Source organism: Petromyzon marinus, chromosome 32 (genome assembly GCF_048934315.1).
Source record: "Petromyzon marinus isolate PM22_M1 ecotype Great Lakes invasive population chromosome 32, UKy_Petmar_22M1.pri1.0, whole genome shotgun sequence".
Lineage (NCBI taxonomy): Eukaryota > Metazoa > Chordata > Hyperoartia > Petromyzontiformes > Petromyzontidae > Petromyzon > Petromyzon marinus.
Window position 1 is genome coordinate 12,835,104 of NC_133698.1, and position 138,302 is coordinate 12,973,405.

At 51.9% G+C, this 138,302-nt stretch overlaps 3 protein-coding genes and 1 long non-coding RNA gene across 6 annotated transcripts; 1 reads left to right on the forward strand and 3 right to left on the reverse strand.

Moving 5' to 3' along the window:
- Positions 1-1,164: 1,164 nt before the first annotated feature.
- UPK1A (uroplakin 1A) lies at positions 1,165-18,284 on the reverse strand. Its single transcript, XM_032964683.2, has 8 exons — positions 18,182-18,284; positions 17,077-17,152; positions 9,526-9,726; positions 8,792-8,866; positions 7,994-8,095; positions 5,642-5,827; positions 4,350-4,433; positions 1,165-3,985 (listed from the first exon to the last, which is right to left on the reverse strand). The coding sequence occupies exons 2-8, from the start codon at positions 17,140-17,142 to the stop codon at positions 3,941-3,943; spliced, it is 759 nt and encodes a 252-aa protein (XP_032820574.1). The 5' UTR covers positions 17,143-17,152; positions 18,182-18,284; the 3' UTR covers positions 1,165-3,940.
- Positions 18,285-20,031: 1,747 nt separating this feature from the next.
- Positions 20,032-76,762, forward strand: LOC116948203 (palmitoyltransferase ZDHHC3-like). 3 transcript variants are annotated; one of them, XR_012945830.1, is made up of 11 exons: positions 20,032-20,468; positions 28,784-28,875; positions 31,201-31,277; positions 32,153-32,265; positions 35,650-35,711; positions 37,266-37,365; positions 48,626-48,698; positions 61,699-61,819; positions 70,179-70,230; positions 71,842-72,123; positions 76,457-76,762. XR_012945830.1 is itself a non-coding variant. In XM_076071313.1 (10 exons), the coding sequence occupies exons 1-10, from the start codon at positions 20,341-20,343 to the stop codon at positions 71,882-71,884; spliced, it is 861 nt and encodes a 286-aa protein (XP_075927428.1). In that variant the 5' UTR covers positions 20,032-20,340; the 3' UTR covers positions 71,885-76,113. The 3 variants fall into 3 exon arrangements, 2 of the variants coding, with proteins under 2 accessions (XP_075927428.1, XP_032820573.1); XM_076071313.1 differs by lacking the exon at positions 76,457-76,762 and having other exon boundaries at positions 71,842-76,113; XM_032964682.2 differs by lacking the exon at positions 76,457-76,762 and having other exon boundaries at positions 20,036-20,468; positions 70,179-76,113.
- A 7,220-nt stretch (positions 76,763-83,982) lies between these two features.
- Positions 83,983-109,125, reverse strand: LOC116948205 (A disintegrin and metalloproteinase with thrombospondin motifs 4-like). Its single transcript, XM_032964685.2, has 8 exons — positions 106,973-109,125; positions 102,232-102,364; positions 91,707-91,886; positions 87,755-88,068; positions 87,124-87,313; positions 86,454-86,689; positions 84,743-84,918; positions 83,983-84,447 (listed from the first exon to the last, which is right to left on the reverse strand). Exons 1-8 carry the CDS (start codon positions 108,314-108,316, stop codon positions 84,018-84,020), a joined length of 3,003 nt encoding a protein of 1,000 aa, XP_032820576.2. The 5' UTR covers positions 108,317-109,125; the 3' UTR covers positions 83,983-84,017.
- A 19,412-nt stretch (positions 109,126-128,537) lies between these two features.
- Positions 128,538-135,609, reverse strand: LOC142929640 (uncharacterized). Its single transcript, XR_012945831.1, has 2 exons — positions 134,702-135,609; positions 128,538-130,207 (listed from the first exon to the last, which is right to left on the reverse strand). It is a non-coding gene; the product is annotated as an uncharacterized LOC142929640 (long non-coding RNA).
- Between the last annotated feature and the right edge of the window lie 2,693 nt (positions 135,610-138,302).

A 138,302-nucleotide genomic window follows, 5' to 3' on the forward strand; every position in this document is an offset into this window, starting at 1 on the left:
TATTATACTGGAGGAATCTGATGAGCTATAAAGCTCTTTTTCACAAATTGCTTGGGCTTCACAAAGACGTCTGTCTGGACTAAATTTTATGTGCACCGTGTGGGTGTTGAATGACAACCTAGAGCCGACTTTAAGGGTCGTTGTTTAACACTTTAACTGGACATTCGTTGATAACACGGCGCCTTCAGAAGGGAAAATATAAATGAGAAAAGTTTCAGGAACTGGTCCGCTCCACACGAGGGGATAGAGCTCGCAGGTTCACACAGATGGGTTCGTTACAGTTTTCTGTATGACCATCTTGTGGTCAACACATTACTAAGTTGCAGCGCGTATACCATTCTCTGGCGCGTGTCATGACCGGTACTGCAAGATCCGACCATGTCTGTCGAGCGTTCGCAGAGCTGCGTTGGCTTACGGTTGCTGAACGAATACATTGAGGCCACACTCATTAAAAAAGTTCTTGCCGCAAATGAGCCGCAATACCTTGCTGATCAAGGAGCATAAACCATCACGCGGCTTTTCACTGGCCATCGAACAATGACGGTTCACTGCAACGCACGCTTTCAGATGCGCTTCTGCGGCCGTATGGAATGTTCTTCCTTCCGATATCAGAAAGTCACTGGAGTTATGCACTTTTAAATCTACCTAGAAAACTCATTTCTTCAGAACTACTTTTCTTTGCCAGAGGGCCAAATGAGGCTCTGGATTACTTTTGGCAGAGCCACACATTAATAAACACACACACACACACGTACACGCACATTGGAGTTCTCAAATGACACGTAAAACAACCTGCATGTTGACCGAGTATAATGAGGCCCTTATATAACCATGCGATGACTCGAGCGTGCAAACATGAGAAACGGCCTTGTGTTCCCAGGTTAAAAACAAACCCAATTAATGGGTGCTGGAGGGGGCCCATAGCCTCGGGCGGCTATGGGTTCCGCGTGTGAAGTCCGGCGCAGGTTCGCAACTCTACTCGAGGTCATTGCAGCACGGCGAGTAAAGAGTTGCGCTCCTGGTAAATGTGGCCAAACTCTGGTGACAATCGTTTAGGGTTTAAAAAAAACTCTCCTCGTTCAAACAGCCTCGGTACACAGCCACCTCGGACTTCCCACAACCTAGACAAAAGGTTCCGATTAAAACGCAACAGCCGTTAACAGCGCAGTTCAAAATACAGAACATTTATTGAGATATATACTTATTATAATCAGTGTACATAATGCTTACAAAATATAAATCGCACGACTGTTTAAAAAAAAAAAAAACACGACCCAAAATCCCGGACCGACAAGAGCACACGCGAGGTGTCAAGATGCACGACAACCTTTACGACTCCCCGTCAGTGTCAGGGAAGGTGTCGAAGGCGATGAGGCCACCCACCCACTTCAACGTTGCCAACGTTGGTTGGGACGGTTGACCCAGTGGGCCAACAACACGCCGGCGCCCAACACGCTGCACGTTGTACCGAGCAATCGGCCGCCACGGAGACCTCGCGACAACCGTGAGCGCTTGCAGGGCCTTGAGCTCTGGGAGACGAACCGTGACCGACCACTCAACCTGCACCCCCCCACCGGGCGGTCCAACGCTCCCGGTTCGATTGACGCCACGTGGACCGATTCGCCCCCCATGGTTTGTTCGGTCAAGTTTAAAATATTATTCCTCTCGCCGGACGACAAAGCACGCACCACGACACCAAGAGGTGAAAACACAACCGAATTTATCCGCAATGTCATTATTACGCCTCCGTCACACCCCCAAATCATAAATCAGTCTACTTCAATTCACCTTAATATTTTACGATTACAACGGTACTTACTTTATAGACTAAATTGTAGGTATGAAGATTACACACAGACGAGAAAAAGGGGACTCCTCTACAAATATCATCACCATAATATACGTTACACAAAACACGGTGTAATTACGGTTGCAAACCACTTCGAGAGGAACAAAAAAAAAACGCCACCCAAAGAACCCGAACCGGCTCGTCTCTCGCCGCGTGATCCGGATCGTCAACCCCCACGCACGCGAGACTGAAGCTTCGCGAGCAGAAAGGACCAAAAGAAAATCGACTTTCAGGTGGCACCAAAACATCGCCACAAACGGTGGCAGCGGACGCCACATCGCCAGGGCGCTGCGGGCGGCGATCGCGAAAGGAGACTTCGAAGCCTTTTTATTTTTAATCTCCCCCTCTCTTTAACGAAGCTTTAAAAAAAAAAAGCCAGGTCAGGTCAGACAGCCGTGGCTCCGGGTACACGCGGAGCGCGTATAGCGACAAGGTAACAGTCGGTGGGTCGCGTCGTCGTCGTATGTACACACGCGCTAGAGACAGAGACAGCCATCACGGGAGCTGCGGTGTCGCAGTGCTCAGATTTGGGCAGCACGTTTTCACGATGGCAAATCGGAGTCAATTACTTAATCCCTCAAACAAAATCATAATTGGGTTTAAAAACAAGGTAGAACCCAGCCCCACCCCCTACCGCCACCCCCCCCCCCCCCCACGAGGTTCGGTGGTCTTCTTCCCGTTGATCGCGAAAACGAAAAATTACGGACGACCGTTCTTTGGCACGATTTAAACGAGCTGCGGTGACCACAAGAACGAACCAAAACGGCTGATGGTCGCGCGCGCGCGGTAAACGTGCAACGCTGGGGGCATCCAACGTTGGCATGTGGCTGGAACCGTTGCTGGGTAGAGACCCACACCGCCATCTCCCCCCCCCCCCCCCGCTCACCTGAGCCCTGACGGTGATAACTGGGCACGCGTTTCTTGCAAACCGATGTCCAAAACGCGACCGTTACAAAGGTGTTTCAACCTTCGCGAGTGGCTTGCCACTTGACATCTGGGTGGCGTGCCATCACGATGGGCTACACATCGGCAACAACTGCAGCACCACGAAGCGGACCGCGGCGCTTCACAGTGCGGCGACATCACCGGAGTGCCGATGGAAGGAAATGGAAATTCAGCCGCATGAGGGATCGCTTCCTTGCCCCATCCTCACCCCGCAAGTCCTCCCCTTCTCCCTCGTGATGGGTTTCTTGCGCCTACTGAAGCCGATTGCGACTCGTGGAATCTTTAGACTCGGGATGACGAAGCTCCCTTAGATTATAGTTAAATAAGATAATTTGGTGTGACAACTAGTTGTAATGAGTATACAAAAGGCGTTCGTGTCTATGTGGGGGTTATAATGCGATGTGTTGGGGACGTTCTGGAAATGGGCTCAACAGCTGGACATACAAAGAGCTCTCCAATGCGTGTTCAGGTCACGCCATGCATCATTGGGCACGGTGTCCAACATTTCGAGCCCACGTGCTCACGGGACCGAATTGTCGGACATCGTGTCGAACAACCCGAAAATCGCATCGGAGAGCTAGAACGGCACAACCGCGATAACACTACCTCCCTTAGCTGTACACATCCTTTATTAAAGACGCCGTTGACGTACCGGTACAATAGTGTTCTCAAAATACCGCCGAGTAAACATGGAACGTTGGCCCAACGTTGAGCCAACGGTTGCACGTTCACTGGGTGGATGTTATGCCGCTCGCCATTAAATCAGCAGCGGAGACGCACAACCAACAGAGGCGAGTGGGGTCAGGCGAGTGGGGTCAGGCGAGTGGGGTCAGGCGAGTGGGGTCAGGCGAGTGGGGTCAGGCGAGTGGGGTCAGGCGAGTGGGGTCAGGCGAGTGGGGTCAGGCGAGTGGGGTCAGGCGAGTGGGGTCAGGCGAGTGGGGTCAGGCGAGTGGGGTCAGGCGAGTGGGGTCAGGCGAGTGGGGTCAGGCGAGTGGGGTCAGGCGAGTGGGGTCAGGCGAGTGGGGTCAGGCGAGTGGGGTCAGGCCGCGACGAGTGTGCCGGGCACGTGGGAAGGCTGTCAGTTGGAAGAGGGTTGTTTAGCCGGTGGTGCAGGAAGTTCCCTCCGTGATGGTTGAGCTGGTGTCCTTATGCGACCGTGTACAGGTACATGGCTCCACTGAGAACGAAGAACTGCAGACCCGGCACCACACGTACAGGCACGTGCACACACACCACAATGAGACACGCACACACAAGCCACGTTAACGGAAAATCATTACAGCAATATAATAACAAATACAAATCACGAGCAAGGGGACATTTTTTTTTGTCTGGCCAATTCAATTATTGAGCATTCTTAATGCTGCTGCTGCTACTGCTGCAGCTGACGACTGCTATACCGTTGATGGATGATAACAATGGTGAAAAACAACGATGGTACAATGCATTTGGTGATAATCCCAATGATATGGTTGGCGATTGGTGGTGGCGATGACAACAATCACGACGACGTTCACGGCGACGGCGTTTGAGCGACGCAGCATCCAGCACGTACCGTGAAGCAGAGGATGGCGAATCCGAACCAGGCGACGCCCCACGTGTAGCGATTCACGGCCGCGCTGAAGTAATCGAAGCAGCCCTGTGGGGATGCAGTCACCGCCGTTATTACCTCCGGTGCACAGCGAGCAACTTGTTGGGGTGGTGGCCAGCCCCAACCACCCTCAACCCCCCCACCCCACCAAACCTCATTTACCAGCGGGAGAGCTTCAGACTATCCCAGAGGTTATTGAGAAGAATAATTGCGGGTTGCGGCTCTGCAGCTGCTCGTGGAAGTTGCCCGGCAACGTGGAGGGGGAAACGTTGGGACGCCGTGCCAGACACCGCACTCGCACGGTACGACTCCAAATTGCATCGCAGCGAGGGAGCACCAGGGTGGTCGCTGGCGCAGGGCACGGTGGGCCGACAAGCGGCATCACACCAGTTCACTGATCGCACCAGCCATCACGAGCGCGCTCTGCGGCTGGCGACCCGCTCGCACCGCTCGCACCGCTCGCACCGCTCGCACCTTCAGGGGAGGTCTCACTGTACGGGCTGAAAGAAATCAGCTTAAATCGAAAACTCATTCCGTTAACACCGCCTTCTGTTGTTTAGTGGTGTTGGCCTCTCCCCGCACCTCCGATGAGCACGCTTGGCTACGTATGGTGCGAAAGGCGTTCAACGTATCAGCTTAACACGTAGGCTTTCGTGACCAATGTTATCCACAAGAGATTTGTGTTGTTGTGGGTTTACCCTGCAACACATCGGTGCGCTGAACAAGTAACTAATTTGAATGTTTTGTTTACATGACGGACCTTACTAATTGGCTGTCGGGTGGTGGCAGGTTTTTCAAGACATTAAAATTTACGCGATCCAACCTAAAAAAGTCCACTGTTGTGAAGTTCCACATACATATGAAAGATAATTCGGGTAAATAGGTTTAAGGGGGTAGGCAGCTAAACTCCATCAACACTACACAACCCCCGCACCGTCCATAAAGAGCACTTGGAGCGACACGACCGTTACAGAGCGCCACAGCGGCTCGGAGATGTTAACTACCTCGCCTGGTATACAGGAGGTCGTGGGTCACAATCCAGACCCTGACACCTCGCTGTATATTTGGAGTTTGTTTCTCTCTCCCCGTGGTCACGTGGATTTTTCTCCGGACACTCAGGTCCCCCCCCCCCCGCTATAAATGTCCACACGACGATAAGCCAGTGGGGGGGGGCCCTTACCGGGTAAAAATAAAAATTCTGTTTAGCACTCATCCCGGCGCGAGCGACGCGATGGCCACCGTGCCTCCGTCCTCACCGCGGTGTTCACGTATCCGTCCATGCCGAGCCGGCAGTAGGTGATGTTCAGCGGCGGACCGTCCTTGCTCAGCACGCAGCAGTGCATGGGCCACGGGAAGTTGACGTCGTCGTTGTTGTGAGCTTCGGAGAACTTGGAGGTGTACATGAGCCAGTCCGTGGGACCGTTGGAGCCGCAACACTTTTGCTGTGTTTGGCACGCAGACGTTCAGGGGGTGCCGCACAGGACGGAAAAAATGATGAGTGGACGGACAGAGAACTTGATGGATATACAGTTGTACGGATGGACAGCTAAACGAACGAAACAAAAACACACACACGCGCACACACACACAATGCAACCCCGGCATTGGCCAAACATCCCGATGTTGAAAGATTACGCCGCAAATTACTCAATTGGGATTACACACGGCAGCAACTTAGCTACTGCCCCACCACCTAGCCCCCACCTCTCCCCCCACTCCAAAAACAAAACTTTGCAGGACACCATCTGAAATAAAATAAAAACTTCTTGAGACTCGGTGGCTTTCCCGAGTAAATAACCAAAGTACTAAAATAATAAGAAAAAAAAACAACATTAAGTAATGGACAGAGAGACGAGTTCTATCATTCGCCCTTGCCCTAGTGCTATTACAGTATGTGGATATCGAGTGACTTGCAGAGATTTGGGAGGCGTTACCACAGTGGGTTTCCAGATCGACGCGACCTTTTGTACACAGCGCAGGCGTCAAAGCACACTGTGCTTGAGCTTAAAAAAAATTCAACTGAACTTAAACTTTTTATTTACCAGGTAACACCGACTCGGCTACGTAGATCTTTTTCAGAAGCGACCCGGCCACTCACGATAGCTCATCATGGAGCGACTCATCACGTGGACATTTAGAGCGGCCATATACTCTGAACCCATGCCGATTCTACGTGTGGAGGGACAAAAACCGGACGACCCGGAGAAAAATCCAAGCGACCACGGGGAGAACGTGCAAACTCCATATATACAGGCGTCAGGGTCGGGATCGAACCCACGGACTCCTGTATACCAGGCGAGATAGTTAACATCTCGCCACCGTGGCACCCATATACAACAGGGTGCTTACTTTTTTTACCCTTATATGGGACTCGTTTTTAAATGGAAAAAGAACGGATAATACACCGTAACACATGCATCATTGTCAACGCGTGCCTGAAATATTCTCCAGGTGGTCTCCAGAGCCCGGAGGCACATTTCTAGTGGTTTTGTTGCAAATTCTCCATAGCGTTAACATTTTTTTGAAGCACCATGTACATGTGTAATGACAGAGCGACACCTGCCGGCCTAAAGGGGTAATTGAGGTCATGGCTGCATTACATAATGCCTTATCATAAGGGGGGCGTGTCTGGGGTAAAGGTGAAGGGCGGAGTCAGTCGAGAAGCTCCGGGAACCAGCCCGAAGGTTCTGGACAGGGGGCGTGGCCAGGGGTGGAGCTTGGCCAGGCCAGGCAGATATAAGGGGGACCGAACCAGAGGTTCGGGGCTGTTCTGTGGGACCTGAGTCCTGGGACGCTGCTCGTCGTCATCTCTTCGTCTCCGACCACGTGGCTGTTCTTCTGCAAGATCGTCTCCGTCACCGCCGCTACGCTCGTCAACCAGCCAGCGTAGCTACGCAGGACGGAGATGGGCTGCGTGTTAGGGTCGCCCATGTGTAGCTGCGTTACGAAGTGTATCGCCACATGTGCTCTTAATAAATAAGAAGCCTTCTACTCGACGTGTCTGGGAAGTCGCTCAACTACATGTGTGTGGTTCACCGCGACACCTCGCAAACTCTTTGGACGCATGCCGCCCCTACTCGCAAAGCCGCTGCAGCGTCGCGATCGACAATCGGAAAGCCCCAAATCTTGAGAATCGTTGACAAGTTGTCAATATCGGGGCAGACATCTTCTCGCCGACCTGACCAGGGGCCTCGTTTGCCTATCCGGGATCCATCAAGCCACCAATAATAATAAGTTGTAGTTGAGTATATTTGATATTCGCGCCGTTCATACAGCAGGGAGACTATCACGAAATGCGACTTTGCCGTCCTCTAAAGTATTATTTTTTTATTTTTAAATGATCCACCCAGAGTAGTATATGGGGGCGATCGTACCGCGGCAGCTAAAGCGTTCTGGGCTCGGCTGGGGCGTGGGGCAGGGGGGGCCATGGGGGCCAGGGGGTCACCGGCTCTGGCCATCAACAAGACTCCAGATGAGGGCGCAACGCTGTCGCTGATCGACCCGACGGAAGAGCCCGGCCATCGGAGCGATCCGGTGGATGTATCTCTCCGCCCCGCCCCTCTTCACCAGAGCACCGTGACCACGCGTATGGCATGGCCGTGGCTCACCTCTCGCATAAACATGTTCCACGTGTCCGTGTAGGCTGGGTAGGTGTCGCTCGGGTACTCCGTCAGCATCTGCTTCAGCAGGAAGTTTTGGTCGCCCACTAGCTGTGAGGGGTAGGGGCGGTGTGGGTGGACGAGATAGGGAGAGGAGCAAGCGACATGGAATTAAAAGGATGGTGGCTCACACGGATGAGAGGTCACGATGCCTCCCCCCCCACTCCCCGCAACGCGCACGTCGCTGCGCTATTTAGGAGGCGGGTAACGTGTGAACGCATCACTCCAAACATTTCATAGCTCAGTTCGGAAAAAAAACCAGGAACACTCCACCATCCCCCCCCCCCCACTCCAAAATTACACACTCGTAGGGGTCTAACAACGTAGCTGGAGCATCTCGGCATGGTCGGCTACGTACGGTGCGAAAGAAGTTCTACGTACATAAGAAACAAAGCTTTTGGTTCCCATTTGTGAATAACCCCACCCTTGCTGCTGGCATCATCAACTTCACTATGAAATGCCTACGGAAGGAGATGATGCCAGCCCCGCCCTCTCTCGTGACCAGCACCACACCGGGATGCCTTTGTCTCCCCAATGCCGAATGTTTAAACACACTGCACCAGGCATTCATTCGAGGCCAAGCCGACCTAAAGGGGAGAGGGGACCAAGAAGGGTGTGGACATATAGATCCATCACCGATGTTGGCCGCGAGTGGGAATCGAACCCAGGTCGCCGGGTGCGCTGCACAATGCACCAACCACTACATTGCCACCATTCCACACACACAGGCACGTGGAGAACACTCACGTAGTCTCGTTGCGTGAACGAGGTGATGCAGGACGCCGACTCGAACGCGAAGACGATGAGCATGCATACGATGTACTGCAGGCACGGGGGGGGGGGGGGTGGGACACACAGACGCACACCCAGGTGAGAGGGACACACAGACGCACACCCAGGTGAGAGGGACACACCAGGTGAGTGCAGGTCCTTGCGTAGGCAGGTGAGCGGCTATTGCCTGGGTGAGGATAAATTCGTTGGGCTGGCAGGGTGGCCCACAAAGTCAGGGCACATGGAGTTGTTTAAAATGTTTTAACAAATGTTCAAACTAAACTTCCATTCATATTAATGCATGCAGGATATCTCTTTTGAAATTAATTTAGTACGTTTTTTTAAGATCACAGGTGTGATCTTTGAACATTCATCAATTGTGGTTTTAGGTCTCAATTCATTCAGTGGCTCTTGCTCAAGTTTTCTAAGCGACAGATTTGAGGTGACACCACAGGAAGGAGAAAAATAGATCTTAATTACGATAATCGATAAAGTATTAACTTTAACAAACAAAACTAAAATGTTTTAATCCCAGCGTTCAAATAAATCAAATAATACCCTAAGGCGCCCTTCACTTTGGGGCCACCCTGCATTATAATCAACGTCGGTTCTCTCCTGGTACACAGTTCTATTGGGCGACCGGAGAAAATCCTTCTCGGGAGCGAGCGCTGGGGCCCCAACGCGCGAGCGAGCAAGCGAGCGAGCCGTACCCCGAGCAGGAGCTTCCGTGTCATGCGCAGCGCGGCGACGATCCCCACGAAGCCCAGCAGGAAGAACGCCATGCCCGTGAAGATGGCGATCCACGCGCCGGCGAAGACGTCGTCGTTGTGCGCCATGCCGAGGATGGGGTACACCTTATAGCCATCGGTCACCACCCAGATCGTCTCGGCGGTCAGCGTGATGCCACACAGCTGGGGCGGTGGAGGCGGTGGGGGAGAGGCAACACAGAGGGAAATAAGAGCGAGGTAAACAGAATCAGAACCGGAATGTTTATTTATACTGGATGAATCTGATGAGCGAGAAAGCTCTTTTTCAGAGATGTCCAGTTGAGCCTCCCAGTTTCTCGAGGAGGCTCAACTGGGGACACACGGGGAGCTGACAGCCACGCCCACTTTTGCGTAGCCATCGCCCACGCACTCGCGAGCACCGTCCCACGCGGTGACACAGTGAGAGACCGTGACACCTCCTCACTCTGTCCGACTCGTTCCTCATTGCGACCGGTGACCGAGCCGAGACCAGCAATCTCACCGACTGTGCTTGAGAACCGGTTAACTACTCTTTGGTTTTATTCGGTAAAGTCACGTAGGTAAAACAAAATAAAATAAACAATTAAAACACGCCGTGCAGCGATTTTGGCTGTGACTGGTCCCACCTGAAGACGGAAGCTTGCGTTGCCTTCGAAACGTCGTGTTTCAATTGTTTATTTTATTTTAATTTGTTTTACCTACGTGACTTTACCGAATAAAACCAAAGAGTATGAATCCTTGCAGTCACGAAAGCTTCAAATCTAGAACCGGTTAACTATATATTTTTTATTTTTAAAACGATGTTGTTTTTCTTACCTCCAATTGCACCAAGTCTTGCTACCAGTGTCGTGTCACTAAATTCAATGCAGCTAACGGAGGGGGCGTAATTTCAACCCAGGGACGGTGCATGTCGGCAAACTGGAAATAATTTCCGCACCATGCACACCACGTCCAGTACACCCTCTTGCGATGGATGTGATTACTCTTCGCATGCTTATTCCAGTCGACCAGCGAACCGGAAAACATCGAGTGAGAAATAGTCCTGGCCCAAACAAAACCCATGCCCAACCCTAACAATGAAAAAAGATTCGTTGAATAAATGACAGCGATTTTTCCTCTTCTTCCAAACATCAAAACCATTGGTGGTTCACGTCATAACTCAACATTTTCCTGCGGCAGGTCTGAGATTTTACAAAACGGACGATACAATTACCACCAGTCTTTAATCACATGCTTAACATAGCAATAGCACTGTGTCATGGTAAGAGCGCTCGTAGAACATTTTTAAGAGCCACAGTTGCAGCGTTTGGTATTTAAGGACAGACCGGTCGGACGACTAACTTTGCTCTCCAATTCCTCCCCAATGCGTTTTCATGCCGACGTTTACAGCGAGGAAAAAAACTAAGACAACACACAATTTTGTTAAAAAGATGTACTGTGATCCAGGGTACGGTTCATAATGGCCATGCCGGAGCACCCAGCTGGGTTCTAATGCAGTCGTGAGCTGCTCGCGATGAAACCGGTGTCTCAAGCGCACCGCACCCGTCTCCTCTCGGTTCGCTGTTGACGTCATTAAGAGGGGGCCCACCCTTTTGTGGCTTGTGTGGTTTTTCACTTAGATAAATTTGTTCCAGAATAATAAAAAAGCGCAGTTTGATCGTCACGTAAGGCAACACCTGCGGAGGAGAGCACGCGAGAGACAGCGAGCGCGGGTGAAGAGGCTTAGTGATGTGGACGCGCAATGCCGATTCGGAGTCGATTGAAATGAGAACTGAACCAAGCAATGCATCACCAAAGTGTAGTGCACAAAAAATACTTAATCAGGAATCTATTTTTTTACAACCGAATTCTTATCGGGCCCAATCAAATACTATTTATCTGACTTAGCTCAAACTTCCCATAAATCACGTGACTTCTGTGTGGGGATGACGATGGGTTGGTGTCCTTTTAGAAAGCCAACTTTTATCAGAGGCATTCATCCAGCAGTGGATGGATAATGGCTTATGATGATGCTTCCGTAAATTTGATTACATTGCAGTCGTCGAAACAGTCACAACTATTGCAAGGTTGAGAGTTCAAAATTCCAGTTCGGGCGTTGTCGATCCAGCCCACAGTCCCTCGAGGGTGAATAAATGTAGTACCTCTGAAATATCAAGACCTATCTCTTATGGAGCGGCTCAGCCCCGAAATAGGGGGTTTGAAAGCTCCGACTCAGCGCTGTGAAATGGGGAAATGAGCATTGCTGCCCCTCTCTTTAGAGACGGAAATTGCTTTTTTACCTTTTAAGGATGAATAGCTGGATGTGGCTACACTGCACACTTCTGCGATCTATTTGCTTGAGATTTGTAAAAAGCTCCCCGACCCTCTGGCACTGTGCAGTCGTCACTGACGGCAGTGTAGCAGCAAGTGGGGTTTCCAGGACCCATGTGTATGGAGCGTTGAGAGTCTCGTCTGCTTGGGTGCATGGTGGGATTTTTCTCCACCACGTGCCCTGGTTTTCTCCCACATTATGCAACTCTAGCAAATAACAAAAAAAATTGGCCAAACACGGTGACTTCAGCAGCGATTCTCCTGCAAAAATGAAACTCAGTAAGGCTTTCCTCGGGGTAAATTACGTTATTATTTATCTTTAACAGAATTTGGCACAAGGAGTGCGTTTACGCAGGGACAGCAGAACACAATCTGTACAGAACATACACTGTAAACGATCCGATGCAGGGCGGTTTTGTCCGCTTTAAAAAATGTTAATGGAAAACGACAAACTAATAACCAAATTATTTTGTATTTTACCAGGTAAAGCCCACTGAACAATATAGCTCTTTTTCAGAAGCGACCTGGCTATCACAGATACTAGCTCACTCAACGAAGTGGCTTACTTGTGGCAATGTATTGCAGCCAAATACTGTAAACGCATGTGGATTCTAAATGCGAAGGGAAAAACCGGAGGACCCGGAGAAAAATCCACGGGGAGAAAGACACGCAAACTACAAATATACAGCAGCAGGCGTCAAGGGATGGGATCGAACCCACGACCCCCTGTATACCAGGCGAGGGAGTTAACATCTCGCCACACACGTCACGTGGAGAGGACTACATGTGGGCCCCATCATCATGGAAGCCGACTGACAGCATAAGAAGAAGAATATTATTCGTCAAGAAAAAGGGAGTTGTCTACCGACTTCCTAAACTACAGGTTGGTCCAGACTGTCTTGTGACCCTCCCGATTTAATTATCTAAAACTTAATAGTATTTTAAGGTAAGGCTCTTTGAAAATATAAATGTTATATGCAAAGGAAACAAATTAATTGGGGGGGGGGGGGGTCACAAGACATCGGGACCACCCTGTACATTACGAGTGAGCAATTGCGTCAATCAATTTATCACGTATGTATTTTCGAAATGTGGTTTGTGAATATCCACATGCTGGTACAAACAAAATCCCCCCCCCCACACACACCACAACAACAACAACAACACCCAACTCTGGACAAAGCACGGGTGGCTTATGAGCGCGATGGCCAAAATCTTAAGAGAGCCTTAACAACAAAAAATAACCCGTATACGCGAGCTTCACAATTCACGGAATGTCACGTCACCACGGGAGTCAGAGCCCCACCCCACAATCAAATGGCACCGCATTTCTCAAGAGATTTTAACACGCGACAAGCGAGAGGGGAGATTCAAAGAATGCCTGGGGGTCATTGTGAATGAGGGGGTGGGGTGGGGGATCAAATGTGGGTGGGTTGGGGGTGGGTGGGGGGTGGGTGATGGTAAAGTTCCGCAGTGCTGCAGGGTGCGCGTGAAGGGAGGGAATGTCGCGGGACCAGTTTGACACGTTTTTACGCCAAAAAAACATCGCAACAAGAGCCGCATTTATATTCAAAAAGTTCGTGCCGGAGACGCGCCCGTACCAGAAAGCCAACCCCCCCACCACCACCGCCGCCGCCCCCGAATGGCCACCGAATCGACGCCGTGTTAAACATCACGCCGCGAACATTGTGTACACGAGATGTATATACTATAGACAGGGGGGACACATTACCTGCTCATCTAGTATCTACCACAAGGACGACAATAATCATCATCTTGCGCGAGGTCTCACGTGGGGAAGCGAGCCCCCTTGTTCATAAACATCAGGCAGTTCGTCAACCGGCGTTGGGTCACGCAAGCCTGACTGCTGACGACTCTGGTTTATTTTTTTATTAAACCATTTTTTATTTATCAGGTAACACCCATTGAGCTACTCTGTATAGCATTTTCTTCAGAAGCGAACTGGCCACAAATGACTGCTCAATCAAGTGGCTGATCACGTGGACATGTATAGCAGGCAAATACTCTAAACGCGTGTTTCTAAATGAACACATCGAATGTCGAAGCCGGTCTGGGCACAGAGTTTTGCTTGGATTGAACCACTGGCTGCTGAAGCTATGTACCCCCCCAGAAGGCCGTGGGGCCGATGGATGGTATGTTAAAAAGAGTATATATTATGTGTAGAGACAGACATGTATATGGAGACAGTCAGCTTATCTAATTTGGTACTAAAATATCGGCTTGGTTAACTGACATCCGAGAGCCATAGGATGAACCGTGTCCAAATGCCTAAAATCATGCATTGCTGTTGAGCAATAATTTGCAATTCTTACCGATCAAAGGCTGCCTATTTGCAAACCATTTACCAAAAGCTACTCGTACAACTAAAAAATGAGACTAAACATTTTATATATCACGGGATTGACAGATGGCTTAAGAATGGATGGGTGGGGGCTTCAGCAGTGGATTGACCCTGGTTAATGCGCGGTTAAACTTTTACCTCCATTATAAATTGGTTGCGTTGGCAAATATGCACCAGGCATCACCTATAAAACCCCAGATCTATCTCTAGAGAGGAATTGAATCGCAACTGGGCTCTTACTTGGTTAGAAATTAAGGCCATCTATAAATTGGCGATTGTAACATTTTTAACATAACCTTACGATGGTGTCAAGACTGGAATCTTAACACTTGCTAACCACACCAGCACATTACTCATCCATGATGCGGTGTTCAAAGGTCGCTTTTTATTTATAGTAAGACGGATGGGGTTTACCCTGATCATTTGCATACTTTTGAGTGATTATTATTTGATTATTATTTGCACACGTATGTGCAAATAATAATCAAATATAATCAAGTATGTGCAAATAATAATAATCAATCCACTGCTGGAGGGGTTCTTTAAACGCAGCTTGGGCGTTGGGGTCATTTGATCACCCTCTGGTAAAGACGTGGGGGGGGGGGGGCACAGAAGTACAGCAACACCTCCAGGTACTAAGTAGATGTGCGCCTGAAGCTTTGTTCGTATATTGAAAAAACATTAGTACTTTGAGGATACGTTCCCAGCCTTCGTAACTTACCATTTAATGCTATAAACCGGGTATAACTTAATATTCATATTGTAAACAACGACAAATGATATTTTTAAAAAAAAGTTAAACTGTACAGCGTTCAAATTTTAAAAAGCACAAATGAAAGAACCATTACGATGAGCAACGCTCCAGAATCCTGATTTACAGCAGATCGACATATATTAGTCACGTCGCGATTTCACTGCATTTATGTTTTTTTAGTTGTTTAAAGTAATGATGGTGAATCCAAACTTCCTTGTACCGAAACTTCGTTTATAGAATGTACACGTGTATACGATGCGTCTGCGCTGCCCTCTGTTGCCCCCAAAGTAGCACTGCAGCAGCCTATAGCGGTGGTGGAACACTGCATCTCGAGAATATCCCATTTCACCAGCCAAAAAAAGTATTTTAGAACATATTTACGTGAAAATAAGCGCTCGATATGTAATTGGCCATACGCACGGTAATTTCAATAATCGACTTTTGATTACTGGAGCGGTGACTTCAGGCGTGCTGGAATTATTTCGCCGCTTAATAAGTCACAGGTGTGACTGGCCAGAGTACTCGACTGACAATCCACAGGGGTACAAGTTCAATCCCCAGTCAGGGGTGGTTTTACACTATAATCACCATTACTATCACCCACGATCACCCACGATCATCATCGCTATAGCCACACTCGCCATCACCACCCACCTTCGCTATCACCACACCTTCCATCACTATTCACCAAGGCTGTAATTATAAAATATTGGGGGGGGGGGGGGACGGGACACCCCCACCAATATTCAAATATGCTCAAAATGTCCCCCCCCAATATATTACTATAAAATAGATTTCTGTTTATATGATTGTGGTTATGGTTGTACCTTATTAATCCCTAATCTCTGCCATTACATACAATGAAACGAGAAAAGTAAAAAAAACAGAGCCATGTAATACAATACACTATTAGACATTGTAAAAAAACAAATAAAAAGTCCATGCGATGTGTTAGTGAATTTTTTAAAATATTTTAGGTAAGAAATATCAGGAAATTCGTTTTCAAATTTAGATTTTTTTCTGGGGGGGGGGGGGGGCCCACACCCCCTGGAAGATTTTGTCCCCCCCAATGTTGACTCCATGGCTACAGCCTTGCTATTCACCACCACTGCCACCCTCATCACTATCACTCTTGCGGTCGTGAAAAATAACGATCAAATTGTGGGAACTTTAGCAGTGAATGTTCTATGGAGGATATACAAAACGCCTACCATGGCAATGTGGACGTTCCACTTCTAGCTCAACAATGAGTTCCACCCCACCCCCATTGTCTGATGGAGCAGGCAGATAGTGAGTTTATAATTCACTTCCTTCACTTGATTTGACCGATAACGCAACAAAAACATGCTTCTAGATTTGAAGCTTTCGTGACTGCAAGGATCCATACTCTTTGGTTCTATTCGGTAAAGTCACATAGGTAAAAAATAAAACAACAAAAATCACGACGTTTCGGCCACAACGCAAGTGGCCTTCTTCAGGTAAAGGAACAGAACTGTCGTCCCGACAGAACTGTCGTCCCGACAGTTCTGTTCCTTCACCTGAAGAAGGCCACTTGTGTTGCGACCGAAACGTCGTGATTTGTTGTTTTATTTTTTACCTACGTGACTTTACCGAATAGAACCAAAGAGTATAAAAACATGCTTTGCCGTAGGCGTCACGCGACGAAGCGTCCTATTTCGGAACTGTTGCAGCTCGCCATCAGTGGGACGCTGCGGCGTTGCCCGATGACCCAAGGAAAATGGCCCAGCCCCATAGAACGACTTCCATATCAAGCCCCTTAAAACGAACTCTTTATCCTCAACAAGGGCACACCCCTCCCCCGCCCCCAGATCTGTATTTGTTTGTGCAATCAGTGGTATCCAGGCCGTAGGTCCATCAACTCGCTCGACTCGACAATCCGGGTTAACAGAACAAAACAAATCAACGGAGGCAGAAACCTGAAATTTGAATCACCCAAAATCTCAGCCGCGCCAAGTTCATCAGAGTACCTCCGACAGGGCCATTATGAGAACCTGTACCCCTTGAGCCACATGGGGAGCCACAGGGGGCCCCCCACTTGTAACAACAAAAAACGCGTCGTCCTCCTTACCAAAATGATCACGTTGCCGATGATCACCAGCCACTGCACGCACCCTGCGTTCGACTCCTTCGCCATGGTTCCCGCCCTGGGAAGGAATTGGCGACAGCGTTGTAAGTCTCACGAGCTTGGCACCGTTTGCGAGCGCTGCTGCTGCTGCCGCTGCCGTGGGACCACGGGACCACGCCCGCGGTCGCCGATGTTTGCGGACGGGCAGCCAGGCACGGGGAGCTTCACTTGAAGCGGAGAGAAGAAACCTCGCGGGGAAGGAGGATCGGAGCGGTTCGGATATCACTCGCCACCGATGTTAGCCGTGGCGTGGGAATTGAACCCAGAGGGTTGCGTAATGAAAAACGAACGCGCACTCGTACACGGATTCTGATGCAAAGGGGACACACACCCTTACAAGATAAAGATCCCCCGTAGAGCCTTAACAAACTGTTGGGGAAAGTGCTGTTAGCAAGCACCGATGAAGGCCCGCACGGCACACGAGAGGGTGGGTAGCCAACACTACCCCCGGCCGCCTTCGTCTCCCTAGTGACGTTGTATAAACACCGCACCAGGTACTCATTTGAGGCCGAGTCGACCTAGGGGAGGCCCAGGACCTGTACAGATTATCGTCACTGGTGTTGGCCGTGAGCGAGAACCGAACCCGGGTCACCAGGTTCGTAGCGCAGCGCGCACATTGCTTCACTGCCGCTCCCTTTTTACATTACACTTACAAACACGCGAACAAATGTACACACACACACATGCAGCGGCATTAGCACGCACAGACACGCAAACACGACAGTGAACGCCACCACGCACCACAAAAACACACGTGCACATATCGCAACGGGCACACGCAATGCAATAAGAGTCGCACCGACGTCAATGCATTCACAATGCACGCAAAATGATCCATCATCAAACGCGTTACAAAGTCGCGAACGCATTGAATTGACATTGCAGTAAAGCACATCGTCTCAAGCTTCGTAACCGCTAGCGATATTCACAATTGCCTCTGACATTACACGCCTTAGGTTATGAATCGAGTTTTATGGGAAAAAAAACCCATTTTAGTCGTAACAACGCGGTCAGAGAGAGCAGCAGCAGCAGCAGCGGCGGCGGCCACCTTAGTGACGGGATGAAGGTTGGAGAGAAGTTGGGCGCACAGGGGGAAAAAAAAATGCCACACCTGGTGGGCGCACCGCAGTCGCGGGGCACTTTATACCCTCACGTGACGTCACGCAGGTGAGAAAACAGGTGGGGACGGTGAGACGTTACCGACAAGTGTGGGATCGTCACCGCCTCCCGTTCCTCTCCACCACCGATAAACTTCCACCACCACCATCATCGTCATCACCAGCCATGATCAATCTACAGCCCGTCGCCATATCTCATTGATCCTGCGATCAGTGAGAGATGACGAGGTGTTCAACATCCAGCGGTGGATAACAAAATAAATAAGCCGGCAAAACAACTCCTTCCCATATACGTCTCTACGTGTAAAAACAAAAATATATATTGTTACACACATCTCGGCCCAACTCGAAAGCGTTCCATTCGTTTGTCTTCCACTCCGTCATTATTCTTGCCGGTCCACCTCTCACGCCTTTTAGCCATGGCGTGTCCAGCCGAAGCATCACTCGCTTTAAGTCTCACTTTGAACGACGTCTTGCGAGCTTCGTGTGTTCTCAAATCCGTCTGTGTTCATCTTTCTGCATCTCAAGCGTGCGTCTTTCGCCGTGCTTTGCTATTGTTTTTTCGTTGTTGTTGCAACTTTTCATTTGTCGTTCCATGTTTGCTTGTCCGCGACCATGTTTCTGAACCATAATCTCATGCCAAGTAACGAATGCGACACCACAACCCATAAGGAAATGATGAAACATCGTGGAATTTCTACAGGCAAGCCTTTCTCAATCCACTGCTGAATGAATGCCTTCACTTTGACGTTGGTTCGACGTCTTGGTAGATGTGGGAGGTTATTTTCGTAAACGGCGATACAGAAATTAATATATATCGTTCCTGAATGCTGTGAATGTATTTTGTTGCTAGCTAATACACTACAGGAGAAATTATCTTAAACTATGTTCTGACTCTTCCTATCATCCGTGATGGGGTTTTTTTAACCTTGCGCATAATAGGAGTAAAAATAATAGGATCCGTGACATGTGTCCCCCATATCACCGCGGACAATAGGAGTTCTTTCTATACAACCCTATAGAGTGGTAGGGACGGAGTTTGTCATCTGGGAGCGATAGATGTGTGGTATGCTCATGGTGAAAGAATTCAGAGATTTTGAGGAATGTACGTACGCAATACCCGTCTCTGCTTATCATGATCGTTAACCATGGCCTATCCACTGGTGGATGAAACCCATATCCACTGCTGGATGAATATCCTTCTCATCATCGTTACCAGCCATGATCTACCCACTACGCCGGATGTAGAAAGACCTCGCCGTCGCCTTAAGACATGGGTTGTATCCACTGCTGGATGAAGACCAGGTCATCGTCATCAGCCATGGTCTATCAACAACTGGATGAAGACTTTATATCAGGATCCATAGTCTATGAACTTCTGGATATATACGTCACCACCACCATCATCATGGTCTGTGAACTATCCACTGCTGGATGAAGACTTTACCGCCATCACGTGCCCACACAGCTGAATGACGACGTCACAATCATCGTGAGCCACGGTCGATCCGCCGCTGGATGGATTGTGACCTCACCATCGCCAAGACAACGGTTTATCCACATGTTAGACGAACGCGAAAGGGAACAAGCAAAAAGACCGGACAGTACAGACGTGGTGAGAACGATGGATTATTATTACATCAATTAGTGCGCCCACCCCTCCCTCATCTCGAGTCAAGGACGAGCGCGCCACCTGGCGGTGTTCATCGGGAGGTGCCGGGGGGCCCTTAAGCGCGCTACGAAATCCAACCGAGCGTTGGCGACCCGTCAGCAGTGGCAGCGGAGCGCCGCTTTGGATTTCGTAGAGCGGTTGGGCGCCGCGGTGGCGTCAGCGCTGCGGATGTAACGATATCCTGCTTGGTGGCGGCTCGTTGCTGCTGCTGCTGATGCCGGTAGCGGTGGGAGGAGGATATCGAGGAAGAGGTTGGCTGCCGTGACGCGTTAATCCGTGTCTCCCCACTCCCCACCACCATCAACCACCAACACCACGGCATCTACCACGACCACCACCGACCCCCAACGTCGCGAGCCTGACCCATCATGAGGCCGGGCGACAGACCGTGATGGTGCCCTTGGCGGTGAACTCGGCATGGCCGTCACCCTGTCGCGCTGGCCAGACCCGTGCGGGATCTTCTGCGCGCTGCTCACATACGCGTGCGTCGGATATGCAGAGTACGCGTGTCTCGCAGCGGTGATACTGCCTGGCTACTCTGGCAGGTAGGTGACGAGTGACAGGACGACTGACCCCCCCACAATCACCACCACCACCACCACTCCCCAACCAGGAGTGTCCGTGGTCACTGTTGTGGCATTCGGCCCAGAGCTTACCGGTCGGGGGCTGAGCTCAGGAATACACTTGCGAAGTGTCCTGCGGCCGGCTGTGTTTATCACGTAACTACATTAACAATAACAACAGTAATAATGAGAACAATTGAATTCGAACGCGCACGGATATTGGCCGTGCATCTCGGGGAAGCTAAGCAGAGGTTGAGGCTGCCTCTCCGTACTTGGATGGGAGACTGCCTGCCTGGTGTCGTGATGTAAACTTGCGCTTGCCAGCTGGAGTTGTCGCAACAAGAGAGTTGGCTAACCACACGACTGGCTGACACCCACCCCCAACACGACCGACCCCGTATTCCACATCCTGCTGCGCCAGTTCGACTGCGTGCGTGGCAATTTGGTCATCTTCAATGTGCCACGGTCAATCCACCGCTGGACGGAACCCTCCTAAAATCGTCGCTTGTGTCGCGGATGTGCGATGCAACAGGCGCAGTAAGCATGCGAACTTTGGGCCAACTTTAGTTACGTGTTTACCGTGAACCGTCTTCCTAGTAGACGTGCCAAAGTTGGCACATCGCATGCTCTAGCTGTCTCTGCGTGTCTGTGTGTACGCGTTCGTGCGCCTCCGTCTTGGCCTGTTGCCGGTTTCAAACATTCAGGCTATGCCTGTCCACGATCCACCCTGGGGTTAACCAGCCCTGATTGTGTGAGCCACTCACAGATCCCTAAAAAGGTCTGGACACAGTCTCATCGGTGGACTCCTCCGGCAGGCGAGGCAGCGTTGGCTGGATCGTGTAGCCCGCTTGCCCAGCCATCGCGTGCCTAGCCACCGCGTGCCCAGCCACCGCGTGCCCAGCCACTCCTTGCCCAGCCACCGCTTGCCCAGCCACCGCGTGCCCAGCCACTCCTTGCCCAGCCACCGCTTGCCCAGCCACCCCTTGCCCAGCCACCGCATGCCCAAGCAGCTTCTGTTTGTCCGCATAGAGGGGGCTAATCGGGCGCGGCACGGGTTAGAGAAGAGATGGAGCTGATGCGGTACAACATGATGATGTGGAGTTGAGTGGACTTCCCGATGACCGGTACCAGCGGTGTCAAGTTGTGAAACTCTGTGGAGGAGGAGGCTCGTGAAGGACGCTGCGGCTGGGCAGTTGGAGGCAGTCGCCCTCCAGCAACAGCGGAAGGAGCGACGCTCACAACAACGAGCGGAGCGCCAGGCGTATAAAACGCATCAAGTTGGCACAGTGGGCAGCACAGTTGGTGCGTCTTCCAGTCATCTCGGGTTCACCATGCTGACACACGGGTCTGTTCTTGTGACTTGCCAGCGAGCCTTCGACACTTCACGTGGCCTCAACGTGCACCTAGCCTGGCATAGGCGAACGGCGGTTGTCGTAGCATGTGTGTAGATGTGTGCCTTTGTCGAAGGGGTAAATCATTGACTTTGCGTTTAACGCGGATCCGAGACGCGTTCGAACAGTACACAATCACCACCACTACCGCTGTAACAGTATCGCCCCTAGCGGGCGCTGGCAGGTTGTTGCCGTCTCATCTCCACCGCGTCCTGTCCAATGGCCCATTGATAATTATTAGAGAATGCAGTTTACCTCTTCTGCTGCTGACCATGCTGATGGAGCCCAGTGGGCATGCCAACGTTGATACGTGGTTCGGACCGTTGGCAGTCCACCGTTGGCAGTCCAACGTTGGCAGTCCACAGCCCAACGTTGGCAGTCCAACGTTGCGTGCCTACTGGGTGCTGACGATGCTGCTCGTGATGGCGGTGATAATGATCAGACTAATAATTATGTTGCTGAAGTCGCCGATGCGACTGTCGCTTGCTATCGCTTGCCATGTGGGGTGACGACGATGATAGTACGACTGCTGCTACTACCGTGGTGTCTGATTTACGACTATGCCATTTGTATCGCGCGCAATATGTCACAGACATGGAATTTGACCGCAAGTTTTCCCTCGTCGTTTGAAGGACAGGCGATAGGGCAGTGCCGGATGAAGCTAGTGCGGGGCCTGTAGCATTTAGCTAATTTTGCTACTAGGAGAATCCGGCACTGCGATAGAGGTGTCCAGAGCATTTAGGTGTCTCTGGAAAGGTCTCTCAGTGGAGATTGGCCACGTGCCACGCGGAGGGGGATGTCACGGGTCCCGGTTCTTTGTGTCGAGAGGAGGGAGGAGGTTGTGAGTTCTGCCATGAGCTGTAGTTGCTTGGCGACTTAGTAGTGTCGATGCAACCGCCTACGCCTGTAGCTGCAAAGCTGTCAACCCATACGATCTTACCCCGTGTTCTCGTCCAGAGAAATTGAGTTTTCAGGTCCATACGGTGTACAGTCGTTTCAACGTGGGCAAAAAAAAATGTCTATTTGTGTTTCTCCCTTGTGATGGGACTTTGTAGGATGAACGTTGAGATTTATAAGGGGCACGGGGTGACCAATAAGGTCTGGATTGTTCTGTAATAAGGTAGGGCACTGATAATGGGTTGACAGGTATGTGTTGTTTCTGTTTTTTTCTTTTCTTTCTGATGCTGCCGCTTCTGCTGATGCTGCTGGGAGGATGTTGATGGTGATGATTAAAGTGACCGTTGCAATGATCCCGGCCATACTTTGCAAGCAAAATACTGAACTTGCAGCAGATACAGACAGGCAGAATACATCTCGCAGGAATACTCACGCGACGCCAGTGACTCGGTGTGAAAATGAGCAGCGACATTTAATGTTTGGTGGGGGCCTCGGGGACTGTTACATTGTTGGAGGGCCCTCTTGGTGGTTTAAATGCCTACACTTGATTGCCCACCACCCATGCCCGATGCCATCGCTATTCACCCTGGTTATTTCAGTTCCAGTGTTTACTTGTGATATATGAAATGTAAAGCTAAAGCAGAGATAAAACTAACAAAACTTTTTAATTTCCACGCAGTGATGCTCTGGCTTTAATTGCCAAATGACCTATCGGGTTAATCGTATATTATTACACTATATCACGTATTTTTTCAACGGTGATACCGCAGTTTTATTCTTCATATGGCTGATGTTGTTGAAGAGCAACAACTACATTGAAGTGCTTGAGGCAGACGATTGCGTCCGGAGTAGCGGAGTGGTGTGCCGCTGTGGTGATGCCTCCTCATCCAGTATTTGTGAATCCGGCCATTGAGTCTGTTATACGTTCCGTGGTTCTGTTCAGGGTGACCACAGCCGCCGCACACTGCCGGAGAGTTGACTTTTCCATTCGTGCAACAACATCAAGCGTCCACATCTGCTGCTGCTGCTGCCATGGTTTGTGTGTGGATGCGGTTTCATGGTTTCATGGCTGTGGCCATAAACTTCATAGAAGATCAAAGCCAGGGATCTCCTGCGTCCGGTCTTTCACGAGCTGTTCGTGGTATCTTGTGAACTCATTTCGCCTTGCAAAGCATCATCAGGGTTGAAGTTGCGTTGTTGTAGGCTGCAGTATTCGATATTTGGGGGGGGGGGGCGGGGGGGTACTGGATCTCCGAGGCTCCGGACTACAGCGCCTAAAGCTCCTGCGTCAATCCTGAACGAAAACCCACAGGAATTGTACATTCACGCACAAACAGCAGATGCTCACACGCACGCACACACACATATGCACTTCTCACGACAGCAACAAAAACTCACAAAACGACATTTACAAAATGTGGCCGGGCGGCTTAGAGGTCAGAACGCCGAGCCGGCACAGCTGAGAACCTGGGTCTGAATCCAGGCAGCCGCCCGTGATTAAACCGGATGCATTCGGGGGTCTCCGACGTAGTTTTGGGATATTACCTTCTGCGGGATCTTCTCTAACACGAAGGGGTTGCACTACTCTGCGAAATATATTATTGGTTCTTTCGGTAAAGTCACGTAGAAGGGAAACAATAAAATAATAACAGTATAAAACAATAAAATTATCACGACGTTTCGACTGCAACACAAGCAATCATCATCAGGTGTGAAAACCACAGCAAGAAAATTTGAAACAAGTGGCGGGTTTTTTTTTGACCTGCGAGAGTTTTGATGGGTTCTTGGCGTTCGCGATACCCGTATAGAATCCCTTGCATGAGAATTGATTACATTCGATTCGTATACGTTGTATGTAATTAGTTCACGTGAACCCTGATGACGGTGGGCGACCTAAGCAGCTACTTTCGGTGCTAAAACCTACCACAAATTAAATTTAGTGAAGAGGTCAATTTGTTAAGAGACCTGTTCGGTCCTCCTTGCCCTGAAAAAATGACATTGATATCTTGAACAGCATCAGTCTCGTACCCGGTGCGTGTACAGTGGGTGATCAAATATTCATGAAGATGTGGCGTGTTTGAGTATTCACTTTCCCATACTCGTCCATAGTCCTTGCCTCCAATCTTCCCTCAATCTCCATGTCCCAGTCCTGATGAATGAGGTGGTGGGTACAGGTAGGTTGTCGCAATATAATCTTTCACAATTCGGTACGAAGTGCCTGCTACCTTTTCCACAGTAGACCCAAACCCGTACACATTTCTCAGTGAGCACTGGATCTGCTAGACCTTTCAGTTCACTGTAATGAAGCTCAACACAATTCCACCAGTTCTCGGTACGAATCGCTTTCTGTCACCTGAACACAGATACCTTTTTCCGGACTATGCAGGTCAAATCTGGACAGGTGGCAACCCTAAAATATAATGTGATATTATCTCACGATATGACGATTATCGCAATGTAATTTTCCCGTAACTTTGCAATTGTATTTCACACGTTCATAGACGTGTGTGTTGTCCTTTGATGTACTTCAAGTAGGAATAAGGATTGCTTAAAGAGTTAATCAACTACAGTTCACTCAACATAAGCCTGCCGTAAGTATTCGAATTATTGTAAATTTACAATATGTAATGTTTAAAATGCTAACGCTGTCAAAAAATTATGACATTTCGTCGCACGCCATCAATTAGTGCATATAAATTATTTACAAAGCCCTAATTTAATGTTAATAGGAAGGTCTAAACAAGTTAAATAACTATTGTCCATGTTAATTATTGTTATTCCAGAAATATTTGACCAGGAGAGGAAATATTAAAAAAAACACACAAGTGAGGAACGATAATCATGATATGATTTTAACAAAATGTAATGTCCCGTAAACGAGAACGTGTGAGGCTGCCCTGCAGTAGCAGACTGGCACGTCCGAGGCGAGGGCACGGGTCCACGCGCTGCGTCAGTCCGCCACGTGCTCTGCTCCTTCTGCGCTCATGCCTGCCGATCCCGGCATGGAGACGTCTGTGCGGGCTGTGTGTGTAAGCCACAGCCGGTGATCAAGTTTGAGGTTACTAAGTTCCGTTAGCGCTACGGTAACAACTTATATATCCGCTCTGATACGCTGGTTTAATTTCGACCTCGCTTCGTAGAGTTACGGAATGAGAGACGCTCTCTCCCCAGCGCCGCTCATTAATAATGACTGATGCAGAGATACGAGATCGGGGCGAGCGGCCGGGTGGGAAGGGATGGTGGTGATGGAATTGTGGGTGATGACGGAGAGGATGACGTGGAGCAGAGGATGATGGTGCGTGCCGGCGATCCAGCGCCGTGGACGTGCGGGTTGGTGGGTCACGTAGAAGGCCCCGCGTGGCCAGGAGGTGGCAGAGCAGCAAGTTTTGTGAACACGCTTTGAGACTTGGTGACACTGGATGATGATGTAAATAATTATCGTGTTAATAAATTAGATTGATCTTTGTAATTTAGAGTCTGTGACGCGACTTTAGAAAAGATTGCCTTTGTGGCTGTGAAGCTAAATAATCTACCCCTCTTGGCCTTTCATTATCTTAAACATTACCCATAACCACAGCCCTAGACCTCGCTTGAACCCATGGTCCATCCTTTATGTTGCAAAGTGATTGCTTCACATGATTCCGGCAGCCTCTGAAAAAGGTTCGGCATTCACCACAATACCAAAAATAAGTAATATTTAAAAATACTTAAAAAAACACGCTTTAATGAAATGTACTGTACTCGTAATGGCAGAACTCCACGACTCCACGAAGTGGCCACAAAGCTTGCCATAACGTAAGGGGCCGTGGTGATTTACAGCCAACGTGAGTTGAGCGTGGACAATTAGACCCAAGCCGAAACATAACAAAAAAATTAAAACAAAATAAAATGATGGAATATAGTATTGTCATCAGTATGACATCAGTTTACCAAGTTTGCAGTCGATACCACATTGGGAAGTGGGTTAAAATTTAGTGACAAGATTTGAGGATACGACGAAAACAACAACAGAGTGAGTTAATCGAAAGCGTGTAATAAAATCTGCTCCTCACTACAGTAGTTGCCTCCTGAGCACGATGGGCAGTGCTATGTGGTCTCCAGAAGTGCCGCGTCTTAACATCCTCATCCTGGGTTCTGTGCACGGTGTCACTTGTTAGCGTCCAAGATTCGTGACCATATGATTCTCTTGATATGCTTGTTGTCCGCTATAGTTGAATTTCTGAGCTTGTGAGATGTATCGTCGTCTGCCGATATCCTAAACACGAAATTATCATCTCCTCGGTTATGTGAACATCTCCGGTGCAATGGCCAACACCCACGTGTCAGCTTATCCAAATTGAGATCACCTTCTTAGGGATGGACCGAGGCAGAACGCCGTTCACATTCCCGCGTCGCCGCTCCTTGCGAGCCACGAAGCGGCGCCGTCTCCAAGCGGCTCGGTCTTTCAAAATTCACGCGCGCACACAGAGCTCGTGGCGGGGACGGAGCCAGCGTTTGAACCAGAAATACAAATCCGCTGAGAACGGCCGCCCAGGGGCAGCAATCGCCGCACTTCGCACCGAAACAAGGGGGCGCGTTGTGAGCGAGCCGCAATGTTGCGCGCGTGTGATGGCAAGAGAGCGCAGGGCACGTCTCGTGAACAAGTGACATAACGCACGTGCAACACCGACACGTTTGTGCGCCCACCCGCGTGCAAAATAGCGCGCGCTTTGTCTCCAAATACGCCGCGTCTGCCGCCCCGTCCCCTAACGCGCAAAGGCACAAAGCCCTCGTCTGTTGGCCGACATCCTGGCCGTGCCCCCATCCCCCCCCCCCCCCCCCCCCGAGCGTCCCTCCTTGAACTTATTCTCAGGAAGCGCGGCTCGATGCCACCGCCGCTGGCAGTGGGCCCTGTCTCGCGTTGCGTAATGCGGGGGCGAGTTGCCCGGCCGCTCCCTCGGCCCCGCCGTCGCGAGGTCGTGGCTCCGCTCGTCACGAGTTGTCCACGCTGACGCCGCCACAGCGCAGAGATGCCGGGACAGGGGCTGTCACTAGCGGGGGGGGGGGGGGGCGGTGCTGGGGTGGCCCCCGCGCCACCAAATGTCCCTTGCCCCCCCCCCTCCACACCCAGGCTCACTCTCCCCTTGCGGTGAAACTTGTCTTCTTGTGTAGATGTATGTGGCAGCGCCTTACTGCAAGGCGCTTTGCAACAGTTATAAATGTTGATTTAAAGCTTTCGTGACTGCAGGAATTCACACTGTTGGGTCTTTCAATCAAGTCACGTAAATAAAATAATAATAGATCACGACGTTTCGATCGCAAAACAAGCAATCGTCTCACCTGAAGACGATTGCTTGTGTCGTGATCTATTATTTTATTTACGTGACTTGATCGAAAGACCCAAGGGCATAGTTATAAATGTGTAAATAAGATCAGGTTAACACGTAGGATTTTGCGATCAATATCACGTACAACCAATTTGTAAGTAAACAAAGACAATGAGTGGTGTTACTAATGGTGGTGGTGTAGTTATGGTGGCAGAAGATCAGGTGGGAGTGGTTGAGGAGGGCTTGGGGTAGTGATAGAGGTTGGGGTAGTGATAGAGGTCGGGGGTTTGGGTAGTGATAGAGGTCGGGATTGGGGTAGTGATAGAGGTTGGGGTGGTGATAGAGGTCGGGGATTGGGGTAGTGATAGAGGTCGGGATTGGGGTAGTGATAGAGGTTGGGGTGGTGATAGAGGTCGGGCTTGGGGTAGTGATAGAGGTCGGGATTGGGGTAGTGATAGAGGTTGGGGTAGTGATAGAGGTCGGGGATTGGGGTAGTGATAGAACATGGCTCCAGAAGGCCTATAGGTCTGGGTAATGCTCTCACCATGACCCCACAGGATTCATGAACGATGCAGTGTACGAATTACAGAAGCCTGTAACCGGCGGTTGAACTGTGAACCTCCTGTGCGAGCAGCGGTGCTTAATGTTGACCCCCCGCTGTGTCTGTCACCCCTTACCGTCGCCCTCCTTCCCCGTGCATCAGTGGCTGGTGGCGGTACCTCCACGCGTCCCTCTACACACTCGATATCCTCTTCCTCCTCGCTGCCCACACACGCGCCTTGCTCGCCGACCCAGGTGAGGCAGTGGCGGTGCAACTGCACCGGCGGGTGGGGGGAGGGGCGACCACTCGCGGTTGTCCGGGGGGGCCGGCGGTGCCAGGTTTGGGCAATGCAGGCCGCTCATTCCCATACAGATGGAGCAGCTGGAGTCAACACTCGCTCGACCGCCTTCTCACGGAAGGTCAGGCTACAGAAACCTCGGCGCCCACTGGGAGTGGAGTTGCACAACACTCGCGTGCGATCCACTAACCCTCGCTGCCTCCAAAGGGCCGCGTGATGGATGTGTGCCACCACTGTCGGGGCGTCTCGTCCGCTGTGGGACCTCGTGCCGATCGACGCGCGGTAACCGACACGAACGCACTGGAGAGCTGCACTCCCCGACGCGCGGAAAGATGCGTTAGCCCGCGTCTCCTCATTTAAATCTTTAACTCAAATACTCTTGCACAATCCAGCTCGGGTACATGCTACGCGAACCGGCAGTGCGCAGTATTTAATTATTTATTCGTTTATTTTGTGTGTGCGATTGGATGTGACGTCCACCGCGCAAATGAAGAACTATTAAGTTACGGGTTTAAAATCTTCCGTTACGCGCCAAGTCGCGCGTTTGCTATGTTCGCCGCAACCGACACCCTGGACACCCTTGTTAATGAGACAGACGTTCCACCTCGGAGGGATTTTCGAGGGAGGGGACATTTTAACGAGTTCATTAAAACTGTCCGGCGCGCAAACCGCGAGAGCGGTGGCGACTTGTAAATATAACCGAGGAAGCTTCAGACTCGGCGAGGGACAGCGCGGAGGGGGGTGGTCGCGACACAGGCCGCGTGTGTGTATCACGACAAGACAATGGCTGCTTGTGCTTTTGAGCTGCATCTCCCTTTTAATGGACCGGTTTGGGGGGGGGGGCAGCTCGTTTGCAATAAAAGGTCCCATTATAGACTCAACGGCAGACTGTCGTTGAGGATTAATAGCGTGGCAGGCTTGCAGCGTCATAATCTGCCAGAGTCTATTTCCAGCTCATTATGTTGGCCCCCCGGCGGTGAGCTCACGGTAATCAGCTTCTGCCGAAAGATTTGCGGCCGCGCGCCGCGAAGATACCATGAAAATTAATCATCCGCGGCCCCTCTGTCACTCCACTGTTGGATGAAGTTCTGCCCGTGCAGTGGTGGTCGAGGTTGTTCGACCGCAGCTCACCAAGTTGGTGAGCGCGGGCTGCCAAAGGCGTGGGTGATCCTGGGCCGCTTCAGAGATCGCTCGCCACTGATGTTAGCCGTGGTCGCGGATCAAACTCAGCTCACTGTGTGCATGGACAAGTGTCCTGAACACCCTGCCACCGCTTCACCCGACTCAAATAAAAAAAAAAACTATATTGAGTACTAAACAGAAATACAAGGGTAAATATGAACTCCAAACATTAAAATAAAATGTTTAGTCCATCAATCTATTGCAGCTGAAATTCCATTGGTCGGTTTTCTCTGAGTCTCAGCAGTATGTGGCTTGTTAAAACAATGCCACGAGGCTTCTTGATGTCATTGGATAACATCAGTGACCATTGGTTTCTGAACTTGTCCTGGACCTCCCATAGGTTAGCTCAGCCTTATTGGGGTACCTGGCGCAGTGTGTAAATGCCACCACTGGGGAGATAAAGGTGGCCGGGCGTGATTTTGAACATGGCCCCCTCGTGTGCCATGCTGACCTTAGGTGCTCGCGAACAGCACTTGCCATTTTGAGTTTATATGTTTGAGTGTACGAAGATCTCCGTCTCTGTGTGTGTAGAGGTTTGTGCTGGTTCTAACGTGTGTCTTATGTAGAACTATCCGATCTGATGAAGTAATTGATTGCTCTACCGATTTATCCGTTCGGTTGCTTGACCAATCGGATAACACCCAAATAGTTGTTAAAAATAATTTCTCACCTCCTGTGCCACTGGACGGGAGGTAATGGGGGCAGGGCTTGGTGACTGAATTGGCATCATTGATCAGCCGTGTGTCACGCTGAGAATCGCTTTGTTGGGGGGTTTCCTGCCTTCCTTTTTCTTGATATTTTTTTAGTTTTTTATTACGACACATGGCGACATTCCAACAATAAACACGTGGTCCGGCGTTACAGGTCGTGCGCGTCCTTGTTTACAGGGCTCCATGTCGGTATTTTACAGGGTTGGCTAACCTTTCGTAGGTTTCCCACCTACCTCGAGGAAGGATTTTGCAGGCGCCGGCCGCCGTTATTACAGAGGGCCCCGAGTAACCAACCGCCAAAGAATAACCTCTCGTCGATCGATCGACTTAATCGTTGCGCGACGCTCGCCTCACGCCCCCCCCCCCCCCCCCCCCCCGGTTTGCTGCAGGTGTGGTCCCTCTGCCCGCGACAGCCATCGACTTCTCGGACATCCGCTCGAGCGCCACGCGTAACGGCGCGGAGCTGGTGCGTGCCCTCGGCCCTCCGCCAAGCCGCTGCGTGCCCGCCCGCCCTCCCGCCCGCCCGCCACTCTCGCGCTCCCCCACGGACTAGACGGGCGTCCTCGTCCGTCTTACCCGCTGGACACTCGATGCATCGGTCAATAATACGGTGGCCTTAGAAGGAGATAGATATATACGTAATAGGCGATGTTTTAGGCGATCGCCCAACTTCATTGCACTTAATGGCCTGTCTTCATAGCACATAATACATTTATTGCGCGTACATCATTTATGTGCTATGGCATTGCTAGACTCATCAGCTTTTATAAAAAACATTATTTTTAAGCCCGCAGTGTTACTGACACTGCGGTCTTTCCCGCCAAGTTTATCCCACGTGCAATATTTGAATCAGGCCACGAGACGGAGAATCCATTCGGATGTCACATATAGCAGCGCATCGCCCCGTACGGTACAGAGTGACTGCACGCAAGCAGACATCCTGGAGCTAGCCATGAGATCCCTCCAAGTGACCTCTGGTTCAGAGGTTAGGCTCCAGAGGTCACACGGTAGGGGGGGCATCACTTTTCTACCCACCCTGTTACAGAGAGCAATGCTTGTGACATGACAAACCAATTTTTTTAATTCTAATAATTCAGCCAATTGACGTGCAGCAACAAAATGAATTTGATGCGATGTTATTGTCGAGTGCTTTGTGCGGTGTGGAGTAAACATCGCCGCGAGGAAGACAAGGCGACAGAGCGTACGTGGTGCTGGCCACCCACCCCTTCGTGTGCTGTACCGGCCTTCATAGGTGCTCCCTAACGGCACTTGCCCCAACAGTCTGTTCAGGTTATACGTGGGATCTTTGTCTTGTGTGTGTGTGTGTGGTGCGGCGAGCAGGCCAGCGAGTCGTGGACCGTGTGCAATCGGTGCGAGGCGTACCGGCCTCCCCGGGCCCACCACTGTCGTGTGTGCCAACGCTGCATTCGACGCATGGACCATCACTGCCCCTGGTACCACTGCGTTGGGAGGGTATTCGGGGGGGGGGGGCAGGACAGGGATGCGGGAGTAGAGCAAGTAGGTTGTTGACTCTTGTAATGGTTGTAATGAAAATTTGCCAGTCAACTGCTGGATGCGGCCCTCTCCACACTCTGTTACTCTCGACTTCCTGGATCTCTTCCTGATGTTGTTTGACGTAGTTTCAAACGAAACGCCTTTATCAAATTGTCAAATTTGTCTTAGTTAAAACTTAGCTCGCTCAGACACGTGACGAGTAGTTTGTTCTACCACGTAGGGTGGTGGAGGGTTTTAACGACAAAGGTTTGGTCCGATCGATCGTTACGTCGCGGCCTAACCGAAACACAACCTTTTACGAATCGTAACATTGGCTGCTACACTCGCTCAGTCACACAGGCAGGCAGACATACTTCCCCCTTTCCTGCCCAGCCCCTTGACGGAGATTGCTGAGTTCACGCTCTTGGGACAGCAGCAGCAGCAGCAACAAGTCTCCTCTGTTAGCGGTCAATTTTCATCATCATCATCATATCCCATCTGCTGTCATTCCTGTCCACTCTCGTGCCTCCTCCATCCCTACCTCCTACCCCCCTCCCCCGCCCCACCTCCCCCACCAGTCCATCTTATTCTCAGTCGTCCTCTACCTCTGTTTCCTACCACCAGAGCAGGGGGTCAGCAACCGAAATAACTAGAAGGGCCCTTTTCTTTTCGAATTCGATACAAGACTCAATATTTCAAGAGGCGCAATGCGCGCGAGTACGTACATACACACATTACGTCGCAGAGCAGTCCAACCCCTGCACTAGCGGCTGCATCGCTTTTGCCGGATTCCTGTTTTGGTGGCATTATTCTAACGTGACCACAGCGCCTTGGGTGTGCAGACTTGTGCCGGAAAGGCCGCACGTGTTTCGGCGAAGAATTAAAATTGACTCGACGCGACATAGCCACAGCCGCCTGCAGAATGTCGAAACCGGTCCACAGTTGTGCTTGCGTTGAACCGATGCTGCTGAAAAATCATGCCCTCCCAGAAGGCCGTGTGGCTGCTGAGATGTGCGTAAAAAAATAAACAATTACGTTCCTTTAATCCGGACGGACAGATATGTGAAGCAGGTGAATCGTTGGCTTCTTTATTTTGTTCCTCCCTATTATCGTCCCTTCCAACTTCAAGTTTCTCTCTTGGAGATGGACATGAGCTTGACACTAAGACATATACAGAATGTGTGCATATATATAAACACATAAAGGAGGTGTGTGTCTCAAGAGTAACCTGGGAGACCGGTGCCCGTGTGTATGTGTGTGTGTTTTTGTTCCTTTTCTGTTTATTTTTTGTTCTTTTAGATTCGCCCAAATATAAAGTGCGGTCCACCTGGCTCCCGCATGGCGCGGGACACCGAGGGCGCGGTTTGTAAACAGACCGCGAATCTCAGCGCTAGCAGCAATAGCAGCAGCAGTGGCAGCACCTCAAGTGAAATGCTGTCCAGCTCAATTTCGGAGGCATTTTCATCGATGATGATCTACCAAATATCTGGCGGTCCCCGGCGTTCATGGTCATAAACGCACGCTCGGAATTTACACCGAGAGAGAAATTGACACTGAGAGGCAGGATTCTCTCGTCAAGGGGCGTAAACCATCAAGTGAACCCCGGTCACCCTCGCAGCGGCTTTTGGCTGGGCCATCGAACAAAGACGGTCACCGCATCGCGCGCTTTGAGATGCGCTTCCGCGCCCGTCTGGAGCGCCCTTCCTTGTCACGTAAACGAAACGTGATAAGCAATACTGATTGGCTTTGTCGGGTGGTGGTGGGTTTAACGACACATATTTACGCGATATAACCCAAAAATATTCGTTGTTATGGACATACATAGGTCAAAGGACTACTGCTGAGGATCCCTTGAAAATCCCCTTATCCACACTAGGTGGTGCTGTATCGTCTCACATTCCCTGCTGTGGAGGTCTTCATCACAGCGCAATAAAATAAGATGCATTCGTTTGACTTCTGAGCTGGATATTTAGCCAAACGGAGCAAAACGCTAAGTTCGATACGACGGGGATATTTTTTTCTTCTGAGCAGTCATTGGTGGCCGAGCTGAGACCATCGGTCTACTACCCTGGTTTGATCGCGGGTAGCCGACGCCTGGATTCAAATCTCAGGACCTCAGCGGCGGTCCGGCCCGATGACCTGATAACCCCCAGAGCCCCTCCAACGCCACGTACGCAATTCGGTTTAAGAACAACAACAACAAAACGCGTCTTTCTGCAGCAAAATCCCAAGGTCTGTGGAAGCACAAACATTCCACGGCGTCTCCTTCTCGTTGGGAATCTCCGCTCGGCCGTCGCTCCATTCGCTGATGCAGAACCGTTTTGGGATCACGGTGGACAGGGGTGCGAATATTTTGATCATTTGTGGAATTGGCTCCGAGTCACCCTTGAATTGGACAACTGTGCAGCTTAATGGTGGGGGGGGGGGGGGTAGGCTTCACACGGGACACAAAAACTTCTGACATCGGGGCCACCTTTGACTTTGCGTGCATTTTCCACGGGAGGAGGTGGGATGGTGGGCTGAGTTGACCTCCATCTGGGATTTGATGTCGCAACCGTCTAGAGACTCCCCGAGGAATGCGTAGATAAATAAAGGACATTGCTATTATAAACACTATGCTGCCGCAGTGGGTGATAACCTGAGTAAAATATAAAAGGTCTAGTGTGTGTTAATAGGTGCTCGCTCGCTGTCTGTGCACCTGTGTGAGTGTTTTACGAGTGCAATTGCACGTGCACATGGGTATGCACATGCATGCATGCGTGTGTCTGTTTATTTACATGTCCCTGTTATGTGTGCACGGGTCTGTGTGTGCGTGCGTGCACGGGGAGCGAGAGTGTAGCGGTTCGCACGTTGGGCTACGAACCGAGCAACCCGAGTTAGATTCCCGCTCACGGCCAACACCAGTGACGATTATTTGTCCTGGGTCACCCCGAGGTCGACTCAACCTCAAATTAGTACCTGGTGCGGTGGGTAAACACATCGCCACTGGGGAGACAAGGCAGCCAGGTGTGGTTCTGGCCACCCACCCCCCCGTGCGCCGTGCCGGCCTTCACAGGTGCTCGTGAACAGCACGTGCCCCAACAGTCTGTTAGAGGCTATATGGGGGACGTTTGCCTTTTGTGCGCGGATGTCTTTTCTCTGTTTAGATTTGCGTGTCCTCGGTAAGCGTGTATCGTCCGCAATTACGATAGTGTCTCTGTTTATGTGTCTGTGTTTGTGTACGTGTGACTTACGACCTCTTGCATCCTCACCGCTGCCGTCATCCCGGGCCGCTGTTTCGAGTTTAGCCAACACTTTGCGGGGATCCCACGCTGACGTTGCCTCGTCGTGTCGCATTCTTTCAGGATAAACAACTGCGTGGGGGAGCTGAATCAGAAGTACTTCATCCAGTTCCTCGTCTACACCGGTGGGTGTCCGTCGGGCCGCGTAACGATGCGTCCATCCCACAAATTAAAATCGGTTCTTGGGATCACGATACCAACATCGGACCCTGCACACTCTCCGCTCCAGCGGCCATTGTTATTTTATAATAATGATGATGGCATGAGTGTATATTACAAAGAGTTCATATTTGGGATTGTTGACTGATATGAAATGCGTTTTCTCAGTGTTGATATTCCATTTGGCAGTGGGCCAATCATGTCTGATTAAACCTCTTGTGATGAATTATGTACGAGTACGTACAGCAGCATGTGTGTACGTGTGTGTTTGTGGGAGCGGTAGTTAGCGCGCTGCGCTATGAACCTAGCGACCCGAGTTCGATTCCCGCTCACGGTCAACACCAGTGACGATTATCTACACTTTTTTTTTTTACCAGGAAAACCTCGCTGAGTCTCGAGACTCTTTTTCAGGAGGGTCCTGCCAAGATTTAGCAGTAGGGGTGGTGATGTTGCGTTGCTGCCTTGTGTGATCTTCAATCTAGTGGGCTAATTTGTGGCTAATCGGCCATCGTCAACACGCACCGTCTGCTTCGGAGTGGATATTGAAGATCCCGTGACGTCATCCGAAAGGAGCAGGCCTTCGCGTCCGGCATTACGATCACAACTGCTCGGTGCTCGGACAGTGCGTCAGCCCCCGAGAGAGAGACAGCCAGAGCCAGGGCTTTAACCATGAACACATGAACTCAGCAGTGCTGGCAAAGTGCTGGCACAGTGCGCTTGAAATGGCCATTATGAACGCACTGATTGAGCGACGCGGACGCAGAGCTTTAACCACAAACGCCAGGCGGCGCCGGTTACTCCCCCTGGGCCACCTCTGGGATGGCCACAGCTGGATGGTGTCCACTGCGCTGGGGCTCTTTTGTTTACATTTATGCCGATGGCGGAGGGGGGGGGTCAGTGAGGGGGGGGGGCAGTGGGGAAGGGACAGTGGGGGCCACGGGGGGGGGGTTCATGCTCGTGTGCCAGTGCGGCAGTGAGGGCGGCGAGATTCTTGGGAAGGCGCCCACCTGGGGATTGTGTTCGATCGCTCGCCCTGTGGATTGTGGTTCCGGCGGCCGCTCGTCCCGACGGTGCTAATCCCTGGCACATGCTCGCACGAGCGTGCGTTTTGTCCGTGATCTTCTTATGGGACGGACACTCGTTTGCGTGCGTGTGTGCATCGTGTGTGTGGTGTGATGTGTCCTTTGTTTGTTGCGCGTGTGAAATGTTTACATTAAGTGTGTGTGTGTGTCATGCGTGTCGATTGTATGTTTATTATATGATCTGCCAGTGATCTCAGTCATCGCATGGCACCTGGGTCTGTCCCGTGACCTGCCAGCGAGCCTTGGACACGTCATGTGGGCTTAAAATGCACCTGGCCTGGCACCAGTGCTGTGGTGACGTCACCGCCACTTAGTGGGGAATGGCGGCTGTTGTTGTAGTTGGCCATGTGCTGGTCGCGTGCCGTGTATGTTGCGTGTGTCGTATGCGCTGTACGTGCGGCTCGCGTGTTGACTACGCGCGTTGTGTCTGTGCCCCAGGTATCGCCAGCATCTATGCACTCCTCCTGGTCCTCGCCAAGTTGGTGACGAGTGGCAAAGAGAAGAAACCTGAGGAGGAAGCGGAAAGCCAAGCCTCAGTGTAAGCATAGTCGCTGTCACGACTCCATATGGGCTCGAGTGGTGGCGCAGTGGTTAGCGCTCTACGCTATCAACCCGGCAAGCCGAGTTAAATTCCTTGCCACAGCTACACCGGTCCTAGCCCCTCCCTTTAACCAACCCGCACTGACCATCTCTGTGACCTTCTCTGTGACCTTTGACCTTTGCTTCACAATAGGGGGCGGCACTTTCCCACCCGCCCTGCCGCAGACAGAAACGGCTGTCACACCGTTACTTACTCAGTCAAAACCGTTACTTAACTAGCCTATTTTTTCTCGGCAAGGCCCATTGAGCTATATACAGGTAGTCCCCGACTTACGATGCTCCGACTTACGATATTTCGATCTTACGATGGCGATAGCGATATGACAAAATTGTAAAATATTTTAAATGCCGCGCGGCAGCCAAACGCAGCAGCGTACGAGGTACGATACTGTAACTTTATCATCGCCATCTTCCTCTTCCGACAACTATGTTAATGTAGCCATCAACAACCTAAACATCGTTCAAGTATGCAGACGACGGACAGAATATTGGTGAGTACAGTAGAATATGATACGTTACAATACGTTCAATGCATGTATGATAACGTAGCTTTAGCGATTTCATTTTAGGATTACCACGATACGATACATTACATTCAATGCATGTAATTTTTTTTTTATAGCAGATAGGATTGTTTCCTGAAAAAACTTTCTATGGAATTGCAGTTCATATAGGTAGGCTAAGAATTAACCTTGTTTTTTACTTTACATTTTACTGTGCAATACATTATGGTAATTAATAAATGCATACAGTATATAGCTTATACAGTATGGTACTGTAAATTGCTCCGTTTTGTTAAATTATCACTATTCTTTAAGACTCCTGGGTAGGCTAGGCCATTTTCGACTTACGATATTTTCGACTTACGATGGGGTCGTCGTAACGCATCTCCGTTGTAAGTCTACCTATAGCTCTCTTTTAGAAGCAACCTGGCCACAAATTGTGGTTCAACGTGGTGGCTTATCATGTGGACATTTATTGCAGCCAAATACTCCAAACGCACGTCGATTCTAAATGTGGAGGGAAAAACGGATGACCTGGAGAAAAATCCACGCGACCATGGGGAGATCATGGAAACTCCAAATATACAGCAGGCATCAGGGCTGGAATCGAATGCACGACCTCCTGTGTACCAGGCCAACCTGACTCCCCATAACATCCTTAAGGGCTGTAAATTACCCAAATCAAGGGCGGAACCAAATTTAACATGACGATGACACAATACGTGCTGTAAATTAATTAAAATACAGAAACTACGGTCAACGTTTTCAGTTAAAAGAACGTCGAGGAACTTTGTCCGAAATCATATGTGTTTATTTCTATTTCGAATTTTTCCCTAATTCACTTTCTGTTGCACCAGTGACATCGTGTTTTTCACGAGCTGAAGAAATATACGTTCCGAACTCTCACAGCGAGCAGCGTTACAGAACATCGTGTCAAAGATTGACGCCGGAAACATGACTTCATTGGTCCACTTCTGAAACCACTTGAGTAGCGTCATGTTCGCTGGTAAAGGCACACCTATTATATGTTCTGTGAATGGTGTTCATCATACGTCAATCGGACGTTTCATTGGGGGCCGGGGGGAGGAATTTACAAAGCTGAAATATTTAAAATTAAGTGGAAATCAAATTGAACACGATGGGTGCGATGGGGGTGTTCTTGGCACAGGCGTAGGTGGCACAGTTGAGGCCATCAACTCTACGTGGATTTTTTGAAACGCACCGTTACCACAAATTCATCTCCGCGTATTTGAAGCGGCCTCGCTCGTGGCACAAGAACGCGCGCGTCTGCGTGCGTACGTGCGCCGCACCCCCCTCCTCCCGTCCCCCTCCTCCCTGCATTAGCACAGAATGCGTGGAATGTGAATGCAAACAAAGCTTGATTCGATTTTCCGCACCAATTTTGCCATCGCCACACATTCCGCGCAAAGGATGCGCGTGCCGCGTTCCATTTATCAATTATATCTCTTTTTTTATCTCTCAAATATTTTGCAATCCATTTTTTTCTTCTCTCTCCCTCTCTCAACTTCAATGGGGGCGGCCGTCGCTCTCTCCTCCCCTTGGAGCCTTTCCACGGAGTGTGGCGGCAAATTTCAGATCTGGTTTTTGTGACGCACGCGCTCACGCACGTCCCATTCCGGCGTTTTTTTTTTTTGGGCCGCGACTCTGCTCCGTGTGTTTTTGTTGGGAAGGTGCGAGAGACGTCTGCGGCCAAACAACCTGGTCGCTCGTTCCATCCACCGTGACGCACGCTTTGTGCCGTCTGTTGTCCACCCAACCGCTGGGCCACTCCAAGCAACGCGACCGACTGACGCTTGGCATTAGCGAAATACGCAAACCAAGAGGGAATCAACTCTTATCTCAAGTTTTAGCCCGCGGCCAATACTTCTCAGTCTCCAGCTTGAATCGTTGGAAACCCCACACGGTATTTATTTAGCTGTTTCTGTTTTTTTTTATTTCCCTGTTTTGGGTTTTCATCGTTTTAACACGTAGGGTCTCGCGATTAATATTATTCATAACAAAGGTTTTTGGGTTAGATCGCGTCAGTATAAATGTGTCGTAACCCTCCACCACCAGAATATTCTGGCAAATCGCCCAATGACGCTGGTTGATGTAATTACCAGCGTAACATCGTTCTACTCAAATTGTAAATGTTGTGGATTTACTCTCCAACACACCATTGGGCTGAAGTAGGAAGTAATTGGCGCGTTGTTTACGTGACAAACCTTACTGGCTGTGTCGGGTGGTGGAGGGTTACCACACATTTATACTGACGCGATCTAACTCAAAAACCTTTGATATGGGTTCCGATCCTCCTCCGTGAAAGAAGTTCAACATACATACACACATTTCCCGTACTACTCTCCTCTCTTTCCCAATCCTTTTCCTTTTTGTCATTCCTACTCCCCCTTTCCCGGTTGCTTTATTTCCTGGTTGTCTCGCCCGACTGCTTTCCGATTGGCCACGCCCTTTGCATAAATTGAGGCCGTGAAGCAGAAAGTGGCCGTGGAAGAGCCACAGAGACGTTAGAAAGCAATGCCTTGAACGTAATCGGGAAAAGGCGTCCTTGGCTCGCGCGGCTGTCAGCCCGCTCACGATCATACCTGTGAGCCACCGTCATTGTCCGGTTTGTGCGGTGCCAAGCCTTGTACACACATCTTGTCTTTGTAGCTGCACAACAACGTGAGCTCAAGCGCTTCCAGATCGCGAACAGCGGCGCACTTGTTGTTGTTGTTGGCGATCTATGGGAGCTTCTCTATCAGTATCAAGATATTGAATGATTACAAAATAAAGCTTCACCCTTTCTGGCATAAATACACGAGGTGTTAAGATGTTCAAACACCAAATAGACAACCTATTAACAAGCTTTGATTCGGCATGAACAACACATACCTGTGGTAGAAAAACGCAAATAAATATGCTTTGATGCTGTGCGAGCTGTCCTTGGAACAGATGTATCGAGAATTTTTCTTAGTAGATGAACTCTGCAGAATAATTTCGTAATTTTGTATTTTGCTTTTGCACCACGTGTCGGTCCGACCGGCGTGGAATGGCTCCACAGTGGTCATGAACTCCGCGACCTGATTTCTATGTCCTGCCACGGCTAACGTTGGCGGCGTGGGCGATATTTGAACTGCTTCCAGATCTCCACTTCACTAACGCGCACTGACCACCAGCGCGTGGCCAAGTGTGGTGAAATAACCTCGCTGGCACAAAACGGCAGGGGGAGGAAAAGAAGAGGCCCTCATCCAGCAGTGGATTGAGCATTCACTATCTAATACAAGACGGGTGGAGCTGTGACGCGGCAGTCAGGTCACCGAGCTAGGAACCCGTCCGCCCGAGTTCTACTCCTGGCCAGGGCTAACGTCAGTGGTGAAGCACGGTCAGACAACCCCCAGGATCGACGTGGCACAGGGGAGGCCCTTCATCCAGCGACGGAGTTGCAAAGGGGAGCTGCATACGGCTACAGTGAGATGCGTGTGCCGTCGCACTACGCCGCGAGGACGCGTCCTTCGCCTTTTGCGTTTTGTAAATTCTGAATGAACCAAAGAATAACATATTCTTGGGTCTTTCGGTAAAGTCACGTAGATAGGTTCAAAGAAAATAACCATTCTCTAAACCTATCTACGTGACTTTACCGAAAGAGCCAAGAATATGAATTCCTGCAGTCACGAAAGCTTTAAGTCAAGATTCAAAGAATAACAGTTCTACGAAAGGGCACAAAAACAGGCTTTGAATCCCGCACCACAAGACGTCTCGGTGACGATCGTCGGAGGTTTCCTGAGTTCCGTTCCTCGTGACACGCCACGCTGCTGCGCCTTTTCCAGCACACCGATGCACAGTACCCGCATTTTAAGCACGGATTTCGTTGCTACGCGCTTGCACGCGCCTGACGATTGCTAAACATTTTTTTTTCCACGCGACGGAGAGAGAGGAGCCCGCTGTTTCGAATTGAGTTAGAGATCTTGTGTGTATGTGTGTGTGTGTGCGTGCTTCCGTTCGTGTTAGCAAACGCCTATAAACGGTCACTACTATACACGACCACACCTGCACAATTGCACAACAACAACAGCCATTCGCTACTAAGTGGCGGTGACGTTACCACCGCGCCTCTGCCAGGCCAGGTGCACCTTTGAGGCCACGTGAAGTGTCAAAGTCCTGCTGGCAGGAGGCCACAGAACAGACCCAGGTGCCATGGGTTGACTGACTGAGATGACTGGCAGATGCACCACCTGTACTCCCCGCCGTGCCAACTCTCTGCGTTTTAGCAAACACGCACACACACAGGCAGTGGTGTACGTACACACACACTTGTATACACACCCCTTCGCGTGTGGGTAAGAGGTAACTTGAAGGAATCTGAGAGGCAGCTCTGTGATATCCGCTCCCCTGAGCCGTTCTTTAACACAAAGGGTCACACACTGCTTTGGGAGAGTTTCCGAATGGGCTGTTGGTCTGGTGACGTGACGGCGATAGTGCCATCGTGGATAAAACGCAGGGGAAATAAAACGTCCTGTGACTTGGCTGGGCACTAGCGCATTTGTTGCTTGATGATTTGCAGTTCAATCCCAGCTGCCACCCTGGTTAACACCGCAGGTGCATTGACCATGGGTGCACAACCATCGGCCTCACAGTGGATGACGTTAGGTCCATGTAGTTATTTGAAGAGTAGATTTGAATGTGGTGGTCCAAATTTGATCAATTACACTGCAAAAGTATTCAACAAGGAAAATAACCACATGGCAGCGTTTCCCCCATACTGGCAGACCCAATTCCCACTTGCCAGCTGGTGCTGCATACACTTTGTGCCACACAGGGACAGCTGCCACGGGGGGGGGGGGGGCGCTCCCTTGGCCAGATTGCAGCAGGGCATTTAAGCCTTCGCCTGGACCATGCAAATCCTTAGTTTCTTTCGCAAAAAAAACGGGGACAGAGTTCCCTCTTCGTCACAAGATCCCATTTTTCAGCCCTTGGGGCCCCTTGGCGCCCCTTGGCTCCGACACTAACATCGCCTAGGCTGCTCTGTGTGCACGTGTGCACGTGTGTCTGTATAGCCGTGTACGTATGTGTAGGTCCATTCGAACAGCACTTTCCCCAACGGTCTTTTAAGGCCATACGGGGGATCTTTTGTCTTTCCGTACGTATGTGCGCGAGTGGGAAGCGCTCGATGTCGTGGTTTGTGCACCGCGTAGCAATCCTGGGAATCCACGCTCAGTTGCCGTTCGCGGTGAATATCTGATCCGGTTCTGGGCCTCCCCTAGGCCGGCTTAGCCATAAACTACTACCTGGTGCAGTGTGGAATAAAACATGCGCACCGGTGGGAGACACCATCCCCCTCCCCCCCTTATAGGTGTTCCGTGCCAGCGTTCATATGTGCTTGTCAACAGCACTTTTCCCAACAAACTGTGTAGCCTATACGGGGGAAATGTGTGTTTATGTGTGTGTAAACGGGGCTGTGCGATGCCGAGAGACTTGGCGTGGCTTGTCAGACGGCCCATCCTCTACTAGTGGCTGATCGAGCGGGGCCAAGACGCACACTTGCTCTTAATAATGGGAAGCAAGTTATGTACAATGGAGGCCAAAACCACAACTCGCATTAACACAAAACAAATGGCAGGCTTTTGGACCGGCTCCAAACAAACAGCCACGCTTTCCACATTACTCTTAGCAAACGCCCACATACGCTCACCAGCACATGTATACACATACATGCACACGTATACGTACACACAGATACATACACACACGCACACAAAGATCCCCGTACAGCCACCGATGCTAGCCGGGGCCAAGAATTAGACTTGGGTCACCGAGTTTGTGTAGGGCAGTGCGCTAAGCGCTCGCCAACATATTATTGCTATCGTTACGGGCACGTCGATCGGCACTGCAAGCAAAAGGGGCGTCTGCCTCCTTCGTAGCGTGATGGAGAAATGACGCACCGTGGTGAAATACGGTGGGTTTGTTGTCTCGGGGGAGATGAGGCCTCCTGCCAATTGTGACGAACTTTGGTTGGGTAGTTTTTTTGTTGCTGCCACGGACGACCTCTGCAAACGGTGATTTGTGATCCCATTAATTAACCACGATGCTTATGTGCACACGTCTAGCGCAGATACTACAAGGAAGTTATTGCCAACGACATTCGTCAGGTTTTCATGGGAAACGTCAAAGGTGGAATCTTTTTCGTTGAGAAATGACCGTTCTACCGCCGCACGCGACCATTTGTCACGTACCGAGTGATCGTGTGGCTGCATCGCCATGGCAACGTCACGGCTGCATCTCGATAGCAACGGCGCGGTTTAGATCATCACGATATCACGAGGTTGAGCACTCTTTCATTTACATTTGAAATGCCGTGCAAAAGTGTAATATAACGTAAAATACATTGTAAGAGCTGCATAGGGATGTTATGTATTGATTAATACATTGTAATTGTTATATAGTGTTTTATATATGTTTAGTATGTTGCGCATTTTAAATGTTATACGATTATAATATTTTGTGGCTGTTAGGGAAATTGGGTAAGTGCCCTGCGTTACGAACCCAGCCACCCATATGGCCAGCATCGGTGATGAATATCTGAATCAGTTATAGGCCACTCCACTCCTAGGTTGACTCGGTACGCATAAATGAGTACCTGGTGTGGTGTATAAACATCGCCACTCGGGAGATGAAGGCGGCCAGGTGTGGTGCTGGCCACCCACCCCCTCCTGTGCTGTGCCGGCCTTCATAGGTGATTGCTCGCAGCACTTGCCCCAAAAATCTGATAAGGCTACATGCGGGATATTTGTCTTTGTACATTTTAATTGTTATCTAGTTGTGTTACATAGTTTATAGTGCATTTCAAATGTCGTACAGTGATGTTATGAAGTGTACAGCATATTTTACGTCCAATTCAGTGATGTTATGACGTTGAATAACACTTAACATTGCTATTCAGTTATGTTATACCATGCATAACGTTTTAAATGAGATACAGTTTTAACATGGATAGTAAGCTCGCTTAAAAAAACGTTTTCGAACTAGCTTTAAGTGCAGCAGCTGGTTCTTTTCAATACATCTTATGGGTATAGATTGCTACCTTTCTACAACTATCTTGTAGCTTTAGCTTGCTACCCTTTCAGATCACCTTCCCCAACACTGTGTGTGCACGTAAACGTGTCAGGCTAGCCGCTTTAATGGACCATCTGCGCCACCTTGAACCATTCAGGCTGGCCTGCCTATGATCCATCATCCTGGATTTAACCAGACCGGATTATGCGATGAGCTCACAGATCCTTGAAAGATCTGGACACAGTCCCATCAGTGAGCTCCCTCGGCAGGCTAGGGGGCTGCCTTGGCTGGGTCATGTAGCCCGCGTGCCCAGCCACAGCATGCCCATGAAGCTTCTGTTTGGCAAGATCAGAGAGTGCTAAACGGGCACGGTAAAGGCTAGAGGAGCTGCGGAGTGATGTGGTACGAGAGGATGTGGAACTGATTGGACTTGCCAATGACTGCTACCAGGAGTGTCAAGATCGGAATCTGCGGAGGAGGCTCATGAACGGCGCCGCTGGGCAGTTGACGACAAAATCAACGGAGGGCAGACGAGCAATACAATAATGAGCCAATGGCGTCTCTTATGGGCCAGGGTTATGGAGTCTTCGAGGGACGATATCTTTACCTTTCAAAAAAAACATCGTAATTCAATTGCATATGATGGTGGCTGTCATAGGCAACCAATTGTGGTGTAATTTGTGATGTCGGTGGGCGCTGGGTTTATGGGTCCCAGGCTGGAACCCTTAACACGGAATTCCAAAACTCTTGAGCCTGCGTGTCACTCTTTGTGAACACTGTAATTCCCTTTTATTTTTTTTCTCCCTCCAGTCGTTACTACAGACCCATAATGTTATCTCAACGTAGCTTTGGTAACTAAAATCATTTTTATTACAAGACAAAAATCCCCCGTGTAGCCTAAACAGACAGTCCGGGGCAAGTGCTGTTCGCGAGCACCTATAGAGGCCGGCACGGCACACGAGGGGGTGGGTGGCCAACACCATGCCTGGCTGTCTTTGTCTCCCTAGTGGCGATGTTTACACATCGCACCAGGTACTAATTTAAGGCTGAGTCGATGTAGGGGAGGCCCAGGATCGGTTCAGATAATCGTCACTGGTGTTGGCCATGAGCGGGAATTGAAGCTGGGTTGCCAGGTTAGTAGCGCACCATGCTGACCGCTACACTACCGCTCCCCACATTTGTATAAACACACATATACACACATACACAAGGCACTTGTGCATAAATGTACGCATACACACACAGATGCACGCAAATACACACATAAACATAAATGTGTACGCACGTTGACACGCATGCACACAAATGCACAAACGTGGATGTTACACACGATTACATACACACTGACAAAAGCGGTCAATCTTAACCAGGCCACCAGCTCAAAAGGACTGCATGTGTGGCTCTGCTCAGTTCTCGTGAGCATCGCGCCTCCACGCAGACATTCTGGTGGAGGATGGCTGTCACAAGCTGCCCAGTTGTGTTTTTTGCATGTATGTACAGTGAGGGAAAAAAGTATTTGATCCCCTGCTGATTTTGTACGTTTGCTCACTGACAGTCTATAATTTTTGTAGACCTAGACCATAGTCACCAAGAAAACAATTGGTAACACACTACGCCGTGAAGGACTGAAATCCTGCAGCGCCTGCAAGGTCCCCCTGCTCAAGAAAGCACATATACATGCCCGTCTGAAGTTTGCCAATGAATATCTGAATGATTCAGAGGACAACTGGGTGAAAGTGTTGCGGTTAGATGAGACCAAAATGGAGCTCTTTGGCATCAACTCAACTCGCCGTGTTTGGAGGAGGAGGAATGCTGCCTATGACCCAAGAACACCATCCCCACCGTCAAACATGGAGGTAGAAACATTATGCTTTGGGGGTGTTTTTCTGCTAAGGGGACAGGACAACTTCACCGCATCAAAGGGACGATGGACGGGGCCATGTACCGTCAAATCTTGGGTGAGAACCTCCTTCCCTCAGCCAGGGCATTGAAAATGGGTCGTGGATGGGTATTCCAGCATGACAATGACCCAATACACACGGCCAAGGCAACAAAGGAGTGGCTCAAGAAGAAGCACATTAAGGTCCTGGAGTGGCCTAGCCAGTCCCCAGACCTTAATCCCATAGAACATCTGTGGAGGGAGCTGAAGGTTCGAATTGCCAAACGTCTGCCTCGAAACCTTAATGACTTGGAGAAGATCTGCAAAGAGGAGTGGGACAAAATCCTGCTGAGATGTGTGGAAACCTGGTGGCAAACTACAAGAAACGTCTGACCTCTGTGATTGCCAACAAGGGTTTTGCCACCAAGTACTAAGTCATGTTTTGCAGAGGGGTCAAATACTTATTTCCCTCATTAAAATGCAAATCAATTCATAACATTTTTGACATGCGTTTTTCTGGATTTTGTTGTTATTCTGTCTCTCACTGTTCAAATCAACCTACCATTAAAATTATAGACTGATCATTTATTTGTCAGTGGGCAAACGTACAAAATCAGCAAGGGATCAAATACTTTTTTCTCTCACCGTATGTTGAACTTTACGTAGACAACCGTGTTAATTGGGCATATGCACATGCCCAGTAATGCACCTTCTTGTGCTTATTCTTAGAAGAAACGTAATTTGTCCGTTAGTCACGGCACTTACCGGGGTAACTTTCCACACGCGGAGCTTAGTAAGAGCCCATTCTGAGTGGAAGCAACCAGAGACCTACGCTATTAATGATGAGCCACGTACGACTTCTGACCTTTGAACTGCGCCAAAAAGAAAAAGCACGACCCCAACAATTTCACGACGCTTCTGGCAATGCGTGGTGGCGCCCCCCCCCACACCTCCGAATGCAGCTTCAGGTCACTCGTGCTTTTTCCATTTTTTGAACGATTGCTGTTTCAATATTAATTAATCCTGACTTAAAGCTTTCGTGACTGCAGGAATTCATATTGTTTGGGTCTTTCGATAAAGTCATTGTAGAACAAAAAAAATAGCAAAAACTACGACGTTTCAATTGCTTGTGTTGCGCTCGAAACGTCATAGTTTTTGTTAATTTTTTGACTTTACCGAAAGACCCAAAGAATATGAATTTATCCTCTTCGTATCCCGCCCCCCACCGCCCCCCCCCCCATCGAGGTTAGGTTAATATTAGCCGTGGGTGACGCCGGGGGCAGGGCGGTGCCCAGCAATATGGACATCTGTGACGAAGAGGTTTACAGCTCATCGGATTTCCTCTGGCGTGAATAAAGACTCCGTTTCCGAACAGCAGGCGTAGCGGGTACGCTGCCCTTCGTCGTCGGGTGCCCCGGGGTGACTCTTCAGCCGTCGCCGTAGAAAAGGGGCCGACCCGGCGAGCTGGGCCGGCTGTCTGGCCATGCTGCCCCATGGGGGTTCAGCCACTACGGAGTTTCCCCTGAGCGATAAATGGTGGTTGGAGAGCGGTGATGTGGTGGTTAGCGTCACGCTGCGCTACAAACCTGGGCACCCAAGCTCGATTCACGCTCAAGACCAACGCCGGTGACGATTATCTGAACCGGTCCCGGGCCTCCCCTAGGTTTCCTAGGGCCGGCCTTCACAGGCGCTCGCTAAACAGCGCTTGCCCCAGCAGTCTGTTAAGGCTACACTGGGGGATCTGTGTCTTTGTTTGTGGTTTGCAGGGCGCACACCATCGTCTTACTCGTGGAGTCTCTCCTGTTCGGCATCTTTGTGATCGTCATCCTCTACGACCAGGTGAGTTACGCGTGCACGCACTCCCACACCCGCCGGGCACGATCACCACCTGCATGGCTGCGGCTAAACTGCCTCCGCGGGCCGCGGTCGGCTCCGGTGGTCGGTTGTAACATCGTTGTTCTACTTAACTCGCTGACCGCGAATTGCCGTGGTCGCTGTTCCCGTAAACTTTAATTGTCATATTCCTGCGCCCATGTTGGGGGGAGACTCGGGTCTGCCAGACACTTGACTGCTTCCGTCTGATCCACCACCATCCTGCAGGTGATGACAACTCGCCCACCCACTCGCTCGCTCGCCAACCGCTCCCTCACCTGCTTACTGATTCCCCAACCCTCTCTCGCTCTCGCTTCATCGCTCACCACACTGCAGGTCGGATATGTGAATAATTCTCTTAATATTTATGCTCCGTCGGTGGCACCGCTCCACGTTGGAGTTGCCTGCCATCGTCTCCTTTGCCCTCGAGGTTCTTTGGTCAATTCAAGAAACGCGTTATCGATTACAACCTCAAAACAGCGCCGTTTGTTGCTGCCCGCTCGCCCCTCCGGGCCTTCGCTCAGCGACCGAGATGTGGGAAAAAACATAAACAAGAAGTGCTTGTGCGCGCGTTTCGGGCCGAGTTTATCTAGGGGGAGGCCCATGCCGGCCGCAGATGCCGAAGGGCGGTGACGTACACGGCCAGGAATTAGACATCGCGGTTGCTGGGATTGAAGAGGGGGGCCCCAGCCTGGCACCGAGCCACCTTGACACAGACAGACAAAGACAAAGATCCCCCGTGTAGCCTGAACAAACTGTTGGGGCAAGTGTTGTTAGCGAGCACCTATGAAGACCGGTACGGTACACGAGGGGGTGGGTGGCCAACACCACGCACGACCGCCTTTGTCTCCCCAGTGGCGATGTTTACACACTGCACCACGTACTCATTTGAGGCTGAGACGACCTAGGGGAGCAGGCCCAAGACTGTTTCAGATAATCGTCGCTGGTGTTGGCCATGTGCGCGAATCGAACCCGGGTCGCCGGGTTCGTGGCGCAGCGCGCTAACTGCTACACTGCCGCGCACACACACAGACAGACATACACGCGCACACTCACGCGCAGCCACAAAAACAAAGACGAAGATCCCCCCTCGGAAAGCCCCCAACAGACTGCTGGTGCCGAGGGCCGTTAGCGAGCACATGTTGCGACCGGGGCGATGTGGCCGCCACCACGCCCGACCACATTTGCCTCCTCCCCAGAGCTGATGTGTGTGTTTTTTTTACACACCACACCAAGTCGGTCAAGGTAAGTCCCAGGACCATTTCGGAAAGCTCTCGCCGCTAACGTTAGCAGCCGTGGCTGGGAATTGGACATAGGTCAGCGGGGTTCGCAGCACAGCGTGGTAGTCAAATGTGCCAACCGATCCACACACGCACGCACACATAAAAAACCCAAAGGTCCCCCCCAAGTCATTCGTATGTTCAGACACAGATATATACGCAGGCGTTCGCCTCGCACCACTAATAGAGCAGGACCGAGTAAGAATCCGAATTGCCTCCCTCGGTTGACAGTCAGCCGTCCATTGTTTCACTATCTCATCCACATTCATCCACCACCACCAGCAGCAGCAGCAGAAACAACAACAACCGCCATTCGCCACTAAGTGGCTGTGACGTCACCACGGCGCTTGTGCCAGGATACGTGCACTTTAAGGCCGCGTGAAGTGTCGAACGCTGGCTGTAAGGTCACGGGACAGACCCAGTTGCCATGGGTTGACTGACTGAGATGACTGGCACTACCAGCAGAAGCAGCACCCTCACTTTTCCATCTGTGCATAAATCCTCGCAGGCCGTACGGATCTAATCTTTGGTAAGTATTATCTCATTTTGAGCAAGTCCACCAAATTCCACAACATGACGGATGGATGGGACCGGGTCCCAATTTCCAGCAGATGCCGTTGTGTGTGCCTGGGATTCTGAGTCATGGCCGTGGCGCTATAACAGAACTCCCAAACGCTCTCCCCCCCCCCCCCACACCCTGTATCCTCATGTTTTTGCGCCATTCTTTAAGCAGAACGGGCCTCGAGAAATTGGTCCGAAAAATATTTACGGTTTTTACGCTGCCATGGTGTAATGGTAAGCACACTGAACTTGCAGTAGTAGTAGTAATAATAATACTTTCCACTTGTAGCGCACGATATTCGCTCACTCTCGAAGGGAGAGCGCACGACTCGGAGGCAGCGCGAGGAACCGCACGCGAGCGGAAGAGGCAGCCAAGCAGTGGGCCGGTGCCGGCAATTACCCAAGCTTTTCCGTCCACTATACGTGAAGAAGATTTTCAGCCAATGAACGAGTGTTCACGATCCAGCGGCCACCGGTTGAATTTGATTTCCAGGCGCGGCAGTTGAAGCAATGGGCCGTGTTTCTTAAATCCCCCCGCCCCAGACCGCCTCTGTCCACCCGGCGGTGTGAACGGGTTCATCGCCGTTGATCGGCGGCCCGCGTGTGGTGGCCAGCATCGAAGAGTGGGTCAAATATCCTCGACAGAGCTCCCTCTAGTGGAGGTCACTTCAACCGCCACTGCTGGTTTCCTTCCTCTGGGCACGGCGGTGAGATGTTTACTACTTCGCCTGGTATAGAGGAGGTCGCGGGTTCGATCCCGACCCTGACACCTGTATAGTTGGAGTTTGCTTGTTCCATGCCCTTCGAGTATTTGGCTGCTATAAATGTCCACATGATAAGCCAATTAATTGAGCTATTACTTGTGGCCAGGTCGTTTCTGAAAAAGAGCCGTATAGCTCAGTGGGCCTTCCGTGATATAATAAAATAAAAAGTTAACTTTAGCTTTAGTTTCATGTCGAGCACTCCAGAACGGAACTGGCCAACCACCGCGTTGCAGAACCCTCCCGAAAAACAAGTCTTGAGACTCAGTGAGGCTTTGAATTGTGTTAGATAATCAAGGGCATCGCTATTTTACCAGGCCATTCGGCATCGTTTGTGTTCCACAAGGCCACGCTCTGCTCAACGAGTCTCGGAGAATCAAAAAACAGTCAGCGGATTGCCGCCCAAACAAACACCACCCCGGCACTCTGGCCGAGGACCCGGCGGGCCGAGGATAATTACGTGCGAGGTCACCCCCGCGACATTCACACGCCGTGCGCCCTGAGGTCACCCCCCGTTGTCCGGCCCGATGACGTGTAACCGCCGCGGCGTCGTACTTGGTACGAGGCCCTACGGGCGTAGCCGCCTCTTGCGTGCGCCTCACGCGAGCGCCGCCGCCGTTATCGTCCCTGGAACGCCCCCAGGGACAGAGCTGCGTGTGGTGAGAGCGCGCTTCGTAAAATCCATGCGTGCGCGAAATTTTTTGTTTCTTCCTTGATTTATTTAGCACTAAGTGTGGTTTGAAACGTGCAGCCGTCACTTTCGGCGGGAGCCGATGACACCAGCTGACCGCTGCGATGAACGGAACGGCTTGACAATTGCCTCTGCAAGGTTTGCCGCACGTCGTCCAAAACGCGCGCGGTGCAGCAGCAATGAGCACGACGCCCTGCAACATAAGTCGGTCTTCTGGGAGGATTTGGTTAGCAGTAGTGAAAGCCTGCGTTGGCATATTTTCAAATGTGGCAATACCCCGATTTACGTCTCTCCCTTTTTACGTCGTTTCGTAAATATATCATCACTTGATTGTTACTACTACCCGATTTGCGTCGCCTCAACCCGCACTTACGTCGCTGACATCATCCACCCTTTCTCGTTGTCCGCCGCCTCTCAGCCTTCACCTCCACTGCCTACCCTGTGAATCGCTTCGATTGACATCGTTTCAATATTTGTCGTCGCACCTTTCAGGAACGCATCCTCCGACATAAACCGGCGTATGACTGGAGTCCTTTGTGGGCCGGTTTTGTTTCCCCAAAGGATTTGGGCAACCCTCTGATCAATGTAGACAGATTTCAACAGGGTGAGTCCTTAGGTGCAACACAACTTTACGCTAAAGTTTTGTTCATATTGGATCACCTTTACAAGAGTTATCGAGCTAGCTATGGGGCGGTGGTGCACGCCCGTAATACAGCACCGTGGAGGCAGCGGCGAGGATTGGTGGACCATACGCAGATGGGCCGTGAAACTCCTTTCCCGTGGGCGTCGACGAGGTGCCATGGCCCTGGCTCGGGTCCGGAGAAAGTGGCACAAAATGTGTACCCGTTCCGAGTGTACGGGATAGGGTGTTGCCCCCTCGCACGCGTGGCCCCGGTTTCCTCCCACATGGCTGAAAACACCTTAATATATATGTAGGGGACTGCAGAGCTTGGGCAATTCTTGGCACCGGCTCGCCGTGTGGCTGCTGCCATCCCGTTTGTCAGCGGTTCCTCCTCGCGCATCTTGAGCCGTTCTCACTCTGCGGCTTGTCACAAGTCGACATTATATTCTTGGCTCTTTCGGTAAAGTCACGTAGAAGGGAAACAATAAAATAATAAAAATATAAAACAATAAAATTCTCACGACGTTTCGACTGCAACACAAGCAATCATCAGGTGTGAAAACCACAACAAGAACATTTGAAAAAAGTCGACATTGTTAATATTACTTTGGACGGATGGACAAAGCTGATGCTTTAATGCTTTCAAGGTCTGCTAGAAAGCGTAAAGAATGGGAAGTGTTGTTTGTGAGGAGCACGATCCGTGACACGGACACGGGGGAGAAGCTGGAGTCAAACCCCCGAAGAAAATTATCTCACAACAGCGGCGGTGGCGGCGGCTTGCACGTCAGAAGAAGAAAAGCCATCTGGTGACTTTAAAAACAAGGGCATTTATAAATATGATGCCAATTATTGTGTTTGTTGATCAAACAGTCGATATTAATGCTTGCCATATTTTTTCGCGCACACACACGCGCACACGGAGGGACGCATGGACGCGCGCACGCACCGACCCCAGCCCTTGGCTGGGTGAATCGCGGCGGTGGATAGATTAAACAGCTCTGCGTGAACTCGATCGTCGCCGCACAATAATACGGGGGAGGGGGGGGGGGATTACAGCGATCGTTTAAAATTATGCAGAGGATAAATTCCTGCTTGGAAATTTCACAGTTGTCAAATAACAGTTGCAAGCCGCAGTACCGGTGGCTGGTGGGCTAGTTTGTTAGGGTTAGGGTTGGGATGAGGGTTACAGATGTCAGGGTTAGAGTTGGGCTCAGGCTCAGGGTAGAAGTGAGGGTAAGGTTTAGGGCCGAGTTGGACATGGGCCAGAGCAGAAACCAGTACCACTTAAGGTAGCAAAACTTTATCAGTACCGATGTATTTATGCGGCCAATAAGAGTGAATGATTTGATAACTCCACTCATTTTACATGCTAAACACACAATTCACTGTTATTGGCCACGTAAATAAAATGAAAGCTCCAAAGCTACGCCGGCTCAGATGGTTTCCGACAAGTGAAATATATGGTGTGGGCTCAGAGATTATTGGGTAGCGTCAGGGTGAGAGTCAACGTTGTTTGTGTTTCCTTCCCCCGCACCTCCGGTTACCACGGTTGGCTACGTACGGTACGAAAGAAGTTCAACGCACATACACACAACGTTACCTAGAAGACCGCGGGACATTGCCGCTGAGCGAAAAGTTGAGGTTTTAATTTTTTCGCCGCTAGACTCGCACCTGCGCCCCTTAAAGTGTGGACAAGGCGTGCGGGGAGACGCGTGGCCTCGGCCGCGGGATGAAGTCACCGCATGGACGATTTGGGCCAGCACGGATCCATGCCCGGCACTGTTCCCATGGCCGCTGGGGCAAGGGGCCCCTTGGCAGTCTAGGAAAGGCGCAGGATCAGGAGCGCGGCTACTATGTTTAACTTCACGAAACAAGGCTACAGATCGGAGCTCAAGATACAAAGTAGCAAAACAAAACTCACGTTAAAAAACAAGTTCTCCGATCTGTGGACGCGCGGATCGCTGTCAACCCCTTATAAAGAAACACACACGTTTTGCCGGCCGCCATGGCGGTGAAAAAAAGTGTGGTGAATTAAAAATAGCGATGAAATCAGCTGACGTGCGGGAGCTTGACGGATTGCTGCACGGCAGAGCTGGTGGCGTCTCGGAGGGCCCTCTTCATCCACAGGCTGTGGAGAGATCGTGGCTGACGACGACGATCGTGATGAAGACAGACGAGGTTAAAAAGGAATATTTGCGTGGATCATTGAATGGAATTGCGGTGCAAATTCGTGGTTATTGATATTGGCTTGCTGGCTGGGGCCGGTTGGGGGGGATGAATTGTTGCAATTCTTAGTTAGCAAAGGTCACGGACAATCGAGAGCGCTTGCATCTGTTTGCGTTATGTTCCCCTGATTTTTTTTTTATAAAACCCCCCCTACCCCAGCCAAACCCTATCCCCTCGGGCATGCCCCCCCTCCCCTCCATCAATCTCACCTCTCCTCGTGGTGTCCGTCTCATCCGGAGAGAGAGAGCGAGCCATCACGCACGTGTTCCTTAAACGAAGACATCGACAGATAAAAATAACACGAGCGGCTCTTATTGTGCGAATGCACGTCTCGTGGCCTCGTGTGTGTGTGTGTGTCCCGCGCTGTACCACGTGAGATTCAGACTTCGTTCGAGGACTCTCAACCAACTTCCCGGACCGCCGTCTCAGCGTGGCCTTGAAGAAGCAAACGCGTCGCTCGACCCGTTTCTGAGATTGACTTTAACTTTTGGATTTCTCTCGTTCCTCACTCGCTCTTCCCAGTGTCAGCTACTTGCCTCCAACTCCTTCCATCCTTACTCTTTGGTTCTTTCGGTAAAGTCACGTGGGTATAAAATAAAATAAATCACGACGTTTCGGGCGCAACACAAGCGTCCACGAAAGCTTCAAATCAAGATCCTTCTGTCCTGTCCTATAAAAGTTGCATATCTGACCGTCACATATCCTCCCTAACAGGCGAACCACACCCAGCGCAATATTTGTACGTGTTTGTATCTGCTAATGTTCTCTCCGTGTTTACAATGCCGCCCGATTTTAGTTTTTATGTTGAGGGTTTATCCCTCCGAACAGCAACGCAACTTTTACTAAAATGTCATCCATGACAGACCGTCTTCACGAGCCGTGCACCGTGCGGTACCCCACCTCACAGACGCACACAGTTATAATAATGTGTCAGCGCCTTCAGCCGTCGTGGGAAAGGGCGGAATGAAGTTGCCTTTTGCAGTCCGGAGTTGTCGCGATTCGTTGATTAATTCGATGCTCGCGGAAGACTCGTTGGGTCGCGTGCCTGAGAATTCATTCTTGATCATTCCCGTGAATGTTATGGACCTCTCTGAGCCATTTCCTTTCGGTGTGCCTTGTCCTCTCTCACAGACACCGGCGATCATGGCCTTCTATTTGGCTCTGTCCGTGATATGTAATCAATGCTTTCCATCAGGCACTCCTCCCTTGCTGCATACAATTGCATTGTTTCCGTAATTAATTTGCCGTCTTACCCGGCTTCCTGTACCTATGCTTTTCTAATATTACGGGCCAAACGGAATACGAATCATAACATTTATTTCTACTGGAGGAATCCGATGAGCTATGAAGCTCTTTTTCACAGATGTCCAGTAAAACAAACGAGGCAGACAGTACACACAAGATGAGAGTGCAGACGAAACAAAGGAGGCGGCGCGCATGAGACGAGAAGTAGCGAGGAGGAGGAGGAGAGAGTGCAGAAGAGACGGCACCACACTCGGCAGTACGAACTGGACACACAGCACGGATGACGCAGCACAGGCGAGATATAACGAATCGGAAAGTGCAAAACAAGACGGAGCAAAACAAAAGAGACAGCGGAGGCAGGACGGCTGGTACCTCGTGAGACAGCACACGTGAGACAGACATTATGAATGAGACAGTGTGAGTGAGATGGTGCAAATTAGTACAGGCCGAACAAGCAGACAGACGGGACTGATTAGACGCAACTAACGAGAGGGACGGAACAACAAAGGGCAGCAGTCTGACGAATGGGACAGACACAGGGGATGTCGATGGCTTCACCATATTCTGACCGTTAACTGAGAATTCACGAAATTGGCGCAGAGGGGGAGGGGGGTGTGCGAATCGGTGCATGCCTTTTCTAGACTCGAATCCGTTCCCTTTTACGATTATTGTCATCATCGAAATATGCAACCCCCCCCCCCACTCCTATCCTCTCCGCACAACCCCAATAATTCCTTACCCCCACACCACCACCCCCGCAAGCCCATCCACCCCCCCCCCCTCCAAAAAAAACTACATCCAAAATTCTCCCCAAATCTGGAATGTGAGGCAGGCAGAGGGCTCCAAGTATTTCCTGGACGGGTCCAGAGAGACAGCCCCAGAATGTACATCCCCCTCTCGCTCCCCTTCCCTCATTTCATAATCTCCAGACTTGCCGCTAACGCTCCGTCAGGGAGGGAGAATCTCTAAAGCACACGCCACGGACATCGCGTATCGTCATTCTTCGACCGTCGCCTCCAGGCAGGAACGCCCGGAGCCGTGAGATCGATTGGTGGTGCTAGGGGTCAGATGGATCGCATCATCGGCGGACCCGTGACCGATGGCGACCGCGTGGCCGGAGGTGTTCATCTAGCAGTGGATAGACATTGGCTGATGTGATGGCGAGATGTCATCTCGCTCACCTGGTATGCAGGAGGTCGTGGGTTCGATCCCGACCCTGACACCTGCTGTGCATTTGGAGTTTGCGTGTTTTCCCCGTGGTCGCGTGGATTTTTATCAGGGTCCTACGGTTTTTCCATCCTCGCTTAGAATCGACATGCGTTTATTTGGCTGCGATACATTTCCACGTGAAAAGCCACTTTGTTGAGCTATCACTTGTGGCCAAGTCACTTTTGAAAAATAGCTACTTATAGCTCAGTGGTAAAATTAAACAAATAGTAGTTGAATTCTAGATTTGAAGCTTTCGTGACTGCAAGGATCCATACTCTTTGGTTCTATTAGGTAAAGTCACGGTCCCTTCACCTGATGAAGGTCACTTGTGGTGTGGCCGAAACGTCGTGATTTTTGTTATTTTTTTACCTACGTGACTTTACCGAATAGAACCAAAGAGTATAAATAGTAGTTGGTCAACAATATGAACGTGTTGTGTACCCGAGAGCACTTGGTGCCCAGTGACTCTTGTCAGTTGCCAGCAGGTGGCAGTGCATCTCTCTGTGACGGGCAGGTACACGTGGCTGGCTTCGCAAGTGTTCACAAGAAGGTGTCAGGGTGGCTCAGGGAGGTTCACAATGGCCATGCCAGAATCACCGAACCCAGCACCGCTGAGGGCCTGAGTTCGAATCTGGGTTTGGTTTAAGCCAGCTGTAATTAAACTGAGTGATCAATTCGTCATTGATTATTATTTTTTGGGTCGAATCGCATCGGTAGAATGTGTGTCGTACACCCTCGACTACCCGACACGGGCAATTAATAAAGTTGTCGCGTGAACAAACGTGCCAGCTTATTATCGCTCCAGCCCACCAGTTGTGTTGGGGATAGCAATTCACAGCGTTACCAATTTTGGACAACGATTCGCAAATGGAAGCTATCCAGGGACGCTCGTGGACACAGTGTGGTGCACTGCTCCCTGTGAGCGTTCCAAATTCAAAATATATTCCGAACATAAAAACGTCAAATTTGAACAATTGTAATGTCATTTGGAGAATGTGGTTGGGCATGCGGGCTACCCAGCCAACGTCAGCTTGCCTGCTGGAGGAGCTCAATGATGGGACTTTGTCCAGATTTTCCAAGGATTTGTGAGATCCTCACACAATCCAGTCTGGTTAAACCCAGGATGGATTGTAGTGCAACCCAGCCTGTATCTTTCAGACTTGTTCCTTTAAAGGAGTCCACATTTCGCAAGCGAACACACGCGTAAACACGCATTCATATTCACACACAAACACAAATACATATCTGCCATTGGCCAGCAGAATTGGAATGACGTGAGGAAAATATGTTTTCCAAATGATCCTTCTCTCTCTTTTCTCTCGCTGTCCCTGTAGCTCTAGCTCTGTGTGTGGGTCACTCTTTATCTCTGCCTCTCTCTATCATTATCTTTCTCTCTCTCTCGCTCTCTGCGTATCTTTCCCTGTGTCCCAGTCACTGTGTCTCTATCTCTCCGCGTCTCTCGCTCTCCGTCTCTCCCTGTGTCCCTCCTCTCAGACTCTCTCGCTGTCTCCGCGTCTCACTCAGCGTCTCGTCTCCCCTCTCAGCTCCTCCGTGAACCCTCCCTCTTGCGTTGAGCACAGCAGGGAAATGTCAACACCTGTAATTACTGCGGGAGACAGGAGGAGGGAAGAGGATGTGTGTGCGTGCGTGCATCTGTGCGCACGTGTATGTGCGTGTGTGGTTTATGTGTACGTACGTGCTTCCTTGTGCGTTCGCGCGTGTGTGGCTCAACGTGCACACGTATCTTCGAGTTTGTGTCCCCGTCATTATGTGTGTGCGCGTTTGTGTTTCTGCTTTCTTGTCCATGTGTATGTCTGCGTGTGTACGAGTGTGCGCATGTGCGCGCATGTGTGGGGAGCGGTGGCTTCGCGGTTGGCTCACTGCGCTACGATATCCGGAAAACCGAGTTCGATTACCGCTCACGACCAATTACAGTGGCGAATATTTGAACTTGTCCCGGGCCTCTCCTAGGTCAAGTCAGCATCATATGAGTACCTGGTGCAATGTGTAGACATCACCAGAAGGGAGGCGTGGTGCTGGCCACCCATCCCCTCGTGTGACATGCCGGCCTTCATATGTGCTCGCTAATAGCACTTGCTCCATGAGTCTGTTCAGGTTATACGGGGGATCGTTGTCTTTGCCTTTGCATGTACAGCAGTCTTGTAGCAGCTCGCACACTTGACCTCCACTGCCGGTGGCTCGTGTTCAATGCCTGACCAGGTTTCACGCAAAAAAAGGCAAAGATCTCCCGTATAGGCTTATAGACTGGGGTGGGAAGGGCTGCAGGTTCCTAAGAGTTGCTCGCGAACAGCACCGGCCATCTGTTCCGCGTGGTGAATGCTGTTCGCAGTGAGACCAAATCACAGAGTTCGGAGGTCACCACCGGACCAGAGCAACGAAGGGAAGGGATGTAAAAAATTAGGGGGGTGGGGTGGTGGCAGGGGGGGGGGGGCACGGCGACCTTTGCCCAGCAGTGGGAAGTTGCAGGAAACGAAAACAATTGCAAGCGATCTCGCCAACAGCTTAGCAGGGATAAAGGCAGCCCGGACTGTCTGTGTGTGTGTGTCTGGGAGTCGTCTGGGAGTTGATGGACAGGAGGTAAGAGGGAGTGAGGGATTGAGGGAGGGAGGGAAGAGGGAGTGGGACGTCGGGGAGGGGGGGGCATTGAAATATTCTCCCGCGATGCCAGACGTGGGTGCAGCTCATTTGTCAAGATTCGGTGAGCGTCCTCTGAGAGCGCTCTCTGAGAGCGCCCTCTGAGAACGCCACGTGTCCTTGCATAAGGGCCGTGCGGCGAAGTTCTTTTTTCTCTTTTTGTTTTGTGAGATCGGATGAAGATAACTTTAATTCATTTCCGAGATGACATTTTTACGCGAGTAATTGTATACGGGGGGGGGGGGGGGGGGGGGAAGAAATGTTCCCTTCTGCGGTTGGGCGTCGTGGCCAGGCTTGCGAAGCGGCGTACGTCATCAAAGCTATGGCGATGGTGGCGGCGACGATTGACGGGGGCGACGATGATGAAATGCTCGATGGCAAAAACACTCGTTTACAAGCACCGAGTTGCACGAGGGCTAGCGCACGAGATGACGATTGCGTAGGCACTGTTATCGGTTGATTGTTGCACATTATCCTTTTTGAAAAAAGTTTGTACCATTGCTGTGCTGACAAATACGTTCTTTTCGGATATCGTAAAAGTGATTTAAGTTCGAAACTTATTTCCTGCTCAAATGGCCATTAAGGCAATGGTGCTCATTTTCTCTTTACAGCCCTGCAGGGCCAGTGTTGGGAACTCCACATTCTCATAGCGGTGGGGCGAGTTTACCAACAAGCATAACCACTGATGGATTCCCCACAGAGTGGTATTTATTTTACAGACAAAAGATGGGATGATGGGCCGAGTCAACCCAAATCAACCGGGAGTCGAACTCGCAAACGTCCCCTTTGCGAGCCACTCGCTCGACCGACCGCTGAGCCACACCGCCGGCCACTCCATAAACATTCATCAAAACAAGAGTGCAACTCACTTGAGAGACACCGTAGCCGAGGGGGCACGTCAGCAAACAAATTGAATCTGACACGGGGGTTGGAATCCCCCCTTTTCCTCCCTGCCCTCTGCCCCCTATCACGGCCCCCACTCAGTGCATTGTGGGACAGGAATGTGAACCGCTCCCCCACCACCACCGCCTGCTCCATCATATTGCCCCCCCCCACCCATTTTCTTATAAGAAGGTTGTGCTTGCTGTCCCTGACCCCTAAGAAGCAAACAGACGCATGGGGGGGGGGGGCTGGAGGGGGGTGCACAAGGGGTGAGGGGGGAGGGGAGTTCGCCTCAGACCTGAGGGGACCTCAGAAAGGGTCAAGGAGGAAGGTTGCCACCTGTCCTGGTTTTTCGAGGATCTTGGTCCCAGTTTGTGCACTGCACGATAACAACAATAACAGTGAGTAACAATACACCACTCAGGAAGGCGATGCGTTTGCGTGCAGTTCTCTCATCGTTCCAGTGTTGTGAGAGATTCTTCTCCCTGCGGGACGTGGCAACCCAACTCTGGGAAACTCAGAAGGCGGCTTTAGAGGTGGCCGGCGATTGTCTTAGAGTAACATTGGACGTCACGTGTCCCTTGTGCGCACGCGTGTGTCTCACTCGCCTGACGTGCGTGCGTATGCCCGGGTGTGTGCCCGTGTGTGCCCGTGTGTGTGTGTGCGTGTGTGCCCGTGTGTGTGCGTGCGTGTGTGTGCGTGTGTGTGTGTGTGCCCATGTGTGTGTGTGCGTGTGTGCCCGTGTGTGCGTGTGTGTGCGTGTGTGTGTGTGTGCCCGTGTGCGCCCGTGTGTGTGTGTGCGTGTGTGTGCGTGTGTGTGCCCGTGGCGTGACAGCTGATGTCCGTGCTGGCCGACGAGACGGCAGTGGAGCAGCTGATGAAGCAGGCGTCGCGCGATGCCAGGCGACCACGCAGGAGGAGCGGCATGGCCGTGCTACGGGAGGTGTTCGGACGCGGTGAGACTCGCGCGACTCCCACACGCGTACACATGCGCGCGCAACGTGTACGCACGCACACACGTGTATGTACGTGTGTACACGCACACACGTGTATGTACGTGCACACGCACACACGTGTATGTACGTGTGTACACGCACACACACGTGTATGTACGTGTACACGCACACGTGTATGTACGTGTTCACGCGCGCATGAGCACGCACAACGTCTGTGGTATAAAAACAAAACCAAGACAATAACATGGGAAGAAGGGTTCCTCGCAGTCCCAGCAGATCTGGAGAGCCGCGTGAAAATGCGTTGTTTTGAGTGGTGCTTTGTTGTTGTTATGTAACTGATGAAAACCAGAAACTTTTAATGTCCCATGAAGACTCGCAGAATTCCGAGGACCGCAGCAGCCGGCAACCCTCCTCATCCCCTCGACCCCTCACTCACCTCCCCAACCACCCACCCACCCACCCACCCCTAACCTACCCCTTCACTCAGTCGCCCGCACATGAACCCACCCACCTAGGACAGGGATATCGACGTGAGGATGATCCTGGGAAAACCAGGACAGTTGGCAACCCTAGCTCACGCTCGCACTCACTCACGCACGCCACCCGCACGCGCGCGCGCATTCACTCGTCCGTGGTGGCGCCGGGCGCCGTCGCACGGACGCGGCGCGACGTCTCCTCCGCACGGGCGTACGCAGACGCACGCACTGTGACGCACGACAAAGACAAAGATGCCCCGTGCAGCCTTAACAGACCGTAGGGTCAAGTGTTGTAAGCGAGCGCCTACGAAGGCCGGCACACGCGGGGGGCGGGTGGCCAGCACCACGCCCGGCCGCCTTTGTCTCCCCGGTGGCGATGTTTACGCATCACACCGAATACTCATTTGAGACCGAGTGGACCTAGGGGAGGCCCAAGACCGGTTCGGATAATCGTTACCGGTGCTGGCCGTGGACGGGAATCGAACTTGGGTCGCCGGGTTCGCAGCGCAGCGTAGCGCTAATCGCTACGCTGTGCTCCTCGTACGGAGCTGTGATGCACGCACACTCGCTAATGCACACACGCACACACTCGCTAATGCACACACGCACACACTCGCTAATGCACACACGCACACTCGCTAATGCACACACGCACACTCTCGCTAATGCACACACGCACACACTCGCTGATGCACACACGCACACACTCGCTAATGCACACGCACACTCTCGCTAATGCACACACGCACACTCGCTAATGCACACACGCACACTCACTAATGCACACACACACACACTCTCGCTAATGCACACACGCACACTCGCTAATGCACACACGCACACTCGCTAATGCACACACGCACACTCGCTAATGCACACACACACACTCTCGCCAATGCACACACGCACACTCTCGCTAATGCACACACACGCACACTCTCGCTAATGCACACACGCGCACACTCGCTAATGCACACACGCACACTCTCGCTAATGCACACACACACACTCTCGCCAATGCACACACGCACACTCTCGCTAATGCACACACACGCACACTCTCGCTAATGCACACACGCGCACACTCGCTAATGCACACACGCACACTCTCGCTAATGCACACACACACACACTCGCTAATGCACACACACACACACACTCTCGCTAATGCACACACGCACACTTTCGCTAATGCACACACGCACACTTTCGCTAATGCACACACGCACACACTCGCTAATGCACACACACACACTCTCGCTAATGCACACACACACACTCTCGCTAATGCACACACGCACACTCTCGCTAATGCACACACACACACTCTCGCTAATGCACACACACACACTCTCGCTAATGCACACACACACACTCTCGCTAATGCACACACGCACACACTCGCTAATGCACACACGCACACTCTCGCTAATGCACACACACACACACTCGCTAATGCACACACACACTCGCTAATGCACACACGCACACACTCGCTAATGCACACACACACTCGCCAATGCACACACACACACTCGCTAATGCACACACACACTCGCTAATGCACACACACACACACTCTGGCTAATGCACACACGCACACAGTCGCCAATGCACACACGCACACTCTCGGCGTGCGTGTGTCTAACTCGCTCAGCGACTGCGCCCACTCACGGTCTCTCTGATGACACTCCCCCCCCTCCCCGCTACCTCCCGCCACCCCATCTAACCCCCCCCCCCCCTGCCAAAATCGAGCATGTTTATTTATTTATTTGCATGTGTTTTCACTCATCCGCCCATTCGCTGTGCGGCACACGGCTGTAATTACGCGTAATTGCACAAACAGAACTATGGCACTGTACGTAATTACCTCATTACCAAAAAGAAAAACCACAAGTAAATATAAGAAGACTGTAAATTTAAATAGGGGGGTGGGGGGGGGCGGTCGCGTAGCGGTAACCCGGCGACACGAGTTTGATTCCCGGCCACTGCTAACGTCAGTGGGCGAGCGGTAACTGAACCCGCCATTGCTCAAACTCGGTGAAGTTTTTGGTCCGACAATCCTTCTGACGGACACGGCGAGCCAGGGGGGTGTTGGCGTGGGGGGTGGGTGGGTGGGTGGGGGGCCTTCATCCAGCAGTGGATTGACGCAGGGAAGCTGCCGCGGCGACAAGGTAACGGTGATGAGCGCACCGTACCCGCGCGGTGTGACCGTCTTCACCACGGCCCGTCGACTGGCCGAGGGGGCTCTCGAGAGCTCCCTCTGGTGGAGGCCGCTCCCGCTAGGCACTGGCGTCAGACGGCAATTGTAGGGCAGTGGGCACCTTTACAAAAAGACCAAAGCCGGACAATGTTTTTCAGTGGGCCACGTAGGTACATTTTTTATTTTTAAAAAAATGTGCAGTTATCCTGTGATGAAGGTTAAAACATAATTCCGGAACCACATCGCTTCCTGCCACCCGACACGCAGATGCCAGTTCCTTGAGAGTACCCGGTCAAACCTGGACACGTGGGGGGTGACCCTTCCCTGGTGGCTGCAGGGGTCATGCAAACCCGTTCTGTGCAACAGCGACGCTCACACAGACGATTGTGCGCGTGCGTCTCCCGCGTATCGCACGGTGATGCATGCCAGGGCTCCTCCGGTTTATTCCCATAGCTAAACAAACCCACAATGCAATTGGTGTTGGCCAAACGTCCCCATCTGAAAATCGACCGACAAATTACTCAATTGGGATCATACAAAGACTTAGATCCCACGTATACCTTGAACACACTGTTGGGGCAAGTGCTGTTAGGGAGCAGCTATGAAGGCCGGCACGGCACACGAAAGGGTGGGTGGCCAACACCACGCCCGGCCGCCTTTGTCTCCATAGTGGCGATGTTTACGCACCGCACCAGGTACTCCTTTGAGGCTGCGTCGATCTAGGGGGAGGCCCAGGACTGGTTCAGATAATCGTCACCTGTGTTGGCCGTGAGCGAGAAATCGAACTCGGGTTGCCCGGGTTCGTAGCGCAGCGTAGCGCTAACCGCTACACTACCGCTCCCCACCAGTCAACTGGGATCACACGCAGCAGTAGCAACGTCAGCACCTACTTGCGAGCGCTTCAATAGACCTTCCTAAAGAAAAGTCGTGAGACTCAGTGAGGCTAAGAAGAAGAATCAGGAATAGCCGTGATCGGACGAGAGAAAGAGGTGGTGTGTGGCTTACAAGAGGTTTATCGATGGATCGATATTTATGAATGCTTCGAGCGAGAACAATCCAAGGACCGAACCTTTCGGCTCCCAGACAATGATAGCTGTGGAGGCTGACTGGTTTCACTCACGGGGTGCAGGGTCAGTCTAGAGTTCTACATCGTTTCAAGCATCCTGCTAAACCACCACCCACACCATTATTATTATGTACAGTTGCCGGTCAGTTGTATCCACATTAGAAGAAGTGGACCCAGCAACGAGCCTCCCTGTGGCGTGCGACGCCGAGAGACATCAAGTGGGCAATGTCCTCTGGACGGTCACGAGCGCGGCATCGTTAAAGAAACGTACGCACGGACGCGGCTGTAATTGTGGCAAAGTTCGGTTCACTCGCCTCTCCAGAACACCATGAGAATTGACGTCAGTCGCGAGGTCGTCATTTGTTCGGACGGAGTGAGAATCTCCGTCGCGCGCGCGCGTGAGAGAGACAAAGAGAGGGGATGGAGAGGGTTTATTATTTTATTCTCAGCCTGCCCACTCGGCGTGCCTCACCGCAGGCGACGAAGGACACGGCACAGACTGTACGTGTCGCGGGGACGCGAGCGGGGCGCTCTGACGTTGGGAGGAGATAAGAGATGAGGGCGATATGGCGAAACGGGAGCTGCCCAGGAGTGCCTTCGGTGGGGGAGGTTCTGTGTGTGTGTCTGTGGTGTGTGTGTGTGCGTATGTGCATGGGTGTGGCTTGTGGGGAGCGGTGGTGTAGTGGTTGGCACTCTGCGCTACGAACCCAGCGACCCAAGTCCGATTCCCGCTCACGGCCGACGCCAGTGCCGATTGTCTGAATGTGTCCTGGGCCTCCCCTAGGTAGACTCAGCCTCAAATGAATACTTGGCGCCGTGTGTAAACATCACCACTAGGGAGACAAAGGTGGCTCTAGTGCTGGCCACCTACCCCCCTCTTGTGCCATGCCAGCCTTTATAGGTGCTCGCTAACAGCACTTGCCCCAAGAGTCTGTTTAAGGCTACACAGGTGATCTTTAACTTTGTTGTGATTATGAGAGTGTGTGTGCACATACTTGCGTGTGGGTGCACGCTTGAGTGGCTTTAATAGGTGCTTGTTAATCGGCACAATCTTTATAGAGGGTCTTGGTGAACACGAGAGACTGTGTGTGTGAGTACGTGTGCACTTTTAGTCATGGGAGTGTGAGTCAATGTGCGCGTGGTTTTAATAGGTGCTTGCTCACAGGACTTCTCTCGACAGACTGTACAGCCTACATGGGGATCGCTGTGTGTACGCGCTCTGAACTTGCACAATTTATTTATTATTTCTCCACCACTCCTCCCTTGAGATGAGATTAAATGACTTCCAGAAAAGGTTTCCCCGACCCTGCCATGGTAGTCCCATCAGCACGGCAAAGATCCCCCGTATAGCCTTCAACAGACTGTTGGGGCAAGTGCTGTTCGCGAGTAGCACCTTCGAAGGCCGGCACGGCACACGAGGCGGTGGCGCTGCCAGCACCACGCCCGGCCGCCTTTGTCTCCCCAGTCCCGGTGTTTACACACCGCACCAGGCAGTTATTTGCGGTCGAGTCGACCCAGAGGAGGCCCAGGGCCACTGAGGTTCGCCGTGAGCGGGAATAGAATGTAGCCACCGGGTTTGGAGCACAGTACACGAGCCACTACGCTACCACCCCCGCTGCGCTCTTAGATATACAGACGTCATTTAACGCAGAGGGGGGGCTTTCGCTGCCAGAATTATCATCATGATCGTGATCCATAATGGATGATTGGGTCAGATCACGCGAGCCAACCGACGGTGTGTGTCGTACACCCCTCCCTCCCCCTCCCTCCACCCTGTCGGCCAAACCGGTGCTACGGCCGTACACCAAATCAGTAACCGCTGTGTGGATCGTCGGTACAACACAGCGGTCGCTTTGTATCAATGACAAAATTGGAGCGTTTGTTCAAGCGACACGTTTATTTATCTGGCTGCGTCGGCGGGTGGGGGGAGGGTGTGCGAGACGCGTCCGGGGCATTTTTGCTCACACGGGGATCTGACCAAAAAAGAATCAATCGTGAATCAGGTTCCAGCATTGTCGTGTTCAGTTGTCATGTCCCGACAGAATGACAGCCACCTGCCAGGATCGTCCGCTTTTATAAGGAAGCATTGCTCGGAAGTCTTCCCGGGAACATCAGTCCCTGTTGTCGTCAGCCATGGATGTATGTATGTTGAACTTCTTCCGCACCGTACGTAGCCAACCATTCTCATTGGAGGTGCGTGATGGTACACCACTCAAGGCAATGGATTTACATGCTGCAGTCATGCTGTTCTCTGGTATTATTATAATGTTTGGTTTCATTTTAGAGTCACGTCATTCATGCAAGTTGCATCTCACAATCCCTGAGGAACCACAGGCAAGGCTTGAAGGCAGCAGCCAGGCAGTGGTGATCCAGCGGAAATAATTGCCCAAGTTCTGCAGTCCCCTAGACATTAAACACATTATTTGCATTGGCATTGATGCACCACAAGCACAAAGAACAAAAAAAAACTCAACATATTCGTGAATAGTTAAGTATTATGCGTATCTATTCAAATGTTTTCAGTCAATTAATAATGAGTGTTTACGCGTGGAATATTCGGGTCATATTGTTTCATGCGTTTTCCTGAGCCAGCTGGGCCGGGATTAGGCAAGAACCGGAGAACACACACTTCGATTTTTCTTGACTTTTCGCTTTTGCAACAACAATCACGTGTAGTTATCAATGCACAGTTCAAAAGAACAAAGAACAGATATTCAAGCGAGAAGAATAAGAATGAAAACAAACAAACTTGAACTTTAAATCTCATCAATAATTCCCATCTTGTCTGACAGTTCTTCTTCTTCTTTGGTTCTTTCGGTAAGGTCACGTAGAATGAGAATAAAATATTAAAATAACACAATAAAATTCTCACGACTTTTTAGCAACAACGCAAGCGGCCGTCTTCAGGTGAAAGGTACAGACCTGTCGGGACGACAGAGCTTATTATCATTGAAGCCAGCTGGGCCGGGATTCAATGGAAGCTCTGTCGTCCCGACAGGTCTGTACCTTTCACCTGAAGACGGCCGCTTGCGTTGTGGCCGAAACGTCGTGAGAATTTTATTGTGTTATTTTATTATTTTATTCTCATTCTACGTGACCTTACCGAAAGAACCAAAGAAGATGAATCCTTGCAGTCACGAAAGCTTTAAATCGAAATTTAATTCTTCTTCTCCTCACAAATCCGTCACCGATGTTTCGTAGAGGCGGCAGGCGTAACAACGAGGCGGATCGAAACGCACTGCGCTCCACTGCTGGATGAGCACGTGTGGATCGAGAGGCAAAAAGCCGGCACGCGGTGCTGTGGGGTTCTCACAGAGTGCGGAGGAAGTTGGTGTTAGGCGTCGTCCCAGGCATCAATCCTGGCCGGTGGGGGTTAAAAAAAAATCCGGTTCACAAATACAACTTCAGATCGAATTTCGGTTTCGATTGCAACGGTCTTTAACGAGTCTGTAATTAGCTTCGCTAATTAACCGTGCAATTACGATCGCGCTTAGTCCTGCTCGGGGGATCGCCAGGTGTCGTGGGAAAACTAAATCTCCGTCCGTGGCTCCGAGAAGCGTGGGTTGTAGGGGGCGATGGAGCCCCCCTGGGGGTTAGGAGAGTGAGTAGGTGGGCGCGCGGGCGGGCGGGCGGGCGGGAGAGAGGTGAGGGGAGGAGAGATGGGAGCGAGGTTGGAGAGTGGAAAAACTAATTATCAGGAGTGTAACTTGACGTGCGTGCATGCCGGTGTAAAGCAGTGGTAAGCGCACTGCGCTTCGAACCAAGCATCCTGGGTTCGATTCCTGCTCACGGCTACCACCGGTGACGATTTTCTGAACCGGTCCTGGGCCTCCCCTAGGTCGACTCGGCCTCAAATGAGTATCTGGTGTGGTGTCTAAACATCGCCACGAGGGAGACAAATGCGGCCGGGCAACAGTATGTTAAGGCTATATGGGGGATCTTCGTCTTTGTTTTTTGTGGGTGTATGTGCACGTGCGTTTGACACATGTGAATATGTTTGCGTGTGTGTGTCTGTCTTTGCAGGTGTTCTAAATTGACCGTGTATTGCTGTGTCTGTATTTGTCTAACTGACTTGAGTCTGTCTTTGTGTTTTAAACTGATTGTGGGTCCGTGTGTGTGTGTCTGCGTGTCTTTGCTGAATGCCTATAAAGCTAACCACGTGTATGTCTGAGTGTGTATGTCTGTGCGTGTGTCTATGTCTTTTGGCAAAGCGGACCATGTGTTTATCTGTGTGTAAAGACTGCGTGTGTGTGTAAGCAGTGGCATAGTGATTGGCACTTTCCGCTATGAACCTGGTGGCCGAGTTCGATTCCTGCTCGCGGCCAACACTACGCAGTGACGATTATCTGGACCGGTCTTGGGCATCCCCTAGGTCGACTCAGCCTCAAATGTGCACCTGGTGCGATGTCTAAGACATCAGCACTGGGGAGACAAAGGCGGCCGGGCGTGGTGTTGGCCACCCTCGCGTACCATGCCGGCCCAAATAGAAGCTCACTAACAACACTTGTCCCCAACAGTCTGTTGAGGCTATAAGGGGGATCTTTGTGTGTATGTGTCAAACTGACTGTGTGTGTGTGTCTATGTGTGTATGTGTGTGTGCGTGTGTTTTTGCAGGTTACATCGCGTTGTGGCTCTGTCCCTGCGACTCTCCCCCATCAGAGACCGGGTACAGCCACGTGCCCGACCACGACGTCTGAGCGGACTCTTGTTAGCGAGCCGCCTGCCCACAGGCGCCTCCCACCACGCACGCACACAACGACAACAACAACAACAACGACAACAACGACAACAACAACAACAACGACAACAACGACAACAACGTTCGCAACGGCCGTCAATCACCACTAAGTGGCGGTGATGTCACCGCCACTGATCTTGCAATGGCGCTCGTGCCAGGCTCGGTGCACTTTAGAGTCCTCTCCTATCCCACGTGCTTCAGTGCATTTCGGATGCATGACGAGCGGTAACATAATGCCACGTGGATTCAGAATTTTTATTTTATACTGGAGGAATGCAATGCGTGTGAATGCACCCATCGATCGGCTATTCTGCACGTGCGTACATTTTATGCAAACGATTCCTGCGGGGCTAACGATCAGGGCGGGCCAGGCGGGCAGTGCAAACGACACGACAGACGTCAGAACACAACAGTACAGACGGGACATCCAGTAGACGCAACGGAGTGAAGAGCATAGCAGTTGGGACATCCAGTACAAGGAGACCTTGAGACTCGGTGATTCACGCCCGGGTAAATGAAGGCAATCATTGTTGCACGCTGGGGTCTGTTTCACCTCGTACAAATACAATGACACTCAGGCCCTCCGGCCTACTGGCCTTGCGAGGAGTGCTACTCCTCAGTCGCATTCATTTCAGCAGCAAACTCTGCACCGGTTTGACTTCTCTGCGTCTCATCGGCAGGGAGTTGCCAGTTAGACAGAATCCTACCGAGATCTTGTGTGATGCTGTAGGAATGCTTCAGGGACATCCCTGACACAAGTCTGAATCTTTGCCAGTGACAAAGACATCAGACTTGGGAGTCGGCTTCAATGCAGTGATGTCACTTAGAACCGGACTGCGGCTTGCGACAGTAGAGTACTAGCAGCAAGTACATCTTGCATGTGTTAGCTGCCAGGGTGTGTTCGCAAAGTATGCCGGTGGGGTGTCTAATTAGACCCCCTTGATTATCTTCTGCAGTTCATTGGATCGTAGGGCCGGTGTGATTGTTGGTGATTTTTTGTTGTTTTAAATCAGCCAGCTAGATGAAGGCCTCCCCACCCCACCTCCATCCCTCGCATCCCCGCGTTTCCTCATGCACGCACGCGAACTCGACTCATCTCGTTGCTCCATCTCCTCCGTGGGGGTCCTCTCGGTGGGGGGGAGGGGGGGGTTCTCGCCCGCCGACCACCATCACGTTGCGATGGTCGCGCCTCTCGCCCAAGCCCCTGCGCGGCTTCTCCTGCGGCGTCGACGGGGAATTGCGCTTCTCTCCCTACTTTTTCCCCCGATCCGAGCGCTCCACTTTCGAGTTTCTCGGTGCCATTCCCAGCGCCTCGCCGCGCTCATTTTCCTGCACTTCTCCGCCGGCGGCGGGCACCTGTCAGTGGACCTAGGCGAAGCGCACGTTCACATGTCGCACGACAGAGCTCCAGCGGCCTTTGCGTACACGCGACCGGGAATTGAACCCTGGCCGGCGTGCTGTGTGGCTAAAGCACCGCGCGACTGCTCCCCCCCCTCCTCTCCTCTCCTCTCCTCCCAAACCACATGCGCCCGCTCGCAGGACCGCCAGGCACCGTCAACATGGAATTAATTTGTCCGAGTGAGTTCAATAATCTGCGTCATGATTGCATCCAACTGCTCCACCCGTCCCGGCCTCTTGAGTCGACGACGGCCGCCGCCTCGCACACGGCGGGCACAAGGCGCAGCCCCTGCAAGCGCTCGCTCGCTCGCACGCCGCCCCGTGGGCGGACGGCCATTTTAAGGCGCAGGGGAGGACGAGAGAAACGTGCCGTGCCGTGGAGACGGAGTGGAACCACCGACTTTGTGGATCGCGAGTCCCAAGGTGACAACCATCGCAGCGCGTCAAAACTCGCGTCTGAAAGAGTGCGGCCTGCCGTCTGTTGCTCTTCGAGGGAGGGAGAGGAGGAAGGGAGAGGGGGAGAGACTCGCAGCCTGAAGCAAACTAAACAGCTCTCTCGTAGGTCGTGAAATTACAACAATTACAGTAATGATTTGCAGCCCCTGTTGTCCATTCATTCTGCCCAAACGCTCTCAGCCACGTGGGTTGTTTGACCATACTTCACCACGCTGGTCGGTGCTGATTGGTCAAGAAGGGATGGTTTAGGTATCGCGCCGGTAAGCCGTGACTGGAAATCGAACTCGGGTCACGGTGATCATAGGGCAATGCGCCAATCACTGGGCCAAAGCCGTTTCACCCCAAGTAATGGAATAACAGACGAAAATAAATTAATAAATACCTCTATCAATAAACAGAGAGCAGGGTCGAGCCTGTTAATTATTGCTTGGATGGGAAATTTCATGGAAATACCACGGAGTTGTAGACTTGGACTGCAAGGTTTTCCAGGCTGGGCAGTGCAGCAGCGGATTAATGAATCCATCCTCCACTGCGTTGCATCAATAATTTACGTGTTTGTGTAGGAGAGCCACGCTGCGTTGCAGCGCCTTTTCCGGAGGGTTCTGCATTGGGTTTTTATTTTGAAATGTTTGCAGCCAATGAACGATGAGTGTTCATACACATGGGAGGAGACCGGAGCTCCCGGAGAAAATCCACGCAAGGGGGCAACGCTCTATCCCCATACAGATGGAAACTGATGGCGATTAGTCCACCCGCTGTCCCGCCTTCTGGCAAGCCAGGGTATTGAACATCCTCGACGTTTATGGGCAGGGAGTTTCACAACATCTGTGCGGTGATCCACTAACAAGCCAGTGGAAGCACAGCACCATCTGATCCCGTCCAATACAGAAACTATCATATCTTCTCTTTATATATGTGTGTGTGTCTTGAACACGGTTCGCTGAGCGCAGGCCGAATGGCACAGAAAGTCAGGCAGCCAGCAACAAACGGCACTCATCAAAGTTGTTACAATGTAAGAATATAACGCGTTTCTTGAATTGAGCGAGGTTGTTTTTAGAGCCATGGTGGCAAAAGAGACGACGGAGAAGTGTTGTTACCTGTGGTGTGGTGAGTGGGCGGGTGAGTGAGTGAGCGGGTGAGTGGGCGGGTGAGTGAGTAGGTGAGTGAGACGAAACTCAGAGTGAAGTTCATGGGAGCTGTAACCATGTTAGTAGCGATAGAAGAGTGTTAAGGAGCCGACTGTCCGCTGAAGGGTGAGTGACTGGGGTGAATCGGTGAGTGCTGGCTCATCAGTCAACCTGCCTGCTTCCTCTGCGTTGCATCAAGTGCAGGGAGCTAGGAACGGTGTCGCCCACCCCAGATGCGGCAGCAGTAATATGCAAGCAATCGAGAAGCATTCAGACAGGAACTTCTTCTTTCACGGCACCTACGCACGGATCCCTTGTCTCGTGTACGGTGCCTTAGTGCGGCTCGGAGATCTTCGTCCATCTCCGCTGCGTCCCAATAAATCGCGATGCGCACGTTGCAATGTACTGTAGACGCATTGTCTGGCTGACCGGTTATGGGCTGACGAGCGGTTAATGCGACGGACAGAGCCCCGTGGAAGATAAGCGACCCGACACGTGTTGTCAACACCACCGTGGCTTGAAAAGGACACAGAACATAACCGGTGACGTTTCGGACAATTTCCCTTTCTTCACTTGCGTGTTAATGATGAAGGGTCGTTACCCGAAACGTCACCGATTGCATACTTTACCGTTTAGGGACACGGTGTTGTAACTGACGTATGTGTTACACGAGTGTTGTTGATAACCGTGTTTGTGCACGACTGCCATCATCAAATACAGGGTGCTTTCAAAAAATGTTCACTTATATGGGACTATCGTTTTGAACGGAAAAAGAACGGATAATAATACACTGTAACATCACAACAAATGTAAGTATGTTAATAGCTTCAACAAGTCACTCTCCATTTAAATTTCGATTTAAAGCTTTCGTGACTGCAGGGATTCATCTTCTTGGTTCTTTCGGTAAAGTCACGTAGAATGGAAATAAAATAATAAAAAAATAAAATATAATTCTCACGACGTTTCGGCCACAACACAAGTAGCCTTCTTCAGGTGAAGAAACATGACTGTCCAGAAGACAGCGCTTGAGTGAACACTGCGAAGCAGTCCGAAGCAGTGTTCACTCAAGCGCTGTCTTCTGGACAGTCCTGTTTCTTCACCTGAAGAAGGCTACTTGTATTGTGGCCGAAACGTCGTGAGGATTTTATTTTATTATGTTTTATTTTTATTATTGTATTTCCATTCTACACTCTCCACTTGTTCGCCATCATTGTCAACACATGCCTCGAAACTTTTTGAACCGCCCTGTATATTTTGTTGATTCCATGGAGGAGATCCTCCACTGGGGGCGTCTCCCAGATTCTCTTCCACGACGGTCCCCGCTGCACGTGTCCGATCTGTTTGTTTTTTTGAAAACACCGCTTCGCAACACGGGATTTGTGGGGCGACGCTCAAAACGACACCGCTCACAAAGGTTCTGCGCTGATGGCTTCACCCCGACCCCGCATGCTGCACTGCCCTCTCTGAACCTGCCTCGCGAACTTGAGGGGGGGGGGGTTCACTGATCCGTACGCGGTCCGCCAACCCTAGCCTACATATCTCTGGATGATCGCAGGTGCGTCGCGTGCGTGACTTTGAGTCGCGGCAAGTGTGCGCCATTTATATATGACGGGGAATGTATTTATTGCCGAATTCTTAGATTTGGTGCTGGGATGATTTGGGACCGGGAGGTGTGACGCATGTTTGCCGCTATCGGTTTGTTTTCGTGTCGTTACCCCCAAAACACCACCACCACCACCTTCTTACCTTTGTCACGAAACGAAGACGTTTCCATTCGCAAGGGTCTCGGTGATCAGTGCACTACCCCGTGTCAGAGAACGAGGTGACGTCACGCAACTACCACTGAGGCTATTTCCATTGCCTGAGATCCACGTGGAGTGTTCCAATTTGTTCAGATCCTCACAGATGGAGGAGTTTGAGCAAAAGTTAAGTGAACGAGCGAATGTAATGCTGGGAGGTTTTTTTTTGTGTGTGCGCGTGTTCAGGCAACGGTGGCTGGGCTGAGACCATCAGCTCCCGCGATACTTGAGAACCCGGTTTAACCACAGGCGGTCGAAACGCGGATTCAAGTTTAATATCAGTTTTAATTGTTTAAGCAGGTGGCAACTTAAGGGACCAGTATAGTCTCAATTTGCAAGACTGTCCTGGGGCTTTAGCCTGCCAGTAGGCGGCTATGATCGCCATAGTGTATAATCCCAGTTGCGCCATTTGCAGTTAGAATCCTTCAAATTAGGACCCTGACGTCGGCACCCAATTGGCCGACTCTTGCGATTGACGGGCAGGGGATCCTTAAAAGTCCACCGGTCATCACACGCCGCAGTATTAACCGGGGCGGCCGCTTTTATCTGAACCGTGAACCTCTGTGACAGTAATGCGGTACCGCGAGGCCGCGCCACCGGCCGGATTCGAACCCAGGGTCTCGGCGACACAGCCAAACAGCCACCTGTATGCTATCCATCCTTGTTCAACTCTTTTACGTATATATGTGTGTGTGTTTTTAAGGGTATTTATTGTTTTTGTTCCAGCAGCAGCAGTAGTAGTAATGCCCCTTGCTGTGCGTGGAATGTGGGTGTTGTGTTTATTGCGTTTTGTTCACCGAAACAACTCCGATTATGGTCAACTCCCCCCCCCCCCCCCCCTAATGGCTCCTTGCGCCTCTAGGTTCGTCTCGGCGCTGGCGTGCACGTTACTTTTTTGTGTCACCGGTCGGTGTTTGAAGTGACGGGACGGACGATATTACAAACACCGGCGGTTGTTACAATCGGGGGAGAAACACGTGTCCACGGTAAAATGATCGTTTGCTTTGTTTCAATAAATTAATCTTCTCCACTCTCAGACTCAAATGTCGTGTCGCGAGTCTTACGAATGCCTGTGCGATACTAATAATTATAAACTGGCAGCAATTCTTGCGTGGTGAAGTATGGTCAATCAGTGGCTCGTTAATCATTGGGGTGGGGGGAGGCGGGGTTGGTAAAGGAATCCGGTTCCGGCATCACTCGCCGCCGATGTTAGCCATGGCCAGGGAGTCGAAGTCGGGAGGCCGGGTTCGCAGCTCGGTGCGTTCACCGCCGCATCACCGCTCCGGTTGTCTTGTATCAGACAGTGTAATCTACAGTCATTTGCTACTGCTGTATGAGGGCCTCTTCATTTCCTCTCACCCCGCCCCTCTGAAGGTTCGAGTTTCCAAACGTCAGCCTCGAAACCTTAATGACTTGGAGAAGATCTGCAAAGAGGAGTGGGACAAAATCCTCCAGAGATGTGTGCAAACCTGGTGGCCAACTTCAAGACACGTCTGACCTCTGTGATTGCCAACAAGGGTTTTGCCACTAAGTACTAAGTCATGTTTTGCAGAGGGGTCAAATACTTATTTCCCTCATTAAATTGCAAATCAATTTATAACATTTTTGACATGTGTGTTTCTGGATTTTGTTGTTGTTATTCTGTCTCTCACTGTTCAAATAAACCTACCATTAAAATTATAGACTAATCATTTCTTTGTCAGTGGGCAAACGTACAAAATCAGCAGGGGATCAGATACTTTTTTCCCTCAATGTATGAAGGGCTGGCAAGGCACACGACGGGGTGGGTGGCCAACACCACGCCCGGCCGCCTTTGTCTCCCTCGTGTTGATGTTTACACACCACACCCGGCCGCCTTTGTCTCCCTCGTGTTGATGTTTACACACCACACCACGCCCGGCCGCCTTTGTCTCCCTCGTGTTGATGTTTACACACCACGCCCGGCCGCCTTTGTCTCCCTCGTGTTGATGTTTACACACCACACCACGCCCGGCCGCCTTTGTCTCCCTCGTGTTGATGTTCACCGCTACGCCAGGTACTCATTTGAGGCCGTGTCAACTTAGAGCAGGACCCTGGACCGGTTCAGATAATGGGCGCTGGGTGTTAGTGACCGTGAGCGGGACCCACACGACACGCACGACACACACGACACGCACGACACACACACACGACACGCACGACACACACGTGCAGAGAGACGACAGCACCAGCTTGTGTAACAGTTCTTTATAATGATGATAGTATGGCATACTTAAAAGCAGTGCTTTATAAAAAAAAACAAATAGGCTTCCTAGATAGGGTAACATAACAATAACGAGAGTAGCAATAGTATTGCCTATATTACAACAACAATAATAATATTAGACCTTCACAGAAGGATAATCGGGCGCTCATATTGCCCCCCGCCCCGACCGGCATCTGACTCGGCACCACGCCTGCTCCGTGCCGCCCTCGCCCCCTCCTCCTCTCTGCGATGGAGAAGAGGAGAGGGAGGGAGGGGGGGGGCAACGTTTCGGGGCCCGGTCCACACGCAGCGACTCGCAGCGACTTACACGGCCGGTGTCGCACAGTAAGCTCAGGGCTTGCCACCTATCCTGATTTTTTTTTCCAGGATCGTCCCTCCTTTGGCGAGGTAGCTATCCTGGGATATCTGTAGATCTTAGTGGGTGGGTGGGTGAGAAGGTGAGAGAGTGAGAGGGTGAGGGAGTGAATGAGTGAGAAGGGGTTGCCCCACCTCTACTGGTTTTGGCAGAATTATCTTCTTGTCGAGGAGGCAGATGCTCTCCTGGGGAAATCTGTCATAAGCCTTGCTCGGGACATTAAAAGGTAACCAGGACATTCAAAGTCGTGGTTCTTTGTCAAATTATTTTTGGTGATGCTGCCGCATTTGCAGTGGTGCACAAGCACAATTCACACAATAAAAACCTCCAACACATTCTCGTCAATAACGCCGTGGCCTTAAAAGAAAAAAAAAATAGAGGTGACATTTCAGGCAATGACCATTCATCATAGCACGTGCAATAATGTTCATATCTTTTTTAAGGCCACACTGTTATTTACGAATGTGTTGAGATTTGTCCAGGCTTGGGGCAAATTGTTTTACTGACGAATCGAAACTGGTGCGCCGACTTTTTGCCGTTTAATTTCCCTCTCGATCGTGACCCAGTGTCGAATTTTGAAAACTCCGATTCGTTTCCTTGCGCCAGTCCAACCCGCTTTCTCATTTGATCGAAACGGGTTTTCTGGTCTTCACAAAAGCCACCGCCGTAAATGTTGAAGCTTCAAATTGCGTGCGATTTTTGCAGAGTTTATTTTTTAGAGTTTATTATTTATTTATTTAGTAACCGGCTCGCTCGACAGCGACTGCCGTGGAAACTGGGAACCATGTCGCGTCGTCAGTTGCCGCACGTGTGTAGACCCCCCCCCCCAACCCCGAGCGCACACGCGAACACACACGGCACAGATACACACCACCCCTCCTCGTCTACCGCAGCAGCAGCAGCACTCGTTACGCCCACCCCCCTCTCCCGATAAACATGACGACGTCTAGCCAACGTTGGTGCCGCGTGGTTTGGAACCGTTGGCCCAACGTTGGCCCAACGTCAGCCATGTTTACTGGGCTAATGCAAGGCACAGCTCAAAAAAGGTTACACTAAAACTTGTGAGGTAGTCCAACAATTTGTTATATAACAAAAACAATAATTTAGTTTTGTTTCACTTTGTCGTCGTTTGTTAATAGAGGTTATTTTTTTTTTACTCAACAGCTAAAGACGTCGGTTTTTCCTTTCGTTAAATTATTAAACAGTTTTTTTAGTAGAACTTTTCATTAAAATATATATAACGTAATATATTATTGTTAAATTATGTATTACCACTCGCGCCGAGCAGCTCGTCGTCCCGTTATGAATTACGCGTAAGATAAAGTCGACTATGTTTATATAAAAAAAGTACAAAATAATTCATAAATATGTAAAAAAAAACCCGGAATAAAACATGAATCTCGAGATAAAAGTTAACACGCAGACACGCACACACGCAGACACGCGCACACGTAGACACCACACGCGCGCGTCGGCTCAATGTGAAGTCACGGACATCACGGGAGATCTGCGTGTTCGCCGACACCGCGGGAGGCATCATCTCGTGCCACCGCAGACCCAAGCTCACCCCCCCACCCCCACCCCACCCCTCTGAAGAAACTCGAACGCATTAAAAAGCGGAGATGGAACTTCAAAAGCCACCATTCAATCCTCATTTCGTGTATGTTGAAATGAGGATTGAATTTCATTTAATTGAATTTCTCATTTCATGTTGGACTTCTTACGTAGCCAACCGTGCTAATCGGAGGCGCGGGGGGGGGTCAACAACAAACTAAACACAACAAAAAAATGTGTCTCAGATTCTTGAATGCGCTTCCATTTGTCTCATCATACAAACTGGAGGTGAAAACGATTCGCCCCTTCTCCCGCCCCGCCGACGGATTCGACTCGTCGGCGATTTGTGTCAGGGTCAGAGATTCGAGTTGAGAATCCGTGAGAGTTCTTGTTGGTTTGTTTGTTTAACACGTGGGCTTTCGCGACCCCCCCCCCCAAAAAAAAAATCAACTCTATTTACGGATGTGTTTTTTGGGAGTTTGTTTGAGATCTCGACGCCGAGAGGACTCTGTGGTCTCGCTGGTGGCCACAGCCCCGGCATGCCCGTGGGGGGGGGGGGAGGGGGTCCGTCTCTCCCACGCGACGTTCGTTTCCCCAGCCGCGGAGGGGGCGTTCGTGCTTTTACAGCAGCAACAACAACAACAAATAACTAAACCGTCAAAAATACAAACACCTCCTCCCTCCCTTTCTCTCTCCCCATCCGAGACGCCCACAAACTTGCACTCCCCCCCCTCCACCTCTAACCGTGTTCGCCGCATCCCCCGCAGCGTCGTCAACGTCGCTTCGTCGTCGAGAGCCCCGACGTTCACACACACACAGAGGCACCATCCCCGCCCGGGGCTGCGTTACCATCGCCGTTAAAAAAGTTTCCCATCCGTCGCTCCGACCCCGGGGCGAGCCCAAGGAACGGGGCGAGCGACAGCAGAGCGAGGGGGTAAAACGGCGCGCGTTCAAGCGGTCGCTCGGGACCTCCTCGATCGCACGCAGCGCAAAATCGTCTGGGCGAGAGGTGGCCGTCGGAAATGGATTGTTGTTGTTGTTCTTCTTCTTCTTCCAACGACCGCCCTCTCGCGGTTGTGGGTCTCCCCGTTGAGCCGCCGTGAGCCCTGTGTCTCTCGTCGGAGCGCTCGCGACTCCCGATTTCGGACTTGAACTCGGACGTCGCTCGCCGTCCCGACGGAGTGCACGGCCGAAGGGCGATGCCCGCTCTCGTCACAAACAAACCCCCCCCACATGCCACTGCGCTTTGCTGGGGGGAACGTACACGGTGGTGGGGGAGGGGGTGCCACTCGGCTGGTCGCCGTCATCCCTTGCGGAGGGGATGGAGGTGGAGGGGGGTGATAACATACAGCAGCACTCTGTGCTAAATTAACAGCGGCTGTCCTGTGAATAGACTTGCCCCCTGCCATCACAATGTGGAATGTCTACCACGGGGCTCAGGGTCGCCATCAGAGATGAGCACCGTCCCAATGGGAGAGACACTGCTGGCTGTGTGTTTTTTTAAAGGTTTTTTTAGGCGTCCTGCGCGTTTGTTAGCTGCCTGTTACGGATGAAGGCGGATGGGGTTGGGGGGGGCACGGTGGGGGGGGGGGGGGGTGAGGCATAAATCTCCCACAATAAATAGTTCCGTCTCCCTCAGCAAAACATTCCCCCCTCTCCGCCGCAATGGAACGTCCCGTGGCTGGTCGGTGAATGCGAGAAGCCCTCGGCAAGGAGCGGTCCATTCGCCCCGGAGAGGGGGCGGCGGGGGGTGATGCTTTGTTGGTTGTGGTTGCCGCGTTTTGGTAAAAGCCGTACACCTGGTGGTGGCTTCTGTGCTACCAAGTCTTTCGCTGCTGTAGATCTGCCTCCCGTGGGGGGGGGGGGCAGCTGCGAGAGTCAAGCGAAAGCTCTGTAAATATTTATTTTAGTTGTATTTCTACTTATTACTTTATTACCAATTGTGCTATCAGCATCGTGTACAGTCACGAGACTACAAGATGCCTTGTCTTTTTAGTTTGTTGTCCTTCCCCCCCCGCAACCTCCGATTAGCAAGGCCGGCCACGTACGGTGCGCGAAAGAAGATCAACGTACACACACACACACAAGGAACAGCTCGTGGAATTGACGACACGAAACCACTTCGAGGTCCACATTCGGCGGGGGCTGTGCGTCGTCTCACACGACCCCGCTCGGGATGCGTTTGTTGCGAGGCAATGGACACACACACAACAGGAATTTGCCAGATTAAGTAATTGGCGGCCGGGTTAAGACTCGCTTTGTTGAAAATATTCACCAAAAAATATATATCGTGAGCATTTCAAAACCCAGGATCCGAGCCCAGGAGGATTTCTCCCGAACTGCCTCGTAGGAGTCACTGACACGGCCATTGCGCACCCCCTCACTTTGAAATTCGCCCGGCCACCTCGTGGGAAAATAGAATTTGTGACGGGCAAGGGGGCAGCAGACGGAACGATCCTCGGAGGAATGTTCAGATTCCATTGGAGGGCTCGCGAGCGCTTGGCGCGTATCGCAGGAAGGGGGGGGGGCATGGACTCCAGCGGCCACAGGGACCTTGACAACGACGAGAAGCGACGACGCTTGCCACGGCCGTCATCGCCCCCGGTGCGACGCTCACAGATCTCCCCCCGCCCCCCTGAGGGTTTACACGGGGAGGGCAGGCCAGGGCAGGGGGAGGGGAGGGTAGAGTAGGGCAGGGGAGGGGAATGCAGGGTAGGGTAGGGGATGGGGAGGGCAAGGCTGGGCAGGGGATGGCAGGGGAGGGGAGGACAGGGCAGGGAAGGACAGGGCAGGGGAGGGAAGGACAAGGGCAGGTCAGGGCAGGGGCAGGCCAGGGCAGGGGCAGGGAGGGTAGAGTAGGGCAAGGCAGGGGAGGGCAAGGCAGGGCAAGGAAGGGCAGGGCAGGGCAGGGGAGGCGAGGCGGGGCGTGGGTTTGTTAGTAAACGCGGTTTCGTGTTTGACACGCGAGTGCGTGCACGTGCTCGTCTTGGTTAAAACAAAAAACGCAACCTCAACAATTTTTTTTTTAAATCGCAAACAGTTCTCATCTTGAAGCTGCAACGGATTATTTGGTGACGCTGCTGCTACTGCATCAACCGTGCTGCCACAAGCACAAATGCCAAACAAAATCAATCGCCAATAACACTGCGTGGCCTCAAAATGAATAGGCGACGTTTCGAGCCATGGCCCTTCTTCATAGCCCTCGCAGCTGCGCTCAGCCGTGTGCCCCAGCACAACAAGCCGATAGATTCCACTTTGAGAATTTAAAGGCTTGAAAGTGACTGTCGGATGAAGCTGTTATTATGTGTTGACAACAGCTGTTATTAATGTTTTTGTTGTTGTCGTCGTCACGAACGTACACAAGACGAGAGCTGTTTGCGCTGTTCCTCGAAACGTGTTAGTGTCACTGCGGGGACCCTCCCACCCGGGGTCCCTCCCAGCTCGTCACCTCTCGAGCCGTTCAGGTTCGACATCTAAGCCTGGGCGCGTTCCCACTGCAGGGACCGTCGCGTCGACGTGTTAGTGAATCTCGCAGCGTCTCGCCTCCCCACCAGCCCTCCCTTACTCACGTGAACCTCGTTAAAGACACCACAACAACAACAACTGTCGGTCGCTCCGTGCCGGCGGCGACCTGAGCCGCGCGCGCGTCAGCCGGCACCAATCGTCATCAGAACACCTGTGGGTGTCTGTGTGTGTGGGTGTCTGTGTGTGTGTCTGTGTTGGTGGGTGGATGTCTGTGTGTGTGTCTGTGTGTGTGGGTGTCTGTAGATGTCTGTGTGTGTGGGTGGGTGTCTGTGTGTGTGGGTGGGTGTCTGTGTGCGTGTGTGTCTGTATGGGTGGGTGTCTGTGTGTATGTCTGTTTGCGTGTGTGTCTGTGTGCGTGTGTGTGTCTGTATGTATGTGTGTGTGTCTGTGTGTGTGTCTGTGTGGGTGTCTGTGTGTGTGGGTGTCTGTGCATGTGTGCACAAGCGAGTGTCTTTGTGGGTGTGCGTGGGAGGGTGGGTGGGTGCATCTTTGTCTTTTCGTGGGTGGATGTGCTCATGAGCATTCGGCAGCGTGTGTTTGTGTTTATGTCTGTGTGTGTTGAAGTTTGTTTGTGTTTGTGTGCCTGCGTGGTGTGTGTGTGTGTGTTTGCTCGGGTTTGAACAAAATAATAACGTACAACCCGATCACGTGGCCAACGTGGGCCGAGCCTTTGAGGTCCCGTCAAACGTTGATCACCAAAAAGTAAAAACAACAACAACAACACACGTACAATTTTCGCGTCATCGGTGGCGTCCACCGGGATCTGCGGCCGTCCACTCGGCGGCTGCGAAAAACCTGGTCGGCTGAACTCCGAGGAACCGTCCCCTCCTCGTCTTCAAACCTCGTCCCCTCCTCGTCTTCAAACCTCGTCCACCCCCAACGCAGCGGCGTCCCGTAACGAGAACCCGCCTCGTCCGACCCACGCGGCTCTTTGCCGCCCCAACAACATCTGCGAAGGCACTTTTGTCCGCGTCCGTCCATCTTCGCTCTGCCACAAACTCCTTCCCCCCCTCCTCCCGCCGCTCCCGAGCTGCACGCGGTGCCCGGGCGTCCATGCGTCCCCACATCTCGGGGGTCGCGCGTCGTTTGGCACGACGTCCGACGTCCGACGTTTCGACGCTCCGCACGCCGGGAGCGCTTTCGAGTAATCGAGTTCAGTTCCCCCGCCCGCCCGCCCGCCCGCTCGCATCTCTCCCCGCTACCACCCCCCCCCACCCCGCCCCCCGCCGGACGCGACCGCGAGAACCCCGCGGCACTCATGTGTTCTTCCCGACGCGCTTCGGGGCCTTCTGCCCCGCGGGGCCCTTGGCCTCCTTGACCTTGCGCCCGCCGGAGGAGGAGGCCGCCGCAGCCGCGGCCGCCGCGGCCGCCCCCTTGGGCACGAAGAACGAGTACTTGATGCCGATCGGCACGCTGGGGTCGAGCGACAGCGCCTGGACGGTGACGGGCTCGCGCAGCGTCCCGTAGCTCTGCAGCCTCTCCAGCGAGCCCGACGAGCCGCTGTAGAGGAGCAGCGCCCCGCCGGGCAGCGGGATGTCCCGCTCGTTCATCAGGTAGGGGCCCCCCGCGGCCCCCCGCACCGCCAGGTAGGTGCTGCTGGGCGCGCCGCCACGCCGCCCACGCTGCTTCACCTCCACGCTGGTGGCGCCGGCCGGAATGGTGACCACAGTGTTGTAGCCGTAGATTCTTGGGGGCAGGGAGGGGGGGGGAGACAGACGTTGCATTAATTGCGTTGAACTTTCTAAATGTTCGTTGTTTCCTCCCCCGACCAGACTTGGGTCGCTGGTGCCGAGCATTGTAACCAGCCAGCCACGACTACCGGACATGCCACGGACCCTGACGAACAATCTAACCGGCCACGAGTACCAGACCATCCACAGGCACGAGAGTGCCGGTGGTACATTCCTTCGCAAGAATCGATGGTCATCGAATCGATGTTCACCGACCCCGTCCATGAACGCTCCCGAGGGTCCCCCCTCACCTTGCGTGGTTGAAGGAGCCCGACACCTTGCGGCACGTGGAGCCGTTCCCACCGCACACGCCGCACTTGTCCGCCTTGCTCCTGGAGCCGATGACGTGGTCGCAGCCGGCGCGCACGCACTTGCCCTGGACGCACACCCCAGAGTTGTCCGGCCAGCACGGGGTGCCGTCCACCACCTGCACGCGCACAGGCCGGGCCGCTGGTCGTTAGAGGGGGTTGGGTTGGGGGGGAGGGGAGTGTAGATCCCAACTACTAACGAGCTACACCAAGGATCAGCATCGCCAGGTCGGTGCTGCTGGGCGCGCCGCGCCAGGTACTCATTTGAGGCCGAAGTCGACCTAGGGGGAGGCCCAGGGCCGGTTCAGAGAATCGTCGAGGGGGGTTGTGCGTGAGCGCGGCGCGCTACACCGCTGCGCCACCGCTCCCCGCCAATGCAAGTAACGTACACGTGCTTCACGCACGCACACACGAGCCCGCGCACACCCACACATGGGGAATGTGAACATTTTTATAGTCCGCCTCCGTTTACTTTCATTATTTATGACGAGAGCCGCCAGGAATGACGGCGATTCGAGCCAAACCCCCTCCGACCCCCTCCCTGAAACTCGAGGGGGTGGAGGAAGAGGGGGGGGGGTTTGTGCTGCGGCCAGGAAATGCATCGGCTTTGTTTACTTTGAGATTGTGTTGTGGGGAATGAGCGGCTACGCGCACGAAAATTACGCGCGTAGCCCATCATCGGCCGTGACTCAAGGGTTTCGGGGGGCATGGGCGCTGGAGGAATGCACGGGAGAGGCACGGGAGAGGCACGGGAGAGGCACGGGAGAGGCACGGGAGAGGCATGCGCAGGTCGCGAGATTCGCGTGCGTGCGCGCCGCGTATGTATGCGCGCGGGAGCGGGTGGCTCGCTCACAGCACGTGCCTCCTAGCCTGGCACACGTGTGGATACGTACACGTGTGCCACGCTAGGTGCGCTTTATGCAAAGTTCACTGCAACCAAATCACGCACGTACACACACACACACACACTGGCTGCGAACTCGGCTCGCCTGGGTCGTAGCGCAGCGCGCTTACACGATGCGCCGCCAACTCCTCGCACTCAAGTGCAGGCGGACAACCCGCCGCGTCACTAAGTGGTGGTGAAATCACCACGGCGCTTGTGCCAGGCTAGGTGCACTTCGAGGCCACGTGAAGCGAAGGAAGGCCCGCTGGCAGGAGGTCGCGGGACAGACCCAGGTGTTATGGGTTAACCGGCTAAGATGACTGGCAAAGGGGAAACAGGCGCACGCACACACGCACACGCGTGCGTGTCTCTGCCAGTCATCTCAATCGACTCATAACACCTGGCCGAGACACACACAAGCACACAAAAGACGAAGCTGCCCCGTATAGCCTCAACAGAGAATTTGGGCACGTGCTGTTTGCGAAAAACCTATAAAAGCCGACACGGCACACAAGGGAGTGGGTGGCCAGCACCACGCCAGTGGCAATGCTTACACGCTGCACCAGCTACTATTCATTTGAGGCTGAGTCTACCTAGGGGAGGCCCATACACGAAGACTAAGATCTCCCGTATAGCCTTAACAGACTTTTGGGGCAAGTGCTGTTCGCGAGCATCACCTACGAAGGCCGGCACGGCACACGAAGAGGGTGTCGTCGCCAGCACCACGCACGGACACACGCACGCTCGCACGCTCGCACGCATACACGTCACCTTGTGCCGCAGCATCGCGAACACGTCGCTGCCTCCGAGCTGGCACACGAGCTTGCAGCGGTCGCGCTTCGCCACGCCGGCGTACTTGGAGCGCCAGTGAGTGCTGCCCCCGCTGCTGCCCCCGGTGGGATGGAAGCCGCCGGGGAAGAGGCCTCCTCCGCCGCCGGCGCCGCTGCCGTTCTGCGCCGGCGCGTTGAAGGCCTCGCACTGCTCGTCGCGAAAGCTCTTCCCGTCTGCTGTCCCCGGGGGAGGGCACACGCACAGACAACACGCGCGTGTGAGCACATGACGCGTGTGAGCACATGACGCGTGTGAGCACATGACGCGTGTGAGCACATGACGCGTGTGAGCACATGACGCGTGTGAGCACATGACGCGTGTGAGCACATGACGCGTGTGAGCACATGACGCGTGTGAGCACATGACGCGTGTGAGCACATGACGCGCGTGGCATCGCGTGCGGAGGGAACGGACGAGCGACGGACGTGTATAATGATAACAATAATAATGGTCGGTTCAGAGGGCGTCCTGCCGCTGCGACATTGGCTTTTTTTTTCGTGAGATGCTTTCAGCACCTCACGCTCGCAACTCGCGCGCACCGGCTCACACGCTCACGCACTCCCACGCACGCACGCGACGACCCACGCGCGCCCGCTCGCGCCCGGCTCACCGGAGTGCGCGTCCCCGCACGCGAGGGTGTTGCAGGAGCGGTACTGCACGCGCTGCCCCACGCAGTAGGCGCCGCCGTGCCGGGGCTCGGGCGCGTCGCACCCCCTGGAGGAGAGCTGCACCCCGCCCCCGCAGGAGCGCGAACACTCGCTCCATGCGCCCCACTCGCCCCACTGGCCGTCCACCGGCACCTGCAGCGGCACAGCGGTAGGGTTAGGGCCAGTGATAGTACTAATGCCTAGCTGGGGTAGAGGTAGTACTCGTGGGGAGTTGGTTAGGGATAGAGTATTTGCAAGGCTATGGACAAGTGATGCAAGCAGGTCTCGTCATGCCATTGTTATGTTAATTACCGCCGTCATTGTCATCACCATTATGAATATCACCACAACCACCATCTTAAATATCATGGCTTCCATCACCATTCAAATTGTAACCACCACCAACATTCATCATAGTTAACCGCCTGTTATTACACTACCACCATCCAGTAGTTTCCACCACCACCATCCATTAATTATGATCACCACCAACAACACCCATCAATCACCACCACCATACAGTCATTACCACCACCACCACCACCCATCAATCATTACTACCACCCGCCACCACCGCACGGCCGCTCAGCTGACCTGCACTAGGCTGAGCGAGGTGACGCACTGCCCATCGGAGCACTCGCTGTCCAGCCCGCAGGCCGTGCCCTCGGCCCAGTTAGAGTGCCGCGTCTGGCAGCCCAGGAACTCGCTGGCACCCGCGCCGGCGGAGGCGAGGGCCGCCGATACATTGCGGCACCACAGGGCCAGGCACGGGACCTCGCCGGGCAGCGCGCAGTGGCGGAAGTCCGAGCCGAACACGGCCCGGCACTGAGCGTCGTGCGAGAGCAGGGCGCCCTGCGGCAGCGCTGACAGCGACTTGCTGTGCTTCAGGTTGTCCTTGAGGCAGTCGCCTGCGTGTTGCGGAGAGAGAGAGAGGCACACAGAGAGAGAAAGATGAAGATATTTTATTTTTTAGATACTGTTGCTGCCCCCCGATTCTATCCAAATGTTCCCGTCCCATGGAATTTACTCATTTTGTCATTTTGTTCGTGTGAATTTTCCAATTTTGAAAATACACTGCACAATTGACTATACCTGGCAAACCATTGCCCCCCTACTGGCAGACAAATTCCCCAGGTCACTCTTGCACATGAGACCCGTCCTGGTCTCTTGGAGTTCCCAGCCAGTTAAACAAAACAACCTCGCACGTGAATGTCTGTGTGTGCGTCTGTGTGGGTGGCGGAGTGGCGGTGTTCATGGTTAGCGCGCCGCGCGAGCAGCCCGACATCGATTTCCGTCTCCCGGCTAACATCAGTGGCGAGCAGCATCTGAATCGGGCCTCGGCCCTACCCTCCACCAACTCACACGAACCAGCATTGTCAAGTATGGTCAAACATATCCCCATGACTGGCTCAGGCTGGGGTGGATTGACAAAGAGCCTCATGCCATGAGTCGAAACGTCTTCTCGGAATTCTTGAAGTGAATTGGCTGTGGAAGGAGATACCTTTGAGATCCATCCCTTCAAGTGACCTTTCATGCACACACGAGGGGAGCGCAGGGCTCTCACTGCAGGACTCTGCTACAGACTGAATTAAAAATAGCGATGGGACTGATATTTTTAAATCTCAGAGTTGGAATATAGCCACCATCGTGAAAAACCAATGTGAGTGTTTATTTTACGATCATTGCTGACCAAGATAAGACCACCAACTCGCTACACTTGAGAACCCGGTTTATTTATAAGTGGCTAAAATTCGGATCCCTCATCCCAACATCTCAGAGGTGTCAGTTTAGCACTCTGACCTCTGAGCCACCCAGCCACCAAGAGAGGGCGAGAGAGGAAGGGAGGAGGACCCCAGGATGGGTTCCTAGCTCCAGCTTCATGTTGCCTACAAACTCTGTTGGGTTTCCAGTCGCAAGTGATGGAGGTGGATTCACTTATTGAATGGAATGCGACGTCGGTGTTTGTTTTTCCATCAATGATTTTTTCTTTTAACCAGATGGTAGCAAATATACATAGACACAGGTCCAAGACAAAGATCCCCCGTATAGCCTTAACAGACAGTTGGTACAAAGTGCTGTTAGCGAGCTACTATGAAGGCGAGAACGGCATACGAGGGGGTGGCAGGCCAACACCACGCCCGGCCGCCTTTCTCTCCCCAGTGGCGATGTCTTTACGCACCGCACGAGGTACTCATTGGAGGCTGAGTCTCCCTAGGAAAGGCCCAGGACCGGTTCAGATAATCGTCACTGGGTGTTGGCCATGAGCGGGAATTGAACTCGGGTCGTCTGGTTCGCAGCACAGTGCGCTAACCGCTACACCACCGCTCCCCACTAAGACACACAGACAAAGATCCACCCCCCACGTATAGCCTTAACAGACTGTTGGGGCAAGTGCTGTTAGCGAGCAGCACCTATGAAGGTCGGCACGGCACACGAAGGGGGGGGGGGGGCTGCTTTCTGTTCATTACGAGGCAGCAGCTGAATAATACAATGTGCCGGCAGTTATAGGACGGTGTGCGTATCAAAGTGTTCACACGCTTCAAATGTCTCGTCCCATCGCAACATCCGTCAGGCCTCGTCGACCAGCCGGGGTGCCTCCAAGTAGAATAAAATCGCAACAATCGCAAGGAAGATGACGATGATAACAATGATGATGATGTGAATGTGTTTTAAAAAAACACATTCCAGGAAGACTCCTGGCTTCCATCCTCAAACACTCGCCTCACTTGGCCCGAGATGACATCAGTGCCGAGAGGTTTGTAAGGGACAGGCGGTTGGGCGGTGGCGATGGGGGAGGGGTGGAGATGATGGAGATGAGAGATGACGTCACTCACATCACTCACCGGTAAGCGGTTGTTGGAGGGGCGGTGTTGTGGTGGGACGGGGGGGGGGCCCAAGGGGGCGCTGAGGGGGAGATGGCGGTGGCGTTTGTGAGGGGGCGGACATTGGAGAAATGGGGCACGCAAAGATTTTTGGGATTTTTTCCCCCTTCTGGACGAGACAGATGCAGCCCACGTGACACTCAAAGCGAGAGGTAAACCATGAGGAACTAAATGTTCAGACGATCTGGAGTAAGACAAATATATTCCTGGCATCCATACATGAGGGAAAATCTGTCCTCTTGATGACGGACGGTGGTTGCGTTTGGGAGCAGCGTGGTCGTCTTGGAGGACCCCCCGCACACACCACCCCCCCCCCCCCCACGGTTATCGTCATAATTCCATTCGTTTATCCAGGGAAACAATGGCAAGTCTTGAGAGTAATTTTCCAAGCGGGGTCCCTGATACGTTGGGCATATTTGGTCGGTTCCCCTTCACGAGGGTTTGGCTTCGTGTGGGAGGAAAAAAAAGAGACTCCCCAGAGAAGATAAAACACAGCAGAGCGCCACGACACGGTGTACATGATTCCACTTGCTGTGCTGCCAGACGAATGCCGGAGAAAACCTCCGACGCCATTGCAGCCGCCCTCACTACAGCAGCTGTGTGTCAAGTCGAGGCTTGGAGCGAGAGCAAGCGGCAATTGGAAGAAATCAGCCAACCAGCCTCATCACAGCCTCATCACACCCGCCTGCGTCACACCTGCTTCTTCATACCTGCCTTCGTCACACCTGGTTCATCACACCTGTCTGTGTCACGGCTGGCCACGTCACACGTGGCTCCATCACACCTGGCCTGGGGCACACCTGGCCGTAGCACACGTGGCTCCATTACACCTGGCCTGGCAACCACCTGGCCTGGGGCACACGTGGCTCCATTACACCTGGCCTGGCAACCACCTGGCCTGGGGCACACGTGGCTCCATCACACTTGGCCTGGTAACCACCTGGCCTGGGGCACACGTGGCTCCATCACACCTGGCCTGGGGCACACGTGGCTCCATCACACCTGGCCTTGGGCACACCTGGCTCCATCACACCTGGCCTGCGTCACACCTGGCCTGGGGCACACCTGGCCGTGTCACACGTGGCTCCATCACACCTGGCCTGGTAACCGCCTGGCCTGGGGCACACGTGGCTCCATCACACCTGGCCTGGTAACCACCTGGCCTGGGGCACACGTGGCTCCATCACACCTGGCCTTGGGCACACGTGGCTCCATCACACCTGGCCTGCGTCACACCTGGCCTGGGGCACACCTGGCCGTGTCACACGTGGCTCCATCACACCTGGCCTGCGTCACACCCGGCCACGCCAGATCGAGACGGGTCGGCGGGGCCTCTCTGCCCCCAGGGTAGGGGGCATGGAGTGAGTCGTCGGGAGTGAGCGACTTCCGCATAAAAAAACCCCAAAGATCCCCGTATAGTCTTAACAGTCTGTTGGGGCAAGTGCTGTTAGCGAGTAGCACCTGTCACGGCGAGTGCACGGCACACGGGGGGTTGGGGGGGGGGTGGCCAGCACCACGCCCGGCCGCCTTTGTCTCCCGAGTGCCAACGTTTCCACACCGCGCCAGGTACTCATTCGTTGCCGATTCGACCTAGGGAAGGCCCTGAACCGATTCAGACAATCGTCACTGGGTGTCGGGGCCGCGAGCGGGAATCGGACTCTCACCGTGCCCGTTGTCCAGGAAGTCGGTGAGGTGGCGTGCGCTGCACGTCGACCAGGGCCGCGAGGGCTCGACCCGCATGAGCGTCTCGCCCATGATGTGCGCCGTCGCCGCGGAGCCCGGCGGGGCGCCGCCGTTGCCGCCACACTGCTTGCTGTCGTCGTGCGGGAGGCCGAGCAGGTGGCCTGGGGGGGGGGGGGGAGCGGAGGGGGGGGATGACAATTGAGGTAATGTGCTCACATTGACAACTCGAATCATGGCGATTGAGACGATGCGAACGGTGAGAATGATAGGGATGACAATGCCAGCAGTGACAAGATGGAAAAGTCAATCGCATTTTTACTCCCTAAATACCACGCTGACTAAACATTCAACAACGGCAACATTGTCGAGAGTGACGAGACGCCGATGGCGTTTGCACACTGATGCTTAAGGGCAGGGTGCATATGTTATGTTATTGTGCATATGTTATGTTATTATTGTTGATATAAACACGCTGTGGTAGATGGCGACACGAAGACATGTGCACGGAGCAAAGTGCGCGGAACTAAACCCAACGGAGTTTTCCCTAAAAAAAAAGTAACATTCCAACGTGCGTCCGACACGCCAGGCACCACGTGTGAAGGTTGAGAAAACGTTCCCAAGTGGACGAGAGGCCGGGTCAGAAACGAGCGGCGCTCTGGCAGCCGAGGTGAGCTGGTTTCTAGGCAAGGGCGCAGCCCTACAATTTTCTCCTCGCACGCCACTTGGGCATCCAGAATAAGAATCAATTTATTTATGCTGGAGGAATCCGATGAGCTATTAAGCTCTTTTTACTAGACGTTCGACTAGAGGAAGCTAGTCTACTCTTTCACACTGGCCATGTATGTAAGTTGAAGTTCTTTCGCACCGTACGTAGCCAACCGTGCCAGCAGAAGTGGGAGCAACCACACTTTACCACACCACACCTGACCTACGGATCGACAATCCGTGTAGTACCCAAAATGCATAATAAAGGTTTTTGGGTTAGATCGCATTATTTATAAATATGTCGTAATCCTCCACCACCCGACAATTGTGTCACGTTACAAAGGACAAATAGTTCACGACTTTAGCCCACCGGTGTGTTGAAGAGTAAATCAACATCATTTAAAATTTGAGCACGACGTTTCGCTGGCAATTACATCCAGCATCATCGGGCAATTCGCCAGAATGGTAAAGCCCTCACTTGCTCTCGGTCTTAAATAGAGCAGCAGGGTGACGTCATCATTTAACTCATTTTTTACTGTTTGGCCATGTCGGGTGGTGGAGGGTTACGACACATTTATAAATAACGCGATTTAACCCAAAAACCTTTATTATGAATAATATTGGTCCCGAAAGCCTACTACGTGTCAAACCCAAAATGCACACTGCTGGGTGCACAGGGGCAGCGAGGGAGATTTAAAGAAACTTTCCCCATCGTTTGAACCGCCACACCGGGAGATCGAATCGGACCGGCGACCTTCTCTGGATCGCAACTCCGGCACGCTGATAACCGTTAGGTCGCTGTGGCAGCTCGACCCGCACACAGAGCGTGTCGTTGATCATTTGTGTTGTTGATGATTTGTGTCGTTGATGATTTGTGTCGTTGATGATTTGTGTCGTTGATGATTTGTGTCGTTGATGATTTGTGTCGTTGATGATTTGTGTCGTTGATGATTTGTGTCGTTGATGATTTGTGTCGTTGATGATTTGTGTCGTTGATGATTTGTGTCGTTGATGATTTGTGTCGTTGATGATTTGTGTCGTTGATGATTTGTGTCGTTGATGATTTGTGTCGTTGATGATTTGTGTCGTTGATGATTTGTGTCGTTGATGATTTGTGTCGTTGATGATTTGTGTCGTTGATGATTTGTGTTGTTGATGATTTGTGTTGTTGATTATTTGTGTTGTTGATTATTTGTGTTGTGGATTATTTGTGTTGTGGATGATTGTGTTGTTGAAGATTATTTGTGTTGTTGATGATTGTGTTGTTGATTATTATTTGTGGTTTTGATTATTTGTGTTGCTGATGCTTATTTGTGTTGCTGATGATTATTTGTGTTGCTGATGATTATTTGTGTTGCTGATGATTATAAGCGACTTTGGTATTTTCACCACACTGCTCAGTAACAGAGACAGAGTTGAAGCCACGCCAAAACATTCACACCAAAGTTGCGAAGCAAAGTCCTCCGATAAGGTCCCATTAGCCCAAACATTTCACCAAAACGGTTTATTTCTTTATTTATATTGGCCAGCATTGAGTTTAATTCCTCACTCTGTCGTGGGGCCATCAAACCCTGACTGTAGAAGGAAGGCTGCTGCTGCTGCTGCTGATAAAATAGTACAAAGTCGGCGGTTCTCAAACCGGGTAACACGGGGACCCCTGGGGGTACGTGGCGATACCCGAGGTGATTTGTCAATGTGCCTGAGACTATCACGTATCATTGCGCTTAACATGCTTACAATTTTGGCGTTCATTTATTTCTCAGAACCATGTTGGAACCATGTTGTTGGGGTCAGGCAAACGGGATGGCTCGGGTTTGAAACAAAATTCAACAAGGCGGGGCAACAAAGGTAGCCAAAGCAAAAATAAAGGGTTGAGAATCACTGGTTTAAGTGCCTTCGCGCTTTAAGGGATTCATAGTCCGTGAGTGAGACACCCACGACGCACGCACCGCGCGTGCCGTGGCAGGGAGGTGGCCAGCAGGCGGCTTCAGGGGGCTGCTAAGGACGCTGAGCCGGCCACGAAAGCTCAGCGACCGGGTGGGTGGTGAATGCAGGCGGTGGCTTTCGAGGTGGCTCGTGATTTTATCCACAATAGAGGGGGGGGGGGGGGAACTAAAACAACAAAAAAGACACGGAAGCCAAATTCACGTAGAAGCTGAATTTGACACTCAAATTATATATGATTGACACCCAAATATATATATGATTGAGGTGTAATGAACCACTGTGTGCAGTGCAAACTAAACACGACAGCACTGACTTGAGCAGTCGTTCTGGGTGGTCAGCACCACGCCTGGCCGTATTTGCTACCCCGGTACTGACGCTGACTCCACACCGTACCCACAAAGACAAAGATCCTCCGTATCGTCATAATAGGCGCTGTTCGCGAGCACCTATGAAGGCCGGCACGGCACACGAGGGGGTGGGGGGGGGGGTGGCCAGAATCATGGCCGGCCACCTTTGTCTCCCTAGTGGCGATATTTACACATCGCACCAGGTACTCATTTGAGGATGAGTCCACACCGTACCCACACACACACACACGCGTGCACGCACACACACGCACGCACGCACACACACAGGCATGCGCACACAAAACAAACAGACATCCCAAACACACAACACACACCCCGGCACATGAAGCCTACGTTTCTATGGCAGAGGGGGGGAAAAAAACCCCATAACAGCCGCACGTGAAAGTGTCGAGGAGCAAAGTGTCAGAGTTTCCGAGGCATCGCAGTGCGTGATGGATGCGCGGAGAGGAGACACGTGGTCAGACCATGACCCACGAATGTGGCTGTGGTCCCAACGCCTCGCCACTCCAACCTCAAGATTCCCCCTCCCTCTCTCCCGGCAAGAGCCTAAGCAGTACCCAGAATGCGTGACAATTCTATTATTGTTCGAATAGACGACGGGCAAGAGACTTAAATATTAAAATACACGGACAGTATTTGGTGCTGCTGCGTTGGCAGCGGTGCACAAAAACAACAACTCGCACTGTGTCAATAACAACATCGTGTGGCCTTAAAAATAAAAAAACAATATGATAGCTTGCAACGTTTCGGCCAATTGCCCCTTCTTCACAGCGCGTAAAGCGAGAAGCCAGGCGAGAGATGGAGTGGATAGTAAGAGTTATCTCTGCTTGGCCTGCTTTGTATCCGTCTTGGCGTTACACCCCACAAGCGGCGATTTACTTGGTTCAACCATAATAGAGGTTATCTCATTTTGTAATTGTTTTTTTTTGCCCCCTGACTGGAACCGACCGTATTTGGAAACTTATAGTTTTCGGATGTTTTCCCGAGTCGCAAGCGTAAACTCGCGCTAATTGCGTGCCAAATTCCAGCTGTCGAGCCCCGCTAGGATATTGTTGCGATTCACAGCAGTCACGATAACCCGTCTGCATTCGAGAGCGTTTTCAAGAAGTGAAGCAGTTGTATAAACCCCATTTCATCGATATTCTTGCGACTCCGATTATCCGCTAGACCGATATGCTCCACGAAGACTCATATTGTGTCCCTGTTCGTCCAGGTTTCGTGAACTGCCTCCTAACATCCGCAAAGTGTTATTCATAGCACGGTGCGCTATCAACTGCGCTCCCGCTCCACCCCCCCCCCCCCCCCCCCACACACACACTTAATACTTTCACATATACATGCAGTCACACACATAAACACTTTCACCTGTCCACCACCCAGCAGCCACCACCCCCACCACCCCCAACCTCAAAGGCATTTAAATCGCCTTTGTGTTGACAGGCGTTTTGTTGTTGCTGCTGCTGCCTCCACACTAATAATAGCAGCATGGCTCGAACCCTGCTGCCATGTGCAGTGTCCCATACAGGCACAGATGAGATCCGCACTCTGGGCCCATGTGGCCACAGCCACCATGACACAATCGTGGGACGGCCTGCTCAGAGTCAGACAAAGATTCCGCCCCCCCCCCCCCCCCCCCGTTATAGACTTCGACAAGATTGTCAGAGCGAGTGCAGTAAGAAAGGATCTCCTTGCATCAAGGCCGGCTTAGCGCTTATGTTTACACACCACAGCAGGTACTAATTTGAGGCCGAGCCGACCTAGGGGGAGGCCCAGAACCGGTTTAGACATTCGTTGCTGGTGTTGGCCATGGGCGGGAATCGAACCGGTGTGTGCCGGGGTCGTAGCGCAGTGCACGACACGACCGCTCCCCTTACACGCCACTCCCGTTAACCACTTAGTGGCCGGGACGTCACCACGACACTTCAGCCGCTAGGCGAGGTGCACTTTGAGGCCACGTGACGTGTCGAAGGCCCGCTGGCTGGAGGTCGCGGAACATAACCAAAGGTGCCACGGGTTGACCGACTGAGACCGCAGGGATCACTGTGGCGGCGTTATACCAATGGTACATTTTTACGTTGTACGATTTTGAAATTGCATTACGCGAGAGTGGATAAGCAGCGCCAGGGCAGATTTACAGGGCCGCCTCGTTTGCATTAACTGTACCACGCATCGTATGGTTTCAAATAGCTCCTGATTAGTGGAAAAAATTCGAAGCATTTTAAGAGGAATATTCCAGACAAACTTACACAATAATAACAAAGATACAATGCAGACTAGTCGCCGATAATACCAATTCATTACGCCATTTGGGCAACCTTCACCGAGACTCAAAGATGTTGCCAGGAAGTTGTAGCATTACAAAAAGTTACATCACTAAACACAGGCAAAGTTACGTCGCTTTGCCAGAATGGTTAACAACCTTTGGCTCAACCGGCCTATAAAGTGTATGAAGCAATGTGTTCTGAGAGCATTCGTTTAAACCACCGTTTTTTTTACTTTTACGACTTCCATCGGTGAAGCTGCGACCGATTAAAAACCAAAGTCGCTGGGTTGCTGGAAAGTTCCAGGCAAGGTCATAAAACATCAGGCAGCTTTTCGTGAGTATGGAAGGATGGGTTCAGAGGGTTGCCCCTGGCGTTGAAGTCATTTACTCGAACTTACCAATGCAGGACCCTCGCGACAAAGAGACTCAGTAGTGGCTTCCCCGGTAAAAGTGAAATAAAAATGTGCATTACTGCTATAATCATCGTCGTTAATTTTAAAACAGGAAGTGGTTGGATATCACGACGCCCGGCGCTCGCTAATAAACGAGCCTTTCAATGACACTCATAATATGCTACTTCGAGCCCCGTATTTTTTCACAGCCTGCCTCCCAAAGAAGACATTTTAGTTATAAATGAAGATTTCCACTCATCCATCCACGTACGTGAGGACAAAGCACACGTATATATTATTATTAGTAGTATTATTTTAGCAGGTAAAGGCTCACTGAGGTACGTAGCTCATTTCAGAAGCGGTTGGGTTCATAGCACAGCGCGTTAACCACGACACGACCGCTCCTCACCGACACACGCACACACCGACACACACACCGAGACACACACACACACCGAGACACACACACACACCGACGCACACACACACACCGACACACACACACCGACACACACACACACCGACACACACACACACCGCCACCCACACACAGACACACACACAGACACACACACACCGACAGAGAGAGACACATGGCAGAGAGAGACACATGATAGAGAGACACGGTAGAGAGACACATGATAGAGAGAGACACATCCTCACCACACAGCTGAAGGATAACGCACGACCACAACTGTAACCAAAAGATAAAGATTCCCCGTATAGCCTGTAACAAACTGTGTGGAGTGGTAGTGTAGCGGGTAGTCTAGCGGCTAGCGCGTTGTGCTACGAACCTGGCGACCCCGGTTCGATTCCCGCTCACGCCCAACACCAGTGACTGAACCGGTCTTGGGCCTCCCCTAGGTCGACTCAGCCTCAAAAGGGTACCTGGTGCGTTGTGTAAACATCACCACGAGGGAGACAAAGGCGGCTGGGCGTGCTGTTGGTCACCCACCCCCTCGTGTGCCGTGCCGGCCTTCATAGGTGCTCGCTAACAGCACTCGCCCCAACAGTCTGTCACTGCGACTACTACCACCACCATCACGATCATCATCATCATCACAATCAATATCAATCATCTTCATTACATCATCACCCCCTGATTGGGGAGAGGGTAAACATGAGCTTCACCCGTTATATCTTGTAGAACTAATGCGATTATGATTATGTAAACGTGTGGAGGTGGGGAGGGGTGGATTGGAACAAGTTATTGAGATGCCCATTGCGCCGAGACGCAAACTAAATAAAACAAATTCGCGCCGTTTCAGACGGCTCCGATCAGGCCTCCCCCCCACTGCTGCTTAAATAAAGCGTGAGCGTAAATAACAGTCATACATGAATAAATAATGTTGCCATAAATAAATCGCAGCAGCAGCAACAGCAACAGGCGACGGTCAGCATCGGCCGCTGCTGAGACACAAACTAGTTTTTGTTGTTTTTCAAGACGGTCACCACCGAACTGCACCCCCAATCGGGGATCAGAAGCCAGAAGTAGCAACCTCGATACTTCAATAGCCGCAGCGCACTGCGGGTGAGTACGAGTCGGTGGTCACTTTGTAAGTAACGCCAGGAAGCGGCCCTTTAAAGAGCCGCGGGTTGCCCCCCCTCCCCTCCCCTTGAGTTGACTCAACCTCGATTTGGTTGTACCGAGTAATTGAGCCCGCGAGCCCGCGAGCCATCCAGGTGCGAGGTGATGATGCTCCCTCGTGCGTGGTGGGATTGTCCTCCGGCCACTGCAGTTTTACCCCTCCCCACGTGAAGACAAAAAACGGCCATCGGCATCGGTCGAAAAATCGAATGCACGCGATGCCCCCTCCTCCTCCTTCTCATCCTCCTGCACGAAGAAGCCCTTGAGACTCGGGGGAGGCTTTTGCTGGGCGTATAAAAGTGACATCGCATCCCACGTTCGGTCCTCGGTGCCGAAGACCCCCCCCCCCCACGCGAACTTTCCCGCGGGGAAGTAAAGGCATGCACGGGTTAACGTGGGCGACACGGGGTCAGATTGGGTGAAAAAGCCATCCGTCGCGCTATTATTAAGGTCGCGACAATGTTTAATATGTTCATAAGAACATAAATAACGGGGGTCCTCTGCTCAAAAACCATTGCGGCTCAACTCACTGCCGCAAAAATAGCGGAGGCGACGCGAACAGGAGCGAGTGCCAAGCACATCGCGGAGGGAGAGTGTATGTGTCTGTGTGTGTGTGTCTGTGTGTGTGTCAGTGTGTGTCAGTGTGTGTGTCAGTGTGTGTGTCAGTGTGGAGTAAGTGGGTCTGCGTGTGTGTAAGTAGGTCTGTGTGTGGACCTCCGCATGTGTGGGTATGTGTGTCATTGAGTCCATGTGTGTGTTTAAGTGGATCTGCGTGTCTATAAGTGGGTCTGTGTGGATTTATGTTCTCGTGTTTGTGTACGTGCATCTGTGTGTGTGTGTCATCGTGGGGAGCGGTAGTGTGGCGGTTAGCGCTATGAACCCGGCGGCCCGAGTTAGATTCCCGCTCACGACCAACACCAGTGGAGATTTTCTGAACCGGTCCTGGGCCTCCCCTAGGTCGACTCGGACTAAAATCAGCCACCTACCCATCCGTGTGCCGCTAACAACACCGGTGTAAAGAGGCCCAGACTGAGTCTGTATATGTGCGAGTCTCTGTGTATGCACGTAAATAAAGTGTGTGTGTGTGTGAGATTGTGTGTGTGAGTACAAGTCCGTGTGTGTGTGTGGCTGGTTGATTTCTGTGTTAGGTTTGTTGTCCTTCCCCCACACCTCTCAGTAGCACGGTTGGCTACGTACGATACACTGTGCGTGTGTTCATCTGTGTGCTCATCTGTGTGTGTGTGTGTTCATCGGTGTGTCTGGGAGAGTGAGAGGGAGAGTGCGTTTGGCCTTGGATGAGAGCAAGTGACGTTGGGAGGGGGTGCAGGCGCCAATGAGAGGGGGAGGAGGAGACGCGAGTGGAGCAGTGAGGATTTGTTAATTCAGTCAAGGTCGAGAAGTCGACCCACAACTGAAGGCGCCGATGTTACCACCTCCATCGCTTCCTTCCTTCTGCTAAACATGACAGCCGCTGCGCGATCGACAACCCAACCTCAGGCACACGCGCATCACCACCCTGCCTCCAGATCGTCCCCTTGCTATCAAAGTAAACAGGGCTTTCAAGGATCGCTCTTAGTCTCATCACCACCACCATCTGGTTGTGTGTGTTACCCCCCTCTGTCCGTGGACTGCTCTCCTTCTACCCTGCACACGTGTACAACCCATCTTCACAACCTACCCCCCGCTGCTAGGTTACACCTACATCGGTTTCTCCGTAAACGTTCTATTCTTGACCTCCACGCACGCTCGGCACAGAGACAATTGAACAGAGCGGCAGTTGAAAGATGCTGCGGCGGCCCGGCAAATCCATAAAGATCGGACGGGCAAGTGCTGCTAGCGAGCAGGCCGCAACGAGTGGGTGGTGTGACCAGCACCGTCACAATGGACGCCATTCAAAGCTACGTTGCGATGACGTTCTGCACAGCTCTTGTGCCAGGCAAGGTGCACTTTGAGACCACGTGAAGTGTCTAATGCTCCCTGACAGGAGGTCACGGGACAGACCCGGTTGCGATGGGATGACTGTGATGACTGGCAGATGCACCGCACACGCACACACACGTGCAGATGCACCACACACACACACACGCACGCACACGCACGCACACACACACGCGCAGATGCACCGCACACGCATACACACGTGCAGATGCACCACACACACGTGCAGATGCACCACACACACACGCACGTGCAGATGCACCACACACACACGCACACAGATGAAGCGCCTTTCAAAGCGCTCTTCACCAGCGACGTCACCGCTACATTCGTACACGAGGTGCGAGGTGCATTTGGCAGCCAAGAGTAAATTTGTTTAAACGAATGAATCACCAGCAACCCCTCTCGTTTATTTACAACGTCTGGATGACCCGAAGCCAAACATTCGAATAACCATCACCGTCGTGGTTGTCATCGTTACCACCACTACCACCACCATCATTATCGCGAGTCTCGGCCTCTGCTGCTGTGTAGAGGTCAAGAGGTGACTGTGTGAATGTGAGCGTGTGGGTGGGTGAGTCACGTCCAGGTGGAACGGGTGAGTTTAAACTGTCGGGGTTGATTTGAGTAAATGCGTACGCTTGTATTTATGGTGAGTGTATTGGTGTAATGATTAACTCAGCCTCAAATGAGTACCTTGTGCGGAGTGTAAACAAAGGCGGCCGGGCGTTGTGCTGGCCACCCACCCCCTCGTGTGCCGTGGCGGCCTTCATAGGTATTACTCGCTAACATCACTCACCACCCTTTTTTAAAGGTCGCCGCGCGTCTGCAACAACCGCGTCTGCACTTGCGGCAAAACAAAACATGCCCCGAGTCGAGTTTGCAAGGGGTGGCTTCGTGCGGCCAGTGCAAGGGTGGAATGGGTGCACGGCAAGCGCGCGTATGAGCAGGGTGGTGGTGGTGAGCGAGTGAGGAGCGAGTGAGGAGTGAGCGAGTGAGCGAGCGAGTGAGGAGCGAGCGAGGGAGTGGGGAGTGAGCGAGCGAGGGAGCGAGGGAGTGAGCGAGTGAGCGAGTGAGCGAGCGAGTGAGGAATGAGCGAGTGAGCGAGTGAGGAATGAGCGAGTGAGCGAGTGAGGAATGAGCGAGTGAGGGAGCGAGGAGTGAGGGAGTGAGCGAGCGAGCGAGGAATGAGCGAGGAATGAGCGAGTGAGCGAGAGAGTGGGGAGTGAGCGAGGGAGTGAGGAGTGAGCGAGCGAGTGAGTGTACTTGGGTGAGCGCGCACGCACGGGGCTCCCGGGGCCTCACCGAGTTCGTGTGCCAGGGTGAAGGCCGTCTGCACGCCGTCGTCCTCGATGACCGCGCAGCTCCTGGCCGGGTCGCACACGGTGCCGACGTCGGCCACCCCCAGCGTGCTGCAGTCAGACGCGCCACAGATGTTCTGCGTGTGGCAAGCGAGCGGCAGCGTAGGAAGGGAGCGGTAGGGAGGGGGGGGTCACACCGGTACCAGTCAGGGTGGCACATGCTACCAGTGATTTACCCGAAGTATTCAGTGTCTAGATTATAATCGAGAACGACAGCAAGGGACGCGTAGTAGCTTGTAGGAAGTGTGTCGCGCGCAATCTCGACTTAGACGCCTGTGTGCGGCTGGGTAAGGCGTTTGTCTGTGGCTTGGGGGAGCGATAGTGTAGTGGTTAGCGCACCGCGCTACGAACCCGGAGACCAGAGTTCGACTCAAACAACGGTAGACTCGTCATGAAATGAGTACTTGGTGCAGTGCGTAAACTCGAGCATTGGGGAGATACAGGCTTCTGTGCGTGTTGGCCACCCACCCCCTGGTGCACCAAACCGAACCGGCCTTCATTAGGCGCTCGCTAGCAACACTTACTTCAAGGCGATACGGGGAGGGGGGGAGGAATCTCCGTCTTTGTTGTGCTAATGGAACTACCATTGTAGAGTCGGGGGGGGGGGAATCTTTTCTGGAAGTAATTTAATCTATTTGTGTGGTCGGGGCGCGCAGAAGTCATCGTGAACAATGGAACCTCTTCGATTTTATTCGGGGACCAAGTGAAGGAGGAGGTGCACACGTCGTTAAAGAGCGGGGACCAAGTGAAGGAGGAGGTGCACACTTCGTTAAAGAGCGGGGACCAAGTGAAGGAGGAGGTGCACACATCGTTAAAGAGCGGGGACCAAGTGAAGGAGGAGGTGCACACGTCGTTAAAGAGCGGGGACCAAGTGAAGGAGGAGGTGCACACTTCGTTAAAGAGCGGGGACCAAGTGAAGGAGGAGGTGCACACTTCGTTAAAGAGCGGGGACCAAGTGAAGGAGGAGGTGCACACGTCGTTAAAGAGCGGGGACCAAGTGAAGGAGGAGGTGCACACGTCGCTAAAGAGCGGGGACCAAGTGAAGGGCGAGGTGCACACTTCGTTAAAGAGCGGAGGAAGCATTTGTCGGGATAGGAAAAAAACACTTTTATGGACTCTGAAAAAAAAGATTCGGATACCGCGCGCGGTTTTTTTTTTGCGGGGTTTGAGGTTAGAGTTTGGGGTCAGGGGTTAATCCCCCCGTGGTCCAAACGCCGCCGCTGCCTCTGCCCGCGCATACCGGAGCATAAACACAAAGGGGAAAAAAACCAAACTCGCTAAGCCCGGCACTTTTATGGAGCCTACAATTTAGTCGGTGGATCGGATGGGACTGGACTGTGTGGAGAAATCTAGCGAGCACGGACAATCAACGCTCGTGTGAATACGCGCGCTCATCACGCGGCACAATGTGTTTGGTTAAATGCACACCGCAGGGATTATGTAACGCATTCCAACATTATACAAAACACTGTCACTGTTTTTTCTCTCTCTCTGGTTGTCGTCTCAGACTTTTGGGTAACCCCTCCGATCAATGTGGCCGCTTTTCACAAAGGACGATTACCCGAATAGCAACACACTACACTCAAGTTTTGTTCGTGTTGGATTATAATCGTTAAGAGCTATGTAGCATGCCCCCGCGTTACGGACGTAGCTAATGCTCCCACGTGTTCAACCTCAGTTTGGAAATTGTAAACAAAACTCACAACCAAACCCTAAGCATGGGCTTGAGATTAGCCGTGATATGAGCCCGGCACTCACTACCCCTTCGAGACTCCCACACAGAGCGCGTGCTCTAAGCCACTTACGTGCACACGAGAACATAGACAACCTCCGGTATTAATTCACTGCTCAATTCACACTGTCTGCCTTAATGGAGCCGCTTCACATTAAGCCTGCTATCTCGGTGTGGCGCGTGTACACTCGTTCCGCGTGACGCAGACGGCGTTCATTGCTTGGCGCGGCACGTGGGACGTGTTAAACAATCATCGGGCGCGTGCAGCGTGGAACGAGTGAATTCGTATTTGAATGGGGGTTGGATGGGGTGGGGAGGGGGAGTAAATTGGTAAACGCGGAAAGACGGAGCGTGGTGGGCGATAGAGAGGACTGGAGTTTGGAAAATCATGAATCCTCGACCATTTGCAACAAACAAAAAAAGGATGCGTGTACGAGACGCGTAGGTGGGTGTGGTGGGTGGGAGAGGATGGGGTGGGATGAGGAAAGCCCCGGGCAGATTAGAGATGAGAGGCAGCAGCAGCAGCCTTGTGCTAAAGGTCACAGCGGCTCCAGTTCGGGTAGGGTAGCTTTGAGTGCCCCTCTCTGTACAGCGACACGCGCGGAGCGATTGTCAACAGCGGGTTCCCGGGGCCACCCAGATCCAAGAGGCGTTTTAAATTAAACATAACAACAATTATAATGACACACACGTCCTTAACCGTTTTATACATTTTACAATTGTGGGTGCCTGCAAGTCTACGATGGGTCTCTGTGCAACTCTTTGAGCTTACATGGGAGTGTTTGGGTCTATTTGTGTGTCAATGGGTCTACACGTCCATGGGTTTCTGTGTAAGCTGTGATTCCCTGTGCTGGTTTTACGGGTTTCTACTTAAATCGTTGAACCTCTATATCAGTTTTTGGGTCTCTCCGTAGGTCTACCTGTCTCTACGTAATTCTATGAGTCTCTACGTGCGTCTACGGGTCTCTGCGTAAGCCCACACGTCTCGAAGTCTATGAGTCTCTAAGTAAGTCTATGGGTCTTCTCGCTCTGCACTGCCACACGTGCCCACGATTGACCTCAATCTCCCTCCCCCATCTGACAGGCAACGTCCCACGTGCCTACGAAGACCCCGCCTCGCCGATCAGCTGTGCGCTTGAGGATTCACAGCGAGTCACGAAGTATGGACCGGCTGTGAATCCAGAAGGCGCACGCCTATAGGCTATAAAGTATGCATGTACAGGCTATAGAGCATGCATGTACATGATAGGCCATATAGCATGCATGTGTAAACTCAACAGCATGCATGTACAGGCTATAGAGCATGCATGTACATGATAGGCCATATAGCATGCATGTGTAAACTGAACAGTATGCATGTATAGGCTATAGAGCATATACAGGTTATCGAGCATGCGTGTACAGGCTATAGAGCATGCATGTACATGCCACATGGGGGGGGGGGGGGATGGATTGGAAGAGATTGGAGACCAACATTAGAAAGCAGAGGGGATGAAGAGCAGGTTAAATTGCTCTTACTTACTTAGCAGGATAAATGTTATGGGAAAAATTATAAGAATAGGTGTTACCCTTTCTGGCAATAAAACAGGAGGTTTAAAGATGTTCAAACTCCAAATAAAAACATTTTGCAAGGAATCAAGTACTGCATTCACCACACACAGTACTTGTGGTGAACATGCAAACAAACACGTGGCTATGATAATAGATGATGCATTGTCCTTGAATTTTTTTTTTAATACTTTGATACTGGTAACAAACGTACCAGGATAAATTGTGTTGTAGAAAAACCGAAAAGTAAACGATGTGCGTGGAGAGGAAACTGTGCAATAATTGCGCATCGCCCACTGCGAAGATACTCATCAGATACAATCCGTGAAGAGAGAGAGAGAGATGCGGGGCTTGAAAATGACACTGAGATTACTCGGAGAGACAACGGTGGAGACAAAGATGGATACAAAGATTCCCCCGTCGAGCCTGTAAGATACTTTGGGGACAAGTGCTGTTTGAGAGCAGCACCTATGAAGGCCGGAACGGTACAGGAGGGCGCGGGTGGCCAAGTTTGGCTACGTACGGTGCGAAGGAAGTTCAACATACGTAACGGCCGTCAGAGGCGCTCCCTAACGGCACTGTTAAAGGCTATACGGGCCATCTGTGTCTTGTATATGCCAGTGCGCGTGTGCGTGCAAGGTGCTCCTCGCTAACAGCACTTGCCCCCAACATCCCATCGTAGTCTATACGCGTGATCATTATCTTTGCGAGTTCGCAAGTGCGTGCGGCTGGCATTGAGGACAGTTCCTCCCCCACGAGGACGTGAGCTCTTGCACGTCTCCCTTTGTAAACGAGTGCGTGTGAGTGTCTGTCTGTCTGTGTCTGTGCGTATGTTTGTGTGTGTTACTGTGGGGAGCGGTAAGTGCAGCGGTTAGCGCGCTGCGCTACTGAAACCTGCGAACCGAATTCGATTCCCGCACACGGCCAGCACCGGTGACGATTATCTGAACCGGTGCTGGGCATCCCCTAGTTCGCCTCAGCCTCAAATGAGTACCTGGTTTGATGTGCAAACATCGCCACTGGGGATGCAAATGCGGCCGTGCGTGGTGCTGGCCACCCCGTGCCCTCGTGCGTAATAGATACTCGCTTTCAGCACTTGCCCCGTCACTCTGTTTAAGGCTATACCGGGTGGGGGGGGGGTTGGGAATCTTTGTCTTTGTATTTTCACGAGTGTGTCCACACTCGTGAATGCACGCACGCGCACGAGTGTGCGAACACAGGGTACGAATGCACACACGCGCGTGTGTGCGCGCGTGTGTGCGCGCGCGTGTGTGCGCTCGCGCTCGCTTTGCATTCTCACACTGCCTTCCTTCCCTCTCTCTCCCTCTCACCCCACATCACACCACCACCAAGCACCACATCACACACAAGCCAACCCCAACCCCCCGCACCCACCACCACTCACCACTCTGGTGAAGAGTACAGCTGTGTCGAAATGCTCCGCCCCAGCGCCTCCCGCCCTCCGCAGCGATTTCTGCCACTCGCAGAAGTTGCGCAGGGTGAGTCCTCCGCTGCTCGAGGCGACCGGAGGTCCTCCCCTGGAGCCGTGACGGCGCTGCTGCTGCTGCTGCTGCTGCAGCACCACGACACCGGCCACGCTGAGTCGCACGGCGTTGTCGAGGCTGGCGTGCGAGAAGAGGCGCGCGGCGCGGGCCGCCACGTCGAGGAGGTACTGCTCCACGTGGCTGGCGCCGTGAGCCAGCGCCATGCCCTCGTCCGCCACGAGCAGCACCGATAGGTAGCGCAGCGTCGACACGAAGCGACGGGTACGCACCGGAGCCAGCTGCGGAGCAGCGGAGAATGACGAAGGGGAGCGCTCTCCCGCGATGTCACCGTCTTCTGATTCATCGTCGTAGTCGTCGTCATCATTGTCGTCTTCATCAACGTCGTCATGGTTACCCTTACTGAGTTCTCCGGCAATGGTGTTGTCTCCATCGCCGATCAGGTGGTCGTCTTCCTTGGCGGCGACATCATCGTCAGCATTGTTATTATTTTTGTTATCACCATCATCAGCTTCAGCTTCAGATGGGTCGTCAACATCAGCAACGGCTTCAGCAGCAGCATTATCATCATCAGCAGCATTATCATCATCATCAGCAGCATTATCATCATCATCATCAGCAGCAGCGTCGTCGTGGTGGCTGTGCTGGCGGTTGTGTTCCTGATCACTACCACCCGCCACCTCGCTGCGCGTGATCAAGTGTGGCCCCACTCCCGTACCCTCATCCTCCTGCCCCTCCTCGTTGTCGCCGTTCCCGCGGCGGTTCCCTGCCAAGGGCCTGATCGAGTACACGCGCCCGCCGTGTTGGAAGGAGCCGCTCAGTCCCCCGCACACGCTGAGAACGGCCTCTCCACTCCCATCTCGATCCAGATCCACACCGAGACCACGACGATCCATCTTCTCCTCCTCCTCGCCGCGGCCGCTTACATCCCGCACGATGCCCGAGTAGAAGCAGCGAGCACCGCCGCCGCGGTGATGGACGCTGAGCGCGGGCCCCAAGAACGAGGCTTCGGGCCGCAGCAGCGAGATTTGGAAGCGGCGGCCGAAGGCAGAGAGCGCGTAGAGGAGCGGAGGGGCGGGCAGGGACGTGGTCGGCATCGAGCCCGTGACCGGCTCGAAGTGGCGCTGTCCGGGACCCAAGTGCTGCCCGTCTGGGCTTGCGCGTCGGGGCAGCGTCACGTCGCTACGAAAGGCAGCAGCGCTCGTGGCAGAGACCAGAAGCAACACGCAGACGCCGGCCGCGAGCATCTTTACGATTCAAAGGCAAACGTTGATGCGTGGATCTTCAGCGTCAGGAACGACGCTTCGTTGTCGCTGCGCGTGTGAAGTTGCAAAAACAAAAACGAGCAAAGGCGCTAAGACTGCTGAAGCACGAATTTGTGCCGTGTCAAAATAAATTAAAGGAATAAGTTAAATATTAAAACAAAATCTCTTGTCTTTGCCTGCCGATTGGCTTTGCTTGATCAATCTATCTTGCCGCGTGTGCTGTCTTCCGTGCTTTAAGGTTACGCGACCCGCTGGTGGAAACAAAAAAAAGTTCTCAAAAGTTAACTCTGAAAGCGGTCACCCCGTGTGGTACTGCAGAGAGCAGGCTAGATACACCCCTTCACTCATAAATACACCTCTTCAAACGCCACATCTGCTCACAGACAATATCACACGCGCACAACTCACAACTGGCGCAGACCAACCTTCGCCAAATCAAAATACGCACAGACTATTCTATCAGCTGGTGTAAGTTACAACTGCGTAAAGTCACGTTGCATTAAAAAGCCATCGAATGGCACGAACGTTGTGTGCAATTATCCCTATCCGCAAGTGCAACTGTTCCCGTTCCTGTCCGTTCTCAATCCTTTACCTCTCTGCACTCTACGAGGGAGTGGAGTTTGAGCGAGTAAGTTAACTCGTCTGCGCCTCTCTCTCTCTCCCCTCTCTCTCTCTCCACAGCAGCTCGCTCTCCGCTTGCCTGTGCGCCGCGCAGCTCGCCTTATATGAGCCGAGCCTCTTGGCACGACGTGGTGGTGGTGGTAGCAGCGAGGGAGGGAGGAAGGGAGGTAGGAGAGTGGTGGCGGTGGGGGGGAGTCGGGGTTGGGAGAGCGGGAGGCGGGGGGTGGTGAGTGGAAGGGGACTTTTGGTGAGTGGCAATAGGCCGGGGAGGGGGTGGCTGGGTAGCTGGGTGGGTGAGAGGCTGGAAGCGCACGGGAGGGAGTGGTCACGGTGTTGGAGGAGGGAGGGCGATTGTTGTCACGAAGTTTGGGCGCGTGTGTTCGTGAGCACGCGTGCGTGTGTGCGCGTGTGCCGCCCTAGCTATATACACGTTGGGTGGGTAGGTTATACTTACACTGACTGCACTGCTGCGGCAGAGAGGAGGGGTGGGGGGTAGGGAGAGTTGGGCGCGGGTAGAGACGGGAGGGGGGGGCTACAGCTGGATAGATTACAGAACTCCCGCTCACACAGACGGGCCATGGCTTCGTCCAGAAACTCTGACACCCCCCCCCCTTGCTCTCTCTCTCTCCACCGGCGCTCACGCACGCACGCACACCTTCCAGCCTTCCAACAACACCCGCCCCGTGATCGCCGGGGCCTAGGGGTTCTGAGTAATTCACTCACTCCACAAGATTGCTCTTCCCCTTTTGCCGCAAGTCGTCGCATAGCGGTTTTCGTAAATGTCACACACACACACGCGCAAACAAATAAACACCCGAGCTGGTAGAACGATGAACGAGCCGCATGCAAAGTTGTCCTATGTTGGTGAGCCGTGCGGTGAGTTCCGTTCTGGCGTGGGTCCGCTGCGCGGTGAGTTTGGCACCAGTGTTGGTGAGCCCGTGCGGTGGTGAGTTTAGTCATTGACGTCTCTCGTGTTGGTAGGAGTGCGTGGCCTTGACTATCGTGGAGTTCAGCTGCGCCTCTGAAAAGAGAAACAGTAGCAACAATGGGCCAGAGACCACCCAGTGTGGAGGCGCTTTGACCGGACAGACTCGGCAGCCTCTTGCAATCTCGCCCTTAAAACAACTCAAAACTCAACTTCCACCACCACAACCACCACCATCACCACCACCACCACAACCACCACCATCACCACCATCGCCGCCGCAAACATTCACAAGGAAGACACGCTGGGGGGGGGGGGGGGTTCAGCTGAAGTTGGCGAGACGCACGCGCGCGACACGCGGAGACAGCGTGCTGGGCCCGTCTGGTGAGCGAGTGAGTGGGAGCAGGAGGAGGTGGATGGGTGGGTGGGTGGTGGATGGGTGGGTGGTGGATGGGTGGGTAGTGGATGATTGATTGGAAGAGCGGGGGAGGCGGTGGGGGAGGGATCAACCGGGAGGGTTCGAGGCTACTCGGGGGGGACTAAACGAGGGAGTTTAGGGTCACGTTTGCGGAGTGCCACGGACATTGCCAATTGCCCGTCACTCGCGGAACGAACGAAAGGCGACGCGCGATGTTGACCGACTGACAACCACACATACAGTATAGCCAGTCTATATATACTGTAGATGTATCGCTCTCACCGAGAGGAGGCCACGATCCACAACGGTCCGTGATCCCAGCGATCAGATGAAGGCGTTCAGCAATCTCAGGAACGCTTCTCTGCGTGACCCGGGGGTCTCCAGTGACGGCAATGAGAGCGATAAGAGCGAGCCTTTGAATCAACAATGTTCCTTATCCAGAGCCACACAGACGTCAACTCACCCACCCACCCACTCGCACACAAATCCGCCGGAACAAAGCTTGCCTCACTCTCACTCAGGTCAGCCAGTGGACGTCACTGATATCAAACAGATTGACTTCACCTTTACGAGCAGCTGAGCGACTAGAAGTCCCTGAAGATACTTGCATGGTCGGTACAGCTGGATGAAAACCGGAGGAGGCGCTCGGCGTGATGATCGGCACGGCTCGGCTCTGCATCCTGACGCGGCAGTGGAAAAACGCAGCATCGGAGTCGCGCACGTGATTGTGATGCTCTGGACACGTGCGTGGGATGTGGGTGCTTCGCCTCTGCTGAACCTGACGTGTAATTCTCTCCCTGCCACCACCACCACCCCACCACTTATCCGTGCTGCCGACGCCTTGTCCAAGTTCGCACTCTCTGGACCTGGGTCTTCCCCTTTCTCCTCTAGAAAATAAACAAATTCACGTTTCTCTCCTCTACAGTTAAGCCCGTGTCCTACTGATTCCAAGCAACACATTGGAATGCGGTTGCATACAGAGAAGCACTGTATGTTTATGTTGTTTTAAAGATATCGGCCAGGCGATAGACAGGGCAATTGTTTGCGCTACGCTGACTGTCACTTTGCGTAGACGGCTGAACGCAGTGAGTTTCGACATCAACATTTTGAGCGGAACCATAAAACATTCGTCACTAACACTCGCGGTCTTAAATAAAGTTTTTGGGGGGGGGGGCAAATATGTGTACGTAAAATAGGCGACGTTTCGGGCAATGGCCCTCATTCATAAGCACGTGTTTGACCGCTAGCTTCTCTGTGCGTTGCACTTTTTCGAGACTACGCCACGAGCGCAGTCCACTCCGTGTTCCATCGCCTGTGCATGTCGACACCGGCCAATGATTGATGGTGACGAGAACGCCATAGCTGGTCGAGGAAACTGTAACTTAATCAAATATTTTAAGCACGATTACAACCACCAGCAGCACCATCACCACCACCTATCATCATCAGCAGAACAGGAAGATAGTGTCAGCTGGAAACATTTGAAAAGAACACACGCAGACGGTGATGATGTTGATGAGGGGGGGGAGGGGTTGACGAGGTATCGCTCATTATTATGATGATCATGCGAAGCGTACAAAGGAGACAATGGCATTGTTAGGTCCCGCATTCATTGATTGATTGTCATTTTAACGGCCACACGGCACGGCGATGGATACTGAGACATCGCCTTGATGGAGGGACAGCGATGGCGTCGCGGTGTCCAGAAAGGACCCCCGAATGAGTGTCGAGACGCATTTTCAGGACGGTCCTGGGACGTTGGGATCGTTGGCCAATTCCCTTGAAGAACTGAGTTTGTATTGTTTGCGTTGAACGTGTGTAGGCCTTAAATCAGAGAAAACCCATCACTGCCACCAACACCACCACACGAATCAAGGAAACATAACTCAAACAATTCACTTACCCACCCATCGACTTATTGCACTGCCATCTCTCACACCACAAAATTTCGATGGCCATCATTGCGTGGTTCACCAACCCGTGCTTGCTCAACCATCACTGCAGGGTGTGGTGATTCTAAAAGATCGACCTCGCAATGTCACACGCACACACGCACACACAGCGTCCTTTTCTGACGGAGTCTCGCCCCGTGCCACTGCCCGTGAACCGACAATACCTTGCGCGTGCGCCAGGTGGCAATGTTGGTCCACGGATCGTGCGCCACGATCCGCGCGTGTGAACCGTGGAACGGGCGCGGCACCAGGGGGCGCTACGAGTCCACACATCCTGACCACCCATCCCAGAAAAATCACAACCACGAATACAAAGATCCACTCCGGTATAGCCATTATAATCTGTTGGGGCAAATGCTGTTAGCGAGCACTTGTGAAGACCGGCACGCCACGATGTTAATTGCCTCGCCTGGTATGCAGGAGCGCGTGGATTCGACCCCAACCCTGGCACCTGTGTATTTGGGGGTTGTGTGTCTTTCTCCCCGAGGTCGCGTGGATTTTTTTTATCGGGGTCTTCTGATTTTTCTCTCCACGTTTAGAATCAACGTCACGCGTTTAGAGTATTTGGCTGGTATACATTTTCACATGATAAGCCACTTCGTTGAGGTATCATTTGTGGCCACATCGCTTCTGAAAAAGAGCTATATGGCTCAGTGGGCCTAACCTGGTAAAATAAAAAATGTTTTAATTAGTTTGCCTTTGTTTCTTCGGTCAACTTCAAAATATATCTTCGAACGCCGCTATAAATTTGGAAAAATCACCACTTCCATCAATATTGATGACCATGTGCCAGCATCATAATCACTCCTTCATCATCGTCATAATCATCATCCTTGCTTAGCCACGCTATCTGCCCCAGCCCCCATACTTTTCCTAACAACCAGTGATGTCCTGCGGACCGTAGAGTAATCCGCTGTGGTCTGCGCTCCTTCAACGCAGGAGGAGGAGGATCAGAAAAACGACACCAACTCTCTCTCGCCTGAAGTCCTCTCGTCGCGGCTGGCAGACCTCGACATTGGCATTTGGCTCTTGAACATGACTAAAACTGCTGCTGCCACACACAAGGATATTATTGACGATTCTTGTGTTGGTGAGGGTGTTTGGATTTACACAGCGCAAGCAAAAATGTATGTATGTTGAACTTCTTTAGCACCGTACCATCGCCCATTCGAGCGTCGTGTCCCGCCCATGCGCGCTTACTTCATGGCCATCGTTACGCCTTTAACCTGCGTCCCTTCTCTAGTCCACCTTCTCTAGTCCACCTTCTCTAGTCCACCTTCTCTAGTCCTCCTTCTCTAGTCCACCTTCTCTAGTCCACCTTCTCTCATCCACCTTCTCTAGTCCACCTTCTCTAGTCCACCTTCTCTCATCCACCTTCTCTAGTCCACCTTCTCTAGTCCACCTTCTCTAGTCCACCTTCTCTCATCCACCTTCTCTAGTCCACCTTCTCTCATCCACCTTCTCTAGTCCACCTTCTCTAGTCCACCTTCTCTAGTCCACCTTCTCTAGTCCACCTTCTCTAGTCCACGCGGTCCTCTCTCTGTCTCTCAGTGCAATTCCAAGCGTGCATCTCTCCGTGCTACTTCGCATCATTTGTTCCATTTCCGTTGTCAATGTCCCTCTTCCTGAAACCTGCGCCTCATCGATCCAGAGATCACGGTTCGACAAAATCTCAAACTCTGGGTCGGCTGCGATATTTAGTGTGCTCATCGGCAGTCAGCCTCGCTTGAAGCAATGCTGGCGAACTCGCCAGATGTTTGTAGGCAAAGACCCCCGCTCTGTTAGATAAGAGGGTTCTAGTCATAACGCGAACCTGGATAACACACAATACAGACCACTGAACATTCATCGCTGTGGAGAACACAATGATTGAACGACGTTAGTGATTAAGTTGCGTCTTAACGGTGCGCCAGTGAACTCCAGCCAGAACCCCAAGCTGAAAGCTGTGCGCGGGCAAACAAAGTTCACAAATCGCCGGGACTTCCGCTGAGATCGGTCGGGGTGGCCAGCAATCGTCACACCTCGTGGGCAGCCCTTCCCATGGGCGCGGCCTGGTGACACTCACGGCTCCAACCGGAGCCTCCCGACACATCCATCACTCACCAGGTCATCATCACTCATCAGGTCCTCTCCAATCATCACCACTCACCGCATCCTCACCACTCACCGGGTCATCACCACTCACCAGTCCTCACCATTCCTCGCCACTTACCACTCACCGCGTCCTCACCTGATCATCGCCACTCAGCGGGCTATACAACAACGGGAAGCCGTTGAGGCGTTATTTGCAATGATCGAGCGGGGCGAGCGACGCTAGAGCCGATAAGCCAAGCTGCTGGGTCAGAGGTCATGTTACGTCCCTTTCAAGACGTCGATCATCATTCATACACGCGCCACGTGCGAGTTTTCGGATGATCCCTGGCTCACTGGACCTGGTGGAGCGGTCTAGGGGGTCGGCAGCTTTGACACGTGACGGGCGTGCAGGTCTGCCACCTTTTATTTCCACGTGTGGGTTCCTTAAAGACACGTGGATGTTGTTGCCGTTGTTGTCGTCGTAGCGATAGGTAAAGAATTGTCCAGGTCTTGCCTGAGTGAAAGGTGGCGCTGCTTTGTCCTCGCACCGATGCCGGCCCAGCTCTCCTCGCAAACTCAACGAACGCAAATTCTGTCGGACAAAGGCACCGCGCACACTCCTCGGTGCAGTTTACTCCGTTGAAGTTCAACACCGGTACCAGGTTTCATCGATCCCTGCCACCCGGGCTGTCTGGGGTCAAAACCGTACAGGCGGCAAACCCTTACATACAGTACACGACACGGCACAGGTGAATGAAATCATGAATGAATGCATGGTGACGAAATCAAAGTGACTTCATTCAGCTGCGGTCACCTTTCAACGGAAGCGAGTGAGGGAGCGAGTGAGTGCGCATTTCCCAGAACGGTTACAATTGTTTTTTTTTTAGATTTAACATTAGCGATTCGCTCACAGGAAGAAGAAGAAGAACGGTTTTGCAACGACAATGCGTAATCGCCTCTGGGGAAGGGAAACTCGCGGGGAAAGAAACGTGCGCAACCAACGGGGAGTGGGAGCGACCCAAACAAGAACACCCCGATTAGGTGGCGACTTCAAAACGTTCATCTCGGAGTCATTCCAAACTTCCACGCTCCGTCTATCCCCAACCCCTCCACCACGCACGGCGCAAATTCCAAAATCTCTCACGGATTCCCACGGCTTGGCCTGGGCGTTGGAGCGAGCGCCGAGACCCGACGACGGGGGGGTGGGGGGGGGGTCAACTGGAAAAATGTCGCAGGCGGATTTAGAGGTCATTCAGGGTTATTGAGAGAGATAGTGCTCCTGGCTGTGGTTGGTGAAGGTTAAGGCGAGTACTAGTGGCTGGGTGGTGAGGGTTATTGAGAGAGATAGTGCTCCTGGCTGTGGTTGGTGAAGGTTAATGCGAGTACTAGTGGCTGGGTGGTTAGGGTTATTGAGAGAGATAGTGCTCCTGGCTGTGGTTGGTGAAGGTTAAGGCGAGTACTAGTGGCTGGGTGGTGAGGGTTATTGAGAGAGATAGTGCTCCTGGCTGTGGTTGGTGAAGGTTAATGCGAGTACTAGTGGCTGGGTGGTGAGGGTTATTGAGAGAGATAGTGCTCCTGGCTGTGGTTGGTGAAGGTTAATGTGAGTACTAGTGGCTGGGTGGTTAGGGTTATTGAGAGAGATAGTGCTCCTGGCTGTGGTTGGTGAAGGTTAAGGTGAGTACGAGTGGCTGGGTGGTGAGGGTTATTGAGAGAGATAGTGTCCCTGGCTGTGGTTGGTGAAGGTTAATGCGAGTACTCGTGGCTGGGTGGTTAGGGTTATTGAGAGAGATAGTGCTCCTGGCTGTGGTTGGTGAAGGTTAAGGCGAGTACGAGTGGCTGGGTGGTGAGGGTTATTGAGAGAGATAGTGCTCCTGGCTGTGGTTGGTGAAGGTTAATGCGAGTACTAGTGGCTGGGCGGTGAGGGTTATTGAGAGAGATAGTGCTCCTGGCTGTGGTTGGTGAAGGTTAAGGCGAGTACTAGTGGCTGGGTGGTGAGGGTTATTGAGAGAGATAGTGCTGCTGGCTGTGGTTGGTGAAGGTTAAGGTGAGTACGAGTGGCTGGGTGGTGAGGGTTATTGAGAGAGATGGTGTCCCTGGCTGTTGTTAGTGAAGGTTAAGGCGAGTACTAGTGGCTGGATGGTTAGGGTTATTGAGAGAGATAGCGTCCATGGCTGTGGTTGGTGAAGGTTAAGGCGAGTACTAGTGGCTGGATGGTTAGGGTTATTGAGAGAGATAGTGTCCCTGGCTGTGGTTGGTGAAAGTTAATGCGAGTACTAGTGGCTGAGTGGTGAGGGTTATTGAGAGAGATAGTGCTCCTGGCTGTGGTTGGTGAAGGTTAAGGTGAGTACTAGTGGCTGAGTGGTGAGGATTATTAAGAGAGATAGTGTCTCTGGCTGTGGTTGGTGAAGGTGAGTACTAGTGGCTGGCTGGTGAGGGTTATTGAGATAGATAGTGTCCATGGCTGTAGTTGGTGAAGGTTAAGGCGAGTACTAGCTAGTGGCTAGGTGGTTAGGGTTATTGAGAGAGATAGTGTCCATGGCTGTGGTTGGTGAAGGTTAAGGCGAGTACTAGTGGCTGGGTGGTTAGGGTTATTAAGAGAGATAGTGTCCATGGCTGTGGTTGGTGAAGGTTAAGGCGAGTACTAGTTGCTGGGTGGTTAGGGTTATTAAGAGAGATAGTGTCCCTGGCTGTTGTTGGTGAAGGTTAATGCGAGAACTAGTGGCTGGGTGGTTAGGGTTATTGAGAGAGATAGTGTTTTTGGCTGTGGTTGGTGAAGGTTAAGGAGAGTACGAGTGGCTGGGTGGTGAGGGTTATTAAGAGAGATAGTGCTCCTGGCTGTGGTTGGTGAAGGTTAATGCGAGTACTAGTGGCTGGGTGGTGAGGGTTATTGAGAGAGATAGTGTCCATGGCTGTGGTTTGTGAAGGTGAGTACTAGTGGCTGGGTGTTTAGGGTTATTGAGAGAGATAGTGTTCCTGGCTTTGGTTGGTGAAGGTTAATGCGAGTACTAGTGGCTGGGTGGTGAGGGTTATTGAGAGAGATAGTGCTCCTGGCTGTGGTTGGTGAAGGTTAAGGCGAGTACTAGTGGCTGGGTGGTTAGGGTTATTGAGAGATATAGTGGCCATGGCTGTGGTTGGTGAAGGTTAAGGCGAGTACTAGTGGCTGGGTGGTTAAGGTTATTGAGAGATATAGTGGCCATGGCTGTGGTTGGTGAAGGTTAAGGCGAGTGCTAGTGGCTGGGTGGTGAGGGTTATTAAGAGAGATAGTATCCATGGCTGTGGTTGGTGAAGGTTAAGGCGAGAACTAGTGGCTGGGTGGTTAGGGTTATTGAGAGATATAGTGGCCATGGCTGTGGTTGTTGAAGGTTAAGGTGAGTACTAGTGGCTGGGTGGTTAGGGTTATTGAGAGATATAGTGGCCATGGCTGTGGTTGGTGAAGGATAACGCGAGTACTAGTGGCAGGGTGGTGAGGGTTTTTTAGAGAGATAGTGTCCATGGCTGTGGTTGGTGAAGGTTAAGGCGAATACTAGCTAGTGGCTGGGTGGTTAGGGTTATTGAGAGAGATTGTGGCCCTGGCTGTTGTTGGTGAAGGTTAAGGCGAGTACTAGTGGCTGGGTGGTGAGGGTTATTGAGAGAGATAGTGCTCCTGGCTGTGGTTGGTGAAGGTTAATGCGAGTACTAGTGGCTGGGTGGTGAGGGTTATTGAGAAAGATAGTGTTCCTGGCTGTGGTTGGTGAAGGTTAATGCGAGTACGAGTGGCTGGGTGGTGAGGGTTATTGAGAAAGATAGTGTTCCTGGCTGTGGTTGGTGAAGGTTAATGCGAGTACTAGTGGCTGGGTGGTTAGGGTTATTGAGAGAGACAGTGTTTTTGGCTGTGGTTGGTGAAGGTTAAGGCGAGTACGAGTGGCTTGGTGGTGAGGGTTATTGAGAGAGATAGTGTTCCTGGCTGTGGTTGTTGAAGGTTAAGGCGAGTACTAGTGGCTGGGTGGTGAGGGATATTGAGAGAGATAGTGCTCCTGGCTGTGGTTGGTGAAGGTTAAGGCGAGTACTAGTGGCTGGGTGGTTAGGGTTTTTGAGAGATATAGTGGCCATGGCTGTGGTTGGTGAAGGTTAAGGCGAGTACTAGTGGCTGGGTGGTGAGGGTTATTAAGAGAGATAGTGTCCATGCCTGTGGTTGGTGAAGGTTAAGGCGAGTACTAGTGGCTGGGTGGTTAGGGTTATTGAGAGATATAGTGGCCATGGCTGTGGTTGGTGAAGGTTAAGGCGAGTACTAGTGGCTGGGTGGTTAGGGTTATTGAGAGATATAGTGGCCATGGCTGTGGTTGGTGAAGTTTAACGCGAGTACTAGTGGCTGGGTGGTGAGGGTTGTTAAGATAGATAGTGTCCATGGCTGTGGTTGGTGAAGGTTAAGGCGAGTACTAGCTAGTGGCTGGGTGGTTAGGGTTATTGAGAGAGATTGTGGCCCTGGCTGTGGTTGGTGAAGGTTAAGGCGAGTACGAGTTGCTGGGTGGTGAGGGTTATTGAGAAAGATAGTGTTCCTGGCTGTGGTTGGTGAAGGTTAATGCGAGTACTAGTGGCTGGGTGGTTAGGGTTATTGAGAGGGATAGTGTCCCTGGCTGTGGTTCGTGAAGGTTAAGGTGAGTACTAGTGGCTGGGTGGTTAGGGTTATTAAGAGAGATAGTGTCCCTGGCTGTGGTTGGTGAAGGTTAATGCGAGTATGAGTGGCTGGGTGGTGAGGGTTATTGAGAGAGATAGTGTCCCTGGCTGTGGTTGGTGAAGGTTAAGGTAGGTACTAGTGGCTGGGTGTTTAGGGTTATTAAGAGAAATAATGTCCATGGCTGTGGTTGGTGAAGGTTAAGGCGCGTATTAGAGGCTGGGTGGTTAGGGTTATTGACAGAGATAGTGTCCCTGGCTGTGCTTGGTGGAGGTTAAGGCGAGTACTAGTGGCTGGGTGGTTAGGGTTATTGAGAGAGATTGTGGCCCTGGCTGTGGTTGTTTTGAAGGTTAAGGCGAGTACTAGTTGCTGGGTGGTGAGGGTTATTAAGAGAGATAGTGTCCCTGGTTGTAGTTGGTGAAGGTTAAGGCGAGTACTAGTGGCTGAGTGGTTAGGGTTATTGAGAGAGGTAGTGGCCTTGGCTGTAGTTGGTGAAGGTTAAGGCGAGTACGATTGGTTGGGTGGTGAGGGTTATTGAGAGAGATAGTGTCCCTGGCTGTGGTTGTTGTAGGCGAGTACTAGTGGCTGGGTGGTTAGGGTTATTAAGAGATATAGTGTCCATGGCTGTGGTTGGTGAAGGTTAAGGCGAGTACTAGTGGCTGGATGGTTAGGGTTATTGAGAGAGAATGTGTCCCTGGCTGTGGTTGGTGAAGGTTAAGGCGAGTACGAGTGGCTGGGTGGTGAGGGTTATTGAGAGAGATAGTGTCCCAGGCTGTGGTTGTTGTAGGCGAGTACTAGTGGCTGGGTAGTTAGGGTTATTGAGAGGGTTAGTTCGAGCGGCTCTTTGGCTGGATGATTAGGGTTAGGCCTAGTGACTGGTTGTTTAGTTGGTTTGAGTTGATAAAACCGTGCTAGTTATTAGTTAGCTCGTTGGCTATGGTTAGAGTCAGTTGAAATGGCTAATACCAAGGTCTGATTGGCTATTTGAGCAGGGTTATGATTATCGGGAGGACTAGTATTCGCGGCTGGTCAGTTAGGGTTGCTGGATAGGACTCGTGTTAGTCTGGCCCATCCCCTCAACTCCACATTGCTCGCCGCTCGTCGCCATTTCAGAATTGTCTCTGATTTTAAATGCCAATCGCTCTCAATGCGTGGTGCTCACGGTGCAGTAAGGGCAACGCTGTGACACCGCAGCTCCGTGACACCGCAGCGTTGCGTCATCAGTCTCACCACGAAGTTTATTGCACGGCGATGTAAAAACAAATCTGCGATGTATCAAATTGAAAATAGTAAATTTTTCTTCAAAAATTCTCAATGTATTTAAATTATCAAATCTCGCCATTATGTCTCAGATGCCGTGAGTGTACATCTTGTTATTCTCCACGGTAGACAAACATAGATGAGGATGAGTAAGTCACAGCATGGTGCTGATACGTGAACAACGATTCTGTGAAGGTCACGGGACACCAAAAATTCGGGTTAGGGGCTCGAACTTGGCAGCTTGCAAAGTAAAAACCGGCTTTGACCGGCAGCCACCGCCACCACCACCACCACTACCCCAAAGTCACTGTTGGTCACTTTGTTCCGCTTGGCTCGTTAGCCAATCATTTATCACACGGCTCCCACTCGACACGCCGAGCCATGCTTCCCCACGGATACCCTAATCAGGTGTGTGCAGTGCCTCAGTGTCAGACGCATTGACGCAATTCCTGAAATGTATTTTAATTATTATGTTTTTTTTCACTGCATCGTGCACTTTCAGATGCGCTTCTGCGGCCGTCTGGAATGCTCTTCCTTCCGATATATTAGGAAGCCACTGGAGCTACATCTCGATCGAAAACTAATTTCTTTAGGACTGCTTTTGCGCGTTTAGTTTGTTGTTCTTCCCCTGCACCTCCGATTAGCGCGGGCTGGCTACGTACGGCGCGAAAGAAGTTCTACATACATATGTACCTTGTTGCACTTGTTTAGCCACGGAATTATCACCGAGTCTCAAGGCTATTTTCCAGTAGGATCCTGTGATCGCAGTCGGCGGCCATGTTGCTGCTCTGTGTATTCCCAATTTAGTAATTTGATGCTGACTTTGTTAAGCATTGGTGTGGGTTTTTATTTTATTTTGGCCAATATCAGTTACCTGACATGTAAAAGCCGACGCTAAATAAAAAAACGTTATTGTTCCGGCCAGCGACGATACCTGCACGTGACCCGGCGACTCCGCTACATCTCACAGGCCATAGGGGCACAGTGGCTGAGGTCAATTCTCGTTGACCTTCTAGAATGGCTAAAACTCCCGTTTGGCAAGCATGTCGTTGAGCGATATGAATCGCAACAAAATAAATGAGCGGACAACTCCACTCATCCGTCTCTCCACAAATAAAGAAAAAAAAATTATTGCACAACTCATCGGCCGTCGCACGGCCTTCTGGGAGTGGTGATTTCGGCAGCATTGGTTCAAGACGAGAAAGACGGCAATAAAAACGCAGATTGCTCTTAAATAGTTTTAACATACAGTGAGGGAAAAAAGAATTTGATCCCCTGCTGATTTTGTACGTTTGCCCACTGACAAATAAATGATCAGTCTATAATTTTAATGGTAGGTTAATTTGAACAGTGAGAGACAGAATAACAACAACAAAATCCAGAAAAACGCATGTCAAAAATGTTATAAATTGATTTGCATTTTAATGAGTATTTGACCCCTCTGCAAAACATGACTTAGTACTTGGTGGCAAAACCCTTGTTGGCAATCACAGAGGTCAGACGTTTCTTGTAGTTGGCCACCATGTTTGCACACATCTCAGGAGGGATTTTTTTCCCACTCCTCTTTGCAGATCTTCTCCAAGTCATTAAGGTTTCGAGGCTGACGTTTGGCAACTCGAACCTTCAGCTCCCTCCACAGATTTTCTATGGGATTAAGGTCTGGAGACTGGCTAGGCCACTCCAGGACCTTAATGTGCTTCTTCTTGAGCCACTCCTTTGTTGTCTTGGCCGTGTGTTTTGGGTCATTGTCATGCTGGAATAACCATCCACAACCCATTTTCAATGCCCTGGCTGAGGGAAGGAGGTTCTCATCCAAGATTTGACGGTACATGGCCCCGTCCATCGTCCCTTTGATGCGGTGAAGTTGTCCTGTCCCCTTAGCAGAAAAACACCACCAAAGCATAATTTTCCACCTCCATGTTTGACGGTGGGGATGGTGTTCTTGGGTCATAGGCAGCATTCCTCCTCCTCCAAACACGGCGAGTTGAGTTGATGCCACAGAGCTCCATTTTGGTCTCATCTGACCACAACACTTTCACCCAGTTGTCCTCGGCATCATTCAGATGTTCATTGGCAAACTTCATACGGGCATGTATATGTGCTTTCTTGAGCAGGGGGACCTTGCGGGCGTTGCAAGATTTCAGTCCTTCACGGCGTAGTGTGTTACCAATTGTTTTCTTGGTGACTATGGTCCCAGCTGCCTTGAGATTATTGACAAGATCCTCCTGTGTAGTTCTGGGCTGATTCCTCACCGGTCTCATGATCATTGCAACTCCACGAGGTGAGATCTTGCATGTAGCCCCAGGCCGAGGGAGATTGACAGTTCTTTTGTATTTCTTCCATTTGCAAATAATCGCACCAACTGTTGTCACCTTCTCACCAAGCTGCTTGGCAATGGTCTTGTAGCCCATTCCAGCATTGTGGAGGTCTACAATCTTGTCCCTGACATCCTTGGATAGCTCTTTGGTCGTGGTCATGGTGGAGAGTTTGGAATCTGATTAATTGATTGCTTCTGTGGACAGGTGTCTTTTATACAGGTAACAAGCTGAGATTAGGAGCACTCCCTTTAAGAGTCTGCTCCTAATCTCAGCTCGTTACCTGTATAAAAGACACCTGGGAGCCAGAAATCTTTCTGATTGAGAGGGGTCAAATACTTATTTCCCTCATTAAAATGCAAATCAATTTATAACATTTTTGACATGCGTTTTTCTGGATTTTGTTGTTGTTATTCTGTCTCTCACTGTTCAAATAAACCTACCATTAAAATTATACACTGACCATTTCTTTGTAAGTGGGCACACGTACAAAATCAGCAGGGGATCAAATACTTTTTTCTCTCACTGTAAATAGTAGGGTGGTTAATTTCCTTCTTTTGGGGGCGGGGCGGGGGGTAACTGGAAGAAGTAACAGATTTATGATGACCATTTAAACACATCTAAGGTAAACAATCCTCTCTATTCATGGATAATATTTTGGGGAGGATGGGAGTGTGGAGGGCAAGGAGCATCCACAAACAAGAAGCCCCATCGAGCTGATGCTGACAACACTCAGTATCACGTTTTGACTGGCAAAATTCTCAGCACAAGCAGCCACGGCAAACAATTTGAGTAATTCTATGCAACTGGGAGAATCAATTTGAAAGTTGTTGAGTAATGCAATGGACGGCGCTAAATGGAAGAAGACCATGATCACTGACGTCTGTGAGACGGGACAGGGCACGTGGAGAGAATATATGCGGACAATGGTTTTGAATGATGGTTTTGAATGTGTTGTTTGTTCTTGTTACGCGTTGTTTGTTATTGTTTGTGATTGTGCACCGCTGCCAACACAGCAGCAGCAGCAGAAGCCGAATTACCAACACCCTTTGTGTGAGCGATCCACTGGGGAAGAGCGCTCTTTGCGTCCTCCAGAACGCTCGGTACTTAGGGTAGCCGCTCACTTGGCACAGCTGCTGCTTGATCCCCGCTTCTGGCCAGCTCCGCGCTGCAACTTGTCGGGAACGGGCATCGTCATCATCGTCATCATCGCCATTAACTTGGCGTGCGTCAATGGCGCAGCGGTGGACATTTTCCCACTGAGCAAAACGGATTCCAATTGCGCAACCACCCCGCCTCGACGCCAGACGTTCCCTCCTCCTCCTTCGGCAAGAAAAGCACACGGGCGCTCCTCCACTCGAGTGTGTGTCGTTCCACCAATGCCGTCAGCGGTTTTGGCGATCACGGGTCAACTTATTAACCAGCTCAAGCAGAGATTCTCTTATGAATGTGTACACGTGTTGTGTGTGTGTGTGTTTGGGGGGGGGGGGCGGTAGTTCAACGGTTAGCGCTACGCTGCGCTACGAACCCGGCGTCCAGAGTTCGATTCCCACTCACGGCCAACGCCAGTGACGATCATCTGAACCGGTCCTGGGCCTCCTCCCCTAGGTCGACTCAACCTCAAATGAGTACTCGGTGCGGTGTGTAAACATCGCCACTAGGGAGACAAAGGCGGTCGGGCGTGGTGCTGGCCACCCACGCCCTCGTGTCCCGTGCCGACCTTCATAGGTGCCCGCTAACAGCACTCGCCCCAACAGTCTGTTAAGGCTATACGGGGGATCTTTGTCTTGTTTTGTGCTTGCAAAGGATGAAGCATCTGTTCGTGTGTGGGGAGAGACCCCGGCTGGGCCACCCCCCACCGTCTACAACCAACCCACATCCGAGAATGAGAAGGCTTTACCGCAGCCTGCGCTCGGAAAGTCTGAAAGTTGTGAGGTGTTGCAAAGATGAGTGGTAGTCGTGAGTTCCTCAGGAGATGTAATCGCTTCAGTAGTACGCGATCACAAATCTCTCTTTAATTCCATATAAAAGTCACCTGCACCACCACCCCTATTACCATCCTTTAGTGAACGGTGATCTGATCTTCGACTCCCAGGAACAGGTTTGCAGGTTTTCTAAGCATTTTCGTGAGGTCTTGGAGAAGGGGAAACCTCTCAGCTCAGTCAACATTTTGGGGCATTGTGGGGTTGGCCCTGCTGGGGCTGTGGTGTCTCAAATTTTGGAGGAAGATGCAACCCCCCCCCTCCCCCCCCCCCGTGAATCGCTGGCTGATGTGAAATCTGGTGAAGAAGTGTGCAGGGAAATTCAGCACCTGAGACCATTTACAGCGCCGAGCAGAGATGACCTCTCTCAAGCGAACTGCTGAGGCGGGCTGGTGTCTTTGTGCAGGCTTCTCAATGTGACATCATTACAACCCGTTCGGTCCACTGGATGGGTTCCGCAGGATTGGTAGAATGGTCCCCATGTTTAAGAAGGGGTATCACTGACTGCAACAACTACCATGGCATTTCCCTCCTCAGTGTGCCGGGAAATGTCCTGGCAAGGATTAGTCAACATCGCCTTGCCAAGCACGCTCAGGATAAATATGTGTATATAACTTCTTTCGCACCGTGCTCAGCCAAATAGGGCTATGAAATGGATCGCATCTTATTATTTTTTTTAAGTCTGCATCATTTTCTTTAAGTATGCATCCCAAATGGTCCAGAGAGGCGAAGTGATAGAGGGCAAACGGTCAGTGAATTCAATAAAGGGCATTTTGGAAACCCGCGGCCCATCCCTACGTCATGCCCACAAGGCTTCCTGTGCCCAAAAAAAACCCGTAAGGGAGTTATAAATAAATAATTAAGTGCGTGCGTTTGTACCACGTGAGGCCCTGCGCGAACCTCCCCGCCGTGAGCTGTTGGCAGGGGCTGTGTTGTCGGAAGGCAATTGGGGTCGTGGATGAGAGATCAGTGGGGAGACGAGGATTTCCTGGCCCATGCCCCAGTTCCTGTGGTCCTCGGCCCACCTAAAAGGCACGTCACACCGAATCGCGCACCCGGCCCGCCTAGCCACCCGTTGAGTCAGCCAGCCGCTCACCACACGGCAAGTCAGTCAGCCAGCCGCTCACCACACGGCCAGTCAGTCAGCCAGCCGGCCGGCCGGCCGGCCGGTCGACCATCTGGCCGTAGTCACACAGGACAGTCACCCAAGTCAGTTACTACAACCAGCCTCTCCCGATAAAGCCACCTACTAGCAAGAAATCCAACCACCTGGTCGCATAGCCAGTCAGACACGCAGCTACCCTATCGAGCCCAGCCGATCAGCTACACAACTACCCAGCCACCCAGGGACTAAACACCAGCCGAGCCAGCCACACCGCCGACAAAGCCACCAAAAGACTTTCAACCAGCCAATTATCCAACCATCCAGGTCAAATTACACAAACAATCCACTGCTGGATGAAGGCCTATCCCACACCTTTCGGTCAATGAGAATGTTTGACTTACATTATCATGAAAGTGGATGGGGGAGGGGTGGGGGGGTGCTGGTTTAAGCTCACCACTGATATCAACCATGGCTGGGAATCAAACTCAGGTTTGTCAGATGTATAGTGACATGTCCAGGTAGTTGAGAATAAAAGCACAAGATGATGCGGAATGACTTTATGATGCGGAATGATAACGGCGTGGGGAAGCATTCATTCAGAAGTGGATCGATCATGTCCAATGATAATGATCGTTGGATCGATAATTGATGAATAATTGATAGATATTTCATGAGTGGATGATCCACGATTGATAGATGGATGAAGATGAATGATGGATGGATAAGGATTATTTATGGGTGGATGATGCACGATTGATAGGCGGAGCGCAGATGAATTAATAGATGGATGAAGGAATTAATTGTTATTTACGTTTGTATGGTAATCAGAACGGTGATTGATGATAATGATGATGATGACGACGCCGATCACAATGATGATGACTATACACCGCGCATGGCGTCAGAACTCGTCAGATCTTGGAACGTTAACCAGCGTCGGGACTGTAAAGAGCTTTTAAATTCAGCCACCTTGCATAACAGGTGTTGTGAGCTTGGCAGAAAAATACAGTCGACGTGGTTGTACTTCTATGTCCCCATGGTGAAGTATGGTGACATGGCTTGCCACAACCCGCACGGCGTGGAGAACAAAAACACTCGCATTCGGCAATGAAGATAAATAATGGGATACGATAGGCGACGTTTTCGACAACGGACCTTCTTCGCAGCACGTACAGCCGTGGTGCTTGGGGTCCTGCGGCCGCTTGCATCGCAGGACTGCCAAGGGATTGGCCTGGGGCGACCTTCATCCAGCAGCGGATTGACAAAAGGGCTGACCCACGTGCATACCGACGATGATGCCGATTGTGAAATAATGTACACGCGTACAAGTGGATAAACCCACCAACTGTGATTTCTAACTGTAGAACCCGTGGCCACATTCGTACATTGTCTGCACAGTGGCAGCACTTTCACGAAAGAGAGCCACCGCTGGCAGCAGTCCGTGGAAGGAGATTGGAGGGAGGGCGGCTGGAGGAGAGAAGGGGCCCCGCCAACGACTCTTAATCGCGGCAATTTGAGCAGAGGCAAGTGGCCAATTAAGCGTCACCGCAGATGAATCCGATATGGCTCAGATGAAGGAGCAGAGGGAAGGAGAGGGAAGCTGGGTGGGGTCGCTGCTCCCACCACCACCACCACCCCCACCCCCACCACCCCCACCCCATTGTCCCATGGTCATCGCGACCCAATCATCACGAGCACGGATGCAGCTGTCTTCCTCCTTCCCAGCATCCTCAGGTCGCATAATTTTATTTCATTATTATTTTTTGAACATTAAAAACTATTTTAAATATTTTTTTTGGCTTCGAAATTGCAATTGTGCTAATTGTTTGCCATTACACTCGGAGACGTTGCGACTCTCGCGGCGGGCGGCGTGACGTCGGGGAAACGAGACCCCGCAGCCCCCCCCCCCCCCAGGAACGGTGCGTCAAAGGAACGACTTCTGAAGTTTGAAATCACTTCTCAAGTGAACTTCAAGCGTGCGGCCGCTTCGTGTGACGCAACAACAACAACAACAACAAAACGAGTTTTGGTCTCACGTCAATCAAAGCTGAGATTCATGTACGGCTTACCTCTCGCTTTACGCGGGGGGTTGTGTTCTTGACAATGATGATTCATCGTTTAAGATGAAACGTAATTTTCCCACAAGAAATGACGGAAATGGTTGGGGTTAATGAAAGCACGCTATCGAACCACATGCTTACATCTACATATTTCACCGGTTACAGTACACATTATACTTACAATACTACCATACATGTGTTAAAGATAATAAAAAGCTCTATTCAAAGAAGCAAAAACACGTGTTTTAACACGTAGTGAGATGCTCAACCGGATATAATATTGGTAGGCGAATGTGTGCGCGAGACAACGTTCACGTGGACAACATCTTCCTAATGGCGCGCGAGAAGGCGATGTTGACTGCTGCTGATGCTGCTGATGCTGCTGATGATGCTGCTGCTGATGCTGCTGGTGATGCTGCTGGACGCGCTCGTGGTGTTTCTCGTTCTGCTGCTGCACCTCAAGCAGCCATCGCCGCCTCAACGTTCGCCACCTGACTCAGGACGCCGAGAGCTCGCGGCAGCGCCCCGGACTTCGTCGTCTCGCTCGCAAGAGCCGAACGGAGCCCAGGGAAGGCGACGCGCGATGCGAGATCGCCGCGTGACGCTCGCGGACGCGTGGAGCGTCGATGAGAAACGAGAGGATGGCGCGCACTGGATCGGTTTCGCTGGATGCGTGCGCGCGTTTGCGTCGAATGGCCGGGGTCGACAGTCGGACGGGCGATGTTGTGACGGCGCAGCATCTCGTCGACGAAGGCCTCTCAGTAAATAAAATAGCGGTGTAAGAATCGACGGACAAAAATACATCCACGGATAATAATGACGAAGCCATTGCGAGTCAGCGTAATTGTTATGGGCCAGTGGCAGGTTTATTGCCTGACCCTCAGCAATGATAACACGTGGTGGCATTTTGCAAAGTGGACGGTAGGTGCCATCGCAATCCCGACACCGCACGGCGTATCGCAGTCATCACAAAATGATCGCGGCCACAGAACAGCAACCCGGTTCAACAGAACAACACCACAACAACAACAACAAACGGCTTCTCCGGCCACCGCGTCGAGTGCAAAGTTTTCCACCGATTGCTCGCAGTTTGTAACCGCGTGCGATACGACACCAGGGGCGGGGGGGTGGTTGGACATCTTCCAAGCCCCCGCGTCTCCGTGACCTTTCGCAACAACAACAACATCAACAACATCTAGAAAAATGGCGGTCGCACGTGCGGATTTCATTTCGTTTTAAATAATTACAAACGCCAGCCGGCGCACGAGACGGATGCACGTGGCAGAGCTGCTTTAGACTTCTTCCCTGGAGGGCAGAGCGGAGCGGAGGGGAGAGACGGAACGGGAAGGAGCGGCGGCGGCGGCTGTGACCGAGGTTTGGGTTTTTTTCTTCTTCAACTTCTACCCCCGTCATCTTGGGAGGCTCGATCCGGCGGATACATTAAAACAGTCCCTTGCCGACCCCTAATATCCCCCACCCCTCCCCCCTCAGTGGTGAACGCCCCTGGTACATGCGGGTATTTGTGCAATAGACTGAAAATCCTCTTGCAAAAAAAACCCCACACAGACAAAGGAGCGCATAGTACCCCTTCACGTGCGCGGCCGAATGGAGGGCAACTCTTGAAGCGTTTCACTTCTGAGTTATTTGGCCCGATCGGTAGCTGATCCCGAGAGATCGTGCATTGCAGGTGCGAAGACGAAGATCCCCCCCAATAGCCTTCACGGACCCCCGTGCGGGGGCCAGCGTCCTTAGCGAGCATCAGCACCGATGAATGCCGGCACGGCACGCGAGGCGGTGGGTGTCCAGTGCCACGCCCGGCCGCCTTTGTCTCCCTATTGGGAACGTTTACACGCCGCACCAGGTACTCATTTAAGGCTGATTAGACCTAGGGGACACCCAGGACCGGCTCAGACAATCGTCACTGGGTGTTGGCGGCGAGCGGGAATCGAACCCGGATCGCCGGGTTTCGTAGCGCAGCGCGTTAACCTCTACGCTACCGCTCCCCACTCACACACTCACCCAACCCATTCACCCAGCCACTCATTCACTCACCCAACCACCCACCCACCCATCCCCCCAGCCACTCACTGACACAGCCGCAGTCGCGCGCAGGAGACAGTCTCTGACTGTGCACGTGTGCGTGAGGCATCGGTGAAGAGATGCCCGTTGTTTCCGTGGAAGATGGAAGCCGGGCAGTGAGGTGGTGGTGATGGTGGTAGTGGTGGGCTTGCCGAACGGGTGTTTGTTGGTGATCTCTTTAAAGTGTATATACTCAGAAACCATGGACGTTTCCCGAACCTCTTATCTCTCGGTTCCAACCACACGCCCATGTTCCCCTAAAGTTTACTGGGTAATTGCCTCCCCCCAAAACGATGCAGACGCGAACAGAGTGGTCGTGGGCAGTGGACTCTTGAATTTGACCACAAAACGCACGGTGGAGCGCCAGCGACGTCGCCTTCCAACGGAAGGCATCGGACCCTTTGCTGGCAACAAAAAAACCACACCGGCAAACTGTGGAGCAGAAACAAAGACATGCTCGACACACGGATTGAGACCCGCCGGTTAAGAGTGCACTGAAGAACATCACATCGAGATTGAAAAACTCGTTTATCATCCAGATTGAAAACGCATTTCTTTAGAATTGCTTTTTGCGTGTTTAGTTTGTCGTCATTCTTCCACGTACGGTGCTAAAGAAGTTCAACATACATAGATACAAAGGACAATCCAGGGAGTGTGATAACCAAGTGACCTCAAGCCTCAATCGACACACACACAAACGCAGTGGTGTAAAACGCACTCAGCCTCTGTGCATTGTGCAAACATCCATCAGCAGTTCAGGAAGAAGGGCGTGGTGGCTCTTTTTTCTGATGGGTTGTTATTGTAATTTACAGATTTGATTGCGGTTTCCTAGAAATGTCGGCCTAATTCAGGAGTAAGGTGACGAGTATATATGTATGCATTGCTATTTACTCAACTAGACATCGTTATTTCCATGAAGGTCGAACATAACTTATGTACACATTGTGCAATTATTTTGTGAGTGCTCATAAAATGCATATCAATATACCTAACTCCGCTTAAGTCTTCCGTAAATCGCGCGGCTTCCGTGTGGCCACGCCCCACCACGAACCCCTCCCCTCTCCCTGCCGCCCGCTGTGAAAACAGACGCCACTTCTCCCTCCCTCCCTCCCTCCCCCCTTCCTCCCTCCCTCCCCCCTTCCTCCCTCCTTCTCCCCTTTCTCCCTCCCCCCTTTCTCCCTCCCCCCTTTCTCCCTCCCTCCCCTCCCTCCCCCTTTCTCCCTCCCTCCCCTCCCCTCCCCCCTCCCTCCCTCCCTCCCTCCCCCCTCCCCCCCTCCCCCCCTCCCCCCTTTCTCCCTCCCTCCCCTCCCTCCCTCCCTACTCTCTGCTGCTTTGTTGGCAGTGGTACACAAGGACAATTATACAAAAATAAAACTCAACACTCTCGTCAATAACACCGTGGCCTCAAAAAATGACAATATATAACCGGTGACGTTTCGGTTAACGGACCTTTTTCATAAGACATGTAAAATATCTAAAAACTCTCCAGCAGTGCACGCCTGTTGTCACCCAGAACAGACCACGTCACATTTATTTACTCACTTCTCACTCCACGAATACGGAAGCATCATCACAGCGATGCACTTCGTTAGTCTTAATGCCATTCTCTGGCTAAACCACCTCAATGAAAATCTGAGTTTTGTTGTGTTGAATCTACATCAGCCATACGAAGAAGGAGATAACGAATGGCAATGACCCTTATACATAACAGATACATCCATTTCATTCCATGCTATGAACAATGGTCATTTGTGTGCTGTGAATGAGGACCATTGTCCGAAACGTCAACTATAATACGTTGTATTTTAAGGCTACGGTGTTATTGCCAACTGTGTTGAGGTTTTTTTTCAATGTTACAACAGAGAGACAAAGAGACGGGCGGGCAGAGATTTAACTTCAGTTGGACGGCGTGCAAAATACGCCAGGAGTCGCAACAAAGATGAAGGAGAGAAAAAAACATTTGTACATGAGCGAGAGTTCAGATGGCGAGTGTGCCCTAAGCATTATTGCACATCATCATACAACACATGAGGCACGTGCTGAGTTGTTGTACAGATGACTCCGAGTGATCAGTGCACATCATCATACAACACATGGGGCACGTGCTGAGTTGTTGTATAGATGGCTCCGAGTGATCAGTGCACATCATCATACAACACATGGGGCACGTGCTGAGTTGTTGTACAGATGGTTCCGAGTGATCAGTGCACATCATCATACAACACATGGGGCACGTGCTGAGTTGTTGTACAGATGGCTCCGAGTGATCAGTGCACATCAGCATTCAACACATGGGGCACGTGCTGAGTTGTTGTATAGATGGCTCCGAGTGATCAGTGCACATCAGCATACAACACATGGGGCACGTGCTGAGTTATTGTACAGATGGCTCCGAGTGATCAGTGCACATCATCATACAACACATGGGGCACGTGCTGAGTTGTTGTACAGATGGTTCCGAGTGATCAGTGCACGTCAGCATACAACACATGGGGCACGTGCTGAGTTATTGTACAGATGGCTCCGACTGATCAGTGCACATCAGCATACAACACATGGGGCACGTGCTGAGTTGTTGTACAAATGGCTCCGAGTGATCAGTGCACATGAGCATACAACACATGGGGCACGTGCTGAGTTGTTGTACAGATGGCTCCGAGTGATCAGTGCACATCAGCATACAACACATGGGGCACGTGCTGAGTTGTTGTACAGATGGCTCCGAGTGATCAGTGCACATGAGCATACAACACATGAGGCACGTGCTGAGTTGTTGTACAGATGGCTCCGAGTGATCAGTGCACATCAGCATACAACACATGGGGCACGTGCTGAGTTGTTGTACAGATGGCTCCGAGTGATCAGTGCACATGAGCATAAAACACATGAGGCACGTGCTGAGTTGTTGTACAGATGGCTCCGAGTGATCAGTGCACATCAGCATACAACACATGGGGCACATGCTGAGTTGTTGTACAGATGGCTCCGAGTGAGAGAAGGTTACAGACTTTGTCATTGTCATCATTATCATCAGCCATGGTTAATCGAATGCTGGTTGAAGGCCTACCGAAGCTGTTGTTGCTGTAGTTTGTGCAGGTGGTAGTAAACGTCGTATGCTATTATGCTATTATATAATTTTATTTTTTCATTATTTCTACGTGACTTTACCGAAAAAAAAACAAAGAGCAGGTGGTAGTAGTGAGAGTAATTGAGTTGAAGGAGCTGAATGGGCAGGTGGTGGTAGTGAGAGGGAATGAGCTGTACGAGGTGAGGATTGTTTGGGACAAGATAGAAAATGAAGGAACAGAAGGGCGATGCTGGACGATGTCTAACAAGGAAGGACGTGGGAACAGTTGAAGAGAGCAACAGAAGACAGCGCGACACGAATTCGAGAATTGCACCTTCGTTTGGCCAAGTGCTGTTAGCGAGCAACTATTAAGGTCAACACAGCACATGAAGGGGCTGGTGTGGCTCGCATTACATTGGGTACTCATTTCAGGCTGAGTCGACCGAGGGGGAGGTCCAGGACCGGTTCAAATATTCGCAGCTGTTTTTTTGGTTACGAGCGGGGTTTGTAGCGCAGTGCGCTAACCACTACCACTGCCGCTCCCCACAAAGACAACGGTCTCCCACATAGCCTTTGCAGACTGTTGGGGCAAGTGCTGTTAGCGAGCACCTTTGAAGGTCCCCACACATACACAGCCACACCAAAAACAACAAGAACCGCCATTCGCCACTAAGTGGCGGTGACGTCACCACGACGCTTGTGCCAGGCCATGTGCACCTTGAGGCCACGTGAAGTGTCGAACGCCCGCTGGCAGGAGGTCAGCGGGCGTTCGACACAGTGCCACGGGTTGACTGACTGAGATGACTGGCTGATGCACCACCTGTGCCCCCTACTATGTCAATCTGCTTTGCTTTAGCCACCCGGCGCTCCGCTCGTTATTGTGAGCGTCGCTCCTCCGCCCTCTGTTGTTGTTGGAGGGCGACTGCCTCCAACTGCCCAGTAGCGTCCTTCACGAGCCTCCTCCACAGAGGCCGATCTTGACACCGCTGGTACCAGTCATCGGCAAGTCCACTCAGCTCCACGTCCTCCTGTACCACATCACTCCATCTCTTCTCTAGCCCGTGCTGTGCCCGTTTATCCCCCTTGATCCGGCCGAACAAAAGCTGTTTCGGCATGCGGTGGCTGGGCATGCGGGCTACATGGCCCAGCCAACGCAGCCACACGCGGCCACACTACCCCACACACACGCACAGCCACACGCACTGTCACTGTTCCCTTACAAGCCAGCACATGAAAAATGTAATAAACATTAATGGTGAAATGAGCTCAGTTCGTGATCAATGGTGTTTACATACGAGCAGGGCCTTAACGAGGTCTCTCCTCATCTCACCTCGTGCCAGCTGGCGTCTCATCTGGTCTCTCATCATCGCGAGTCAAACATCACCACCATCGTCGTAATTTAATTAACCCATCTCTCGTCTCTAATCTCATTTAAAAATTGCATCTGTCACCTCTGCTCACCTCGTTCCTATCGATGTCTCTTAATCATCTCACCCCATCTCCCCTCTTCTTCATTCGCACGTCATGTCCCCTCAAGTATCCCCTCACCTCTTCACCCTTTCCACCTCACTGCATCTTCTCTTAGTTCATGTCCACCCTCACCTCCCCTCGTCATACGTAACCTCTCCCCCTCCGCCCTCAGCTCACAGTCACCTCACCTACCGCCACTTTGCAGCCTCTCATCTAACGTCCCCTCAGCTGACGTCATTTCACCCTCACCTCATCTCCTCTCTTTCTCACCTCACCGTATCTCCGCCTCGCCTCACATCTCCTCACCGCACATCATCTCCCCCCCCATTTATTCTTCCCTCCCACAACCTCATCCCATCTACCCCTCCCCTCCCCTGCCCTCCCCTCACCTCTCGTCGTCTTCCCCGCTCTCAACACCTCTCCTCCTGGCCGTGCCGGGTCTGCCGCCTCCTCTGTACGCACGGCGCTCACGCACGCGCGGGGCTCGTGACGTCCGCGAGGGACGACACCGCGACCCCGGCGGGGAAGATTTATGAGCCTCACCCCCCTGCGTCTCTCCCTCCCTTCTCCCCGACTCTACCACGATCGCTGGCTGAGTCTCCCTCTCACTGTGCCTCTCCGTTCCTTTCCCCGTGTCTCTTTCTCTCTCTCCTCCTCTCTCGCTGTAGGTCTCCACGTTTCTCCTGTCCCGCTTCCTTGTGTCTCTCTCCCCTCTCCCTACGTCTCTCTGCCTGTGTCTCTCTCTCAATGTCTCTGTCTCTCTGCCTATGTTTGCCTCTCTCTCCCTCGTGTATTTCTAAAATCCGTCTCGCCGTGTCTCCTCTCCTCCCCCTTCCTGCGCCTCTCTTCTTTGCCTCCAGCTTCCTCTCTACGTGTCTGTCTCTCACCTCCTCTCCGTGTCTCTCTCCTTCCATTTACATCGTGTCTCTCTCACTCCCCCCTTCCGCCTTTTTTTCTCTCTCCCTCCGAACATCCCCGACATGCCAATAAACCACCAGATTTGTTTGTTCTCCGCCATGCAAAGTGACGCATTTTATTCCAAACGCATGCGTCCTAAACTCCCAGGAAAAACAAACACCTCACCCCGTTTGTTTTGCTCGTTTCGCGTGTCGCGGGCGACAAGGTCATCACGGCTACTGGCGCTGATTCTCCACCACCAATACCACCACGCTCGCCATCCACCACGCTCGCCATCGCCGCCTTCCTGCTGCCAACATTCCGCCGCCAGGCGCTGCTCAGCTGCCCAAGATCTTTTCTTCCAAGGATGCTCAACATCGCACTTCACCATCAGCCACGATCAATCCACTGGTGGATGAACCCCCTACTCCCCCCCCCCGCCACTCCTACACTAGCCCCCCTCCCACCTCCCCACCACGCCGTCACCATCTTCCAAGATCCCGCGATGTAACAATCCACCGAGCAATTGCCCACGAGCTGATTTCATTGCTCCATCTCCTGTGAGAATGTACTTTCCTATGTCTTCCATTCCATCATTATTCTTAACCGGTACACAATCGGTTATGAAACTACTGCCACTCTATGCTTTTTTCTATAACCGAATAGAAACGGATGGAAAAGTGGCGCAGTGGTTAGCGCACTCCACTGTGGAACCGCTTTGTTGGAGATTAAAGAGGAGCAGCCAAATCTGTCTCCAATCGAGTCTGGTTCCACATTACATCTCGAGGGAGCTTGCCGTTTTACATAACTTTCTTCTTATTATGTATATAACTTGTTATAAATAAATAGATATATCATCGTTTAGATTCTGATTCGTTCCTTCCTCGGCCACTGTTGCTCATTCCAAACCCTGCGAACTCCACATTCGGAGGAAACAAACTCAAAATATTCGTGAAAAACATCGACGTTTTGGGAATTGTCCCTTCTTCATAGTACGTGAAACTTGTTGTTGACGGATGGGTGTGTCGATTTGTTGTTGTTGTTGTGGTGGTGATGGTGGTGTGTGCATGTGCACCACTGCGAACGCAGCAGCAGCATCGCTGAATGAGTAGTTACAGATCAACAGAATCGTCGAACATTGTTGCGGTTTCTTGGTCGTTCTACATCGCCTCGTCGTTCGTGCAAATTACATCTCGCTATCGCCAGACAAGCTGGGAAGGCAGCCAGACAGTGAACTGGGGCTACCAATAATTACCCAAGCTCTGCCGCCCTATATATGTGTTAAGACGTCATTCTATACATATATTAAGATGTGGGAGAAAAGCGAAGCACCCGGAAAAAAACCCCACGTGTGCGCGAGGGCCAATGCTCGATCCCATTCAGAAGAGACCGACGATGATTATAATAATACAAACACTCATTGACATTTGTAAGGCGCATTTAATCCGTCGATCCGAACGCACTTTGCTGCACTGCGTTCACCTGGCGAGCCGGGGTGTGGCAACTTCGTCGGCGTCGACGGGAGACGGGATTGTGTCAATGTGCGTGTGATCCACCAACCCCTCGTAGATTTCAGGCTACGTGGGCGGCCACCACTGCCCCCGCCTGAGAAGGGACGCAGACGGAGGGCAGAGGAAAGAAACGCCCGCGGGCAGCGGCGGCCTGCAGCAGCAGCAGTATCAGCAGCAGCAGCACCTGCAGCAGCGAGACGAAATCAAATAATTCGGAAGCTACTGCTGAGACGTGAGTTTAGGAATGGAAAGAATGAGCTTAGGGATTGAAGGAATGAGTTTAGGAATGGAAGGAATGAGTTTAGGAATGAAAAAGGAATGAGTTTAGGAATGGAAGGAATGAGTTTAGGAATTGAAGGAATGTGTTTAGGGATGTAAGGAATGAGTTTAGGTGTGGAAGGAATGAGTTTAGGAATGGAAGGATTGAGTTTATGGATGGAAAGAATGCCATTGCCCAGCAGTGGGAAGTTGTCTCTACAAAAACAACAGCAAAGTAGAACAAAATAACCCATCGTGAAAACGCAAGCGAAAGTGTGTGAGACCGAGTCTCGAGCGAGTCTTCACAGTTGTATGTTCAAGACGAGAGACGTTCGGCTGCGACAGAATAACCTACTTTCTGGGTATAGGGAATGTGTGATTAAAAAAAATATATAAAATTTGTTGTTTTATTATTTATATAAATGCGCTCATAACTTGTTATCCAGATGTCCGCTCGTACCGGGAGATGATTTACTGCACAGGAAGGGGCCAGCTGATGAGATGCCTGTACTCCAATCCGCGGTATTTGGCAACTCCACTCCCCCTCAGGCCCTTATCCAAACTACCAGGGCTGGGACCATTCCGTCGATTAAGCCGAGCGATTCGAATAATCGACGAGGCCTATAAAATCGACTCATTATTTGCGGACGGTGTTTCGAACTCCCTCCAATCCTGCCTGCCACCTGAACGCAGGTAACCCCCCTCCGCACCCCCAAACCTCTACAAGCCACCATAGCGGCACAATTGTGGAACAGAAGCGAGCTATTTTGTTACCAACTATTTTAGTTGAGTAACCGAATGGATAATTGGCAGAGAAATCAGATGGCTGTGCTCTGCAGACTACCACAGACATATACTGTATATATCCCCGCCATAACCCCCCTGTATTCACCACTACCATGACTGATATCGCCCGTGGCCTTTCTTAGGTAGCACCCTCTTCATCCCAACACCCCATCACCGCCCCCCAAATCCACTTCACCCCCCATCATCATCTCCCCACCCCTCACTCTGACCCCCCTCCTCGTCACTCATAGCCTCACACAAAGTAAAACATCTCTCAGCGTTCCGGGAAATAATAGGCGTGCGCGTGTGTGTGTCTGTGCGTGCGTATACGTGGGAGTCTATGTGAGTGTGTTTGTATAATGTGGGTGTATCTGAGCGGAGCGGTGGAGCAGTGGTTAGCGCACTCTGCTACGGACCGGGCAGATTGTGGTGCTCGCTAACAAACCAACAATCTGTGCAGGCAATGCGGGGGGGGGGGATCCTTGTCTTTGTGTGTGACTGTGTGCGTGGGGGCCGAGTATCCGTTCACAGCCAGCAC

Excerpts from the sequence above, each read along its gene's own strand:
- UPK1A (XM_032964683.2), bottom strand. The coding sequence starts at position 17,142 with ATGGCGAAGGAGTCGAACGCAGGGTGCGTGCAGTGGCTGGTGATCATC. Across the intron at positions 5,828-7,993 it reads GGAACATGTTTATGCGAGAG|CAAAAGTGTTGCGGCTCCAA; the intron begins GTGAGCCACGGC and ends TGCCAAACACAG. Across the intron at positions 4,434-5,641 it reads ACGGATACGTGAACACCGCG|GGCTGCTTCGATTACTTCAG; the intron begins GTGAGGACGGAG and ends GCATCCCCACAG.
- LOC116948203 (XM_076071313.1), top strand. The coding sequence starts at position 20,341 with ATGGCCGTCACCCTGTCGCGCTGGCCAGACCCGTGCGGGATCTTCTGC. Across the intron at positions 28,876-31,200 it reads CGCCTTGCTCGCCGACCCAG|GTGTGGTCCCTCTGCCCGCG; the intron begins GTGAGGCAGTGG and ends GGTTTGCTGCAG. Across the intron at positions 31,278-32,152 it reads CGCGTAACGGCGCGGAGCTG|GCCAGCGAGTCGTGGACCGT; the intron begins GTGCGTGCCCTC and ends TGCGGCGAGCAG.
- LOC116948205 (XM_032964685.2), bottom strand. The coding sequence starts at position 108,316 with ATGCTCGCGGCCGGCGTCTGCGTGTTGCTTCTGGTCTCTGCCACGAGC. Across the intron at positions 86,690-87,123 it reads GTGCGGGGACGCGCACTCCG|CAGACGGGAAGAGCTTTCGC; the intron begins GTGAGCCGGGCG and ends CCCCGGGGACAG. Across the intron at positions 84,919-86,453 it reads TCGCGATGCTGCGGCACAAG|GTGGTGGACGGCACCCCGTG; the intron begins GTGACGTGTATG and ends GTGCGCGTGCAG.